This window comes from Hippocampus bargibanti, linkage group LG09 (genome assembly GCF_051943395.1).
Source record: "Hippocampus bargibanti isolate YZ-2025 linkage group LG09, ASM5194339v1, whole genome shotgun sequence".
NCBI lineage: Eukaryota > Metazoa > Chordata > Actinopteri > Syngnathiformes > Syngnathidae > Hippocampus > Hippocampus bargibanti.
In genome coordinates, this window is record NC_142742.1 from 23,769,425 (window position 1) to 23,911,983 (window position 142,559).

General features: G+C 43.8%; 6 protein-coding genes and 1 long non-coding RNA gene across 20 annotated transcripts in view; 3 read left to right on the plus strand and 4 right to left on the minus strand.

Annotated features, from left to right (window-relative positions):
• Positions 1 to 2,527, plus strand: part of lamtor3 (late endosomal/lysosomal adaptor, MAPK and MTOR activator 3) — a 10,597-nt gene extending 8,070 nt beyond the window's left edge. Inside the window, exons 5-7 of the mRNA XM_089004740.1 lie at positions 234 to 367; positions 2,143 to 2,206; positions 2,310 to 2,527. Coding sequence (XP_088860866.1) covers positions 234 to 367; positions 2,143 to 2,206; positions 2,310 to 2,383 — 272 coding nt within the window. The 3' untranslated portion in view covers positions 2,384 to 2,527. The remainder of the gene's footprint in view (positions 1 to 233; positions 368 to 2,142; positions 2,207 to 2,309) is intronic.
• Positions 2,528 to 7,409: 4,882 nt separating this feature from the next.
• letm1 (leucine zipper-EF-hand containing transmembrane protein 1) lies at positions 7,410 to 28,675 on the minus strand. 8 transcript variants are annotated; one of them, XM_089004146.1, is made up of 17 exons: positions 28,322 to 28,674; positions 26,159 to 26,216; positions 24,693 to 25,143; positions 22,201 to 22,344; positions 21,468 to 21,605; positions 21,201 to 21,404; positions 20,325 to 20,444; positions 20,117 to 20,248; positions 19,877 to 20,035; positions 17,476 to 17,568; positions 17,320 to 17,352; positions 16,973 to 17,107; positions 14,830 to 15,023; positions 14,683 to 14,715; positions 10,384 to 10,540; positions 7,928 to 8,090; positions 7,410 to 7,560 (listed from the first exon to the last, which is right to left on the minus strand). In XM_089004146.1, the coding sequence occupies exons 1-16, from the start codon at positions 28,404 to 28,406 to the stop codon at positions 7,932 to 7,934; spliced, it is 2,295 nt and encodes a 764-aa protein (XP_088860272.1). In that variant the 5' UTR covers positions 28,407 to 28,674; the 3' UTR covers positions 7,410 to 7,560; positions 7,928 to 7,931. The 8 variants fall into 8 exon arrangements, with proteins under 8 accessions (XP_088860272.1, XP_088860273.1, XP_088860271.1 ...); XM_089004147.1 differs by having other exon boundaries at positions 7,410 to 8,090; positions 10,384 to 10,522; positions 28,322 to 28,675; XM_089004145.1 differs by having other exon boundaries at positions 7,410 to 8,090.
• A 1,251-nt stretch (positions 28,676 to 29,926) lies between these two features.
• nsd2 (nuclear receptor binding SET domain protein 2) lies at positions 29,927 to 56,099 on the plus strand. Of its 3 annotated transcripts, none has more exons than XM_089004864.1 (22): positions 29,927 to 30,068; positions 31,985 to 32,457; positions 33,698 to 33,860; positions 33,938 to 34,101; positions 35,018 to 35,314; positions 40,185 to 40,302; positions 41,268 to 41,347; positions 41,443 to 41,560; positions 42,096 to 42,211; positions 43,225 to 43,314; positions 43,377 to 43,503; positions 43,579 to 43,779; positions 43,852 to 44,031; positions 44,119 to 44,275; positions 44,342 to 44,544; positions 44,613 to 44,716; positions 48,035 to 48,304; positions 48,454 to 48,570; positions 51,127 to 51,268; positions 52,086 to 52,192; positions 52,300 to 52,498; positions 53,838 to 56,099. In XM_089004864.1, the coding sequence occupies exons 2-22, from the start codon at positions 32,020 to 32,022 to the stop codon at positions 54,089 to 54,091; spliced, it is 3,645 nt and encodes a 1,214-aa protein (XP_088860990.1). In that variant the 5' UTR covers positions 29,927 to 30,068; positions 31,985 to 32,019; the 3' UTR covers positions 54,092 to 56,099. The 3 variants fall into 3 exon arrangements, with proteins under 3 accessions (XP_088860990.1, XP_088860993.1, XP_088860992.1); XM_089004867.1 differs by having other exon boundaries at positions 52,303 to 52,498; positions 53,838 to 56,098; XM_089004866.1 differs by lacking the exon at positions 29,927 to 30,068 and adding an exon at positions 30,135 to 30,392.
• Positions 56,100 to 59,066: 2,967 nt separating this feature from the next.
• Positions 59,067 to 69,273, minus strand: jade1 (jade family PHD finger 1). Of its 2 annotated transcripts, XM_089004926.1 has the most exons (11): positions 69,121 to 69,273; positions 67,857 to 67,998; positions 66,909 to 66,988; positions 66,723 to 66,790; positions 64,179 to 64,521; positions 62,881 to 63,092; positions 62,616 to 62,783; positions 62,434 to 62,550; positions 61,771 to 62,358; positions 60,567 to 60,684; positions 59,067 to 60,478 (listed from the first exon to the last, which is right to left on the minus strand). In XM_089004926.1, exons 1-11 carry the CDS (start codon positions 69,200 to 69,202, stop codon positions 59,613 to 59,615), a joined length of 2,784 nt encoding a protein of 927 aa, XP_088861052.1. In that variant the 5' UTR covers positions 69,203 to 69,273; the 3' UTR covers positions 59,067 to 59,612. The 2 variants fall into 2 exon arrangements, with proteins under 2 accessions (XP_088861052.1, XP_088861053.1); XM_089004927.1 differs by lacking the exon at positions 67,857 to 67,998 and having other exon boundaries at positions 69,121 to 69,224.
• Positions 69,274 to 69,954: 681 nt separating this feature from the next.
• LOC148894054 (uncharacterized) lies at positions 69,955 to 71,482 on the plus strand. Its single transcript, XR_016116040.1, has 4 exons — positions 69,955 to 70,505; positions 70,614 to 70,676; positions 70,886 to 70,976; positions 71,040 to 71,482. It is a non-coding gene; the product is annotated as an uncharacterized LOC148894054 (long non-coding RNA).
• Positions 71,483 to 75,067: 3,585 nt separating this feature from the next.
• On the minus strand, positions 75,068 to 98,019 carry LOC148894055 (tumor necrosis factor alpha-induced protein 2-like). 2 transcript variants are annotated; one of them, XM_089003742.1, is made up of 13 exons: positions 97,100 to 98,019; positions 95,913 to 96,140; positions 88,617 to 88,926; positions 85,620 to 85,937; positions 85,426 to 85,537; positions 85,232 to 85,354; positions 84,604 to 84,698; positions 84,437 to 84,529; positions 84,245 to 84,371; positions 84,058 to 84,177; positions 83,792 to 83,947; positions 76,801 to 76,922; positions 75,068 to 76,290 (listed from the first exon to the last, which is right to left on the minus strand). In XM_089003742.1, exons 2-13 carry the CDS (start codon positions 96,067 to 96,069, stop codon positions 76,074 to 76,076), a joined length of 1,950 nt encoding a protein of 649 aa, XP_088859868.1. In that variant the 5' UTR covers positions 96,070 to 96,140; positions 97,100 to 98,019; the 3' UTR covers positions 75,068 to 76,073. The 2 variants fall into 2 exon arrangements, with proteins under 2 accessions (XP_088859868.1, XP_088859866.1); XM_089003740.1 differs by lacking the exon at positions 97,100 to 98,019 and adding an exon at positions 96,461 to 97,018.
• A 115-nt stretch (positions 98,020 to 98,134) lies between these two features.
• On the minus strand, positions 98,135 to 119,738 carry LOC148894056 (exocyst complex component 3-like protein 4). Of its 3 annotated transcripts, none has more exons than XM_089003738.1 (15): positions 119,523 to 119,738; positions 119,222 to 119,359; positions 117,923 to 118,123; positions 114,332 to 114,430; positions 113,963 to 114,223; positions 111,476 to 111,866; positions 111,145 to 111,381; positions 109,716 to 109,833; positions 107,690 to 107,818; positions 105,805 to 105,905; positions 104,160 to 104,261; positions 103,949 to 104,075; positions 100,256 to 100,603; positions 100,065 to 100,186; positions 98,135 to 98,539 (listed from the first exon to the last, which is right to left on the minus strand). In XM_089003738.1, the coding sequence occupies exons 3-15, from the start codon at positions 118,104 to 118,106 to the stop codon at positions 98,311 to 98,313; spliced, it is 2,448 nt and encodes an 815-aa protein (XP_088859864.1). In that variant the 5' UTR covers positions 118,107 to 118,123; positions 119,222 to 119,359; positions 119,523 to 119,738; the 3' UTR covers positions 98,135 to 98,310. The 3 variants fall into 3 exon arrangements, with proteins under 3 accessions (XP_088859864.1, XP_088859865.1, XP_088859863.1); XM_089003739.1 differs by lacking the exon at positions 119,523 to 119,738 and having other exon boundaries at positions 100,256 to 100,408; positions 100,481 to 100,603; positions 119,222 to 119,458; XM_089003737.1 differs by lacking the exon at positions 119,523 to 119,738 and having other exon boundaries at positions 119,222 to 119,459.
• Between the last annotated feature and the right edge of the window lie 22,821 nt (positions 119,739 to 142,559).

Sequence of the window (142,559 nt, forward strand, 5' to 3'; positions counted from 1 at the left end):
TTAGCTCTGCTTGATACTTTTCTCACAGTTGTTCCAGAGAGTTAGGTACCACTTCCATTAAGGAATGCCCTTCCATATGTATTTGTCATGTCCTTTTTTTGTGGTGATACGAGACATATTTGTGTGTCTACATACTTGGCCAATAAAGATGACTTTGATTCTGAATTACAAAAAGTGGTTGGCGTTCCTGCAACTTCACATGATTGAGGTCTAGTTCTCGATACTTCCTCTAGTTGCCAATGACAACGCTCCAGTCCATTCGCTGCGACCAGGCTTCTTGTCCACATTTGCTCTGGCAACAGATCAAGGGAGCAAGTTGGGCCTCTCCAAAAACAAGACTATTATCTGCTACTACAACAGCTACCAGGTCAGACTCTTTCGATCGAAACATAGTTGGAAAAACGCAATGAAGGGTTCTGAGCCACTTGAATATGTAGAACTTTCTGGTACACAAACACACGCTTGCGGCCCAGGCAATCCTTGATCCTGACGTTTACAATCGACGCAGCTTCAGCTATCTCTTTCTCTGAGCCCCTTCGTCTCACTTGGATCATCGGCATGCAGGAGGGAGCGTATCATCACACTGGTTCCAAGAGGATTCCCTGCATCTCAAAAATCCTTGTTTTCAGGAAACCTAAATCAAAATTGTGCATTTGTTGATTGATATTGCATTAGCTAATAGAGTAAGCCTATTGTTTCGATAAATATTGGGCAATACTCTCTCGCACACACACACAGAGTCACACACTATGCTACTTAGTAATGGAGTACTATCGATTTGGGTCAAAATATGCATTTGACCAAATGTTTATACATTTTGTTTTAAACTGACAATAACATTCAGAATAAAAAAAAAGGCCGAATGACTCAGGTTTTGTACATGACTGTAAGTTGATTGGTTCCCAGCACTGACATCACCCGAAGACAGCATGATATCTTATGGTTTACAGCCATGAAGATTGGCTGTGCATCTTCTCAGCCCCGTCCAACACCCCCCTCTGGCTTATCATATGACTTATCACAGTATTATATCACACTACTTTGCAAATTTTCGTCTATCCCGGTGGTCCTGGTCCCCATTACTGTACATCAATGTATGTGGATCACTCTCAGTTTCAACCAGTCCAGGATATACCTCACCTAGTGCCTGAGGACAGCTGGGGTAGGCTCCGGCCTCCCCCCCCCCCGACCTTCAAGAGGATGAAGCGGTTTTAGCTATTGGAGAGGAGGGGACTGCTAAAAAATAAATAAAAGTCAAGTCAAAAGAGAACACTGAAACAGCTCAATCTAACTTCAACTTAAGTTACAGCCATGTACAAAACCTCTAACCTCACAATTTCACCTTTGTTTTTAGCTGTTTAAAAATGTGTGTATGTATAATAATAAAAAAATGTTTATTTGTCCATAATGGAGAAATTTGCATCAACAAAAGCGATAAAAAGAAAGTCGAAAACAAACAAGTCCTTGCATCCACAAAAAAAAACCTGTTAAAAAATAGCGTCGTGGGTCAGTGGTTCACGCATCAACCTCACATTGCAGATGTACCGTCCAAATGTCTGGTTTCACTGTGTTAAGTGCATGTTCTCCGAGTCTTATGTGGGTCTTCTTCGGGTACACAGGTTTATTTCTGCATTCCAAAAACATAGCTGCCTACTGCCGGAAGACAGCTGGGATAGGCTCCAGCACCCCCTAAACCCCCTGTCAGGATAAGTGGATTGAAAAATAAATGAATTGATCTTTTGAAAATGTGCTATACACAGAGGGAAGTGTATATTTGCCTCCTTCCTGATTTACAATTTTGCATGTTAATCTTTTTATTAAAGTTTCAGTTCATCAAACTAATTTTAATATCACACAGAAGGAAATATAAAATGTGTTTTCTGAATGACAATTTATTTAGGCACGAAAAAAAAGTAATTGCCCCAACCCCAGCCCCCTTGTTCAATCTTTAAGTAACTAAGAAACGAAACATTAAAGAAAGTGGAGTTCTATTTCTGCACACTTGTTGAATCCATAAGTCATATAAATAGCATCTGTCAAAAAGGGAAGTTGTCTATTCCATCTCAAGAAACAGAAAATCTCCTTTTCTGCGGTTCTCTTCGATGATGGTCTGACATAGCGATTGTATCTTATGCCCAACAGATTGTGCAGTTCAACCGGTTACCTCTTGTCATCAGTTTTATTGCCAGCAGTACTGCGAACACAGGTAAACAAACATTTTCTTTTCACGTTAGGGATTTAGCGACACACGTTTTGGCCTCTTACTGGGAGATTATGAGTCCTGATTCTCTTTTCTTTTTTGTTTCCAGGTCTTATCATGAGTTTGGAGAAAGATTTGGCTCCACTAATAAATGAGCTGAGACAAGTTGTAGAAGTTACATAAAGTATCAAATCTTGGTTTCACAGGAGACACGCTTGGGATTTATGTTTGTATCTTCACCACTTCATGATTTAATATATACACTTTGTGCTATGTTGAAAACCATCAGATATTGCAAGTTTGAATAAATGTTTCAATTGAACACAACATTTTTTTTATGTTATTTACACAATGCTTATTTCTGTATGTGTCGCTTTCACCGCATTTGGAGATGGAACAAAGAACATTTAAAATTTGGGTTTGTTATTCCGATTTTAGAAACACACAGTCATTGGGGTTGGGAAACTATATTGTGTAATCGATGAGAAGGTTTCTTCAGCCGTCATCTGTACTTTTTCAGAATCAGAATCATCTTTATTGCCAAGTATGTAGAACACACAAGGAATTTGTTTCCGGTAGAACACGCTGCACTAGTATCGTCGTCAAAAAAACTGCTAAGTGGCACTATACAGTTCCATTTTGGCTACTGTTGAAAATTTTTTGAAGGTGTCGGATGTTTCGCCTCCTATCCAAGAGGCGGAGGACCACTCCCTGTGGCCCCACTGATTGTTCCTACACTCCTGACTAGTGGTCCTCTGCTCCCCCCAACCTGAGAGTAGGGACCTATCATAGCTGTGTCCGGCGCCGCCATGTCTGGACATTAGGGATATATAAATAGGGCCGATACGACCAGTCAGACTTTAGTTCGCTGACGAAGCCTCTTGGATAGGAGGCGAAACGTCCGACACCTTCAAAAAGTACAGATGACGGCTGAAGAAACCTTCTCATCGATGGACCACTCCTGTACGACTGAGAGCTTACACAGACGATATATTGTGTAATGGAAATTCACAATCTATAATTCACCATTTGCCTTTGCTTTTCTTCATTTTAGCACCTCACAATCTGCATAAAACAATATCACACACTTAACCATCATAAATCATTATCTTAGAAGTCCACATCGGTCCATTACATCAGTATATCTAACTCATTTGGAACAGTGTTGACATGTAAAATACTGTTGTCACTAATCTTCTCCTTTCGGCTTTTCCTTTGACGGGGTCGCCACAGCAAATCAGTGTCCTCCATCTTTAGAGGTTTGATCCGCATGTTTGTTTTGGCCACGATTTTACGTCGGATGCCATTCCTGACACAACCCTCTGTATTTATCCGGGCTTGGGACCGGCACTAGCTAATAATAATAATAATAACTCATTTCTAAGTGCCTTTCAAAACTCCCAAGGACACTTTACATTGGACCCAACACCAAATACAAACTTCTTGACTTTTCTCCATTCCACTTCAAAAAGCTACAGGAAGACCCAGAGATGCAAGACTCCCCACTCTTTGTTCCGACACCAGAGCATAGCATCCCAAAGGAATGTGAGAACGGGACACATTTCTCATTTTTGTACACAAGGCTATTTACCTTTCCACTCAACACATGCTGCTAATTAAGTTAACGTGTCTTTAACATGTGTTTTGACACCCTCTGTGTTGACACCATGAGTAGACGAAGAAGCATTTTTGCCTTTCTCCCTTCACACGGATGGCAACGTTCCAAGAGGACAGACACTGATAGAAGAGATTAACTTTCCAATGAAGAGCCATTTTAAACAAATTTATTAGGGTACATATGCGTTTAAATGATTATAAAGATTATAGTACGCCGTACATTATTTGAAATTCTGAAAAAAAAACGCTAACAAGCGGAAATGCAGACAGTTTACTGCGCATGCGCAGTAACCTGGACCCTGGCGTATTACAAGGCTTTTCTTGTTTCAGAAGTTGGCAAGTATGAAAATCCACACGGGCCCGGTGAGAACATGCAAACTCCTCAAAGGGATGCCGGAACGGAACACGAACCGCCGACCTCTGCACTGTGAAGCCGGCGTGCTAACCACTAGACTACTGGGCCGGTGTTACGTTATATTCATACCGTAATTTCCGGACTATAAACCCCGACTTTTGTCTCAGGCTTTCAACTCATGCGACAATGCGGCCAATTTATGCATTTTTTCCAAACGGCCGCCATGTGGCGCTGGAGGACTTAAGGTAAGAGTGAGACGGCGAATATATGTCCCGAGGAAGACGCAAGTTGAATGTAACTGCGTGTGAATCGTGCATAAAAAGTGGCCTTCCGAGTTGAACGAGAACCAGCAGCGAGAAATCGTTTACCATATGGCCGTATGGCAAGAGCAACTTTTGCACAAGTCTGCCAGTGGATCCTGATAGCGTGGAGCAATCAACCATCACCAACACGGGTTTTGAAAAGCCGGTCTGCTGCAAGACTGAGAGGACAGCAACAAGTTCGGGAGTGACTTCACCTCAGGATGAAGAACATGAGGATGGCTCTCAGTGACATGTTTTTGAAACTTGCCCTGTTAAGTGAGTGCTAACGTGTTTCTAGCTTGTCTCAGTGACTTGGTGTGTTTTTGTATCTCGCCTCTTTGAGACAGTTCGTTTTACTTTGGGGCGAGGTGGCGTGTGTGTGTATATATATATATATATATATATACAGTAAATATATACGGATATATCGATAGTCCCGGTTATATCGATACTATTTCTATGCACGCACGGAGAAAATTACATGCAGACAGGGTCGGATATATCGATAGTCCCGGTTATATCGATATTTTTTCGGCCACCCTTGGATATGGATATAACGAGACTTTACTATATATATATATACACACACACACACATATTCAAAGTTCCTACTCTTAGATGACCTATGCCCCCTTGTGGATACAGAACACACAAAATGACAATTTGACGGCAAAGCTGCCGGTGCGAAAAGTAGCACAGGCAATAGCAAAGGCGAAAATGTAAAAAAAAAAAAAGACTAACTGAATTAGCTACGTGATTAAAAATCATCTGAATGAAATCAATTACATTTTCTTTTTACGTTTTTTTAAAGTTAAAGTACATGACGACCCGAAGCCCCCAAATATTGCAGAAATGAAATTAAAATCAAATTTAATGGCCTGTGCAATCACAACAAAGGGAAAACAGGTACCCAGGTTGCGTTTTGGTATTCATTTAATATTTATTTATACATTGTGCATTTTTCTTTTTCAACAATTATATTTATCTGATTGGGATAAAGAATGTTTTTGTCCATACATTTCAAGTTGAGCATCCTCCAAAACACAAACACACAAATCCAAGAATTTGCATGAAGGTTCAAAACTATATTAACTTTTGAACCTTCAAAAGAATGAGCCAAATTATCTCCACCTGCAACATGCAGTGAGACAACACGAGTCATCTTTCGCTGGAAGCTTCATTGGTGGCGGGTGAGATTGCTGTGGTGACGACAATCAATAAGCTGTCAAATTTGAAACTATTAGTTACGATTGTTTTGCTGTACAATGATTTTCAGTGGTTTAAACGAGCCTCCATCGTATAGCGCATATAGCGGCAGTCCAAAGCAAATACAGTGACACCTCATCTTACGAACGCTTTAGCTAATCAACTTTTTGCCTCACAAACATTAAATTCGCAAGCATATAGTCTTGACAAACTAGTTTTCAGTGGACAGACCAAACCACACGGAGCGCCACGGTGGCTGGCAGACAAGTTTTCGTGGGAAGAACACCAGAGCACACGGTCAAAGAGCGCCACGGTAGCTGGCGAACTAGTTTTCATCACCCCTTTCCTTTGAGTGCAGACGTGGTTTGTTATCGAGTGGAGTGAAAAACACTCCACCACAGGCTAGTGTTAAACCGAAGAGGACACAAAAGAAAATGACGGTCGAGCAGAAGATCATCGAAAAACACCTACGAGGTGTGCGTTTGTGTGACTTAGCTGTCCCGGTACAATTACGCTAAGTCGACCATTGCTACCATCCATTGACAACTACCATCACAAAGGTCAATAAAATGACTTTATTGTACATTACAGTTCATTTAATTACAATCCAATAGCACATTTATTCTACATAAAATAAGGTATATTTTGTGTAGTTTTAAGGCTTATTCCGTAGAAAATTATGTTTTATGGGGACTTGGGAACAGATTATTCTAATTTTAATGGTTTCTTATGGGAAATAAATGTTTGGAAGACGACCTTTTGGCCTTACACACACTTTCTGGGAATCAATTAAGTTCCTAAGCTGAGGTATCACTGTAACACAAACCCTTCATAAAAAAAATGAATCACGACAAGCTCTTTTTCTAGCATTTGCGCTAAACAATCATATAAAAATATATCGTTCTAATCATAAAAAATAAATGCCGGATGCGATTGTTGTTCTGTTCCTACGGCGCAACAAAAAGGGGGACGGACGGCTTGGAGATCCAAACGTGTGACGGGAAAAACCCGCAATCAAAAATTGGGCGATGCGAGAATTTTGGCGAACAAACATGACAACCGGAATAACCCTGAGACGACGTCCAATTGTCCAATTTGTCAATTTTGACAGCAGTTTTCAAAGATGAGAGCACAAAATTTGCAGACGTGCACATTCTAGATTTCATTTTGCAATTCCGATTCTGATGATTGCTAAATGTAATATTTTATTTTAAAACAACCGGTGATGGTTTGCGATTTTTCATCAAAGTTTATTTTAATTTTGTTTTGACATTTGGTCTGTAAATTCGGGTTGTTTTAATGACTTTTTTGAGCATTTTTTTTTTTTTGTTGCTTTTCAAAAGCGCTTCATTTCATCGTAGTTTTGTAAAAAATCGTTTTACTACAGTAAAGTCTTGATATATCGATAGTACTGCTTATTCCGATACTATTTCTATGAACGCAAGGAGAAAATGTACATGCCGCAGGATCGGATATATCGATAGTCCGGTAATATTTGATATTTTTTTCCAGACTCCCGAGAATATCGATAGAACGAGACTTTACTGTACTTGTTTTTTATTTTATTTTACAACAACATGTGATGCCATCGCAACCCATCACATTGTGATGGGTTGCGATTTTTATTTTGGGTTGACATTTGCTGGCTAAATTCGGATTGTTTTAATGACTTTTCTGAGCTAATGTATTTTTTTATTTTCAAAATTTTCATGTCATTGTAGTTTTTGTAAAAAATTAGTTTCACTCCACTTTTTTTTCCAACTGAATTACTTGTCAAAAGCAAAATAAAAACCACTGCTACAACTTCAACTAAAACCAGGAAAACATCCTCCTGTGTGATCCGAATTGTCCGCCAGTGTTTCGGTGAGTTCCGCCATCAGCTGTCAATCGATCGGTGCGCCGCCATTTGAAAAAGGAGGAACGGAAAGCAGTGTAAGACGGAAATCGTTTCTTTGGTGGAAGCCATCAGACGGCGAGCGTCCGATTTCGATGCGACGAGGACGACGAGGAGGTTTTACTAAAGTGCAGAAAGCATCGGCCGTCTCCACTTTGACATCTGATCTCTCCTTTCCCCCCAAAAAATATTTTTTAAAGCATTGTGGAGCTTTTTTGCAGTCATCCTGCGTGCTGGTCCAATAAATAATAAAACAAAGCGAGAATAATGTCCCTGGGCGGGGACGCTTTTTGAAAGGCAACTGGAGCGGCGAAAGCGTTCCCCTCTCCCCCAAGCTCCCTCCCCTCGCTTGCCTTGTTAGCCGTGAAGGTTGGCCGCCTGCTCCTTGTCCTTCTCAGCCTTGTCCTTGGCCTTCTCCTTCTCCATCAGCTTCTCCTCCTTTTGCAGCATGGTCATGATGTCGGCCACCTGCGTGGTGGTGATGTCGATGTCCTCCTTGTCGATTAGCTCCACCACCTGCGAAGCAAATTTACTCTCAAACTCATGATTGATTATTGATTATTGATTATTGATTATTGTGGCGCCATCTTGGCGCTGTGCCGCAGGCTTCTCATTTTGTGGCTGCGGATATTTTCTTTTTTCTTTTTGGGCATTGTTTTTCCAGCTTAAGATCTTCAGTATAATGTTTTTTTTTTTCCACCAAAAGACAAATTACCTTTTAAAAAAATGTCTTTGATCATTTAGCAGTTTTTGGACTTTTTTCCAAGAGGCAGATGTGCAAAAAAAAAATGGTGTTTTGGAATTTTGAGAAAAAAAAAAAAAGCAGAAACAGAAAATTTCTCTTGTGCTTGTTTTTTACAAGCTGCTTTTTTGCCGGCAAACTGGAATTTGAAAGGAGGTTTGGTACTTCCACGGTTTAGTTTAACCAGCTCTTTTATTATTTATGGTTTTATTGTTCTGGTGTTTATTGTTTTTTTAATTGTCAGTATCCTTGGGTGATTTGAAAGGAGCTTCTATATTAAATGTATTATTGTTTATTATTATTATTATGACAAAAAGTCACATTTAAAAGAGTCATGAATTATTATTATTATGACAAAAGGTCATTCATTTAAAAGAGTCATGAATTATTATTATTATTATGACAAAAAGTCACATTAATTTAAGAGTCATGAATTATTATTATGACAAAAAGTCACAAGAGTCAATAATAATAATCAACATTATCATTATTGTTGTTATTTTGACAAAAAGTCACATTAATTTAAGAGTCATGAATTATTATTATGACAAAAAGTCACAAGAGTCAATAATAATAATCAACATTATCATGATTATTATTATTGTTATTATTATTATGACAAAAAGTCACATTTAAAAGAGTCATGCATTATTATTATTATGACAAAAAGTCACAATTTAAGAGTGAATAATAATAATCAACATCATCATTATTATTATTTTGACAAAAAGTCACATTAATTTAAGAGTCATGAATTATTATTATGACAAAAAGTCACAATTTAAGAGTCAATATAAATCATCATCATTATTATTATTATTGTTATTATTATGACAAAAAGTCATTAAATAAAGAGTCATGAATTATTATTATGACAAAAAGTCACAATTTAAGAGTCAATAATAATAATTATTATTAATATGACAAAAAGTCACATTAATTTAAGAGTCAAGAATTATTATTATTAATTTGAAAAAAGTCACATTAATTTAAGAGTCAAGAATGATTCTTATTATTGTGACAAAAAGTCACATTATTTTAAAAGAGCCAAGAATTATTATTATTATTATGACAAAAAGTCATATTAATTTCAAAGTCAATAATTATTTTATTATAATGACAAAACGTCACATTATTTTAAAAGACTCAATAATTATTATTATTATTGTTACTATTATTATGACAAAAAGTCACATTAATTTAAAAGACTCAAGAATTATTATTATTACTATTATTATGACAAAAAGTCATTAATTTAAGAGTCAATAATAATAATAAATTATCTGCTATGATAGATCCCTGCTCTCAGGTTGGGGGGAGCAGAGGACTACTCCCTGCGGCTCCACTGATTACTTCCATTGTCCTGACTGACGACTGGCCTGATTGCCCTATTTGCTCTGGTATCACCTCATCAGCATAACTAAGCCCATGTTGCCTAAGCAGTCTGTTGTCACGAACGATCCAAATTGAACCACACCCCACCATGTCGGTTTAGTGAAGGATTTAGTTGTTTTAGAAAAATAGCTTCTTTTACTCCCCTTTCAAACCATCTATTTTCTTTTGCTAAGATTTATATTATAGTACCTATTATTATCATCATCATCTGTTATTATTATCATCATCTATTATTATTATTATGACCATTTTGTGTTTGGGAGCCTTTTACTGAGCGAGTTGCTAGTTCTGTAGCCACAAACGGGCATCAGTCTTCTTGTGCCGGTCCCAAGCCCGGATAAATACAGAGGGTTGTGTCAGGAAGGGCATCCGACGTAAAAGCTTGGCAAAAAACAAACATGTGGATCAAACCTCTAAAGATGGAGGACACTGATTTGCTGTGGTGACCCCGTCAAGGGAAAAGCCCAAAGGAAGAAGAAGATTATTATCATTATTATTATTATTATTATTATTATTATTAACAGTCGTTGCTGTTGCATTCATGGCCTGTAGGCGACAGCAATGCGAAGCCGCAAAGGCCGTTTCTGGTCTTTTTTGATGTGGCCCAAAGGGGTAACGGTGAAAGTTTTGAAGGAGACCGTCACCAGAAAGCCACGTTTGAGGTGGGCCCACCTTGATGACATCATCGATGTCAATCTTGCCGTCCTTGTTGTCGTCGAGCGCCTCGGCGATGCTCTGCAGTTTGTGCTCGGGAATGTTCTGGATCTGCCGCATGACGCCGATGAGCTCGTCGATGCTGATCAGGTTCTCCCTGAAGGCGTAGAAGAGACTGGATAGAGGAAAATGCGTTACCGGATTGGGTGGGGGTGCAAAAGGCGGCGGCGGTGGTGGAAGATTAGGAAGAAGGGCTGTGACATGCTGCATTCAGGCTCCCTCCCCCCCTCCCGCAATCACAACAATCAAGGCTTTTCCAGCACAATTCACGAGTCATTAGCTCATTAATGAAACAAAAACAAATACAATCAATAAAAAAGAATCATTTAGTTCATCATCAATTAATTAGTCAAACAAAAATGAACAAATAAAATAAATAAAAGTAATTAATTTGTTCATTGGTTGATTCATTTTTCAAACAACAAATAAATCGTCAATAAATAAATGATTAATTAGTTAATAATTACAAAAATGAACAAACAAATAAATAAAATAAATACAAATTATTAATTTGTTCATTGATTAATTGGTGAATTATTTTTGCAGACAAAAACTAACAATACAATAAACAAATGGTTGATTAATTAGTTAATTAATTAGTCAAACAAAATTGAACAAATAAATGAATTACCAAAAAAAATATTTGTTAATTGATTAATTAATTAGTGAATTGATTTTTCTGACAAAAAACAACAAACTAAATAAATTGTAGATTAATTAGTCAAATACAAATGAATAAATAAATAAAAAATATGAAATACAAATAATTTATCCATCCATTTTCCGTACCGCTTATTCCTCATTAGGGTCGCGGGGGTTGCTGGAGACTATCTCAGCTGTCTTCGGGCACGAGGCGGGGGACACCCTGAATTGGTTGCCAGCCAATCGCAGGGCACACAAAGACGTACAACAGTCACTCACACTCACATCTAGGGACAAATTGGAGGGGTCAATCTGCCTGCCATGCACGTTTTTGGAGTGTGGGAGGAAACCGGAGGACCCAGAGAAAACCCACGCGGGTCCGGGGAGAACATGCAAACTCCACACAGGGAGGCCGGACCGGGACGCGAACCGGCGACCTCTGCACTGTGAAGCCGGTATGCTAACCACTCGACTACCGGGCCGTAAAAATACAACTAATTAATTTGTTAATTGATTAATTGGTGAATTAAATATTAAAACTAGCAAAAGCCAACAAATACAATAAACTACTTGTTAATTAATGAATTAATTAATTAGTGAACCAAAAATAAAGAAAAAAATACAGTAATAAAAAATAATTTATTTAATTGGTTAGTTAATATACATATGCACCAAACAGCAGTGTCCCCATCATTTTTGGAGACCTTAGGGCACAGGTGTCAAAGTCAAGGCCCGCGGGCCAAATCCGGCCCGCCACATCATTTTTTTCGGCCCGCGAAAGCAAATCAAACTTGTTAAATTCCATGACGATTGCTAAAATCTGAGCCAAAATTTCATATTTTTGGATGTCAACCACAATAAAAGTCATTATTCTTGACTTCAGATTTGAAAACGAGTTATTCATTAATTTGCTGTGTGCTGTATATGTAATATTTGAAGGGATTTAAACATTCTAATGGGTTCCCCAAATTCATAACGGCCCTCGAGAGGAAACCATAACTACAATGTGGCCCGCGGCAAAAAATGACTTTGACACCCCTGCCTTAGGGGGTGTGCTGGAGAGCACTCCCCCTGGGGACTTGTTCTACTGGGCGATTTCAATGCTCATGTGGGCAATGACAGTGAGACCTGGAGGGGCGTGATTGGGAGGAACGACCCTCCCGATCAGAACAGGAGTGGTGTTTTGTTATTGGACTTCTGTGCTCGACACAGATTGTCTCTAACAAACACTTTATTCAAACATAAGGGTATCCATATGTGCACGTGGCACCAGGACACCCTTAGTCGCAGTTCGATGATTGACTTTATAGTTGCATCATCGGATTTGCGGCCTCATGTTTTGGACACTCGAGTGAAGAGAGGGGCGGAGCTGTCAACTGATCACCACCTGGTGGTGATTAGGCTCCGTTGGTGGGGGAAGATGCCAGTCCGACCTGGAAGACCCAAACGGGTTGTGAGGGTTTGTTGGGAACGTCTGGCGGAATCCCCTGTCAGAAGGAGTTTCAACTGCCACCTCCGGCAGAACTTTACACATGTCCCGGGGGAGGTGGGGGACATTGAGTCCGAATGGACCATGTTCCGTACCTCCCTTGCTGAGGCGGCAAATCAGAGTTGTGGCCGTAAGGTGGTTGGTGCCTGTCGTGGAGGCAATCCCCGTACTCGCTGGTGGACACCAGTAGTAAGGGATGCCGTAAAGCTGAAGAAGGAGTCCTATCGGGCCTATAAAGCCTGTGGGACCCCTGAGACAGCTAACAGGTATCGATTAGCCAAGCGGAATGCAGCCTCGGTGGTCGCCGAGGCCAAAACACGTGCATGGGAAGAGTTTGGTGAGGCCATGGAAATTGAGGGCCGCTTCGAGGAAATTCTGGTCCACCATCCGGCGTCTCAGGAGGGCAAAGCAGTGCACCACTAACACTGTGTACAGTGAGGATGGGGCGCTGCTGACCTCGACTCGAGACGTCGTGAACCGGTGGGCAGAGTACGTCGAAGACCTCCTCAACTCCACCAACACGCCTTCCTTGGAATAAGCAGTGTCTGGGGACTCCGAGGTGGGCTCTCCGATCTCTGTGGCTGAAGTCACCGATGTGGTTAAAAAGCTCCTCGATGGCAAGGCCCCGGGGGTGGATGAGATCCGACCGGAGTTCCTAAAGGCTCTGGATGTTGTGGGGATGTCTTGGCTGACACGCCTCTGCAACATTGCGTGGTCATCGGGGAGAGTGCCTCTGGATTGGCAGACCGGGGTGGTGGTCCCCCTTTTTAAAAAGGGGGACCGGAGGGTGTGTTCCAACTACAGAGGGATCACACTCCTCAGCCTCCCTGGAAAGGTGGACCAGCTCTACACCCTTAGCAGGGTCCTCGAGAGTGCATGGGAATTCGCCCAACCAGTCTACATGTGCTTTGTGGACTTGGAGAAAGCGTTTGACCGTGTCCCTCGTGGAGTTCTGTGGAGGGTGCTTCGGGAGTATGGGGTACAGGGACGTCTGATACGGGCCGTTCGGTCCCTATACGACCGATGTCAGAGTCTGCTTCGCATTGCCGTCAATAAGTCGGAATCGTTTCCAGTGAGGGTTGGGCTCCGCCAAGGCTGCCCTTTGTCACCGATTCTGTTCATAACCTTTATGGACAGAATTTCTAGGCGCAGCCGAAGCGTTGAAGGTTTCCGTTTTGGTGGCCTCGGTATAGCATCTCTGCTTTTTGCAGATGATGTGGTACTGTTGGGACCTTCAAGTGGAGCTCTGCAACTCTCTCTCGAGCGTTTCGCAGCCGAATGTAAAGCGGCTGGGATGAGAATCAGCACCTCCAAATCTGAGACAATGGTTCTCAGTCGGAAAAGGGTGGAGTGCCCTCTCCGGGTCGGGGAGGAGATTTTGCCTCAAGTGGAGGAGTTTAAGTATCTTGTTCATGAATGAGTGTGTAAGGGAGCGAGAGGTCGACAGGCGGATCGGTGCAGCGTCTGCTGTGATGCGGACTTTGTACCGATCTGTCGTGGTGAAAAAGGAACTGAGCCAAAAAGCAAAGCTCTCAATCTACCGGTTGATCTACGTCCCAACCCTCATCTATGGTTACGAGCTATGGGTCGTGTCCGAAAGAACGAGATCCCTGATGCAAGCGGCCGAAATGAGCTTTCTCCGTAGGGTGTCGGGAGGGGCTCAAATCGAGAGGAGCCAGATGAGGTGACTCGGGCATCTGATTAGGATGCCCCCAGGACGCCTCCCTGGTGAGGTGTTCTGAGTATGCCCCACTGGCAGGAGGCCCCGGCGACGGCCCAGGACACGCTGGAGAGACTATGTCTCCCAGCTGTCCTGGGAACGCTTCGGGAACCGCCAGGACGAGCTAGAAGTGGCTGGGGAGACGGAAGTCTGGGCTTCCCTACTGAAGCTGCTGCTCCCGCGACCCGACCTCGGATAAGCGGCGGAAGATGGATGGATGATTAGTTAATTAATTAGTCAAACAAAAATGAACAGGTAAATAAATAAAATAAATAAAAAATAATGTATTTGTTAATTGGTTATTATTCAAACAAAAATATAAAAATTACAAAATAATTTTTTGTTAAAAAAAAATGAAAGTGTATGGAAAAGTACCCCAAGATCAAACGAGTGCAGCTCATCTTACCTTGGAACTTCTCGATTTCGAGTCACGAATAAGCTGCAAACGTTGATAAGGAGCGTCAAACAGAAGATGATTGGCATCTCCATCGCAAGCGAGGACGACAATGACGATGGAGATGACGAGGCGGCGGCGCTCCTTCATTTCCCTTACCCGACGGGCGGCGTGGTCCCGCTGTCCATCTGTCCATCCAGGATGACCTTGTCCTTCTCCAGCTCGCCGATGATCTTGTCGATGCGTCCGATCATGCGGTTGACCCGCTTGGACAGACGCTGGCTGGCCTTGGACTCGCACACCGCCTTCTCCTTCCCTGTCTTGGAGAGCTCCTTCTTGATTTCCTCCAGGTCCTGCCGGACACCAGAAATTACTTTTGACTGTCATGGCTGGACAACTCTGGGCGGGACATTTTTGTGCCTGTGGAACTGCCGCGGCTTGGAATTGAAGCGGATTGACGTGGGAGATGTGAGACAATCTCTTTTGGTCAATGGAAATTGACAAAATGGATGCTACAGCTTGGTTTTTGATTTCAATATTTAGCTTGTGGCAGACGTGCACATTTATAATAATCATCATCATCATAACAACAATAATAATAATAATAACACATTTCATTTGTAAGCGCCTTGCAAAACTCTCAAGGTCACTTTACAGGATCAGTTTTTCTGCGGGTCAGCAGTGGCAGCCACATCCGCCAGCGTTCACTCAACCCGCAAGTAACTCAAATAGATAAAAAACCAGCTAGCTAGCTACTAGATAGCTAATAGATAGCCAGCGCGCTAACAGGTAGCCAGCTAACCAGCTAGCTCGCCATCAGAATCAGAATCATCTTTATTGCCAAGCATGTAGAACACACAAGGAATTTGTGTGAACACGCTGTAGAACACGCTGTACTAGTATCGTCGTCAAAAAAACTGCTAAGTGGCAGATAGCTAACAGACAGCCAGCCAGCCGGATAGATAGCTAACCATGAACTACCTGATCCACTTGTGACAATGATGGTTTGATCCTTTAGAACTGCTTCATGCAACAAAGAAGGTGCAGAAAGTGCTTAAAGGACAACCGACACCGTTTTTTTTGTTTCCTAACAGACATCAGAAAAACGTTTCATGGCATCTAAACTAACCAAAATACGCAGGCTGATATTTTTAGTGTGTCCAAAAACGACTTCAAAAACACACCGGAAATGGACAGTTTAAGAAGGTCCCGCCCCCTTGCTCGTGACGTCACGCCAAGACATCTTGCCTTGCTCGAGAATCAAAACAATGGCTTCAGATTCGGAGAAGATGCTTTCTTGTTACTCACCCAGTCAAGAATATGATTTAAATAGTTCTGAAGAGGAAGGCATAAATGTTTGCAATCGATTAAAGCCATTCCGTGTCATTTTGAGGCATCTGGACTGAAATGTAGCGTCCCAGAAAATGCACAAGATGGCGCAGAAGCTCCGTTAGAAATGGGCTGATTTGTCTGCTTGGAATTTGTGTCAGCTTGTATCAAATGGTAGTCTTGGTGCAACACACGATTCACCATCGTGTTATTTATGTGTTTTCCTTCTAATTTCGCCATCAACACGGATCAACACGAAGTTTTCAGACCAAACAAAGTAAAAATGCATTGTATGTCGCTTTCTCGGTCAATGACAATACCTACCGTGACGTCACGGTAGTTATAGTCACCAACTCAAAAACAAGACGTCCTGAATATTCAGAGCGAGTCTGAAAACGTAAAATATAGCTATATGCGGTGGAATCTTTGTAAAGTACGCTCAGTAAAAGTCATTTGAAGTGATTTTTCAAATTATGGACACAACTTGTCCGGAGGTGTCGGTTCTCCTTTAAGATTGAATGACTCTCTGTGTTATTTAGTTTTTTGTTGTTGTTTTGACTTCAAAATGGCGCCGTGATAGTGGCTGCCTTTACAGCAGCTCCTGTATTTTGTTTGTCTACTTCTTCCCTTCCTTTCCTCTCACTTTCATCCCTTTGCTGCTGTGAAATGTCAATTTCTCCACTGCAAGACTCATAAAAGCTAATCCAATTCAATCCAACAGAGGAGCGTCCGTCCAAAAACCTTGGCATTTTTTTCCTACGCTTTGAACGCACCTCGCTGGACTCCTGCACATCGTCCTTCAGATCGTGTATTTTGTTTTTCTAATTTTTCCTTTCCTCTTCCTTTCATCTCTTTGCTGCTGTGAAATGTAAAATTCTCCACTGCGAGACTAATAAAAACTAATCCAATCAAACAGAGGAACGCCCAACCGGAAATGTTGGAATTGTTTTTATTCCCACGCTTGTGAACACACCTCGCTGTACTCCTGCACGTCATCCTTCAGCTCCTCCAGCTCCTCCTTCTCCAGCGTCAGCAGCTTCTTCTGCTCCTTCAGTTTGGAGCAGGCGTCACTGATCATATCGATTTCCTCTTTCGTGATCTCCTCGCCCTGGAAGTCAACAAAATGGACGTCAACCGCGTGGCGGAATGAAGGTGAAGGGGGATCACGGAGGATTGAGTCACGTTTAAGATTCATCTCAGTATTTATTTTCGGGGCAGGCCAGGACACATTTAGGGAGTCCGAGGGACGAGGAAAGGGCACCAGACGGGCAAGAAAATTGCGGAATTGGGACAAACGGTCACGGTAGAGCTCAATCTAACCTGGTAACGCAGGAACTTCTGCCAGTGTACAAACTGCGTCGGTGCGCAAGAAGACGGGAAGGCAAAGATGAGACAAAAAACAAGCGCCACAAAGCCGCCATGGCTTCAGTCGGTCAGGGAAAAAATGAAATTGAAAAAAAAAAACAGAAAAATGACCTTGACTCCTTCGACGACAGGCGCCGTGTCCTTGAGAAGGTCAGCCTGAGGTAAAGGTACGCTGCTGGCTTCGGCCTCCAGTTCTTCGCTGTCCTGCGGTGGGCAGGAAAGCTTTGTCAGGACGTTACAACAGTATGATTCGTTTGTGTGGAATCAACGCAGTGATACCTCATCTTACGAACTTAATTGGTTCCCAGAAAGTGTGTGTCAGGTGAAAAGTTCATCTTCCAAACATTCATTTCCCATAAGAAACCATTAAAAATGAGAATAATCCGTTCCCAGGTCCCCATAAAACAATTTTCTATGGAATAAGCCTTAAAACTACACACAATATACCTTATTTTATGTACAGTGATATCTTGGCGTATGAACTTGTGGTTCCCAGAAAGTGTGTGTATGGCAAAAAGTGTGTATTCCAAACATTATTTCCCCATAGGAAACCGTTAAAATGAGAATAATAGGTTCCCAGGTCCCCATAAAACATAATTTTCTACTAAATAAGCCTTAAAACCACACAAAATATACCTTATTTTATGTATAATAAATGCGCTATTGGGTTGTCATTAAAGAAATAAACTGTACTGTATAATAAAGTCGTTTTATTGACCTTTGTGATGGTAGCTGTCAATGGATGACGAACTTCCAGGTTGCCTTTTGATGATATCCGAGTGAAGTTGTCGTGCTTTCACGGCGATAATACCCTCACTCACACTGTCCCCAACTAGCTGCTTTTCGTTAATCCAAATCAACAAAAGTTTTTCAACTGAGACCGTTGCTTAGACAACACAGAAACACCCGCTTAGCCACACGTAGCAATGGTCGACATAGCATACTGGTACCGGGATACTAAGTGACACAAACGCACACCTCGTTGGTGTTTTTCGATGATCTCCTTCTGCTCGACCGTCATTTTCTTTTCGGCTTAACAATAGCCTATGGTGGGGTCTTTTTCAGTCCCATAAGAGCAAAAGTACTCCACTCGATAACTAACCACATCTGCACTCAAAGAGGGTGTGGAACACTAGTCCGCCAGCGACCGTGGCGCTGTGTGGTTTGGTTCGTTTGCCGAAAACTAGTTCGATAGCCAAGATTATATGCTCGCGAATTTATTGTTCATGACGCGAAAAGTTTGTGAGCTAAAGCTGAGGTATCACTGTATATTAATCATGAAAATGGATTTCGGTGAGCATCTCAGAAGCACTTTGGGCGTGAAATGGTACAAAACATTTTTGAAGGTAATATCAGGGGTGTCAAAGTAATTTTTTGCGATATTGTAGTTCCGGTTTCCTATCGGGGGACGTTATGAATTTGGGGAAGCCAGTAACTCATTCGCTGCCATTTCCGAATTTATTCAGGAATTGAAGTGTCACGTAGAGCACCATTGCTGAATTTGTTCAAGTTTTGTTTGTTTGTTTTATTTAATGCTTGCTTGGGTGCCGATAAAGTGCTGGTCAGATCTCTGGCAATGTTTTTTTCCCTTCCACAAGGGGGCAGCATTTGCCTTTTGTCCATGTTAGCGCTTTGTTACAGCTTCAGCTGCTGTTAAAGCACTATATCAATCAACATGTATTGTATTTTGTACAGCTACCCCCATTTCAAGCTCAGATAACTACAGACTCATATAACTTAGCAATTAACTATTTTTTCTGATGAAAGAAAAAAAAAATAAGGTTCCTAACATTGCATTGAATGTTTATGTCATTCTAAAAGTCAATACAAAAGTGGACACATTTTTGCTCGTCTGGCAGTCAATGTGTTAAAATGCATATTAACTAACTAGTTTTCAAATTTCACAAAATCCAAACTGACATTGTGGTTGACATGGGACAATTTGAAATTTTGGTTGGGACTTTAGAAGCATCATGTCATGATCTGGTTGGCGACCAACGGGGGGCGCTGTCGGCCCCGCCTGCACCTGCACAGGTGCTGGTCGTTTAATCACTGACACTTAAAAGGACACCCGGCACGACCATCCGATGTCGGTTCATTGTTTGCTGCTTGTTTGCTGCATGCATTGTGTATGTGTTTGTTTAACCTTGGCGGACTTTTACTTTTGGTCTTCTTTTGCTACTTTGTATTTTTTCCATTCCGATGATTTCAATGTTTTACATTTTGTTCCTGCTGACTTTAATTTAATACAATTTGTCAAACAACCTCCTGCTCCCTCCTGCCTGCTTTTTGAGATCCGCACCCGCCATCACCACCTTGCAAACCGTGACACATCATAAAAGTTTGATTAGCTTTAGTTGGCACTATAAAATGATGTGGCGGGCCAAATTTGACCCCCGGGCCTCAACTTGGACGCCTGAATCAATAGTAGTCAAGAGTGACCGATATGATTTTTTTTTCTTGACTTTTCGTCCATGTTGACAATGTTTGAGTTGCGTGGACGGTGGGTGACCTTTGCGGCCTTCTCGGCGGCGTCGGCCAGCCTCTCCATCTCCCTTTCCTGGTTGTCCTGGCGAATGGCCGCCTCCTCCCTCAGCGTGGTCTCCACTTTGGTCTTGTTGTCGACTTTAGACAGCTCCATCTCGGCCGCCATCACCTGGGCCTCTTTGGTCTGCGGGCGGGTCGCGACGGGTCAGGATTGAAGCCCGGGAAGGGGGGGGGGGCGTTTGGGGGGTCGCAAGGCGGACCTTACCACCATATCGGGGAGGGTCTGCAGGGTGCTCTTCAGCTGGTCGGCGGGGGACAGCGTGTCGGGCAGGTACATGGCTCGGGACAGTAGGAGCAGGGAGGTGGGGATCTGCTGCTTCAGGTGGAGTTCCAGCCACTGCAGAAGGGAAAGCAACGTTGAGAAGGGAAGGGAGGAGGGTCGTGGTTTGGAAGGGGGGCGGGGGGCGACACACCTGGCCCAGCTGCTCTCGGAGTCGCTCCTCGGTGACCCCGAGCGACCTCATCCCTCGGACACGACAGGCGGCCTGAACCTCGTTGACGTTCAGGCTCTCCACGCCCTCCTCGGCAATCAGCTGGAAGGAGGACACAATTTGGTGTCATGCAAAAAATGCTAATTATTACAAATGTGGTCTCCACTTTGGTCTTGTTGTCTACTTTGGACTCTTTTTTATTATTATAAAATAGTAATAAAGAGATAAAATTATATCACTCATGAATTGAAATCTATAGTTCGATTAAATGACACAGAGTGAAAATACAATAAATAAATAATTAATTAGTTAAATAAAAATGAACAAACAAATAATAAAAATACTAATAATTAATTTGTTCATTAATTAGTCAAACAAAAATGAACAAATACAAATAAGTAATTTGTTAATTACAATTTCAAACAAAAATAAGCAAATAACAAAATACAATGAATATATTGTTAATTAATTAGTTAATTGATTAGTCAAACATACAATGAACAAAAAGAAATACAATAAATACAAATAATTAATTTGTTAATTGGTTAATTAATTAGGCAAACAAAAATAAACAAATAAATACAATGAATAAAAATAACCAGTTCATTGATTTGTCAATTAATTAGTCAAACAAAAATGAACAAACAAATAAATAAAAACACATATTGGTGAATTGGTTAAATAATTCGTTAATTAATCTTGAAATAAAAAAAAATAAAAATAAAAAAATACTTTGTTAATTGATTGAATTTGAACACACAAGTAATAAACAAATAAAATAAAATAAAATAAAATAAAATAAAATAAAATAAAATAAAATAAAATAAAATGCATAATGGGTTGTCAGAAGCGACCAACCTTGTCGTCAGCGCGAATGTTCCTGAGCTTCATGATAAGCTGAAAGCGCAGGAAGTTGTTGGTGCCGATGGACTGCAGCTCTAGCAGGCGGCACAGCGCCACCAGCTGGGGCCGAGTCAGGTTGTCCAGTGTCAGCTCGTCCTCAAACAGTTTGGAGAAGCGCAAGATCTGCTCGTTGCTGGGACGCTCGCCCGAGTTGCGGATCTGCAACGAGGTGGGTGAAAAGTTTGGAATCGGCGGGGTGAGAAAAGGTGCCGGGCAACCAACCTTCTGGAAAAAGGTGGAGAACTCTTCGGCCACGTCGCCTTGGGCTGCCTTGTTACGCAAAGCGATCTCCTCAATGGTGTCCTGCAAGAACTTGGCCATCTCCAGCTTGACGCGAAGCTCCTTTTTCAACCGCTCCTCCTGTGCGGAAAAAAAAATTGGTCTACCGTTGCTAAAATGGTTATCACTGTCCGCCGCGACATACGTTTAGCTTGATGCTCACAAATCCTTGTGAGTATGAAGCTAACCGTGTCTTGCTCTGTTTTAGCTTTGGTTAGCTTAATGCTCACAAAACCTTGTTAGCATGAAGCAAAACGTGTCTTGTTCTGTTTTAGCTTTGGTTAGCTTAATGCTCACAAAACCTTGTTAGCATGAAGCAAAACGTGTCTTGTTCTGTTTTAGCTTTGGTTAGCTTCATGCTCACAAATCCTTGTTAGCATCAAGTGAACCCCAGCTAAAACAGAACAAGAAAAATTCTAATTGGCTAACTGGCATCTGAAGGCGACGCCGTGTGTCCAGACAAGACGGACGGATGGACACACGCAGACGCCAAAGACAAAAGCTTCGTGACGCTAGGATACCGTTCGATAGGCGACATAAAGGTGCTATAATGATCAATGGATTAAGATTAAACCAGCAATGGGATTAAAGCGTGTGCAGCAAATCTGAACGTTCGTGTCGGGACGTCACGTGAATGCGGACGAGTAGAGACGGCGTCCGTCCGTGAGTCCGTCACCTTTTTGGACTGCGTCTCGAAGGTGGACGGCAGCATGTTGGGGAACAGTTTGAGAGCGACGGGCAACAGAAATTCCATGAAGGGGACGATGATGAAGACCAGGAAAGGCAGCAGGCGGAAGACATCCGCGCAGGTCCGGAGGAACTGGGAGGGGGGCCGAAGGGTTGGGGGCACAAACACAAACCACTTATTTTAGCGGCCAGTGACTTTTGAGCTTGACTATGCTGACAATTGTTTCTTGACAAAGCCTGCTAGCACTCATTAGCATTCACTTCTACTCTTTAACTCATTGACTGGCAGACAATGTGCAAATAGGTGCCCACTACAGTGCCAGGGTTTTTGTCATTTTGAATTAAAGGACCCACAGAATATTGAGTTTTAGGACTACATCAACATTCAATGCAGCGGAAGAAACCTTATACTCTCTTCTTTCATCAGAAAAAAAGATAATTCCCAAGTTATATGGGTCTGGAGTTATCCAAGTTGAAATGGGGGCGGCTGTACAAATGGCAAATGCTGCCCATGGAAGGGAAAAAAACATTGCCAGAGTTATGACCAGCACTTTATCTGCACCTGATTTATTCATTTGTTATTTAATTAACTAATTAATTACTTGGTTATTTAACCAATTAATTAATTGACTAATCAATCGATTCATTGGATAAGCTATTAACCGTCCATTTGATTATTGTGCTATTCAATTAATGAATTTATGAAATAAGCAATCCATTAATTATTTAAATAATTAATCAATTCATTTATTCTTTCATTATTAAATAAACTAAATAATTACTTTGTTAATTAATTACCATATTTTCACGACCATAAGGCGCATATAAACGTCGCAGATTTTTTTCAAAATGTGCGGCGCACCTTGTAGTGCGGATGTATTAGAGGAGGACGTGGTAGAGAACATGAGGGGGGATGTGTGGGCGTGGTTTGTGTATAAAAGAACAGGTATGTGCTTTATGCAGAACATCGCTCTTTTAACAACCCTGAAAATGGCAAAGAGACATGGTTATGAAGCGCAGTTTAAACTGAAGGCTATCAGCTACGCCGAGGAACAATGGGAATCGAGCCGCCGCGAGAGAATATCAAATTAACGAGTCGATGGTTCGCAAGTGATGGAGAACGAGCTCTGACAGGTGAAGAAGACTCAGCTGAGTTTTCGCGGACACAAGGCAAGGTGGCCGGCGTTGGAGGAAAGACTCGAGCAATGGATCGTCGAGCAAAGAGCAAGCGGAAGGAGCGTTTCGACACAAACCGTTTTGTCACCAACCGACTCAGAGCAGTAACGCTAGCTGAGGAAATGAAAATTGAACATTTCCAAGGAGGTCCGTCTTGGTGCTGGCGTTTTATGAAACTGCCATGTTCCGGGACTACGGTCGCGCAGCAACGTCCGTCGAATTATTCTGAAAAGCTGGCGAAAAGTCTTTGTTTCCTGTTGTGCTTGGCTGCCATGCTAACGGAGAGAAGCTGCCGCCGATGGTGATTTTTACAAGAAAGACTTTTCCCAAAGAGAAATTTCCAGCAGGCGTCATTATTAAGGCAAACGAAAAGGGCTGGATGTTACGCCATAGTTTGCCAATGGATTATGGATGCTTGGGCTAACGTGTCTGCTGGCACAGTGGTTCGAGCTTTCGGAAAAGCCGGCATTATTTCCGAGGAGAAAGTGACTAACAGTGAGGAAAGCGAACCTGCCATGTTGGATTTAGCGTAGCTGTTCGATTCTGAGACAGAGGATGAGGACTTTGCTGGGTTTGATTACTGACTGTTACCGGTAATGTGCTTGTTTTTACCATGCCGACGCCTATTGAGTGATTATTACAAAATGTTCTTACTTTGTAATTAATAAATACAGCACTACCAAACTCAGTTTTGCTCCCGATCTGTTTTTTTAAATACGCACACTAGTATGCCTGTGTGTCGTTGTGAGGCGGATGTACGTATGGCAGTAGAGGATATGTACCGGTATATAAAACTTGCGCCCTATCATCCGGTGCGCCCAATGTGTATGTTAAATACAGAAATGGCACACATAAATGAGACTGCGCCTTTTCACACGGTGCGCCCTTTGGTCGTGAAAATACGGTAATCGATACATTGGGTGAGTTATTCACCGTTGGCTTGATTATTTTGGTAATTAATTCATGAATTAACGAAGTCATTAATTCTTTACTTGAATAATGTATTTGTTCATTTATGCATGCTTTAATTAAGTAATTACTTTAGTAATTACCCAATTACTTAATTGACAAATCAATTATTGATTAATTGGTTAATTGTTTAATAAATCAATTTATTCATCAATTCATCGACTAATAATTAATTAACTGGTTACTTATACAACAGGCCGTTATTTAATGACGGAGCGCCAGGACGCGTCCGCCCCGGCGCTCCGTCATCGCATCAACGTAAGCCGGTTAGCGGCAAGGCTAACGCAATCAAAATCCGCCATCCCCGATTCGGACATAGAAACGGGCGCCTCCCACCTGTCTCCTCTCGCGGCGGGACAGGCCGTGCCCGTTAAGCACCTGCCACAGCATCCGCCCGGCAATACCCGTGTCCACAAACAGCAGCCGGAAGCCGTGGTAGTAATGTTTGATTTCGTCCAGCGCGCGCTGCCGTAGCGTCCGGCGGACAGGCTCGACGTCGGCGGCGGGGCTGTACACCGGCCCGCCTTCCTCCAGCTTCATCTTGTCCTTCAGCGAGCGCAGAGATTTCTCCACCTTGGAGTCGTCCCGCCTCGCCGGCGATGTATGCAGCCCGCGCCGCGCCATCGTCACCGTGGGAACGCCGGCGTACAGCGAAGGGGAGGTCCAGGGGGCCAGCGTGCATATTAAGTGCCGCGGCTCCGAGCGCTGTCCGCGGGCGACGGATGAGTAGGGTAACGGGCTCGCCGGGCAAAGCCGGGCTGCGCTGGCCAATCGGAAGTCATTCAGTCTGCGAAGGTAAAAAAAAGCATAATGGTCGAATGTTGTTACGTTCCAGCCCCCTGCAGCCCCCCCAAAATATAAATGGCTACAGAGTCTGTCAACATGCATTACGACCTTGACACCTAGTGTCATTAGCCTGTCCGTGTATGGTGCTTTGCGGGGAGAGCTAGCCAAGCGCATGTTTGCTGACAAGTCAAGGCTAAAATAAATAAATGGATAAATAAATGTGGATGAATGAATAAATAAACAATCAAATAGTGAATTGAATGAATAATCAAGCAAACGAGTAAATACATAATTAAATAAACAACAGAGTTAATGAATGAAAAAACTGACAAATACAGAAATAAGTATTTAAACAATTAATTGGTCGTAAACAATTACGACCAATGGCGCGACCGATGGCGGCTCACGTAACAAGACACGTGACCAAGTTGACCAATGGCGCGACGGATATATCGATATAAACAACAAAAATGGCCAGCGGGGGATGAAAAGGAGCACCGTAATAACGGGATTATCGTAATAACCGGGTATCGTACTAAACGGTACTAATTATACATAAAAAGACTAGAAATGTGCAAGGGAAATGAAAATAGTATCGTAATAAGCGGTACTATCGATATAACCGATATCGATATAACGAGACTTTACTGTAATCGAATAAATAAGTGAATAAAGAGATTAATAATTAATTAAATATTTAAAGAGATAAAGAAACGCATAAATAAATAGTTAAACATTTAAATAAATAAATAGCTGAGTGAATGAATAAACAAACAAGCAAGTAATTAAATAAATGAATATATAAATAATCAAATAAATAAGTACATAAATAAATAAATAAGTAAATAAATATTTAAATAGATTAAGCGATTAATAAACACATACATAAATAACTGAATGGATGGTTGAATAAACAAACAAGCAAATAAATAATTAAACCATTAAATTAAATGGATAAACAAATAAATCAGTAAAGGAAAAACACATGAAAAATATATTCTGGGATTTGGGCTCACCTCTGGCTGGAGAGTCTGAACGCGGAGCAGTTGAAGCAGGAGGCATCTTTTATCTTCCCTGCGAGAACGCAAACATCTTGATTGGCGAGAGAAACTAAAGCACACCCCCCAAAACGAGACCATGTCGACCGCCATCTTGGCAGCGACAACATTTCCGATCCAGCGTTCGCACCGGGTGACGCGAGAGGGGGATACCGAATCGCCTCTTTTGACAGCCTGCAGATGTGTTGGGTCAATCGGGAGAGAGCAGGCGACCATGCCAGGCCCCGCCCCTTTCCTCACAACAAACACACGCATGTGCACAGAGTATACTGGAATCACGTGACAACAAAACGACCCCAGGGGGAAAGGACTAGAAATAATGTAACTGGTTGAGCCGAGGCTGTTGGGTTGCTTTTGATGAACAAACATTCAACAGTTCACCCGTTTGGCTCTGAGCAGTGTCGAGGCGACGTTTAGCCCATCAGTGCTAATCGGGGGTCATTTGGTTTATTTAACGAGAAAATTATGAAAAGGTTCAGATTCAATCGTGCATCTTGAGCCAAGAGACTTTATTGCACTCTAATCTGTACTATCGCTGAGTTTGTGCATACAGAATGCACCTTGACCAGCTTTCACTGTTGCACTTCAGCCTTTCTTGATACTTCTTTGCATACGTGCGCACATACACTCACACACACCAAATACAGTAAAGTCTCGTTATATCGATATTCAAGGGAGTCCGAAAAAATATCGATATAACCGGGACTATCGATATATCCGATATCGATATAACGAGACTTTACTGTAATTTGGTCATACCGTATTGGAAATGAGCAATGAACTGAATTGACATCCCAAGGCAGCACAGTGCTATTTTTCAAATCAGAATAGCTGCAATTATTTCATTTTAAATTTTAGATACAGTGATACCTCGACTGACAAACACTTTAGCTCACAGACTTTTCGCTGACGAACATTAAATTCGCGAGAATATAATCTTGGCATACAAACTAGTTTTCGGCGGACGAACCAAACCACACGGAGCACCACGGTGGCTGAAGGACCTGTTTTCCACACCCCCTTGAGTGCAGACCTGGTTTACTATCGATTGGAATACCTTTGCTGTTATGGGACCAAAAAAGACCCCACCACAGGCTAGTGTTAAACCGAAAAGGACACAAAAGAAAATAACAGTCCAGCAGAAGAAGGAGATTATCGAAAAACACCACCGATGTGTGCGTTTGTGTAATTTAACGTCCCAGTACCAGTATGCAAAGTCGCCCATTGCTACGTGTGGCTAAGGGTGTTTCTGTGTTCTCGAAGCAATGGTCTCAGGCAATAGAAGAGGTTGAAAAACTTCTGTTGATTTGGAGTAAGGAAAAGCAGCTAGCAGGGGGCAGTGTGAGTGAGGGTATTATCGCCGCGAAAGCACGGCAAATTCATCAACAACCATCACAAAGGTAAATAAAACGACTTGATTATACAGTACAGTTTATTTCTTTCATTACAATACAATAGCACACTTATACATAAAATAAGGTATATTTTGTGTCGTTTTAAGGCTTATTTCACAGAAAATAAAGTTTTATGCGGACCTGGGAACGGACTATTCTCATTTTTAATGTTTTCTTATGGGAAATAAATGTTTGGCAGATGAACTTTTCACCTTACACACACTTTCTGGGAACCAATTACGTTTGTAAGCCGAGGTACCGCTGTATTGATATTGATTGAATTTAACTTGACCCTCGGTCATGTCGCAGTTTCACACCTGGGAAGTTCATAACCGGAATTTCCCCCTTCCCACCAAGCACTGTAATCACAAAAACATCTCACAGGATGAATATTTTTGGAGGGAGAAGACAAAGTTGCTGCCTTTGCAACCGGCATCTTCTCATCCAATGCGATTTAAACTGCAGTCCCGGCATGAGCTCATCACGAATTTTCTGAACGCTTGGTAACGTTTGGTGACTAGCCATTTTTCTCCTTTCTTTTTTGTAAACCATTCTTGCGGTAACCATGAGTCATCCGACAATTGCCGAACGGAAAACTCACACAAATGCTAATGTCAACGAGATAGGTGGTAACCTCAAGCGCCCCCCCCCCCAATCCCCAACACACACACACATGGCTACGCCGAGGCCTACACACATTAACCCGAAAAATGAATGACTCCCTTACCTTTGGCTTTTCGTAGATCGTTATTTAACGACCTGGGGGTTGTCATTAACGGTGCCCTGGACCTCGTAAACAGGATTAACGCCATGTGGAAGCTTTCCTGTGTCGCTGGCTCGCCGCTACTTTTTTTAATTAGTTTCCTGGAACGTTAGCTAGCTATCACGCTAGGCTAAATATTTGTAGAAACGAATGAAAAGACACTCCAGGGTTTGGGAGGAGGCACATGAAGAAAAAAACACGACGCTTAAATAAGTGTCCAACATTATCGGGCTCCGACTTCATGCCCTTCCCGTCTCTCCCTCGGAACTCAACAAGGAGGCCAAAACCGGGGCACCGACGAGCGACGCTTCCTCTGACGTCACACGACGGCTTGACAGTTAAAAAAAATGAACCGATTATCACTGTATTTACAAATGTTTCTTTACCAAACTCCCTGTCGATTTATTTTCTGGTCATTACTTCTATATGGTTACTGTATACTGTCATTATGTATACATTTCAGTTTAAGAAAGGCGGAAATACGCTTTGTTCGTGGGATAACAAAATAAAAGCATTTGGTTAAAGTTTTGATGAATATGCAGATTCAAAAGAAATACGCACAGTCGTTTTTTATTTGCATTTTTTGTCATGTCGTGTGTTTCGGAAGAAAACCAGTTTTCATTAGAAAAAAAATGTTTATTGAGATATGACACTTTAGTTTGAAATTATTTTCCGGTGATGACGTAAGAGTCATATATCGCCGTCACAGCCAAAACCCCAAAGCGTCAGCACTCGACCAAGTAAAAAAAATGAAGTAATTTTATCACATTTTCAATACGCATGCAAATAGAGTAGCATTTCGGTTTAGCTTCGCACAGTTTTTATGATTACCATTCATTCTTCAGTCCCATCTGTGCTTAAATAATAAATGAAATCAAACAAATCATCTTTTCGTTTAGTCATAGATTCTTATCGAGCAGGTGAGCCGTTAATTCTTTAAATTAATAGAATTAAAATTGGATAGTCGGACTATACTTGATCATCAAGTATAGTAACAATGTAAGTAACAATGTAAGTGAAGTAAATTAACAATGTATGGCCCATCTAATAAACGAATAAAGGCAAATCCAATCCAATCAAGTTCATGGGCCATACATTGTTAATTTACAGTAAGCTACCCTGACGTCATGGCTTGTCACATTTTACTGTCTATTACTATTATTGTATAATATGTCTATTATTTTTTATTCGAAAGCAAGCAAAGTTATACAACATTAATTGGAAAGATTAAAGTACACAATGCGTGCAGAATCGTGTAAAACGTTAACATGCTTGTTATTGTTGTCTTTGAACGCCTCGTTGGGGAGGAATTTGAAAACATGACAAATAACAAGTCGCAAACCATATTTGCTTGACCCTTTCATTAACAGTGGGTAAAAACAAAGATACCATGAATGAACTGTTTCCGCGGAGTATTTAACAATTGAACGGAAAAGGGGAATCTGAAAGAATTTGCAAAGGTTGAGATGGCGTTCGATTCCGCTTCCTGTTTCTTTTTTTTTTTTTTTTTTTTTTTTTTTTTTTTGAAAGGGTCCGTGTACGTAATTCCCAGCGACCAATCACAAGTGAGCATTTTTCGCGCTGGTTGGCCTCGCCGTTTGAGTTACCCGCAAAAGCCTTTTTCACTCCACTTGAATGAATTTCGTCCCTTGACTCCATGGAGCAAGTCCGCGTTCTCGTTTAAGCTGCCGTCGGGACGTCCAGCCTGAAGGTAACCCCGCACCCCCTCGAACGCCGCCGTTCCCTTTTACCGCCAAGGCCGGGTACAAAGGCGCCCGCCGGAGAACTTTTTTTTTTCGGAGAAAGGGGACACTTGACGGGGGCCCAGCATCCATTTTATTCGAGAGGCGGCTAGTTAGCTGAGGCTAACTCTGGCTGCTACTTTTCAATGGTTTCCAATGGGCTTCGCCTGTTAGCATCTTTCCCCCCAACGAGCTGTCATGGCGCCGACAAAGTGACTTTTCTGAGCAGGTCGGAGCCGAACAGCTCATTTCGACGACCGCAGTCGTGGTTCCATCTCGAGTGCCGTTCAGTTGTGAGTCTGGTGTTTGGTCTTTTGTGTCGGGGGGCTTTCATTGTGTAGTAGTTGCTTGCTTAATGGCTGACGGCGGTCACTAGTAGCTCGAAATGTAATAACATTACGAGACCGCCTGCCGCTTTCAGGCCCTCTGCGTTTGGGATAGGACCTTAAACAGGACTCGAAGCTCGTAATTTCAAAGTAGGGCAGCGGTTGAGGAAAGTGCCAGGTGCTCGGCAGACAGCGTCCGTCGATGCTCAACGTCGCTAACAAATGCGCCGGGACGTTTTTTTTTATCGAACATGTCAGCTGTTCGCCTTTCCGCGACTTTTCCAGACTCAGTTGCGCTCATTGGGCTTCGCCGTACGCCCTCCATCGTGCGCCCCCCCAATCACCTTAGACTGCAGCTAGCCCAGGGGTCGGGAACCTTTTTGACTAAGAGAACCATCCTTCCATCCGTACCGCCTATTCCTCATTAAGGTCGCGGGGGGTGCTGGAGCCTATCTTAGCTGTCTTCGGGTACGAGGCGGGGGACACGATGAATTGGTTGCCAGCCAATCGCAGGGCACACAAAGGCGTACATCAGTCACTCTCACACTCACACCTAGGGACGATTTGGAGTGGTCAATCTGCCTGCCATGCATATTTTTGGAGTGTGGGAGGAAACCGGAGGACCCGGAGAACACCCACAGGGGACCCACTCGACTACCGGGCCGCCCCCACTAAGAGAGCCAAAAAAGTAAAATATTTAGAAATGTTTTTCAGTGAGAGCCACGCAAACACGCACGCACGTGATTTCAACAAAATGTCAGAATGTATTATTTAAAATAACTTTGTGATAATGCTCACCATTAATATGAATAGTTTTCCGTTCCTCATGATTGGTAAAAATATCCATCCAAAAGATCGGAATGAAAGTCAACTTGCCAGGTCCATAGGCGAAGTTACTGCCAACTAGCCTGCACACTGTTCATTAGCTTGCAGGCTTGCTTTCTGCTGTCTCTCACATAAGTATATTGATGCTAACGTTAGCATGGTGCTTGTCAAAGTGCCACTGATATTCAACTGTTTGATTGATGGTGTTGTTTTATTGCAAATTAGAAACTCGGCAGAACCTTGTCTCTCCACAAAGGTGAATCCTTCGGTCTAATCAACCTGAAAAACTCGTCAGGCTTATTTAAAAGGGGGCGCTTAGCTGTTTCGACATCAACGGCCACCTAGGTCAGTATCATCCAATCAAAATTGCGCTTTTTGCCAACTGCCGCCCAAACAGGAAATGAACAGCGAAAAAGCGAGAATATGTATTTAGTTTTATCAGTGAGCCAGAGACAATCATCAAAAGAGCCATATATGGCTTGCGAGCCATATGTCCCGACCCCTGAGCTAGCCAATAGCTTGGCCTTTCTCCGAGGGGGTTTGGGAAGGGGTGACCGGGCATAGCGCCGACCTGTTGGGCTATGGACTGTCGCCCTTTTGCGCTGCGACCTCTGTGAGCGAGGCTCTAAAAACAGCAAGCAGGAAATCAAAACAATGCAACTGGGTGCTGAGATGTGAAAGTGAAGAAGATGGAGGGTGCGTTTGACTCTGTGGCATCTTTGTTGTTTTGTCAGAGTGCATGCTTACATGTTAAAAGGACTTGGATGGAATGGACAACAAAGCGAGCTCCTTGCCTTCCATGCCCGAGCCGGCCAACCCCGTCAGCATGAAGCAGCCGCCGGAGTCCGGTGGCGACCCCTCCCTGCTCATGGACCAGGCCGCCACGTTGCAGGACGGCGCGCTGCCGGGCCACGGCCACGAGAGGCTCGAGGACCTGACGTCACTGGTGCTCAACGGCGACCAGGACGCCATCCCTGAGCCGGAGCTCAAGGTGACCGTGCCACAGGTGGCCAAGGCACCGCTCCTCGAGCCGTGCTCGGCCGGTGGGACAGGCTTGTCCGTCGCCGCCGTTGTCCAGGCGCCTGAGAAGAGACGGGAAGTGAAGAAGCGGCGGGGTCGACCACAGAAACCAAAACCTCAACCCGCCCTCAGCTCTTCTACCCTCCCCGAAGATGCTGTCGGTCCTGCTTCGGAAGCAGCAGATCAGGTCAGTTTTTCATTTGAAGTGGTTCCTTCCACCTTGCGTTTGTGATTTCCCATCAATAAATCACGTGAACCTCAACGGGACTCGGGACAGACCTCCCACCATTCCAAATAATCTCAAACAAAGTTCAGGTGTTCTAAACAGGCTTTTCCTGGCGTTCTGAAAAGGAAGAGGAAAGGAAGAAGTAGAAAAATAAGATACAGGAGCTGCTGTAAAGGCAGCCTCTCTCGCGGCGCCGTCTGATGTAAAAAAAAAAAAACAAATACAGTGATACCTCAGTTTACGAACGCTTTACTTTACGAACTTTTCACCTTATGAACATTAAATTTGCGAGAATTTAAGCATGGCATACAAACTAGTTTTCGGCAAACGAACCAAACCACACAGCGCCATGCTGGCTGGCGACTAGTTTTCATCACCCCTTTCCTTGAGTGCAGATGTGGTTTGTTATCAAGTGGAGTACTTTTGCTATTATGAGAGAGAAAAAGACCCCACCACAGGCTCGTGTTCAGCTGAAGAGAAGGAAAATTACGGTCGAGTAGAAGGAGATCATCAAGAAACACGAACAAGGTGTGCGTTTGTGTAAATTAGCGTCCCAGTACCAGTATGCTAAGTCGACCATTGCTACGTGTGGCTATGGGTGTTTTTGTGTTGTCTAAGCAACGGTCTCAGGAAATAGAAGAGGTTAAAGAACTTCTGTTGATTTGGATTAACGAAAGGCAGCTCGCTGGGTTCCGTGTGAGTGAGCGTGTTATCGCCCAGAAAGCATGGCTACTTCACTCGGATAGCATCAAGAGGTAACTACATCAATGACCATCACAAAGGTAAACTAAAACAACTTTATTATACTGTACAGTTTATTTCTTTCATTACAATACAATATCACATTTATTATACATAAAATAAAGTGTATTTTGTGTAGTTTTAAGGCTTATTTAGTAGAAAATTGTTTTATGGTGACCTGGGAATGGATTATTCTCATTTGAATGGTTTCTTATGGGAAATAAATGTTTGGTAGACAAATTTTTCGTCTCACACACTTTCTGGGAATCAATTAAGTTTGTGAGCTGAGGTATCACTGTATTGAATATTGAGCCCAGGTTGAAAGAATGAAATAGGAGTCATTTCATTCTTTCAACCTGAAGGTGAATTCTATGGTTTCAAAACATATCTTGGATTTTCAATTTGCACAAAAGATGACTTGAAGACCCCCCCGCCACCGTCCCCGCCTTTCAATGTTTAGCCTCAGGTGGTCTCCGAGCCGCCGCCAGAAACCACCGAGTCGCCATCTTTGCCGAGCAGCTTCTCGGTTGGCGACGTGGTCTGGACCAAGGTGTCTGGGTATCCCTGGTGGCCCTGCATCGTGACCACCGACCCCGAACGCAACCACCACGTCAAAGCCAACGGTGACTTCCATTCTCCCTTCATAGCCAATAAAAATGCCGGGAATATTCCCCTCTCATTGTCTTTTTTTGTTTGCTAGCCAAAAATAGGTCGGGATTCCTTTATCACGTGCAGTATTTTGGAGATGCTCCAGAGAGGGGCTACATTTTTGAGAAGAACATGATCTCCTTTGCACGAGAAAGCCAGTACCACCAGCTCAGCTTGCGCAACAAGCAGACGGCCTCACGCGTCCTTCACAAAAAGGTACCAACACCACCTGAGAAAGTTAACTCATTCACTGCCAGACGATGTGCAAAAAGCTGTCCACTCCAGTGCCAGGGTTTTTGTCATTTTTACTCCAATTGCAGGATTCGCAGAATATTGAGTTTTAGGACTACTTACATTCAATGCAGCGTAAGAAACCGCAGACTCTCTTCTTTCATCAGAAAAAAAAAAGTTAATTACTCAGTTGTATGAGTCTGGAGTTATCTGAGCTTGAAATGGGGGCGGTTGTACAAAATACAATACAGTACATTCATATAGTGCTTTAACAATAGCTGAAGCTGTAACAAAGCGCTAACATGGACAAAAGGAAAATGGTGCACCCGGAAGGGGAAAAACATTGCCATAGGTCTGGCCAGCGCTTTATCGGCACCCAAACAAGAAAACACCAAAACCTGAATAAATTTGGGAATGGCAGTGAATTAGTTAATCTTTCAAGTCTAAAAATGTGTTAACACTTGAGGATTAAGATTTTAGGATTGTAATGAATGAATAATAATAATGAATAATAAATAATAATAATAAATAATGAATGAATAATAATAATTATTATTAATCGCCACTTCATATTTTAACAAGTGACTTTTCTGCAGATATTTACAAGTTAAAGTATTTTACAAAACTTTATTTGCCCGAGGATACTTTTTTAATTGATTAATCACCCAGTGTTGTTTATTTTCGTCATTGTTCAATAATTGAACAATAAAAAAAAATAAAAAACAGCAATTCGAGGGGGAATTTTGAAAAAAATTATTCAGTCGTTGTTTTCCCAAATAAGAACAGATTTTTCCATATGTCTTGACGAATCACAAAATGAGTCGGAAAAAAGTCGCTGAAAAAAAGATGTCAACACTCGTCACGTACCTCCGTCATTTCTCCGATGTGGCCTTCCCCGCAGGCGCTTCATTCGGTGCCCCGTAAAATGCAGCCCCAGTGGAAAATGGGCGTGATCCAAGCCACCGAGGCGCTGGCCATGTCGCGCGATGAGCGGCTGGCTAACTTCATCTTCATGTACGACGACAACGGGCCCCGCCTCAACCCCTGCATCCTGGACAAGCTGAAGCCCGAGGCCGGCGCCGAAGTCGAGGCGCGGCTCGCCGCGGGCGCGGCCGCCACCAAACACTGGCTTAATGGCGACCACCCAAAGACGACGAGCCCGCAGAGGAAGAAGAAAGACGCCGCCGCTGCGCCTCAGGTTCGGACTGGTGACGACGTCGCTGGTTCTGCAAGCGTCATTTAAAAAAAAACACCCTGGTTTAGTTTGTTCACCTAAAATGAGACAAAAGTTTTATTTAGCTAGCTATCTGGCTGGCTATCTATTAGCCAATAGACAGCGAGACAACTTGCTATATAACAATCTATTAGCTTTCTATTATAAAACTAATAATAATACATTTAATTTCCAGGCGCCTTTCAAAAACTCAAGGACACTACCGTCACAGGATTTATTTATTATTTTTTTTGTGCGGGTCAGCAGCGGCAGCCATTCGTGCCAGCGTTCACTCTATTAGCTATCTATTTGCTACCTATTAGATAACTGGCCGGCTGGCTAGCTATCTGGCTGGGTATCTATTAGTTATATAGCTAGTTGTCTATCTGGCTATCTATTAGCTAGCTAGCCTTCTATCTATTTACTTCCGGGTTGAGTGAACCCTGGCGCGTGTGGCCACAGAAAAACTGATCCTGTGACTGAAAAGTGACCTTGAGAGATGTATTATTATTATTAAGTTTTATTTATAACAAGTGCAGGTAACATCCGAGTTAAAGGACAACCGGCGTCTCCAGACAAATTGTGTCTATAATTTGTAAAATGGCTTCAAATGACTTCTACTGAGCGTATTTTACAAAGATTCCACCACATATAGCTATATTTTAAGTTTTAAGACTCACGCTGAATATTCAGGAAGTCTTGTTTTTGAGTTGGTGACGAGTCCGTACGTGACGTCACTAAAGGACCGCCCTTCCCCATAAAAAAGACGCATTGTAGCGGTCCTTCCATCACGTCAATGTATTTTGCTGTATTTGTTTGGTCTGGGGACCTCGTGTTGCCCCCAAAAGCCGCCAGAAGAGGGCATCCAAGCGCCATATAAGGAATTTATCAGCCTGTGGAAACGGAGGTGGTTAGTGGAGGTCGCCATTGTGTGCCTCTTTTTTTGAGTGAGAGATTTTCCCCCAATGTTGCCTCAAAATGGCACAAATAAATTATTCAATCGATTTCAAACATGTATGCTTTGCTCTTCAGTACTATTTGAATCATATTCATAACTGGATGTATAACAAGAAACCATATTCTCTGAATCTGAAGCCATTGTTTTGATTCACAATCAATGCAAGACGTCTTGGCGTGATGTCACGAACTGGGGGCGGGACTTTCTGAAAATGCCCAATTCGCAGCTTAATTATTTGCAGATTTTGGACACTTTAAGTCATTTTTATTGGTGTTTTGCATTTGACTAAAAATATACTGCGTGTTTTGGGTATTTTGGATGCTATAAAACGTTTTTCAGGTGTCAGAAAAGTAAGAAAAAAGTGACGTCGATTGTCCTTTAATGACCGGCGTGATTTACAACCACCCATACTTGCGACCACAACCGCCTGACCCTTCTTTTTTTGTAATTCTACGTGTGGCACCGCAAACAGCCGGCAATGCGTAATACAATTTCAGCCAGCCAGCATGTCACAGTTGCGAGGCCATCTACTGCGTGACTACACTCAGTACAGTAGTTATGCAGTACAGATACCGTCTTGGCAACATCTCCTGTAGTACTGTACACTACTTTTTTCCGAGTCCGAACGTGTGGTCGTTGGCATGGAGAGCGATTTCTCAACAGCTGTATTCTTTATGTATAAGTGTTTTCTTTAACCCACTATCTAAAATCTAAATATAAATGTAGCCACAAGGGGGCACAAGTCAGTGTCTTATTGTGCCGGTCCCAAGCCCGGATAAATACAGAGGGTTGTGTCAGGAAGGGCATCCGACGTAAAAAAAATTGCCAAAACAAATATGAGAATCAAACCTATGAATCCCATACCGGATCGGTGGAGGCCCGGGTTAACAACGGCCACCATTGGTACTGTTGACCTTCAGGGTGCCAGTGGAAAATGGACTACTGTTGGTCGAAGAAGGAGAGGGGGGAGGTGTGCCCGGAGGAAAAGAGAGAAATGGAACGGCAAGATTATAGAACTGAGAGTAGGAACAATGACAGGGAAAGGTCGAGAGCTGGTTGACATGATGCAGAGGAGGAAGGTAGACATACTGTGTGTCCAGGAGACCAGGTGGAAAGGGAGCAAAAAGCTTAGGGTCAGGGTTTAAGTTGTTCTATCATGGTGAAGACAGAAAGAGAAATGGAGTTGGGGTTATATTAAAAGAGGAGTTTGTTAGGAATGTCTTAGAAGTAAAAAGAGTATCAGATAGAATGATGAGTCTGAAGCTAGAAATTGAAGGCGTGATGTTCAATGTTGTTTGTGGGTATGCCCCACAAGTAGGATGTGAGCTGGCGGAGAAGGAGAAATTTTGGGTGGACTTTGATGAAGTCATACAGAACATCCAGAGAAGTGAGAGGGTTGTAATTGTTGGAGACTTCAATGGACATGTTGGCGCAGGAAACAAAGATGATGAGGAGGTGATGGGCAGGTTTGGACTCCAGATGAGGAACGCTGAAGGACAGATGGTGGTTGACTTTGCTAAGAGAATGCAAATGGCTATTGTGAATACTTTTTTTCAGAAGAGACAGGAACATAGGGTGACCTATAAGAGTGCAGAAGTACACAGGTAGACTACATTTTCTGTCAACTGCGCCAAACTAAAGGAAATCAGTGACGGCAATGTAGTGGTTGGTGAGAGTGTAGCCAGACAGCATAGGTTGGTGGTGTGTAGGATGACGCTGGCAGTGAGGAAGATGAAGAAACCAAAGGCTGAAGTGAGGACAAAATGGTGGAAGTTGAAAAAGGAGTGTTGCATGACATTTAGGAAGGAGGTAAGACAAGCACTGGGTGGGCAAGAGTTCCTTCCAGATGACTGGCAAACTACAGCGAACATAATCAGAGACACAGGTCGGAAAGTACTTGGTGTATCGAGTGGAGGAAAGGTAAATAAGGAGACTTGGTGGTGGAATGGGGAGGTGCAGGAGTGTATACAGAGAAAGAGGTTAGCAAAGAAGAAGTGGGACACTGAGAGGACGGACGAGAGTAGACAGCAGTACAAGGAGATGCAGCGCACGGTTAAAGTAAAGGTGGCAAAGGCCAAACAAGAGGCCTATGATGACTTATGTGTACTCGTGCCCATTTTTAAAAACAAAGGAGATGTGCAGAGTTGTACTAATTACAGAGGAATGAAGTTGATGAGCCATACAATGAAACTCTGGGAAAGAGTAGTTGAAGCTAGACTAAGAGCAGAAGTGAACATTTGTGAGCAGCAGTATGGCTTCATGCCAAAAAAAGAGTACGACAGATGCAATGTTTGCTTTAAGAATGCTGATAGAGAAGTACAGAGAAGGTAAGAAGGAATTGCATTGTGTCTTTGTAGATCTGGAGAAAGCGTATGACAGGGTGCCCAGAGAAGAGCTGTGGCATTGCACGAGGAAGTCCGGAGTGACTGAAAAGTATGTCAGAGCGGTACAAGACATGTATCATGACTGTAAGACAGTTGTGAGGTTTGCTGTCGGTATGACTGAGGAATTCAAGGTGGAGGTGGGACTCCACCAGGGGTCAGCTCTGAGCCCCTTCTTGTTTGCTATGGTAATGGACAGGCTGACAGACGATGTTAGACAAGACCATGATGTTTGCAGATGACATTGTGATCTGTAGCGGGAACAGGTGGCGGAGAAACTAGAGATGTGGAGATATGCAACACGGAATATATGTGTGTGAATAAGAGGGATCCAAGTGCAAGAGTGATGCTACGGGGAAAAGAGATAAATAAGGTGGAGGATTTTAAGTACTTGGGGTCAACTGTCCAGAGCAATGGAGAGTGTGGAAAAGAGGTGAAGAAGCATGTCCAGGCACTGGAGCGGCTGGAGAAAAATGTCAGGTGTGATGTGTGATAGAAGGGTTTCAGCGAGGATGAAAGGAAAAGTGTATAAAACAGTGGTGAGACCAGCCATGATGTTTGGACTGGAGACAGTGCCACTGAGGAAAAGACAGGAAGCAGAGCTGGAGGTAGCAGAGCTGAAGATGTTGAGGTTTTCTTTGGGAGTGACCAGGTTGGATAGGATCAGGAATGAGTACATTAGAGGGACAACTCATATTAGAGGCTTTGGAGAGAAAGTCAGAGAGGCCAGACTGAGATGTTTTGGACATGTCCAGAGGAGAGAGAGTGACTATATCGTGAGAAGGATGCTGAGCCTTGAACTGCCAGGCAGGAGACCGAGAGGAAGACCGAAGAGGAGGTTTATGGATGTGGTCAAAGAAGACATGAGGGTAGCTGGTGTGTGAGAAGAGGATGCAAAAAACCGGGATAGATGGAGGACATTGATTCGCTGTGGCGACCCCTGAGGGGAAAAGCCGAAAGGAAAAGAAGATCTAAAATCTAAATATAAAATAAAAATCGAGATTATGAAATATAAAATGACACTAAAAGGCCATTTTGAATGGATTTCGACTTACGACCGTTTTGTCGGAACGGAACCCGGTCGAATGTTACATGTATATGAGAAGCTATTGTAATATTAAATTTTGCAAAATATTTATTACAAATACATTATTTGATTCGGCCCGTGAAAGTAAATCAAACTTGGGAAATTCCATGATGCTTGATAAAGTCTGAATCCAAATTTAAAATGGTTGTATGTAAACCACAATAACAGTCATTTTTGACTTCTGATTTAAAAGCTAGTTATTCATTCACTGCCAAACGCCAGGGTTTTTGTCATTTTCACTCAAATTTCAGGACCCATAGAATATTGAGTTTTAGGACTACATTAACATTCAATACAGTGTGAGAAAATCAGAAAAAAAAGTTAATTGATGGGTCTGGAGTTGTCTGAGCTTGATATGGGGGCAGCTGAACAAAATACCTATTGATTGATATAGCACTATAACAACGTCAACATTTTTCCCCTCGATAGGACGCGATTGAACCCGTCAAGAAGAAGCCCAGACCTAAACCAGCCGACTCTCTTCTAAAAACGGATGGCAGGAGGAAACCGTCAACGAGTCCGGCCAAGAAAAAGATGTTGGCAGAAGGTTTGGCTCCACAGGGCCCTTTTTTTTCGCACCGTCGGATTGCCTATTACTCATTCACTGCCAGACCATGTGCCAAAATGTGTCCCCTCCAGTGCCAGGGTTTTTGTCATTGTCACTCAAATTCCAGGACCCACAGAATATGGAGTTGTAATAATAATAATACATTTCATTTATAAGCGCCTTTCCAAACTCTCGAGTTTTGAAAGGCGCTTTACAGTCACAGGATACGTTTTTCAGTGGGTGAGCCGCCACACTCGCCAGCGTTCACTCAACCCGGAAGTAACTCTAAGACAGAAAGCTAGCTAGCTAGCTAATAGATATCGAATAATAACAACAATAATACAGTTCATTTATAAGCGCAAAACTCTCAAGGTCACTTTATAGTCACGGGATAAGTTAGATAGGTAGCTCGATAGCTATATAGCTCATAGATAGCTATATAGCTCATAGATAGCTATATAGCTAGCTAGTTTTAGGACTACATAAACATGTGTGTATGGTGTTACAAAACTTACTCTTCTTTTATCAGACAAAATGGGGTTCTTTCCAAGTAATAGGATCTGGAGTTATATGAGCTTGAAATGAGGGCGGCTGTACAAAATACAATGCAATACATTCATATAGTTTTGCTTTTCTACTTTCATTTCTTTCATAACTTTGCTGCTGTGAAATGTAAATTTCTCCACTGCGAGACTAATAAAGGCAAATCCAATCCAAGCTGGAGTAAACATGGACAAAAAGGGAAATGCTGCTCCCTTGTGGAAGGGAAAATCCATCACTAGAGCCCATGACCAGCGCTTTATCGGCACCCAAGCATGAAACAACAAAACCCGAACAGATTCGGGAATGGCGCTTCACGTCATGCTTTTCAATTCCCGAATAAATTCGGGAATGGCAGTGAATGAGTTAAAAAGCATCTAAACTTTTTTTTTTTTTTTTCATATTTTTTTGTTTTGTTTTTATAGGAAAGAAGAAGGAAATGGCCAAAAGGACCACCCCGTTGGACGCCGCAGTGGAACAACAGCCCAAAAAGAGGCGAAAAAACGTGAGCGTTCCTCCAAGGCTTTTTTTTTGGGGGGGGGGGGGGGGGTGGATTGTTTGCCAGTTAGACTCTATGCGCTGAACGTCCCTCATCGCCAGGGCCAGACCTGGATGGTGGACGATGACCACCAGAAGCCCAGCTGGGGGGACTGGGAAGCTGACAAAGAAGAGAAAGAAAGCAAGGCAGGACTCAAAAAGGATCCAGAGCTACTTTCAGGTGGGGTATCTGATGTAAGGGCATGCGGGGGGGGCATGGCGCCTGCCGTTTATATTCAAGACCTGACATCTGTGTAAGTTCTCAGTCGTACAGGGGTGGTCCATCGAAGAAAAGGTTTCTTCAGCCGTCATCTGTACTTCTTTGAAGGTGTCGGCCGTTTCACTTCCCATGAAAGAGGCTTCGTCAGTGAACTCAAATTTTGCTGGTATTGATATCCCTACTGCACCTCCACCTCTGGAAAATGGGATATATATATATACATATTTATATATAGGGCCAGCGCTACCAGCAAAATTTTAGTTAGCTGACAAAGCCTCTTGGATGGGAAGCGAAATGTCTCACATCTTCAAAGAAGTACAGATGACGGCTGAAGAAACCTTTTCATCAAGACTTGACACAAAAAAGAAAAATGACGACATGAGACATCAATCACACTTGACCCGATAGCCCCGTTAATGGGGCTGCTGTCGGTTTGAAGGCCGCGCCCCCTGCACCCCCCCCCCCCCCCCCAGGACTGAACTTGTATCCCCCCTAGATGACCAAGAGGTGGACCAACCGAAGCGCAAAAGGAAGCGGAAACGGGATGGAGAGAACCTGGGAGAGCCCGCCAAGACCGAAAAAAGATGCTTGTTCGTTTGTCCTGAACCGGAGGTGATTTTCCCCCTTGCCCCCCCCCCCCCCCAAGTTGAAATGAGCCTTTACTAATACATTTCATTTATAAGTGCCTCTCAAAACCCTCAAGGTCACTTTACACTTTCTGAGGGTGAGCAGCGGCCGCGACACGCGCCAGCGTTCACTCAACCTGGAAGTAAATAGATAGAAAGCTAGCTAGCCAGCTAATATATAGCTAATAGATAGCCAACAGATAGCTAGCCACCTATATAACTATTTAGCTAGCTAGATAGTTAGTTAGCTAATACACTGATTGTCACTATTAAATACACAGATACAAAGCTAGCGAGCCAGCTAGTGGATAGCTAATAGATATAGCCAACAGATAGCTAGCCACATAGATAACCAAACGGTTGTAAGTTGAAATGGTCGTCAGTCGAAATCCATTCAAAATGTTGAATAGAGACTCGGAGGCTAAATGACTGGTAAACTCCGCCCCTCTGGTGCCATCACACAGTTGATTGCTGTGCGAGCGTGAGATGCTGGCTGGCCAAAATTGTCATACACGTTGCTGGCCTGCTACCGCGTTGCGGTGCCTGGCGTAGAATTAAAATTTTAAAAATAGGTCCTGGTGGTCGTAAATTGAGCTGGTCGTAAGTCAGATGTTACCTGTATATACCTAAAAGATAGCTGACGATGAGAAGGTTTCTTCAGCCGTCATCTGTACAAATGTTTTCGGACGTTTCGCCTCCTATCCAAGAGCGAACTAAAGTCTGACTGGTCGTATCGGCCCTATTTATATATCCCTAATGTCCAGACATGGTGGCGCCGGACACAGCTATGATAGGTCCCTACTCTCAGGTTGGGGGGGGGCAGAGGACCCCTCCCTGTGGCCCCACTGATTGTTCCTACATTCCTGACTAACAACTGGCCTATTAACGACTGGCCTAACTAGATTGCTAATACACTGATTGCCATCAATTAAATAAATTAATAATAATATTAACAATAATGAGCCTTACTTAAGTTGTTACTTAATCGGTTGTGCGCAGGTTTCCGGAAGCGAGGGGTGCCCTGATTCGCCGGGCGACAGCCTGGACGGAATGAAAAAGGGAGAACGCAAGAAAGAGTTTGCCTGCCAGGTTGTTTTTTCTTTGGGTTGTTTTGTTTTGTTTTGTTTTTTGACCTTGTTGCTGCGGCGCAGGTATGCGAGCGTGCGGGTGAGGACCTGGTCGCCTGCGAAGGTCCGTGCGGCGGCATGTTCCACCTCCACTGCCTGGGCGGAAACTCTGAGCCGGACAACAAGCCGCTGTGCCGGCCGTGCGGCGCAGGTGAACGCGGCGCGGAAGCAACGCTTTTCTCCGCCGACCTCCGCCCCCTGACTCGTCCCCCCTTTTCCCCAGCAGGGCTTCACCCGTGCTTTACCTGCAAACGGTCGGACGGCGCCGTGCGGCGCTGCCACGTGGCCCACTGCGGCAAGTTCTACCACGAGGTGTGCGCCCGCCTCAGCCCGCTGGCCGTGTTGGACAACAAAGGTCTGCGCTGCCCGCTGCACGCCTGCCTCAGCTGCCACCACAGCTGCCGCGCGCAGGCAAAGTCCACCAAAGGTTGGCTCCGCCGCCACCGCCGTGGTGACACATGACCGCGCTTGACGTTTTGGGGGGCCGTCCCGTCCGCAGGGCGCCTGATGCGCTGCCTGCGCTGCCCGGTGGCCTATCACGCCGGCGACCAATGCGTGGCGGCGGGCAGCGAGGTCATCACCAACACCGCCATCGTCTGCGCCGCCCATTTTACCGCCAAGAAGGGGTACAGCCACCACAGTCACGTCAACGTCAGCTGGTGCTTCGTCTGCTCCAAGGGTGAGGGGTCGTCGCAAAACAACAAAAATGGCCGCCCCGTTTCCATGCCTCCCAACCAAAATGGCGGCATGCCTCCACCCCCCGCAGGAGGACGTCTGCTGTGCTGTGAGTCGTGCCCCGCCGCCTTCCACCCCGACTGCCTGAACATTGCCATGCCCGACGGCAGCTGGTTCTGCAACGACTGCCGCGCCGGCAAGAAGCCCAAATACCGAGACATCATTTGGGTCAAGCTGGGAACTTATCGGTGAGGAGGCGCCGCCGCCTGGACGTTTTCCCACCGCCGCCGCCTTCCTCACGGCTCCGTTTTCAGGTGGTGGCCCGCCGAGATTCGCCAACCCCGCAACATCCCGAGCAACATCCAGCAGCTCCGCCACGAGATCGGCGAGTTCCCCGTCTGCTTCTTCGGCTCCGGGGACTACTTCTGGACCCACCAGGGCCGCGTCTTCCCCTACATGGAGGGCGACCGGGGGAGCAAGTACCAGAAAAGCGCCATCGGAAAAGTCTTTAAGACGGGTAAACATTCGAACGGCGAACGGCGGCCGCTTTCAACGCTTTGCCTTCACCTGCTTTGCTTTCTTCAGCGCTGCTGGAGGCCGAATCTCGATTCAAGGAGATTAAGATCAAGCGGGAGGCCAAAGAAGCGCAGGAGAAAAATCGAAAACCGCCCCCGTACAAATTTATCAAGGTGGGCACTGTGTTGCTTTGTGTAAGCGGGTTCGGTAAATGATACAACTTCTGGATAGAGTTGAGGTTCTTTATTAGGACGGCTGTGTTGGTTGGAGGGAGAAGGCAATTGACATGTGTGGCTCTCGTAGGCTCTCATCAGACTGACTTGCAGAAGGGCGCATGCTCCTTTGCTCTTTAGCCAGGCATAACTAGTTGAACATGCTAATACGATTTGCTCATATCATTACGTCTCCCTTTCTTAATTGAATTCTTTACTTTTAACAAGTGTAATTAGCAAATTTTGCAATCATAAATGAAACATTCACATGAAACATTCAATCATTTTGTCACCACATGATCACTTAGAAAGCATGTTAGCAAGCATGGTTTCAATCAGTCTCTCAGGTGGGTTCACTTTCCTTGAGGATTTTCGGATTGCATGTCCTGGATTTGGAGGGGTTATAACAGTCTCTGTTATAATCTCTGTTCGTTGACTTGCTATGGTTGGTTCTTTGAGAAGATCTCGGAGGTTTCTTCTTAAAACAGCACCTTCCTCTGTCTGAATGTTGTATGACCTTGGTTGGACCTGACGCAGAACAGTCCCTTTCTGTGACCATGTGTCTGTTTTGTCTTTGTACCGCACTTTGTCACCGGTGTGTAGTTCAGATAGGTTCCGTGCTCCTCTGTCATGGTAGAACTTCTGGTTTTGTTTCTGTTGTTCTTTGATCTTCCTCACTTTCTCTCCTTCCTTTGTATTTAGCAGGTTTTCCGGGATGGGTAAGTTGGATCTTAGCACGCGTCCCATGAGTAGCCGGGCCGCGGACATACCACACTTGAGCGGCGTTGTGCGATACACCGGCAAGCTCTGGTAGAAATCCATTCCACTGTCTGTTGCCTTGTACATCAGCCGTTTCGCAGTCTTGACAGAACTTTCCACCAAGCCATTGGATTGTGGAAAATGTGGACTTGAGGTTATGTGTTAAAAGCAAAACTCCTTTGCAAATTTTCTGGACTTCTCATTGGTGAATTGTGGACCGTTGTCAGAAAACACTTGGTTTGCAATCCCACTTCTGGCACCATGTGTTGCTTTGTGTAAGCGGGTTCGGTAAATGATACAACTTCTGGAGTTGAGGTTCTTTATTAGGATGACTGTTGGTTGGAGGGAGAAGGCAATTGACATGTGTGGCTCTCGTAGGCTCTCATCAGACTGACTTGGAGCAGCGCGCATGCTCCCTTGGTCTTTAGCCAGGCATCACTAGTTGAACATGCAAATACAATTTGCTCATATCAGGCACCGGGCACTTTTTACCCAACAAGCCGCCACGTACAAAACAAACAAAAAAATACATGATTCCATCTTCAAAAGGGGCGCTGGGAAAACATTAAATTTGACACCAAAATTCCGGGAAATAAGTGAGGGTCAATTATATGTACAGGTAACATCCGATTTACGACCGGCACGAGTTACGACCACCCGTACTTACGACCACCCGTACTTACGAACACGACCGCTAGACTTTTTTTTTTTTTTTTTCTACGGCTGCCACCGCTGCAGCTAGCAACGTGACACAGACAGGGGTCCATGCAGGATGATTTATTAAGCTACAACACAAAGCACTGGTCCCAAAAAGAGGACCAGGGAATAATAATCATAAATAATGTAATAATAAAAATAATCAAAAATAAAGGATACCAAAAATGACGAGTGGGGGCGGGCAATGGGAACCCCGACAATGGCAAGAAGCAACTCGCACACGGTGGTGCAGAAATGGAACAATCCCAAAAGGATGACGGGATGTGAGGGGGGGGGCTCGGACCGAGCACCGAAGACAAAGTCCAGGGTAATACAAAGTACAAATACAAGTTGACAGCATCCCGTTTTCGTACCGCTGTCTTGAAGAAGGAAGTGGGGAGGCGTGGCCTCGCCCCCAGCTGTCAATCCGAATGTGACAATACAGAGCAAGTAGGATGTTTATTTGCCGGAGCAGAATTGCACAAAATGACGATACAAAATAACTGTTTCGTAACAAACGCGTACGACAATTTTCTACAGCACGACAGCACAGCAATCGGGGAAAGGAGGGGTGTCCACAGACGCCGAGGCGCAGCGGGGGGGATCGCCGCGACGCAAACGGTGCGTCGGGCTCACGGTCGGCGCCGCCGCGTCTTTGAGACAGGTGACCTCTTCTGGCTTCTCCGTTAGCAGGGAGAGCGATTTTTGGCCAGCTGTTTTTTTTTTGACAGCTCGCATACATGGGAAGCCGTGCAGAAAGCGTGTGCGCCCACCACACAGTAATAAAGATTGATAATACGAAATATAAAATGATTAAAATAACACTGAAAGTTATAAGTTTTACAAATCAACAGTCAACATTTTGGTATATCGTAGTATTCAATAGAAAACGCTTAAAAACAACAGATTGACATCGTATACTATCTTGTCGTATAGGAGATGCCAGCGTGTCATTTGTTATGATCACGTGATCCTCGCGTCAGCCATTTTGAATGCTTTTAGATTTACGACCGTTTGACTTACGACTGTTTTGTTGGAACGCAACCCGGTCGTAGCTCAGATGTTACCTAACAAACAACAAAACAAAAAATTGTGTATACATATATGTGTCTATGTACGAACGCTTTCGCTAATGAACTTTTCGCACTACGAACATTACATTCGCGAGAATATAATCTTGGCATATGAACGAATTTTCAGAAAACACACTAGTTTTCTGCGGAAGAACACCAAACCACACGGCCGAACAGCGCCACCGTGGCTGCCGGACTACTTTTCCACACACACCTTTTCTCTGAGTGCAGACATGGTTTGCAACGGTCTCAGGCAATAAAAGAGGTTGAAAAACTTCTGTTGATTTGGATTAACGAAAAGCAGCTAGCTGGGGACCGTGTGAGTGAGGGTATTATCGCCGAGAAAGCATAGCAACTTCACTCGGATATCATCAAGAGGCAACTACATCAATTACCATCACAAAGGTCAATAAAACGACATTATTATATAGTACAGTTTATTTATTTCATTACAATACAATAGCACATTTATTATACATAAAAAAGGTATATTTTGTGTAGTTTTAAGGCTTATTTTGTGGAAAATTGTGTTTTATGGGCAGCTGGAAACGGACAAACTGGCAGACAAACTTTTCGCATTACACACACCTTCTGGGAACCAATTAAGTTTGTAGGCTGAGGTATCACTGTGTGAGATAGATCAAAAATTGGTTTGAATTGTGGTTTGGGGAGAAACATGAAACTGAAATATGTGGTGGCTAATAAATGAATAAAGAAATGTATCAGCAAGTGAGGTGATGGTATCTTTCAGGTGAACAAGCCGGTGGGCAAGGTCCAGCTGTACGCAGCCGACGTGTCGGAGATCCCCAAGTGCAACTGCAAACCATCGGTGGAGCGACCATGCAGCTTTGAGTCGGAGTGCCTGAACCGCATGCTGCAGTACGAGTGCCACCCTCAGGTGTGTCCTAGCGGCGATCGCTGCTGCAACCGCGACTTCACCAAGCGCCTCTACCCGGACACCAAGATCATCAAGACGCCCGGCAAGGGCTGGGGACTCGTCGCCCTGCGCGACATCAAGAAGGTCAGGCGCCCCTAAATGACACAAAATGGACCCACAGCAATTCAACCGCGCCACAATGTCGGGCGATTATCATTTTTTTTACTTTTACTTTTTTACTTTTAAGTTTTAGCGCACGTTTCGACGGCGTTTGCAATCTGTTCATCCGCCAGGGCGAGTTTGTGAACGAGTACATCGGCGAGCTGATAGACGAGGACGAATGCCGAGCTAGGATCAAACACGCTCACGAGAACAACATCACCGACTTCTACATGCTAACAATTGACAAGGTATGTCGCTTCCATGCCCTCGAGAGGCCATTTCAAGATTTCGAAAGAAAATAATTGGATCTTCGGGAAAAAAATGGTTCGGAAGTTGGAATGATGCGCTCGTGCCTACTCGCTCTAGTTAGCAAGCTAGCAAACAGCATTGTGGAGCGACTGGAGATGCCTCGTGGAGGACGAGCTGACTCCAAAATCAAATCTGTGACGTTAATCCAGCCGGGATGTGACCAATTTGCGAAGGACTGGTTAAAATTTGCTTTGGCAGGCCGAATAAAATGAGGTGGCGGGCCAGAATTGGCCCCCGGGCCTTGAATTGGACGCCTTGGATTTGGATTGGATTTGCCTTTATTAGTCTCGCAGTGGAGAAATTTACATTTCACAGCAGCAAAATTATGAAAGAAATGTAATGTAATGTAAGGGTTTTAGCAAGCTAGCTGAATAGAAAGAGAGCAAGTTAGCTAGCTAGATCGGTAGATTAGCATGGCACTTGACATGCTTGATTTGCCTTCGCGGGCTGAATAAAATGAGGTGGCGGGTCAGAATTGGCCCCCGGGCCATGAATTGGAGGACACCTGTGGTGTCATGGATTAGCCAGCTAGCTGAATAGAAAGAGAACTAGCTAGCTAGCTGAGCATGGCACTTGACATGCTTGATTTGCCTTCGCGGGCTGAATTAAATGAGGTGGCGGGTCAGAATTGGCCCCTGGGCCATGACTTGGACACCATTGATGTCAGGGTTTAGCCAGCTAGCTGAATGGAAAGAGAACTTAAACCGGACCACATCTGCCAATTATTGGAAATATGCCTTAATACTACGTATTTTCAATTTAGGGAGAAATTTTACAAACAAATTCATGGTTGTGCTATGGGCTCACCAGGTTCACCCATAGTGGCGAATCTGTACATGGAAGAGATGGAGAAACAGGCCCTCACATCCTTTCCGGGGACAAAACCTAGACACTGGTTTAGATATGTGGACGATACTTTTGTCATCATTAAAAAACAAGAAATTCAATCCTTCACAGATCACCTCAACTCGGTAGACATCAACATTAAATTTACTCGTGAGGACACTAAAGAGAACCAACTAGCCTTTTTGGATTGTAAAGTAATTATAAAAGAGGACAGAGCGCTAAAAACAGAAGTCTTTAGGAAGGCTACGCGCACTGACCAATACATACTTTTCTATTCTTACCACCCTTTACAAAACAAACTAGGAGTTATCAGAACCCTCCAGCATAGGGCCAAACTAATACCAACACGCGTTGAAGGTAGAGAAAAGTATCAGGAGAGCACTCACAAACTGTGGGTACCCTCAGTGGTCATTTAACAAATGTCAGAAAGAAAGAATAGGGAATGAAACCAAAAATTCTGAAGATACAAAAATGAGAGGAGTAGCGGTACCTTACATTGCAGGAGTTTCGGAAAAACTACAGAGTCCTTTGGCAACACAAAATTCCTACTCATTTCAAACCGATAAACACTTTAAGGCAAAAATTAGTGCATCCAAAAGATACGCTGCCAAGTGAAAAACAAAGTAATGTAGTTTATTCAATACATTGTAAGAATAAAAATTGTAAAGAGCAGTACATTGGGGAGACTCAACAAATTCTCAAAAAAAGACTTTATCAACATCGCAGGGATAATACTAGTGGGCCTCAATCGGCAGTACATTTGCACCTAAAAGCTAGCAACCACTCATTTGACGACAATGAGGTTAAAATCTTAGCGAAAGAACATAGATGGTTTGAAAGGGGAGTAAAAAGCGATTTTCATAAAACAACTAAATCCTTCATTAAACCGGTTTGGTGGGGTGAGGTTCAATTTGGATCGTTTATACAATAGCCTGCTTAGGCAACATAGGATTAGTAATACTGATGAGGTGATACCGGTCGAAGTGGGGCAATCAGGCCAGTCGTTATTCAGAACGACAGGAACTATCAGTGGAGCAGCTCCAGGGAGTAGTCCTCTGCTCCCCCCAACCAGAGAGCAGGGACCTATCATAGCAGAGTCCGGCACCGCCATGTCTGCACAGTAGGGCTATATATAGGGCCTAAACTACCAGTAAGACTTTAGTTTGCTGACGAAGTTTCTTGAATAAGAAGCGAAACGTCCGACACCTTCAAAGAAGTACAGGTGACGGCTGAAGAAACCTTTTCATCGATGAATAGAAAGAGAGCTCGTTAGCTAGCAAGATCGGCAGATGAGCATGGCCTTTGACATGCTTGAGTTGCTTTGGCGGGCCAAAGAAAATGAGGTGACGGGCCTGATTTGGCCCCCGGGCCTTGACTTGGACACCAGCGCCTTAAGATATCGATTAAAAAAATACACATTTTCGATGAGTATGTTCTGAATGCGCTGCTCCCTGGTGTGCACGGGCGCCGTTGCTTTCGGCGGCTCTTTTCCCACCGGGAGCGACATGAACGACACGGTATTGCGTTGGGAACGTTGCGCGACAGCCATCTGCAACGTCACAGTTGTCAATACCACAATGGTGCTGGCCTTCTTGTTGAAATTCTTCAAAGCGGACGCCAAGAACCGTTTGGATTTACCTTCTCTCAAGGACCGAATCATCGACGCCGGTCCCAAGGGGAACTTCTCTCGCTTCATGAACCACAGCTGTCAGCCCAACTGCGAGACGCAGAAGTGGACCGTCAACGGAGACACACGCGTCGGACTCTTTGCTGTCTGCGACATCCCAGCAAGTACGCTATTTATTTGTCAAAAATAATGACAATTTCAAATTTTGGTTCCAACCTTCACAAGCGTGATGGCACTTGACGTGTTTGATTTGCTTTTGCGGGCCAAATAAAATGAGGCGGCGGCCCAGATTTGGCCCCGGGCCTTGACTTTGACACCTGTGATTTAAGGGATGAGCCAGCTCGCTGAATAGAAAGAGAGCTAGGTAGCTCGATTGCTAGCCATTTCGATCGCTTGCTAGCCTGCTTGACTGCTAACATAGAATTTCACAAGTTTGATTTGCTAGCTAGCTTTATCGCTAGCTAGCGAGCTCGATAGCCGGCTAGCCAGTTTGATCGCTTGCTAGCTAGCTCGATCGATTGCTAGCATAGAATTTCACAAGGTTGTGTTGCTAGCTAGGTCGATCGCTGGCTAGCCAGTTTGATCACTCGCTAGTCACCTCGATCGCTTGATTGCTCGCTCGATTGCTAGCTAGCTCGCTTGATTGCTAGCACACTTGATCGCCTGATTGCTACCTAGCTCGCTCGATCGCTTGATTGCTATCTAGCTCGATCGCTTGATTGCTAGCCAGCTAGCTCGATCGTTTGATTGCTAGCCATCTAGCTCGATCGCTTGATTGCTAGGTAGCTAGATAGCTCAATTGCTAGCATAGAATTTCACAAGTTTGATTTGCTTTCTCAGGTCGAATAAAATGATGTGGCGGGCCAGATTTGGCCCCCGGGCACCGACTTTGACACCTGTGATTTTTGCTAGCTTAGCGCTATATACAAACAATTTTGCTTTGACCCTTTGAAAAATGTGATGTCCATTTTTGTGCGTCAGGCACGGAGCTGACGTTCAACTACAACTTGGACTGTTTGGGCAACGAAAAAACGGTGTGTCGCTGCGGCGCCCCCAACTGCAGCGGCTTCCTGGGAGATCGTCCCAAGGTCAAATACCGAAATCCAAGTCGCCACAACCACCGAGCTTCGCTTAACGTTTTCGATTCGTCCAAAGTCATTTCCCGTACTTGACGGTCTTCCCTCCTCGACGTCAGCAGAACGGCAACGGTCATCCAGCCGATCCCAAAGGCAAGAGACCCAAACGCAAGTACAGGAAGCGGCGGGCGGAGGGCAAAAAGTCGGACGACGAATGTTTCCGCTGCGGCGACGGAGGGCAGCTGGTCATCTGCGGCAAAAAGACCTGCACCAAAGCTTTCCACCTGTCCTGCCTCAACCTGGCCAAGAGGCCTTTCGGTCAGTCAACATTCACTCACTCACTCACTCACTCACTCACTCATTTATTTATTTATTTATTTTTTTTTTTATTTTTTTTTTTAAATTTTCTCTTGCTTCTATTTATTTCTATCTGTTGATTATTTATTTTGTATTTTCTATTATATATTTCTTTATATTTTTTGTGCAACCAAATTATTGTGTAAATTCATTTTGATATTTTTTTTTTATTTTTATGTATTTTTTTATCTATGTATTTTTATTAATATATATTTTTATATATTTATTTTGTATTTTCTATGTTTTATTATTTTTTTTATTGTGAAACCAAATTATTGTGTAAATTCATTTTGATTCTGATTAATTTATTTTTTCTATTTTGATTTTTTTTTTTCTATCTATCTATTTGTATCTGTTTTTATTTATTTTGTATTATCTATTTTTTATTATTTGCTTCATTTTAATTTTTAATGTATTTATTGTGAAAGCAAATTCTTGTGTAGAATTTATTTTAATTTAATTTTTATTTTCAATTTTTATTCATGTATATTTATTTTATTTATTTACTTTGCATTTGTTTTCTATTTTCTATTTATTTAGTTTTATTTTTTTATTTATTGTGACGCCAAATTGTTGTGCAATTTGTAATTTACCCAGCCTGGTAACTTTCAACAAAAGTAGACGACATGCTGCTTATTTTTGGGTATGAGCCCATCAGAGTCCATTTTTTGTGTTTTTGTGATTGATTTTTTTTTTTTGTCCAAACACGTTTGGACAAAAAAAAAAAAAAAAAAAAAAAAAAAAGCAGAATTAGGGAAAGGGCCACTTAACTCATTCACTGCCATTCCTGATTTGATTGAAAATATGACATTGAGCGCCATTGCCGGATTTGTCCGGTTTTGTTTGTTCATGCTTGGGTGCTGATAAAGCGATGGTCAGACCTCTGGCAATTTTTTTTTTTTTTTTTTCCTTTCTACGAGGGGGCCGCATTTCCCTTTTGTCCATGTTAGTGCTTTGTTACAGCTTCAGCGCTACACAAATCAATATGGATGTATTGTATTTTGTACATCCGCCCCCCATTTCAAGCTCATATAACTCCCGACCCATATCACTCAGGAATTAACCATTTCTTCTGATGAAAGAAGAAAGTCTAAGGTTTCTAACGCTGCATTGAATATTTTTGTTGTCCTAAAACTTAATATTCTGTGGGTCCTTCAATTTGAGTGAAAATGACCAAAAAAACCCTGGCACTGGAGTGGACACAGTTTTGGCACATCGTCTGGCAGTCAATGAGTTAAAAAAAAAACTTCACCAGGTGTGAACAAGTACGTTGAGACTAACCTGTACCATTTGACGTCAGGTCGCTGGGACTGCCCGTGGCACCACTGCGACGTCTGCGGCAGGAACTCGGAGGCCTTCTGCCAACTGTGCCCCAACTCCTTCTGCAAGGCCCACCAGGAGGGGGCGCTGCGTGCATGGCCGCCCACCGGCCAACTGTGCTGCCTGGACCACGAGGAGGAGGAGCGCCACCAGGAGGAGCACCAGGAAGCTGCGCCCCGTCCCAACAAGAAAAGCCAAGTCAAGAACGGCAAGAGGAAAGCGGCTGAAGCTTAAAAGTTCAAAACAACAAAAACAAACGTTCCATTTTGGCCATTGGGGAATGTGACGTCATCAAGGACTTTTTTTTTCGGGGGGGGGGGCGTTTTTCCACTTCCCGTCCTGGAAAAAAAATGCATCAAACTGCCTTTTTTATTTTTGTTCCTAAACATCTTTTAGGGTTAGTCAAGGCTCCTACTCGAGTCCCCTCGCATTTAGTTTCCATTCAAACCAAAAAAGTAGCTTTTCAAAATAAAATTAGCATAACCTGTCCGACATGTTGCCAAATTGATTTTTTTTATTCTAATATATAGTGTATACATAGTAAATATATAAATATATATATGTACATCAACCTTGTACTGTGCTTAGTCCAGTAGTGTCCCTCACGTTTTATTATTATTATTTTTTTTTTTTTCAGGGGGGGGTTGGTGTTAATATCCAAGTAATGATAGATGACAGAGGGGCAGGTGCCCCCCTGTGACAAACACTACTGAAATGTTGGAAGGGTTCCAAGCACATTTTCTACTTTTCATTTTACTTTCTTATCTAATTAAAAACAGGAATTGGTTCGGGCAAAAAGTCATTTCAAGAACCTTCCTTGAAAAAGTTTATTCGAAGTAATCGGCCTTCCCATGCACAGTTTGATATCAAAAAAAGTTTTTTTCTTATTTTTTTCACCAATTATGTCCCAATGAGTTCAAACACCTTTATTTTGGCGGGGGGGCTAGTCTTATAAGAGTGGATCATGTCGAGAATGCAAATGAATCTTAAATTCGTTCAGTAGGAGTCAATACTCCAAAGCACCAGTTGGCATTGATTACCCCCCCGCCATCCCATAATCATCCTACTATCCTAGATGCAAGTGTGGGAGTGACTGATTGTTTGTCTCTGTGTGCCCTTTGATTGGCTGGCAACCAATTCAGTGTGATGATTGTGACCTCAGAAATATGTGCCTAATTTCCTACGGTCCCTGAATGCACCTGGTCAAGTGTGGAAATTTTTTTTTTTTTTTTTTTACCTATTGACCCTCAAGGGTTTTTTTCTTGTGTCGAATGTACGTCGTGGGTCGTTGTGAGGTGAGCACTGTTTAACTGGCTTGTAACTACTGCTCCCCTTTAAAAAAAACAGACTAATATGTACATACTGTATAAGTGCCCATAGTGATGCCTTCTGTTGTAAATAGATTTTTTTTCCTTCTACTATTCTGGGTGTATTTGTGTGTGTGTGTGTGTGTGTGTGTGTGTGTATGCGTGCGTGCGCGCACGACTAGTCTTGTGAGGACCATTAACATTTTATACCATACGTAGTGAGGACATTTTTGACAAGTGAGGACCTTTTTTTCATTCTAAAGGCTTCTGGAGGGTCCATATATGCATCTGTTAAAGTTTCAGAGAGGTCCTCACAAATTCACCCAAAATTATTTTTTTGTATTTTCATTACACTTGAATCTGCATACTTTTTACTCACTGGGTGTGTTTATGTGTGTGTGCGTGGTTAATGAGAGGAAAAAATTCATACCACAAAAAGTAAAATTATATTTTCACCAAATTCATACAGGGGTGAGGACTTTGAATGTACCCATTCAGAAACCTCACTCCTGCTGTTGTTTCAGTTTCAAGCTTTTTATTTCTTTGTTTTTAAAGAAGTTGAAGTGGGAAATGGGGTGACGTTTAGTGTTCAAATGTAACACTAGTTCTCTAAACTTATCGGCAACGGTGGTCCTCACTCCTTATCTGGAGTTATCCGGACCTCACGAAACCATTGAAACAGGAATATGTGTGTGTGTGTTTCAGCTTATTTTGCAGGAAGAATTGATTACTCACAAATGGCGATTAGCTCGTTGACTTGCAGACGACATGCCAAAATGCGTCCGCTCCAGTGCCAGGGTTTTTGTCATTTTCACTGAAATTGCAGGACCCACAAAATATTGAGTTTTAGGAATACATCAACATTCAATGCAGCTTTAGAAACCTTGGACTCTCTCTAATTAACTAAATAATTAGAGTGGGACCTCTGTTTATGAACGCCTTGTCTTACGAACTTTTCAGTTACGAACATTAAATGTATGAAAATTAAACCTTGGCATTCCCACTACTTTTCGGGATACACACGGAGCGCCGCCCCACCACGGCTGGCGGAGTAATTTTTGGTGGAAAAACACCAAACCACACGACCGAACAGCGCCAAAGCCGGCCTACCTTTCCACACTTTCTCTGAGTACACACGTCGTTCGTGTTCAAGGACTTATCATGAATACTTTGTTGTTCTGGGACCGAAAAAGACCCCACCATAGGCTCGTGTTCAGCCGAAGAAGACACAAAACAAAATTAAAGCCGAGGAGAAGAAGGAGATCATTGAGAAACACGAACAAGGTGTGCGTTTGTCTGACTTGACGGCCCAGTAGCAATATGCTAAGTCCACCATTGCTACCATCCTTTGCAACAAAGAAGCTATTAAAGGTGCGTGTGTTGCTAAAGGTGTTTCCGCGCTGTCAAAGTAACGGTCTCGGGCAATAGAAGAGGTTGAAAGACTTCTGTTCATTTGGATTAAAGAAAAGCAGCTAGGCGGCAACAGCGTGAATAAAGCAATTATATCCGAGAAAGCACGGCAAATTCACTCATATCGTCATACGGCAACCTGGATGTTCGCCGTTTATTGATGATTTTAAAGCTAGCAACGGATGGTTCGAGAACTTTAAGCGCCGTACAGGGATTCACTGCGTTACTCGTCATGGTGAGGCAGCCAGTTCTGACAGTAAACCTGCAGAAGCCGACAAGGGATCATTCCTCAAAATGGTGAAAGAAGGCTACGTTCCTCAGCAAGTATTTAATGCCTGATGAGACCAGCCTTTTTTGGAAAAAGATGCCTAACCGGATTTTTATAACACAGGAAGAGAAGTCTGAACCCCATCCATCAAGCTATCAACAACCATCACAAAGGTAAATAAAATGACTTTATTATACAGTGCAGTGCATTTCGTTCATGACAATACAATAGCACATTTATTATACATAGAATAAGTTATATTGTTTGTATTTTTAAGGCTTATTTAGTTGAAAATTATATTTTATGGAGACCTGGGAACGGATTATTCTCATTTTAATGGTTTTCTATGGGAAATTAATTTTTGGGAGACACTTTTTGCCTTACACACTGTTTCGGAACCAATTACGTGCGTAAGCCGAGGTCCCACTGTACTAATTATTAACCAATTACAGTGGGGCCTCGGTTTACGAACACCTTACCTTATGTACTTTTCGGTTTACGAACGTTAAAATTTATGAAAATTCAACCTTGGCATAAGCACTACTTTTCGCAATACACCCCCCCCCCCACCACGGCTGGTGGAGTAATCTTCGGCGGAGGAACACAAGCACACGACCGAACAGCACCCCAGCCGGCCCACCCACCTTTCCACACTCCCTTTCTCTCCTTTCTCTGAATGCAAACGTCGATCGCCTCCGACTTTTTTACAGATAGTTTTGCTGTTATGGGACCGAAAAAGACAACACCACAGGCTCGTGTTCAGCCGAAGAAGACACAAAACAAGATTACAGTCGAGGAGAAGGAGATAATAGAAAAACACGAACGAGGTGTGCGTTTGTGTGATTTAGCGGCCCAGTACGGATATGCTAAGTCAACCATTGCTACCATCCTCCGCAACAGAGAAGCCATCAAAGGTGCATCTGTTGCAAAAGGTGTTTCCGTGCTGTCAAAGCAACGATCTCGGGCAAACAAAGAAGTTGAAAAACGTCTGTTAATTTGGATTAATGAAAAGCAGCTATCCGGCGACAGCGTGAGTAAAGCAATTATATGTGAGAAAGCACGACTAATTCACTCCGATATCGCCATGCGGCAACCTGTAAGTTCGGCGCTTATTGAGGATTTTAAAGCCAGCAACGGATGGTTTGAGAACATCTGAGGGCGAGGAGGAGGAGATGGCTGCAGCATCAAGTGAGCACATCAAGGCAATGTTGGCAAAGTGGAATGATGTGCAGGCTTTTATCGAACTGTTCCATCCAGAAAAGACTGTGGCTATGACAATCATCAACATGATGAAAACGATAATGTGATGCCTCAGTTTCGTAAAGACCTTACAAGTCAGAAAGCAACAGGTGCCAATTTAAAGGACAAGTGACGTCTCCGGACAAGTTGTGTCCATAATTTGTAAAATGGCTTCAAATGACTTCTACTGAGCGTATTTTACAAAGATTCCACCGCATATAGCTATATTTTACCTTTTAAGACTCGCCCTGAATACTCAGGAAGTCGTTTTAATTGGTGACGAGTCCGTACGTGACGTCACTAAAGGACCGCCCTTGAGCGTAAAAAAGACATTGTAGCGGTCCTTCCATCACGTCAATGTATTTTGCTGTACCTGTTTGGTCTGGGGACCTCGTGTTGCACCCAAAAGCCACCAGAAGAGGGCATCCAAGCTCCATATAAGGAATTTATCAGCCTGTGGAAGCGGAGGTGGCCACTGGAGGTCACCATTTTTTTACCTCTTTTTTTGGGGTGAGATTTTCCTCCAATGTTGCCTCAAAATGGCACATATAATTCTTTAATCGATTGCAAACATGTATGCTTTCCTCTTCAGAACTTTTTGAATCATATTCATAAGTGGATGTGTAACAAGAAAGCATATTCTCCAAATCTGAAGCCATTGTTTGGATTCTCCAGCAATGCAAGACGTCTTGGCGTGACGTCACAAACTGGGGGCGGGACTTTCTGAAAATGCCCAATTCGCAGCTCAATTTTTTTGCAGATTTTGGACACTTTCTTTAAGTCATTTTTATTGGTGTTTTGCGTTTGACTAAAAATATCATACTGAGTGTTTTGGGTATTTTAGATGTTATAAAACGTTTTTCTGATGTCAGTTAAAAAAACAAAAAAGTGACGTCGGTTGCCCTTTAACGTCTGAGTCTCTAAAAAGCGGGTGCATTCATTTTACACCCCCCAAGAGAAATGAAAAACCAAGAAAGCCACAAACGTCGCTTCTCCCGAGATTTTTATTCCTTTCAGACTAAAGACAATCAAAGCAATTGATTTTTTTTGCATAACAGTAGTACAGCAGCAGCCTGGAATTTTTTAATTTGGAATTTTCTTCAGTGTAAAAATAACTCCAGGCGGCCCGTCGTAGTGCAAACTCTTGAAAGTGAGGCACGCGGTGCGGGCGCTAGTTGAAAAACACTCAAGTGCTAACGGCTAACGGTCTGTGTCAATGGCGACTCGCGTCTTTAAATGCCAATCGCAAAAAAAAAAAAAAGGTTGGTGCCACTTCCTGCGTCGTGCAAAAAAATTATTGGCAACATTTTCACCAGGGTTGGAAATTTTCCATGATGTCATCACGTGTTCACAAAGTTCCTCAAATAACTTGATAAGCTTTGCGGTCCATGGCGAGTCAACGCCTGAAGAAAAAAAATCAAAATAAAGTCCAATATTTCCCAAGTTTATATTACACGTAAAAAATAAATATCAGCTCTATTCAGACATTTTATCGGCTTTGTCCAGATTGTTTTGTTTTTTTAATTTGGGGTCAGGATGCGAGGACGCCGCGGCGGATGATGTCGGAACCGTAGCGGCGGGCCAGGGAGGCGTCGCCCCTCAGCTGATGCGAGTGGCAGCGTTTCAAGCAAGGGTCGGCGGGCACTTCGCTGGCCTCGTTCTCAGCCCCCGTGCGTAGTCTGGTCCTCGGGTGCGGCTGGGGTCCCGGCGCGGGCGTGTTGGTTAGGGGCCGCAGCTGCTCCGGCTCCGTCTTGTCGCTCCGCTTGGGGATCCGGAACTTGCCCCAACTTTTCAGGGACCCGTTAGACACGCGGGTGATGTCCGGCGGGGGGTCTTTCGCCGGAACGCGGTTGAAGGGCTGCCGATTTCCCGAGCCGCTTCGAATGTCTTCGTCCGACGATCGGATGTCCACCAGGCGGATGGAGACGGTTTTGTCCAGATGTTTGGAACCGAAGCGGATTTTCGGGGATCCGGCGAGGGTCTCTGAAATGTCGCTCCATCGCTTCTTCTTGCGGTCTTCGTGCTCTGGTGGTTTTTCTTTCCGCCGCTCGGGGCTCTGGGCCTCCCTCCGCACTGTTTTCCGATGCGGTTTCAGGCCGATACCTTCCTGAGAGGTCACCTCCCGCTTGGGGGACTTCACCTGCTGAAGCGCAAGGCTGTCATTCGGGTGGTCCGAGGTCTGGCGGTCCGAGTCGGACTCTTTGACCTCTCGGATTTTGACGTCCATCTTGGAAACCGGCAGCGAGTTGGAGAGTCCTTTTCTTTCACGCGACTTGCCCTTGTCTTGCTTGGACCGCCCTTTGGTCTTGTGGCTCCAGGGAGTCCGAGGGTGGCACCCGGCAGAGTTCAGGTGGTCCTCGGAAAAAAGTCGATCGAGGTTTGTCTTGGACGGATTCCCTGGGGACAAAATGGCGGATCAAGTTGTACGGTTACCGTTGACGGAACTCATCCAGGTCTAAAAGACGACGAAAACTCCGTGACTCACCAGTGAGTAGCTCCTGGTCGATGAGCCGGATTTGGTGCTGGAAGACCTGCTCCTGAACTCGCCACAGGGAACGCTTAATCTTTTCCCGCCGGGTCACCATGTAGGTCAGGTTCCGGACCTGAAGGGGGTAGCGGGAGGTCAAAGTTAAACACTGCAGTGGACTTCCTGCTCTGGAGTTTTGCAAAAACGGAGGAGGAACAGACATTAGGGTTCCTGCTCGCAAAGGAGACTCCCCTACACTCTGGACTATCCATCTGCAACCAAAGTCCAAGGATCCGTTCATGGTCTGGGGGTCATGAACCACCCTAAGGATGGCCGAGAATCAATCAGTCATCTCTCCAAATGATCGATTTTTACTGCCCTGAAGACCTTCTCCCAGAGTCCATAAGACTCTTCTGGGATCTCCAAGCATCCTAGAAGTCATTGACCCTTTCCAGTGCTTAGTGACACATTTTGGAGGACCCCCAACCCACGGTCTTGTGCTCCTGCGGAGTCGCAGACACTGAAGGAGTCGGACCCATTTGGTTGGTCACCTACCCTCTGGCATCCTTGACCCGCCACCGAGGAATCCTACTCTTGTCTGTCCAGAGGAACGCTACATCCACTCTGGTTCTGGCTCCCAAAGGCCACCAACCAACCGGATGGAACCGGTCTTTCCAACCTCTGGCCACACCGCCATTTCCTAACCCTCTCCAAGGGATCTCCGGACCAACCTTCTCCAGATTCAGGTCCTCCAATGATTCAACTAGACATCTGTCACCTTCTGCAAAGGAACCAAATCCTCCCGTTTGTGACGTGGTCTTCCACGGTTAAACCCTTTGAGCAAGGTCTCAAATTCTGTAGTTCTTGAGGGGTCTTCAACTGGAGTTTCAGACCCCTGGTCTTGAGGAGTTGTAGCTCCCCCCCAGCCTTTTTTGATCCCAGCCCAACCCCATCAGATTATTTTTAGTCTAACGAGGAGCCGTAAACCTCCTGAAGTACACCTCCTGGTCACTGATGACTCTCTTGTAATCCCCGGGTAACACCCCCATCGCCCCCCCCCCCCCCCCCCACCACCACCACCGCCGCCGCCGACTGTCTTTCAACCTCTGGAAGCCTGAACGCCAGCTTGGTCCACACAGTCCCAATCCTCTGCAGAGATGGGCGACCATCTCCTCTAACCCTGATCCTCCCCCCTAAGCAAGCATTCCTGGCGGTCACCTACCCTCTCCAAATCTTGTCTGAGATGGGTGAAGAGCTGCAGCCGTCTCAGGAGCACCTCGTGCTCCCGCCGGGCAAGGCTGTCCTCCTCGTCCTTCTTGGGCGTGAGCAGCGGCTGGTTCAGGTTGGCCTTGCGCTTCAGCTTCCAGTACTGGTAGAGGAAGTCCACCGTCTCGGGTGCCATCTTGAGGTGGCGGCCCACCTCCTTGGGGTCCACAAACTGGTAGAAGACCTCCTCCATCTCCTGCAGCTTCATCTTTCGGAGATTGACCCGCTTGTCCTGCGGGTCGCATTGGCGGACGAGGCGCAAGGACGACGGCGACGAGGATGGTGGGGCCGAGACCGAGTTCTCTTCCTCAACCCCCCTGAGCCTCCGGCGCCGTTTTCCCTTCTTGCTCCCGCCGCCCTCCCCCTTCGGTTCTTCTCCGCCAGAGTCGGTCTCTGCGAGGTCGCCACCCCGCAGTCCCGAATGTTTGGGGCAGTATGACTTGAACTTGACTTGGTCATCCTGGGTGAGGAGGGTGGTCATCTCCAGACCGGCGTGGAGGCCGCACGTCACGTGGAAGGCGACGCGGCAGTTTTTGGCGGAGCACTGTGGAGGCAACAAAAGGACGGTGGGCAATCTTTGGAGAAGGCAAAATTTTGGTCACTAGGGCGTCAAACCCACCTGGATGCAGGCCCCAGTTTTGTCTTTACACAAGCAGCAGTTGAGAGCCCACCGGTTGCTGGGGATGTGCGACACGTTGGTGATAGGTTCCATCTTCTCTGGGTTCCCGATGCTCACCTGAGACAAAATGGCGGTCGTCCGGTACTCATTCGGCGGAGATTTCACAGCGGAGGAGGGCTCACCTCCGGGATCCACAAGGCACAACTGACGTGGACCCACTTGGTTCCACTGCGGGTGGGCTTCATGGCGCCCCCCTTCTTCGGGCACAGCTGGCACTTTGGCAGGATCCCCAAGGCGCAGATCCGACAGAGCCAACTGCCCTTGGGCACCTTCTGGATGCCGTAACACGCCTGCAGACAAAAAACGGGTTTCAAATTAGAAACGGTCGAGACGGGTGTGGTGGGGTGGAGGCGTTCCCCTCCTCCATCTCCTCGTGTCTCTACCGACCTGATGGACGCAGATGTTGCACTTGTCGCAGAAGACCATCTCGTTGTTGTCCTCGCCGTCGGGCGACTGGCACACGTCGCACACCACGTCCTCGTCGTACTCGATGCCGAGGCCTTCCTGCGTCTCGGTGGCGTGCGTCATGTTGTCGTGGCAACGCCGCTCAAACTCTTCCAAGGCGCGCTCCATGGCAAACTCGTCCAAGGGCGGCAAGGCTGAAAGGAAAATCATTTTTTGGTTGTTTTTTAACGTCATCCAGTTGGTTTGACTGAAAGGATCACGCTACCATATTTTGGGGGGGACAACTTTTTCCTTCTAAACAGGTGTCCAAGTCAAGGCCCAGGGGCCAAAACTGGCCCCCGACCTCATTTTATTCGGCCCATGAAAGCAAATTAAGCATGTCAAGTGCCATGTTCATCGATCGAGCTAGCTAGCTAGCTCTCTTTCTTTCTTTCTTTTAAGTTATCTGGCTCATCCCTAACATCAATGTGTCCAAGTAAAGGCCTGGGGGCCAATTCTGGGCCGCCACCTCATTTTATTCGGCCCACGAAAGCAAATTAAATTTGTGAAATTCCATCATGTGAGATAAAGCCCCAATGGAAATTCCAAATTGTCGTATGGAAACCACAATAACACGATTTTTTGCTTCAAATTAGTTATTACTAGTTATTCATTCATTTGTTGTGCGTTCTGTAATATGCGGAGGGGAGGAAACATTTTAATGGCTTCGCCAAATTCAGAACCGCCCCCCAAGAGAGGAATCTGTGACTACAATCTGGCCCGCGCCGAAAAATGACTTTGGCACCCTTCCCCTAAAACGCGGGTGTTAAACGCATTTTGGACCATTATTGTGGTTCACATGCGACAATTTGACATTTTGGGACTTTAGCAAGCAACATGGCACTTGACATGCTCGATTTGCTTTCGCGGGCCAAATAAAATGAGGCAGCGGCCCAGATTTGGCCCCCGGGCCTTGACTTTGACACCTGTGATCGAAGGGATTAGCCAGCTAGCTGAATAGAAAGAGAACTAGCCAGCTCGATAGTTGAGCATGGCACTTGACATGCTCGATTTGCTTTCGCGGGCCGAATAAAATGAGGTGGGCCAGATTTTGCCCCTGGGCCTTGACTTGGACACCCGTGCCCGAAAACATTGAACCATACGACTTTTGACGACGAGGTTTATTTTTGGATGGTTACCGACAAGCATATCAAGGAAGAAAAGTGTCCCGAGTTAACTGGGAAAACTTGGTGGTGACAAGGTGACCCCTTGACCCCATCCAGGGTCAGCGGCCAACTCACCTAACTTGGCAAACTCCTGGTTGGCAACCTGCAGCCAGGTGACGTCTTGCTCGTTGAGGTCGTAGCGACACATCCCCTCGGCCAGGGTGCGGATGTCCACGTAGCCCAAGGCCTGGGCGGCCGAGGTCCGGATCAGCTTCTTGGGCCGGACGAAGGTCACCTCCTTGGCGCCTTCGGGTAGCAGGCGGGCCGCCGGCTGCCGGATGGACTGCGGGCTGACGGGCACCTGGACGCCCTTCTCCCACTCCTGCCGCCACGCGTCGGCCAGGACGTAGTAGTCCTCCGGGTTGAGCTGGTAGGAGTCGTGCACCTTCATGGCCGTGATCAGGTCCGTCCTGAAAACCTGAAAACGAGGGGCATGACATGTCTTATTTGTGAACAGCAATTTATTTTGACAGGCAGAAAGTTCAATTGTTCGTAATTTAAAAATAAAAATATTTTGGGGAATGTGTGACGATTTTCATTCAATTGTTTTTCCTCACTCATTTTTCCCCCTTCAATTTCAGATTTTCACTTTGAAAAAAAAATACCGTCTTCCTGTAATTATTTGTTAGCGTTAATTTGACAGGCAGGATGTTTAAATTTTCTTTTATTTATAAATAAAAATAGGAATATTTTTTGGAATGTGTGACGATTTAAAATGTGATTATTTTTTTTGTCTCACTGATTTTTTTCCCTTTGATTTCCGATTTTTAGTTATACAAAAGTTCAGGTCTTATTTGTTAACAATTTCTTTTGACAGGCAGGAAGTTACAATTGTCTTTATAAATAAAAACATTTTTTGGGGAATATGTGACAATTTTAATTCTGATTTTTTTCTCTCACTGATTTTATTCCTTTTGATTTCATTTTTTTTTTAAAAGTTCATGTCTTATTTGTTAACATCAATTTATTTTGACAGGCAGGAACTTTGGTATATTTGGGTATGTGTGACGATTTTAATTCTCTTATTTTTCCCCCCTCATTGATTTCTTTTCCTTTTGATGTCAGATTTTTATTTTTTACAAAGTTAATGTCTTATTCGTTAACATCAATTTATTGGAAAGACAGGAAGTTTCATTGTTCTTTTTTTAAAAATCAAAATATTTTTGGGCATGTGTGACCATTTTAATTCAATCATTTTTCCCCTCACTGATTTTTTCCCCTTTAATTTCATTTTTAAAAAAGGTTCATGTCTTATTTGTTAAAGGACAACCGACGTCACTTTTTTGATTTTTAACTGACACCAGAAAAACGTTTTATCATCTAAAATACCTAAAACATGCAGTATGATATTTTTAGTCAAATGCAAAACACCAATAAAAATGACTTAAAGTGTCCAAAATCTGCACAAAATTGAGCTGCGAATTGGGCATTTTCAGAAAGTCCCGCCCCCGTTTCCGTGACGTCACGCCAAGACATCTTGCATTGCTTGTGAATCAAAACAATGGCTTCAGATTCGGAGAATATGCTTTCTTGTTACACATCCAGTTATGAATATGATTCAAATAGTCCTGATTAGCAAAGCATACATGTTTGCAATCGATTAAAGAATTTATTTGGGCCATTTTGAGGCAACATTGGGGGACAATCTCTCACAAAAAAAAGAGGCACAAAATGGCGACCAGCTCCGGTGAGGAATGAATCAGCCCATTTCCACAGGCTGATATATTCCTTCCATGGAGTTTGCTTCCCTCTGCTGGCGGCTTTTGGGTGTAAGACATGGTTTAAAAAAAAAAACAGTACAGCAAAATACAGTAAAGTCTCGTTTTATCGATATTCAAGGGAGTCCAAAAAAATATCGATATAACCGGGACTATCGATATATCCGATCCTGTTTGCATGTAATTTTCTCCGTGCGTGCATAGAAATAGTATCGATATAACCGGATATATCGATATAACGAGACTTTATTGTACATTGAAGTGATGGAAAGACGCTACAATGCATCTTTTTTACGGTGAGGAGGCGGTCCTTTCCTGACGTCACGTACAGACTCGTCACCAACTCAAAAACAAGACTTCCTGAATGTTCAGCGCGAGTCTTAAAACGTAAAATATAGCTATATGCTGTGGAATCTTATTAAAATACGCCCAGTAGAAGTCATTTCAAGCGATTTTACAAATTATGGACACAACTTGTCCGGAGACGTCGGTTGTCCTTTAAGATCAATTGAACCAGGAAGTTTCAATTTTATTTATAAATAAAATTAGAATTTTTTGGGGGGGGGAATGTGGGATGATTTTAATTCTGTTTTTTCCCCTCACTCATTTTCCCCTTCAATTTCAGACTTATTTATTTTTTAAATACTGCCTTCCTCTAATTATGTGTTCACATTAATTTATTTTGACAGGCAGGAATTTTCATTGTTCTTTATTTTAAAATAAAATAAAAATTTTGGGAACGTGTATATTGTGGAAGTTTTGCTTTTCATTCTACTTTGTTTTAGTTTTTCATAATAGGAAACTGTCGGGGAAAGAAAATAAAACAGTCCTCTTTGATGAAGCATATTCTTTTCAAGCCTCATTTATGACAATCGTCTCAATTATGTCAACGCTGACGCACCTCAGAAGGTTTCTGCCTGCTTCCTCTTCTAGCCTGAGACGAATGCTGCGACCAGCAGGTGGAATTGCCTTTAAAAGAAAATTATTGGGAGTCAATCATTTCCAGTTTATGGGAGGGCCACAGACGTTGTTTGGGTTCAGCACCAACAATGAGCCAAAAGCTGCATTTTTTTTTTTTCACACTTACTGGCATCGTCGGAGTCGTCGCTGATGCTGGGATGTCGACTTCTCTTCATGGTGCCGCGTCTGAGGAGCACCAGCTTCACACTAGGGACAAAGGAGAGACTGTGGTTAGCCTGAAAGGCCCACCGATTAAAATTTACCACGTACTGAACAGCCTCAAGTGGACCCCGAACACCACAAAATGCAAACATACGGCATTGGGACACAACAACAAAGATTTTAGATGATTTTTCTGATACTTTTCGTCAAAAGATTGTTATAGCGTTGGCAGTTTGTCCACACCTGGAAGCTCGAGTATGACACAAAAACAACAACAACTCAAAAAGATGCGTATCCATGAAAATTTACATTGTGGCTTTGATTAAAAAGCTATTTATTTCAAATTACAACCACACATTATTCAGTTCATGGAAGACCATTCACCAGTTTCAGCTTTTTTAGTCAGTGTTCCAAATGTCCACCATTTTGTTGCAAGCAAAGCCGTACTTGTCTGACAAAGTTGTCTGACACTTTTACACACTCTTTCGGGTGAAAACATTGCTGCAGTAAGGGACTCGGTAGGACGCATCTTTTTGGGTCACCCTCCCAAAAGAGGAGTTTGTAAAAGTGATTGAAAACTTTGTTAGACGAGAACTTGCTTGCAACGAAATGGTGGAGATTTGGAACACATCTTGGGAAAGCCATAAATTGATGAAAATTTGACAGAAATAGCTGAAACTCTGCTGAATGGTCTTACATTGACTGAATGTGTGGTTGTAATTTGAAATAAATAGCTTTTTAATCAAAGCCACGATTGAAATTTTCATGGGTACGCATCTTTTTGGGTCACCCTGTATTTACATTTTTTTGGGGGGGGGGGGGGGCTGCCATTCATGATTTTCGAAAATTGAATCAAATAATCTATCAACAACATTTTGGGGGCCCAGAAAAAAAGAGCAAATCGGATATTTACCAGGCATCACCGCCGTCCTTGGCATACGGACTGTGTGGTTGGGGACGACATAGTTGTGGCGCTGCTGCAGCTGCGACATTAGCCGGTAAACAAACGCGTCCCCTGAGGCTGTGAGCGAAGGAAGAAGTCGCTGTCTTGCTCGCTGTGTACAAGACGACATTTTGCCTCAGATCACACACGACGAAAAAAAACGATTACAATTGGTAAACGTGAGCCTCGCGATGCCACATCTATCCAACTAACTTCAGGAAAATGACGTTCTCGGTAACGACAATAAACTACAGCCAATGCCGAGCAACCACGTAGCTAGCTTAACAACGCCGAATGAGTAAATAGCAACATTAGGCAAGTTTCAAGACAGTAACGAGTGATTGTATATTGACGAATTAAATACGATTAAAAAAAATCTTTAAGATTTAGCTAGGTGGCAAATATGACTTAAGTTTGAGCTAGGTGGCGAAGCTAAGAGTGGGTTAAAGACGTCGTGTAACGACGTAACTTTCCAGTGGAACAGTGCCACAATACAGATATATAAATATCGTAGTTTTAATACCCCGTGTACGATAAATGTTCGGGAGTTAAATTGTTCAATAAAAAGGCTGATTGACCAGCTAGGGCGTTGAGTTGTTAAGATTAGCTTTAATGCTAACAGTGTCGACCCAAAACACAAGGGCCCACCCACCAACCGCCGCCTCGAGTGAAATATTCTGGAATGTTAATTCATTTTACGTTATTTAATGACACTAACACTGGGCGTTGATGAGACTATTTGGCTCCAAAAAATAACCGTCACACGACAAATTATTTACTTATTTGGGGGGTGGGGGAGCTGCGATTATTGACGTTATGTAGTCGTCGCACCCCGTGCTAACCCTGAGGCAGGTTGCTACGTTGGTTGCAGTCAAGCGCCGTTAGCACCGTTGAGCCAATGTTGCTATTTCGGCACCTCCTTATCCAAATGTTTCATTTTCTTTCCTGTCAACATTCGCATTCACTCCCACGGAATCATCGGTAAATATCAGCTAAAAACGCTAAAATGGAGGTTGTGGCAAACGTGCGGCTAGCGGGTCGTGAATGTTAACCAGCTGGGTACAATGTGGCGCACACGCACCAAAGCGAAGCACTGGTCGAGGTTAATCTTTGGCGCCATTTTAAAATGACGACGTCGCCTTCTCCCAGTGGAAGTGGCCTCCGCCTCGCTTCAAAAAGTCTCTCGGCGGCCACGCGCGGCCAAGTGTAGCCCAATCGTGTGGACGGTACATACGGTGCACGCCGGGACGCCGCAAGCCGCCGTTTTTCTTGGAGGTGAGGCGAAGTTCTGATTCGGAGTTCCGCTTGACCCGCATTCCACATACACAAACAGCGAGATATAGCGAGAGGGAGGAGGGGAGCTCGAGGCGGTGGCGCTCGAAGGGGGCGGTACCCAGCCGGGAGGAAGCAACCTTGCTCGGCTGCACTTCTCACGTTTGGCCGCTGGAGGAGAGCAACGCCCGCGCGATTCGGTCGATAAATAGTCACACAGTACAATTGATTGATAACCACGACTTGAATGAGAAAGTTGACGTAAAGCACTGCAATTGTGACAAAACATTATTGTGCTTTTCGTCGCATCACCCAACAATCACTCACATCGGGGGCAAAAGCCATTAACCCCAAGCCATTAATTCTTTGAACTCTTTGAACTCTTTCAACAGTAGCCAAAATGGAACTGTATAGTGCCACTTAGCAGTTTTTTTACGACGATACTAGTGCAGCGTGTTCTACCGGAAACAAATTCCTTGTGTGTTCTACATACTTGGCAATAAAGATGATTCTGATTCTGATTCTGAAAATTACGTCATGTCTGTGAGAAGCACAAAACAGCAAATATTAAGAATAATACATTTTATTTTAAGCGCCTTTCAAAGCTCTAATCTCATGTTATTTCTTTTGGTTGTTGTGTTGTTTTTACCATATGTCTACACGCAGGAAAGTAGAACTGTTTGTTTTGTTTTTTTTTACAAATTCGGAACATACGATGACGTAACACCAGCTTCGTCTTTTAAAGGGAAAGTGTGTTTTTTTTTCCTTTCACAACGCAGAACATGACACGTTGCAACTGGAATTCCGCACAGAAAATTTGGCAGAAACAAAATATCTGACATTATTAACGCCTCACTTGGCTCGTCTCTCGGAGATGAGAGCAGCGAGGACTTCCCGGCATGCTTTGCGCTCTCTTTTTTTTGCCCACAGTGCCTGCCTTGGGTCCAACCAAGGCGAAAGGGTTTTCTCGCTGAGTTCTCTGAACCAGTGTTTTTCAACCAGTGTGCCGCGGCACAGCCGCGAGATATTGTCAGGTGTGACGCGAGATATTGTCAGGTGTGCCGCGGGAAATTATCCGATTTGTGTGCCTGTGCAGTCTAGCGCCTGACAGAGTAATCGTGTAGTACTCTTCCATACCAGCAGGTGGCAACAGCGGCTAGTTGTGCGTCACTAATTCGCTTTGAGACAAGCGAATTAGTGACGCATGGATAGCGCGGCAAGTGCAGATTGTGGCTAGCGGGACGACTGTGAAAGTGATGGAGAGGTTTTTGAAGAGGAAAAATGCTGACTCAGAAGTGCACCCTGGACAAAACCCGGACCCAAATGAAGGCCCTAGTATGGATGGAGGTAAAAAAAAAAAGCAAAGACAGTGACGTCGAGCAAAGTTTCTCGCGCAAGGCAATACAACGAAAGTTATGTTTCATTTGGATTTACTTTTTTTGACCGGTAATGCAGCGGCACCGACTCCATTGTGCTTGGTCTGTGGTGAAAAGCTCTCCAACAGCGCTATGGTCCCAAGTAAGCTTGAACGCCATCTCCAAACGAAACACCCCTCAGTCCAAAATAAAAATGTGGAATACTTTGTTCGCCAGCGTGAACAAACGAGGAAACAAGCAATTTTCCTGGCAGATATTTTTCATCATCTCAATGAACTGAACACACGAATACAAGGTCGAAATGAAAATCTGCTTACAAGTTCAGATAAAATAAATGGTTTTCGTTCAAAGGTGCACCTCTGGCAGCAACATGTGGAAAGGGGCAATCTTGAAATGTTCCCACTCACCAATAAATGGCAAGATGTCAATACTACTGCACCGTGTGAGTTAATAGTGAAACATCTGAAAACTCTTGAGAAGAACATCACATTTTATTTCTCCTCAGCCTCCACGGAGCACCTTGGCTGGGTTAGGGACCCATTCAGCTCAGCATCAGCTGTTGGAATAAACACGTCTTTACAGGAGCAGGAGGAACGAACTGAACTGAAACCAGATCGTGGCCTCAAGCTAACCTTTGCTGATCTACCTTTGGACAGTTTTTGGTTGGCAGCTGCCAAGGAGTTCTCCATGATGGCTAACAAAGCTATTTTGACATTGCTCCCATTTTCCACAACATATCTGTGTCGAGGTGAGCTTTTCAAGCCTGACTGCAGTAAAAACAAAAGACAGAGAAAGACTGAGAGCTGTGGAGGAAGAGCTTCGTGTGTGTCTTTCATCCATCCCGGCCAGGATATCAGCTCTCTATTCGTCAGGTTTCACACTGAGTAAATATAAATATGAAAGATTATAAAATGCCCTTTTTCTTTGTGTTTAGTTAAATCCTGTTATAATATAACATTATTCTTCAACGTTTAAGAAAAGCTTAGATTACCAATATAATATAATATATATATATATATATTTATTTATTTTAATTTAATTGTTATTAACAATATGTTATTACCTGTCATATTGTGTTGCACATTATGTGTTTTGTGTATGCTGTGGCTGGTATATTGTTGAATATTAATAATATAATAAAAAAATGTGAAAAAAGCATACATTAACAGTTAATACTTTTTTCCCCACATTTTCAGCTGGGGGTGTGCCCCGAGATAATTTCAACGAAAGAAATGTGCCTTGCAGTTACGTGCGGTGAGGTTCGTGGCTGGTGAGGCACTGACGTCATGACAGTCAGATTTACAAACACATCAACTCTACAGAATAGCTTATTCACCATTTGATTGGCAACAGTTAACATATTTTGTTTAAAATTTCATGTCAGCATTTTTTTATATAAACTGTAACATGGAAAAAAAAAAAGAGTTAAAAAACATGATTATTGTGTTACCTTGACTTATAAATGAAGTCCATGTGCCGCTCCTTCTGAAGAAAGGCATCAATAACTTCTTTGTAGAAGCCTTCCTTATCTTTCTTCAGTTTTAAAAGTATCTATTTCTTTCAATTGAGAGATGTAATCCACCATTCTGAAAATAAGACCAAGCAACACGAAAAAATAACTGGGTGGTTGCACTTAACTTGATAACTGTTTTATGTAACTTGCTCTCACTAATTCTGTTATTCTGCAGCCGAGGAGGCGCAAGAAGAATGTGTAATCACCAGCGCCCCCTGTCATGAGGCTGGAGAACTGTGTGCCTTACCTATGCACACAGTTTTGAAAAATAAAATAAACACTGTAGTTCAGTGTTTATAATGTAAAATGACTCTACATTATATACACCCTACTAGTGGGCCTCAATCGGCAGTACATGTGCACCTAAAAGCTAGCAACCACTCATTTGACAACAATGAGGTTAAAATCTTAGCGAAAGAACATAGGTGGTTTGAAAGGGGAGTAAAAGAAGCGATTTTCATAAAACAACTAAATCCTTCATTAAACCGGTTTGGTGGTGTGAGGTACAATTTGGATCGTTCGTACAATAGCCTGCTTAGGCAACATAGGATTAGTAATACTGATGAGGTGATACCGGTCGAAATGGGACAATCAGGCCAGTCGTTAGTCATAATGACAGGAACTATCAGTTGAGCAGCTGCAGGGGGGAGTATTTTGCTATCCTACCATAGCAGAGTCCGGCACCGCCATGTCTAGACAGTAGGGATATACATAGTATATATATAGGGCCTAAACTACCAGTAAGACTTTAGTTTGCTGACGAAGTTTCTTGGATAAGAAGCAAAATGTCCGACACCTTCAAAGAAGTACAGATGACGGCTGAAGAAACCTTTTCATCGATTATATGCACCAGCTAAACTGTCGAAATTTAGTTCACATACTAAAAGTGTTTGAACCCTAAAAGCGATATGCAGAGGGACATCAATGGAGTCTCACTGCAAAGCAAGCCAGCACAGTTGGCATAGTCATCGCGCAATCCATGGTGAGGCTCAGCCAGCTGCTGCCTCACTGCTCCTCTCTACTTAGTATTTGAACGCTAAATGTGAACATTCAGCGATTTTGAAAAGAAATCCAAAAATGGTGAAGTTAAATGGAAAAGAACGTTAAAGTACAAATCGCTAAATAAATATAACTGGTTAATTTATTTTGTCATTTGATATTTCTATGATGACAGGTGAGGCACGGCCTCACCTGCCTCCCCTGACTGCACGTCACTGGTGCCTTGGTTTGAAAAAGGTTGAAAAACACTGCTCTGAACCAACACTGTTGCTAGTGAGCTATCGAGCGAGCGAGCTAGCTAGCTATCTATTCATATAATAAACCCAGGAGTAAAAATAAATATATGATACAATTTAATTGTCAATTTTTCTCAGAATCAAAATGTTTGTTGAGTCACATTTGTCATTTTTCCTATCCCACTTTCCAAGCAATTTTGAAGCCCGAATATTCACCTCTGACCTTTGCTAATCCTGCGCTCGGCCCTTTTCCTGGCAAAGGGTTGGTCTTTCTGTAAAGCTTACGCTCGCTTACAGACAAGGTAAGACTTGTCAACACGACGACGTAACGATTTCCGTGAATTCTTTGGGATGCCAGTGAGTCACGTTCTAAACGGAGAACTCCCGGAAAATGAACTGCCTTTTTAATGCGTTAACCATGTGGCCGCCCTCACAACAAGGTTTCACAATTAAAAATAACAATAAATTGCCCTGCAGTGCATCTGCAGAGGGGAATCGCAGGCATAATCATTAAAAATAAAAAATCCCCTCTTTTTCCATTTTCAAATATTTTTGTGAAAGCTCCAGAGAACCACCGGGGCGGCGCTAAATAGCTCCACAACTGCAGGTTGCCGAACCCTGGCCTAAATGCCGAGCCAGGCCATTGTTTATATTAAGATACATTGTATTTTATGTTATTAATTTGGCCCATTGTAATAACTTTTACATTTAAAAAATTACATTTTGGGTTTACTGTATCACTAGCTATCAAGCTGGCTAGCTAGCTAGCTAATGGCTAGCTATCTAACTTGTCCTGTGACTGTGAAGTGACCTTGGAAGTTTTGTGGAGCGCTTGTGGGTGAAGTGTATTGTTATTATCATTAACTATCTCTTAGCTCGCTAGCTTTCTATCCATTTGCGTTACGTCCGGGTTGAGTGAACGCTGGTGCGTGTGGCTGCCGCTGCTCACCCACAGAAATAATCTATCCTGTGACTGTAAAGTGACCTTGAGAGTTTTGAAAGGCGCTTATAAATCAAATCAAAACTTTTTTTTAAAAAGACCCAGTTGTTCACGTTACAATCGAACAACCATAAAACCCCCTAAAAGTTGCAGAAGTTCTCATACAGTTTCAGTAAAGCTCCAGAGTTGAGCTTTTGAAAATGTTAATGAGTAAAAATTCCAAATATAGGTAACAGCCGACTTACGACCGGGTTCCGTTCGGACAAAACGGTCGTAAATCAAACAGTCGCAAGTTGAAATCCATTCAAAATGGCCGACGTGCAGTTCCACAACAGGACAGTATAGGATGTCAATCTGTTGTTTTTAAGCAACGTTTTCTATTGAATACTATTATATACCAAGCCGTTAACAGTTCATTTATAAATGTGATAACTTTTAGTGTCATTTTTAATCATTTTATATTTCATAGCTCATGTATTTTGTTTTTCTACTTTCATTCTTTTCATCACTTTGTTGCTGTGAAATGTAAATTTCTCCACTGCGAGACTAATAAAGGCAAATCCATCCATCCATCCATCCATCCATAGTATCGATTTTTATTACCGTATACTTCTACCTGTAATGTATACCAAACTGTTTATGTACAGTTTATTTATAAATTCGTAACTCAGATGTTAGCTGTGTAGTTCAGAAAAAAGGATCCAACAATGAAAGATCAGATTGCTATCAACCCCTTTTAAATTGAGCAAATTGAGTGTGCAAAAGAAAGTTTGCAAGTATGTATTGTGATGTCATGAGAGGCTAGCTCTCAGCGGGACAGGACAAGGAGCGCAATGGGCGACAGGTTTGAATACAAAGGTTTTAATAAACGGTTTCACGGGGAATTCACAAGTAACAAAGGCAAGAATAGTGTCTCTTCCAATACTTAAATCATAATAAAGTCTCTTCTGAGGTGAAACTGAAGACAGAGTTCTTTTCCATGGCTTTCTAAGCCTCACCCCTCTTGATGTCCTTCTCAGGTAGCCTAGCCACCTTTAGCATCCAGTGTCCTGTCGTATGGTCCCAACTGGCAATGAGTTCCACGCAGCAATCAGTTTCTCTACAGAGCACAGCAACAGAGCTTGTCTCCCCCGGCCTCTACACTCAGAGGCTCTCTGCCAATCAAGCCGTGATCAGCCACAGGTGTGGGGTTTGAATTGCTGCCTTCCACCAGATGGGGCCAAAACTCTCTCTGGGTGAAGCCATTTTAGGGGATTGTATTTGCCCTCCAGGACCCAGCCTCTCGTGACATCACAGTACAGTGAGACCTCAACTTACAAACTTTTTGTCTTACAAACGTCAAATTTATGAAAATTAAACCTTATAATAAGCACTATTTTCATAATACACACCCACCACGGCTGGCGGAGTGATCTTCGGCGGAAGCACACGACCGAACAGCACCAAAGGTTAAGTTACCAACAGCTAATAGGTAGCCAGCTGGACAGCTAGCTAACTAGCTTATGGAAGGTGACTCTCCTTCCATAAGCCATCAATGACCATCAAAAAGGTCAATACAACTTTATTTTACAGCACAGTTTATTTCTTTAATTATAGTCCTCATGTAATGCGCCTCTCTTTCCAAACAGCAATTCCCTTTGACCTTCGACCTCCAACGCCATTCTATCAAGCCATAAATGACCATCACAAATGTCAATAAAGTGACTTTATGATACAATGCAGTGTATTTCTTTCATTACAATACAATAGGACATTTATTATACATAGAATAAGGTATGTTGTGTGTAGTTTTAAGGCTTATTTAGTTGAAAAGTATATTTTATGGAAACCCGGGAACGGATTATTCCCATTTTAATAGTTTCCTATGGGAATTTTTTTTTCGCTTTTCGCCTTACACACTCTGTCTGGGAACCAATTAAGTTCGTAAGTTGAGGTCTCACTGTATGTGAAAAAATGGTGCGGTGCTTTGCAGTCCTTGGGAATGGTCGCCAGGACATGACTTATGTTTCGAATCTCACTGTAGCTCAGGTTGGCCTTCCGGTCGAGCAAAAAGTGCACGTGGTCCACACTGAAAGAAGCAAAGGGAAGAAGTAAGGAAGGAAATGGAAGTGGGCACGGCACTGATCCCATTTTAGTGTCTGTGTTGAGCAGCTGGGATTTTTTTGTCGCGGCTTGGAATTGAAGCGGATTGATGTGAGACAATCTCTTTTGGTCAAAGGATGCTACAGCTTGGTGCTTGCTTTCAACATTTAGCTTGTAGCAGACGTGTACATTTCACCATGACATCCCTGATTCACTGGTGAAAAGGACGCTTTGATCGCCATCCTGCTTCATACAACAAAGAGGGTGCAGGAAGTGCTGAAGATTGAATGACTGTCTGTGTCACATTATTTGTTATTTATTTTTTTGTGTTTTTTTTTTTACTTCACTTTACTGCCTTTATAGCAGCTCCGATTTTTCTTCTTTCTTTCCTTTCCTCTTCCTTCCATCACTTTGCTGCTGTGAAATGTCAATTTCTCCACGGCGAGACTAATAAAGGCAAATCCAATCCAATCCAAATATTTTGAAAATGTCTTACTTGAATTCGGGGAAAGCGCATCCCAGCGAAGCCACCTGCAACTGGATGGCAGGGATATCCTGGAGCTTCAGGACTTCGGCAATCATACCGAGAACCTCCTGAAGCCACGCCTCCTCAGAGCCCTCAATGGCGAAAACATGAGATACAGTCAAAGCGGGGTTATCGACCATAATCCGTTGCAGAAACCTGTTCAAAAACCAATTTGGTGGAAAATCGAAACGTTTGCCATTATAATCTATGTCATTAAGGTCTGCTGTTTTTTTTATCGATATTGAACAATACAAACGTGGCGACTCACAATAGAACGCAACAGGAAGATAATGCGTTGCTCACAATCAGACGCGACACCAGGAAGTGACGTACAGTGGAACCTCGGTTTACGAACCCCTTGGCTTACGAACGTTTCGGTTTACGAACGTTACATTTATGAAAATTTTACCTTGGCATACGAACTATTTTTCGGGATACACGCGGAGCTACCACAATGAGTTATGTGTCGTTCGTGAACGAGCCCATTCTCCAAACAAGGAAATGGGAGCGGACTTTTTTTTTTGTCCTCGATTCCCCGTCCCCAGTTAAAGCCACGTGATTGGTCAAGAACGCAGCAGTGGGGGATGGGGTTACAGACAGAGAGAGAGGCCCTTCTCCAAAAAACAATATGGTGTCTTCGATTAAAGCAACGTAATTGGTCAAGAACCCAGCAGTGACAGTGACAAGTGACAGTGACAGTGACAAGTCTGTACACTTGATGCAAAAGCTATCAACCCATCTCAACAGATCACAATTGATGAACTAGATACAATTATCACAGAGAAAGCACATACAAGGGATCATTACTTAAGATGGTGAAAGAAGCCTATGTTCCTCATCAAGTGTTTAATGCTGAGGAAACCGGACACTCCATTCCATCAAGCCATTAACGACCATCACAAAGGTAAATAAAATGATTTTATTGTACCGTACAGTTGATTTCTTTAATCATAATACTATAGCACATTTATTATACATAAAATAAGCTATATTTTGTGTAGTTTTCAGGCTTAGAAAATTAGAAAGTAGAAAATTATGTTTTATGGGGACCTGGGAACGGATTATTCTCATTTTAATGATTTCCAATTGGGAAATTAATTTTTGGGATACACACTTTTCGCCTTACACACGCTGTCTGGGAATCAATTAAGTTCGTAAGCCAGGGTCCTACTATATAAGGAAGCGGAGGCGAGTCGAGCGGTGCATTCACGTGCGCTCAGTTTGTTGAAAACCCATTTTCGGTTGTAAACCAAGGCTAAGAATAACAGAATTTTGATCAAAAACTGAATTGAGTAAGAACGAAGACGTTCGAAAACCAAAACAACGCTTGCCATGATAATCAATGCAAAAATTGTTAATCTGTTCCATCATATTTCCTTTTTTTTTTCAATAATACAAACACGTCCACTCATTCAGGTGGTGCATTCAGGTGTGCTCAGGTTGCTCGAGAACTGATTTTCGGTTGTAAACCGAGGCATAAAAAACACGATATTTTGGGTCGAAAACCAAATCGGTCGAGAACCGAGACGTTCGTAACCCCAGCTTTGACTGTACAGTGGTACCTCGGTTCTCGACCATAATTCGTTCCGGGACCCTGTTCGAAAAGCGATTTTTTCGAACACCGAAACCACCTCTTTGCTCCTGTCACTTGCGAGTTGCCAGGGGGGGGGGGGGGGGGGGCTGCCTATCCCGGGCGTTATTAGCATTACCCGAAAGGAATGAGCAATTGATTTATGGATTCACCTAATTTGCAATGAATACAAGGATAAATCAAAGTGAACACATGCATTTTGCCAAGGAATTTTTTGAAGGATGAAAAAATATGAATACAGTGACACCTCAGCTTACGAACGCTTGAGCTCACGAACTTTTCGTCTCACGAACATTAAATTTGGGAGTTTATAGTCTTGGTTGACGAAGTAGTTTTCGGCAAACGAACTAAACCACACAGCGCCACGGTGGCTGGCAGACTCGTTTTCTTTGAGTGCAGACGTGGTTTGTTATCGAGTGGAGTACTTTTGCTATTATGGGACCGAAAAAGACCCCACCACATCCTAGTGTTAAGCCGAAGAGGACACAAAAGAAAATGACGCTCGAGCAGAAGAAGGAGATCATCGAAAAACACCAACGGGGTGTGTGTTTGTGTGACTTAGTGTCCCAGTACCATTACGGTAAGTCGACCTTTGCTACGTGCGGCTAAGGGTGTTTCTGTCTCAGCCAGTGATTTTCAACCACTGTGCCGCAGCACACTAGTGTGCCGTGAGAGATCGTCAGGTGTGCCGTGAGAAACTATCCAATGCCCCTTTTTCAAATTTATAATTTTACAAACATTTATTAATCATTTTCTGCCAATATTATGTCATTGTCCTGTGTCCGTGCTGAAAAGACTGAGAAGGTAATTTAATATTTGCTCGTGTGGCAACACGTCACTCACTAATTGCCTCTTTCCTGTGAGATGGTTCGTGGTGTGCCGCGAAAAAATTCCAATGTAAAAAAAAACCTGCCCTGGTTCAAAAAAGGTTGCAAAACTCTGGCCTAAGCAACTGTCTCAGGCAATAGAAGAGGTTGAAACACTACTGTTGATATGGATTCACAAAAAGCAGCTCGCAGGGGACAGTGTGAGTGAGGGTATTATCGCCGAGAAAGCACGCCAACTTCACTTGGATATCATCAAGAGGCAGCCTGCAAGTTCGTTATCCATTATCGCTTGACCCAAGCTCCTCTCCTGATGAACTGGTTTCCCGCTACAACTCGGACCTCAACGACATTCTCAACACGCTCGCTCCTGTCAAATCCCGCTCTGTTTTATTTACTGGTTCTGCACCTTGGTTCAACGCTTATCTCCGCTCCATGAAATTGAAAACATGCCAGCTTGAAAGACTTTAGCGGAGAACCAGACTCACTGTTCACAACTTTCTCTCTACAAGAACAGTATCTCTCAAGCTAAATCACAATACAACTCTGGACTCACTGACTCAAATACTGGAAATATTTGGGCTCTCTTTTCTGTTTATAACAGAATCATTAAACCTCCTGTTTCTCTCCCCTCCTCACTTTTATTCCTCTGACACCTGCAATTCTCTCCTTCTATGCTTCTCAGAAAAAGTCAACAAAATCCACCAGCACCTTTACTCCTCTGTACCCCTCCCCCAACCTTCCTACCCCCTCTCATCTCTTATCTTCTTTTGATCTCCCTCTTCCCTCTACTATCTCGAACCTCATAACTATATCCAAGAATTCTTCTTCGTTGTATTAAGTTCATCCTGTCTGCTTGATATCCAATTTAAAACAGATTCTTCAACGGACAGTTAGGACGGCGGAAAAAATCATTGGCACCGCCCTACCCACTCTCGAGGACTTGCACACTGCAAGAATCCAAACTAGGGCGCGGAAAATCCTACTGGACCCTCCGCACCCTGCCCACCACCTTTTCCAGCTACTCCCCTCAGGCAGGCGCTACCGATCCATGCGCACCAAATCCAGCAGACATTTAAACAGCTTCTTCCCCCAAGCCATTAACTCTTTGAACTCTTTGAACTCTTCAACAGTAGCCAAAATGGAACTGTATAGTGCCACTTAGCAGTGTTTTTTGACGACGATACTAGTGCATCGTGTTCTACCGGAAACAAATTCCTTGTGTGTTCTACATACTTGGCAATAAAGATGATTCTGATTCTGATTCTTATCTTACAGACAGTGTATTGTCGGTGTTCAAATACCTGACATGTTTCATATAATAATTCAATAAATTCAATAAATGCAACTCAATATATGAAATCCCATGCAAGTCATGCAATAAATCATACATCGGGGAGACAGGAAGGAGTTTCAATACAAGAAAAAAAGAGCACAAGAACGAGTGTGAGAAGGAGACCACTGCATCACAGACTACTGCAAAAGAGAAAATCAGATCATGGACTGGGACAAGGCCAGAGTCATCCGCACCGAAGGAAACAAACATCAGCGCTGGATCAGGGAGGCCATTGAAATCCGGAAGCGAGGACGAAAAGGACCATCAACAGGGATGAGGGAGCCTACATGCTCTCTACTACCTGGAGCAGTATCCTGGAGGGACAAACGGACAGCGGGGGGCGTGACTTGCCTGTCAGATCTGAAAGGTAGGTCACGCCCTCATAGCAACACCAGCTGAAAATGGCGCGTCACAACAACATCCGTGACATTATGACGAAGGCGGAAGTAGACGCCGAAACATGTCAGGTATTTGAACACCGACAATACACTGTCTGTAAGATACGAATCTGTTTAAAAAGAATTATTCTTGTTAATTAGATCCCCTCCCAACAGTTCTGGTTAAATCCTGCTTGCCATCTCTCCTTCCATTCATTTCAGCCATTATTCACTCCTCGCTGTCCTCAGGAATCGTCCCTGTCCCCCTCAAAACGGCGGATGCCACACCAATTCTTCAAAAGCCTAGATCGGATCCCAATGACTGGAAGAACCTTCGCCCCATTTCTCATCTTCCTTTTATTTCCAAAATCCTAGAAAAAGTTGTCCTCTCAGCTACACTCTCACCTCTCCCAGAATGATCTCTACGAACCATTCCAATCTGGTTTCCGCCCGCACCGCAGTACAGAATCAGCTCTCTTAAAAGTCACGGATGATGTTCTTTTGGCAGCTGACAGCGGTTTACTCTCCATCGCCGGCTTACTCATCCCATCCTCCTTGATAGACTTTCTTCCATAGGGATCACCGACACGCCCCTACGCTGGTTCCACTCTTATCTCTCTAGCCGCTCTCAGTTCATCCAAATTAACTCCTTCACTTCACAGTCCTCTCCTGTATCTTCTGATGTGCCCCAAGGCTCTGTCCTGGGACCGGTCCTCTTTATCACCTACCTTATTCCCCTTGGCAATATTCTCTGTAAATTTGGTATACAATTTCATTGCATTGCGGATGACACCCAGCTCTATCTCTCCAGCAAACCCGACGCCTCTCTTCCACCTTCTTCCCTTTCACTCTGCCGCTCTGAAATTAAATCTTGGTTTACCGATAACTTCCTCAAATTTAACAACGAAAAAAACTGAAATTATCCTCGTTGGTATCAAATCCACCCTGAGCAAAGCTAACAGTTTCTCTCTCACAATTGACAATTTGACCTTTTCTACCTCCCATCATGTCAAAAGCCTCGGTATCATCCTTGACCGCACACTACCTTTCAAGTCAAAGTCAAAGTCAGCTTTATTGTCAAATATGCTAATATCCACTCCCATATTAATAACTTAACCCGATCTGCGTACTTGCACCTACGCAATATCAATTTTCTTCGCCCGTCTCTCACTCCTCACACCACTGCTATCCTCGTTCATAGTCTTGTCACCTCCCGGATTGACGATTGCAATTCACTTCTCTTTGGGGTCCCTCAGAAACTTCTCCACAAACTTCCACTCGTCCAGATTTCTTCAGCCCGGATCATCACCAGAACCTCATCCTTTCACCACATAACCCCCGTCCTCCTCACACCACTGCTATCCTCGTTCATAGTCTTGTCACCTCCCGGATTGACGATTGCAATTCACTTCTCTTTGGGGTCCCTCAGAAACTTCTCCACAAACTTCCACTCGTCCAGATTTCTTCAGCCCGGATCATCACCAGAACCTCATCCTTTCACCACATAACCCCCGTCCTCCAAGAGCTGCACTGGCTCCCGGTCTAATATAGAATCAACTTTAACATTCTTTTTTATACATTTAAAGCTAACCATAACCTTGCCCCACCATACCTATCTGACCTTCTTCAAATTTCTATTCTCTCTCGTTCCCTCAGATCCTCTTGCTCCCTCCACCTCTGTGTGCCCCCCCCCCCCGCCCGTCTCAGCACGATGGGTGAGAGCCTTCAGCTGCTCTGCCCCCAAACTCACTTCCTCCGAACATTCGTAACATCGATTCTCTTCCCACCTTCAAGTCCCATCTCAAAACCCACCTATTTAAAATTCCATTTTCTGTGTAGTTCTCTCTCTTGTTTCTATTTATAATTGTATTTTATTTATTGTATTCCATTTGTGATTGTATTTTATTTATTATAGTACCTATGCTTGTCTGTGACTGTAAAGTGTCCTTGAGAGCTTTGAAAGGCGCTTAAAATGTATTATTAAATTATTATTATTATTATTATTATTATTATTATTATTAACAACTACCATCACAAAGGTCAATAAAACCACTTTATTATACAGTACAGTTTATTTCTTTAATTACAATCCAATAGCACATTAATTATGTCATGATCTGGTTGGCGACCAACGGGGGGCGCTGTCGGCCCCGCCTGCACCTGCACAGGTGCTGGTCGTTTCCAATCAGTGACACTCAAAAGGACCCCCGGCACGACCATTCGGTGTCGGGTAATTGTTGAATGTGATTGTTGTTTGATGCACTGTTGTATGATGTTGAACGCATTGTATGCTGTTGTATGCAATTGTGTGCATTGTGTGCGGTGCATGTGTTTGTTTAACCTTGGCGGACTTTTAATCTTGGTTTTCTTTTGATACTTTGTATTTTATCCGTACAGATGATTTTGATGTTTTAGATTTTGTTCCTGCTGACTTTATTTTAATACAATTTGTCAAACACAACCTCCTGCTCCCTCCTGCCTGCTTTTTGGGATCCGCACCCGCCATCACCACCTTGCAAAACGTGACAAATTATACATAAAATAAGGTGTATTTTGTGTAGTTTTAAAGCTTATTTAGTAAAAAAAATATGTTTTATGGGGACCTGGGAACGGATTATTGTCATTTTAATGGTTTCTTATGGGAAATAAATGTTTGGAAGATGAACTTTTCGCGTCTCACACACACTTTCTGAGAACCAATTAAGTTCATAAGCTGAGGTATCACTGTACATAAAAAATACACACACACACACACACACACACACACACACACACACACACACACACACACACACACACACACACACACACACACACACACCTACATACTTACGTGTCTGGCAAAGAAGTCGTGCAGAGCGCGTGCGTCATGATTCATGCTGGCGGCCGCCTGTAGCTGCTGCTGTTTGCCCCACGACTTGCGTACCACGGCAAAAAATCTGTGCACGTAGAGCATGCACGACTTCTTGTGCAGCAGACCAATCATCTCCTAGCGGGCAGAGCGCGCAGCCAATCAGACGTACATCGTCCACGATGGCGACGCCATTTCAAGTCATCGTATCCGATCGTCAGGAATCACTAGCGGGCGGTCGTTCCTACCCGGTGACAGGACTCAGATGAACCCCGAAGCCGCAGCATTTCGTCCTCCAGGCCGGATTGCGCGAGGTCCAGCGTCGACTTCTTCAACCAGCACTCGCTGAAAAGCGGCCCCTGGCACGTCTGCGGCGTCACAAAGTTCAGATGGCGGCAGAGAAAATTGTAACGGCGGCGGCGGCGTCACCCTGACCCTGATTTTCTCCAACGCGGGTTTCAGCAAGTAGCCGAACGCCGTGGTCTTCATTTCGCTCAGAAAGCTCAGGCAGTTTTGGTGCACGTCCTCCGGGAACAGATGGCTCTGCGCGGTCAGGAAGTCCCTGCGCGCACGCCGGAAACGGATTTAGGACGGACGGGCGAGCGGGCGGCAGGGTCGCCACCTCACCTCAACTGCGTCACGCAGCCCAGGTTTGCTTTGACGATGGCCGCGCTGTTGGCTCGGTTGCGGTAGATGACGTCGTCCTGGAAAGTCCTGAACCTGCAAGGCGCCGGGGGGTAGGGTCAGCGGCGCCGGACTTTGAGCGAGCGAGTGGGGTCTTGGCGTGCCGTTACCTCCGCAACTGGTCGAGCAGCCCGCATGTCAATTTTTGAGCCTTGCGCGGGTCACCCAACACCTTGGTGGCAGAGTTCCCGATGCCGTGGAGCACCTAGATCCGTCACATGTGTCAAAGTCAAGGCCCGGGGGCCAGATCTGGCCTTCAGAGTCTTTTTAGATGGCCCGCGGGAGCAAATCGTGCGCGTCAACTTTCATCATACTTGTTGATATCTGGACCAAAATTTCAAATTGCTGTGGGAAATAACTCACAAGCGGCTCGGGACAAAAAAATTGTTTGACCAATCACGTGTGTCAACTTTCATAATCCTTGCTGAAATTTGGAGCAAAATTTGAAATTGTCATGGGTAAAAAAAAAACAACGTTGAGAACTCCGCCCTCCCAGAAGACGTAACTCCGAAGCGGCCCAAGACAAAAATTAGTTTGACACATCATGTGTGTAAACTTTCATAATCCTTGATGAAATTTGGAGCAAAATTTGAACTTGTCATGGGTAAAAAAAAATAGCATTGAGAACACCGCCCTCCCAGAAGACGCAACTCCGAAGCGGCCCAGGACACCCCTGATCAAAGCATATCATTGGATTTCGTTTGAATGCAAATGAGTATGCGGGGGGAGGCGCCAGACCTGAATGATGTCATAGGCCAGCGGACTGACGAAGCATCCGTCCTCCGTGGGCGGTTCCCGGCCTTCGGTCCAGTCTGTCCGGGTCAGGTCGAGGACGCGTTCCACGTAGCCGTTCAGTTCTTGCTGAACAAACGCGGACATCCAGCGTGACGAGCGACTCTGCTAGCGCCTAGCGGGAAGGCCGCGCCGGCTACCTGCTGATAGCTGAGGTATTGTTCCTCCAAAGGCGAGAGGAGATCTTCTGGTAGGAGGTCTCCGAGGACTTTGGCGTCGATGACGGCGGCCAGCGGAGGTTCCTCAAGCAACCTGGCGCACGAGATGAGGCGGCGGGGGGCAATTTAGTCCTTGGCCGACAAAGTGGGCGCAATGTTTAGCGTACGGAACTGACTGTGGGTAGTACTCGTTGACCCAGCGCAGCAGGAAGGTGCAGTCCCGGTCATCCAGCCCGAAGTCGGCCAGCTTCCGGAGCCTGACGCTCATCCGGTGGTGGTACCAGCTGGCGTACAGCTGGCAAACGGCGAGGCCGCTCGGGTAGCAGGGCTTGACGCGCTCCGCCACCAGCAGGAGGTCGCGCTTCAGCTGCTGGCCCATGCCGAGCACGTCGGCGCGGATGGATGACTGCGCCGTGGTGGGCGTGTACGGCGGAGCCTCCATGCGCTCCTTGATCAGGCGGCGCAACGTGTCGTCGTGGACGCGCCACCACCGCCTGCCGGGAGGGCCGACCGAGAACAGGAAGTTGCATTTGAAATTGGATTGCCAACAATTTTGTCGTACACCCCCCAACACCCAAAAAAAAACACAATTACAGTCAAATATTTTGTATTCATCAATTAACATCCTAAGGACAACCGACACCATTTTTTTTTTGTTTCCTAACCGACAACAGAAAAATGTTTAATAGCTTCTAAAATACCCAAAAAAACGCAGGCTGATATTTTAGTAAAATGCAAAACACCAATCAAAATGACTTAGTGTCCCAAAACTACTTCAAAATGAGCTCGGAAGTGGCGAGTTTCAGAAGGTCCCGCCCCCTTGTTCTTGACGTCACGCCAGGAAGTCTTGCCTTGCTCTACAATCAAAACAATAGCTTCAGATTCGGAGAAAATGCTTTCTTGTTACTCATCCAGTTATGAATATGGTTCAAATAGTTCTGAAGAGGAAAGCATACATGTTTGCAATCGATGAAAGAAGTCCTTCCGTGTCATTTTGAGGCGTGTGGACTGAAATGTAGCGTCCCAGAAAATGCACAAGAGGGCGCCCAAGGTCAGTTGGAAATGGGCTGATTTGTCTGCTGAGAATTTGTGTCAACTTGTATCAAATAGTAGTCTTGGTGCAACACACGTGCAGCCATATTACCCTGAGAACGCCCGATCTCGTAAGCTAATCAGGGTCGGGCCTGGTTAGTATTTGGATAGGAGACCGCCTGGAAATACCAGGTGCTGTACATTGGCAGTCCTATAGACCTACACGGGTGTAAAGACGACCCCGCCATCCACGAGTCTCCGGAGCCTCTAAGGCGGTCTGGTGGCGAGATCCGCCACCTTTCCGGCAGCTCCTATGGGAGTAAACCCGAAATCAATCCGGTAATGGCGCACCTAAGGCGCTCTGGTGGCGAACTCCGCTACCTTTCCGGCAGCTCCTGCGACCATACTGATGCCAAAATTGTCAGCTCAGCTGTTCCTTTGGTCCATTCAGTGTGGTGGAGAGGGGGAGCAAGCTGCATCGGCGACAGCCTGCTGTCCATAATACACCGCCCAGGCACACTGTCCACTGATAGGACAGTCATCCATGGTCAGCCATGACCGATGGAGGCCGACGACGGTGCAACACACAACGATTCACGATTGTGTTATTGATGCGTTTTCCATCAAATTTCGCCATCAACACAGATCAACACGATGTTTTCAGACCATACAAAGTACCCAAAATGCATTGTGTGTCACTTCCTCGGTCAGGGGCGTTCCTGACGTGACGTCAGGAATCGTCACCAACTCAAAAACAAGACCGTAAATATTCAGTGGGAGTCTTAAAATGTAAAATATGGCTCGATGCGGTGGAATCTTTGTCAAATACGCTCAGGAGAAGTCATTTGAAGTCATTTTACAAATTATGGACACAACTTGTCCGGAGGCGTCGCTTGTCCTTTGAGTCATTCACTGCCATTTATTAATTTATTCGGGTTTTGTTTTTTTTTCAGTTTGGGTGCCGATAAAGCACTGGCCAGACCTCTGGCAATGTTTTTCCCTTCCACAAGAGGCCAGCTTTTGCCTTTTGTCCATGCTAGCGCTTCGTTACAGCTTCAGGTGTAGTTAAAACGCAGCATTTTTGTACAGTCTCCCCCATTTGAAGCTCAGATAACTTCAGGTTCATATCATTTAGGAATTAACTCTTTTTTTCCTGATAAAAGGAGAATAGCGGAAAAGTATTTTTTTTGTCCTAAAATTTTAAGGCATTCACTGCCATTTACGAATTTATTCGGGTTTTGTTTTTTTCAGTTTGGGAGCCGATAAAGCGCTGGCCAGACCTCTGGCAATGTGTTTCCCTTCCACAAGAGGGCAACTTTTGCATTCTGTCCATGCTAGCACTTCGTTACAGCTTCAGCTGTTGTTAAAGCGCTATATAAAGCAGCGCTTTTGTACAGCCGCCCCCATTTCAAGCTCAGATAACTACAGAGCTATACCATTTAGGATTTTTTTTTTTTATGATGAAAGAAGAAAGTCGAAGGTCTCTTAAGCTGCATTGAATGTTTATGTTAAGCCATGTTAGAGCTTTGTTACAGCGTCAGCTGTTGTTAAAGCGCTACATGAAACAATATGTATGGATTGCATTGTATTTTGGACAGCCGCCCTCATTTCAAGCTCAGATAACTCCAGATCCGTATAATTTAGGAATTAACTCACTTTTGTATGATGAAAGAAAAAAAGTCTTAAGGTTTCTTACGCTGCATTGAATGCTTATGTCGTCCTAAAACTGAATATTCTGTGGGTTGATGCAATTTCAGTGACAACGACAAAAACCCTGGAACTGAGTGGACACATTTTTGCACATGTGCTGCCAATCAATTCGTTGATCCTGTTGGATTTAAAAAAGTCGTAAAAAAGTAATTGTATTAAAATGAATAGAACTGTGTTGGTAGAGAAAAATACATACAGTAAAGTCTCGTTATAGTCCCGGTTATATCGATGCCATTTCTATGCACGCACGGACAAAATTACATGAAAACATGGTCGGATATATCGATAGTCCCGGTTATATCGATATTTTTTCGGAGTCCCTTGAATATCGATATAACGAGACTTTACTGTATTTATATGCACTGGAAATATCGCAGCTTTTTTGAGGGGGGGGGGGTGGTTAAAAAAGAAATAACTGAAGTGTTCCCTACGTGGGCCTCCAGGGCGGTGCCGTGCCTCCATGCCGCTCCCATAATTTGTCGCACTTGTCCTCCTGCTGGATGAAGGTCACGGCTGACTTGAGCGCGTCGGCGTCCTCTCGGTCCAGGGAGCCCCTGAGCGTCCGCAGCACGGCTTCCTCCAAGGCTCGCCGGTCGGCCGCTAGAGCCTCCACGTCCCCGTGGGGGCGCGCCTCCTCGCCGTCGAAAAGACGCTCCTCTCGCTCCAGCAGAAAGCGGCCCGCCTCGCTAAGGCGCAGCGCCGAAAGATGCTGCTCAAAGGTCAGCGGGGGCGGCGGCGGTGCTGTAGGAGCAAAAACAAAAATTGGACTATTCCAAAGGCTAATATCCCGTGCTAGGCTAATGGTCTGAGCCGAGTTAACCAACCTTTGCCGAGCTAGTCGCTTAGGCTATGCTAGCGAATCGGTGCTAATAGCAAGATTTTTTTGACCGCAGCTCCATTGCCAAGCTAATAGCCTCCGCTAAGCTAACAAATTGGTACTATGTGCAAAGGAAGGTTTGTTTTTGTTATTTCCCCTAATGCACCTCTGTTACCAAGCTAATAGCCTTGGCTAAGCTAACAAATCGGTGCCAATAGCATTTTTTTCCCAACGCACCTTCATTGCCTAGCTAATAGCCTCAGCTAAGCAAACAAACTGGTGCTAATAGCAAAGGAGGGTTTGTTTGTTTGTTTCCCCCCTAAACACACCTCCGTTGTCGAACTAATAGACTCGGCTAAACTAACAAATTGGTGCCAATAGCATGTTTTTCCCAAACACCTCCATTGCCGAGCTAATAGCCTCAGCTAAGCTAACAAATTGGTGCTAATAGCAAAAGTGGGCTTGTTTGTTTTCCCCCAAACGCACCTCCATTGCCGAACTAATAGACTCAGCTAAGCTAACAAATCGGTGCCAATAGCCTTTTTTTCCCAACGCATCTCCATGCTGAGTTAAGAGCCTTATCTAAACTAACAAAACGGTGCTAATAGCAAAAGATGGCGTGTTTGTTTGTTTTCCGCCAAAAGCACCTCCGTTGCCAAACTAATAGACTCGGCTAAGCTAACAAAACTGTGCTAACAGCAAAAGAGGATTTGTTCGAGAGTTTTGAAAGGCGCTTTTAAATGAAATGTATTATGTTTATTATTATTGTTATTATTATTATTTGTTTGTTTCCCCCCTTAACGCTCCCTCGTTGCCGAGCTAAAAGCCTCGGCTAAGCTAACAAAACGGTGCTAATATCAAAAGTGGATTTGTTTGAGTTTTGAAAGGTGCTTTGAAATAGAATGTATTATTATTATTATTTGTTAGATTTTTTCCCAGAACGCTCTTTCGTTGCCGAGCTAATAAGAGATGCCAGTAAAGAGTTTGATGGTTCTCTTTATTTGTAAGTAGGTTCATTGTCAGATCTCCCAGGCAGGTGACGCGCAGAGCTTGAACGTGGCGTGGAGTCGAGCAAGTCGAGCCGTGATGTCCGTCCGACGCCCGGCTCATGAGCCGGGAGTCCGAGATGCGTCTGAGATGATTCTGCCCCGTGGTTCGACCAATCTCTGTGTCCCGCGACAGCTGCTTTTATACCATTTTCAAGCGTGTGCTATGCGTCACGGTGAGACGCACATCAAGGAGATCAAGGAATTGAAAGGCATGAAATGGTTGAAAGGCGCACTTCAAAATCATACACACGTGTGACGCCACAGGGCTCCCCTCCTGGATCCAAAGTCGGTGAAAGTGATGAAGGAAAAAGAAATGAAAACAAAAGTCATTCTGCGACATGGTGAGGCGACGGTCACCGGGCATGGCAGGCGTCGGTGGGGTGATTGCCGGAAGTTTCGTGGTGCCTGAAGTCGTTGTACGGGAGCACGGCAAAGAGTGCTCTACGACTGCCAGTTTGAGTCGATCGATGGAAACTTTCCTCGCGGCCGTCAAGTCGATGCCGGAAGGTCTTCTCACCGTGAGTTGTTCGGCTGGGATCGGTCAAGTCGGAGAATCGATGACGTATTGTGAGGACGAAGGTGCGTGGGGTTGGCCATGCTGCCGGGCACGGACAGGCCGGTCATCGGCGACGGTGGTGTTGATCGCGCTGCCATGGCGCTCTGCAGGACGCTGAGGAAGCACGCTGACGTCGGCGGCCATGAAGCGTCTTCCCGAAGTCCGATCGTGGACATAAGCGATGTCCGACGATGTCCGATCGTGGACATATACGATGTTCGATCGTGGACATAAGCGATGTCCAACGATGTGCGATCGTGGACATAAGCGATGCAGCTAGTTGCAGAGTCGCCAGGCGAATTGGACGATGTCGGCCTTCAGGGTACGGCAGGTTTCACGGTGGGGTCGGGGCGCTCACGGGTGGTGGCGGCCCATCGGGAGCTCGGCTCGAGGGGTCTTGCTGTGAAGATGCCGGGTTCACGGGCGGCTGGGAAATCTGGTTCTTTCCATTTGGAGAGTTGATTGGGCTGAGGAGGACAAAAAAAAAAATCCTCCTGGCTAGCTCGCCAATAAAGTGTTTGATGGTTCTCTTTATTTGTAAGTAGGTTCATTGTCAGATCTCCCAGGCAGGTGACGCGCAGAGCTTGATCGTGGCGTGGAGTCGAGCAAGTCGAGCCGTGATGTCCGTCCGACGCCCCTCATGCCGGGCGTGAGTCCGAGATGCATCTGAGATGATTCTGCCCCGTGGTTCGACCAATCTTTGTGTCCCGCGACAGCTGCTTTTATACCATTTTCAAGCGTGTGCTATGCGTCAGGGTGAGACGCACATCAAGGAGATCAAGGAATTGAACGACATGAAATGGTTGAAAGGCGCACTTCAAAATCATACATGCGTGTGACGCCACACCAGCGTGTCGTCATTTGTTATGATCATGCGATCGGTCGCTAACTTCCGGTAGGCAGAAAGCCAATTAAACACAACAGTTGTCAGCGAGTGCGATCATTGCTTTGTAAGCATATGCGTTTCATTTTCGGTTTCGATGAATGAAAGTCTTCGCGTTTTAATACGATGGTGATATCGTGTGTGGTTGTTGGCTGTACGAACCGTCTTGTGAAAGGATCCAGGTTAAAATTTCACCGAATACCGATCGCCGACGGAAGAAAACAGCTATGGCTTCAGGCCATCAATCTTAAGAATCGGGCACCAGAACATCACGGAGGTCGAGTTTGTGGAGATCATTTTTCGTCAGGTTTGTTTCTTTACATATATATTTCTGCATAGAAAATAGAATGTTTATTTTTTTCAAAAAGCAAGTTGAAATTCACCTATACCTGTTCATTGTTTATTCACCAAGTAAAAAATATGGTAGTGATGGAGAATAATAATTTATCATGTTTAAAAGTGCCGTGCTTTGCTGACCAACTAAACAATGGGCCTACAGTCAAAGCGCAGATGGCCACAGTAAATCTGAGTGAAACAGACACGGCAAGGTGAACTGTCGTCTCAATCTAGATTCTAGAAGGTCCGGCCTTGCACAGAATTTAGGGCTTGAGATACTCCTTTTTCACCAAAGTTATTTACGGCTTAAACATCCTGCACAAGCGCCAGATTACAAACTTATCAGTTCTTGGAAAAGACAACCAATTAAAATGTCTTATGTTTTACTGCTTGCAGCTGTTGGTGCTCAGAACGCACAGAGGCGTGGCATTATAATCAAGAAAACTGTGTTTTACTAATATATCACTTTAATTTACATATACTCTAAATAAATAGCTTGGCAGAGGGGCGCAGAATTCAGACGTATGTCATCTGATGACTGCGTCTCCTGCCGGCAGTGGGGACGATCTTTCTGGTTCTGAGTCTCTGTCCACGGTGTCTGACAGGTAGTCATGAGTTTATATATAAAACAATAATTTCCCATATGAAATGGCAATTCTGACTCAAACAAGCTAACAGCACCGGTTATCCCATCACACAGCGTGGACAAAACCAAGACCCTTTTGGCTTCCTTGAGATGTCTACACAGTCATAGTGAAACCATGTGTATGGACAGTTTACACACGTCCATGGTTGATGAGGTTTGTCACAAAGTCGCTGAGAAGGGATGACTTTTGTCTTCAAAAAACAATACGGTGACTGTTCACGTTGTAATAAAACACTGGATACACGTGTCCACTTTCTACGTATTCATGAGCTTTGAGGGACTTGTATGCCTTCAAACTATCATGAGCGAACTGTCCGGGAGTATCGACGAGGTAAAAATAAATATCGGTGAAAGTAATGTCCGGCCACAATGATGGATCGTCAACCCATCCCTTCTTCAAATTGTAAGGATCCGGCAAGTTAAAAATAACGTCACGATATCTCAGCTTCTCAAAGTATCGCTCTTGGACTTCTAACGGGAGCTTTCGCACATACTCGGAGTATTGTTCGGATTTCATGCTACAGTACAGTAAAGTCTCGTTATATCGCTATCGGTTATATTGATAGTACTGCTTATTACGATACTATTTTCATTTCCCGGCACATTTCTAGTCTTTTACGTATAATTAGTTCCGGTTCGTACAATACCTGGTTATTACGATAATCCGGTTACTACGGTGCCCTTTTCATCTCCCGCCAACCAATTTGGAAATACACCGGCGACAGTGGCGGTCCGTGCATTTCACACCTAGGCCTTCAGTGAAGTCCTGCTTAGTCCGACTTGAACAAATATCCCTCGTAATACCATAATTTATGACACAATGGCTGGAGATATCATTTACAAAAGCACACGCACGCAGTACTGGGCGTGGCGTCACCTTAATCGTCTACAACACAGGCTATTTTCCGGAGCAATTACACATCAATAAATCTGCATCAGCAATTAGAATTTGTCACTATATGTGATACTGCAAACACTTAAAAATAAAAGGAAATTTAAAATCATTTGTCCACAAAGTTTTATGAAGTCCACCAAGAATATGCAATCTTTAACAAGATTTTACGCTAAATTACAAAATGTCAGTTTAATATAAGAAAAACAACAAGACGTTCACAAAACGAACTATTTGTTGAAAATAAAAGTAAACAAATCTTTTTCATATGTTCTTGAGAATAGGCCTACCTACATGCGACAGCGAGTTGTCCTCTCCTTCAGCCATTGTGGGTTAAAAAAGAGAGTTGATATACTTTTTCTGCTAAAGTTTCCGGGTGTGATCTGTTGTCAGCTTGGTTGATTTGCATAGCGCCGCCTCCGCTCCAATCACAGGACGCGTACGTCATGTTCAACGCGAGGCCCTCTAGCTGGCCTTACTGTGCCAACTCATGATCTGATTAGCTATCGCAACTGTATATCAACTACACGTGCCCGTTCATGTACAGCGCACAGACGCCCTCACTGTTGATTCTGAAGGTGTCAGTCAGATTTCATACAGCATGGCGACACAAACTAGCTGAATTCTGATTGGATTAAAAACTCTGACCTAAAACTACAACACTGAAAGGAGCATAACCAAATGGATATAACATCAAGAAAACAGTATGTAGAATAATTATATATATATATATATTTAGAAAAAAATACTTTTTTAATGAAATTGACTTTTATGATAATGATGTCTGATTATGTTAAGCCAGCAGCTAAGGCCTTGCTGGCCCTGACGGCCCACCACTGACCGGCGAATACCGAGCCTAACCGGGTGACTTTTATAGCCAGAAGGCACAATCAGTGGATTGGGATCAGGTGCGTGAGCCCGGAGGAGCAGGTAGGGCAGGGGCGCGCACCTGACGCCAATCAGGATGTGACAATATCGATAACAAAGCAGCTTAAGCTGAATCGATATTTGCTTAAAGGACAACCGACGTCTCCGGACAAGTTGTGTCCATAATTTGTAAAATGGCTTCAAATGACTTCTACTGAGCGTATTTTACAAAGATTCCACCGCATATAGCTATATTTTACCTTTTCAGACTCGCTCTGAATATTCAGGAAGTCTTGCTTTTGAGTTGCTGACGAGTCCGTACGTGACGTCACTAAAGGACCCCCCCTGACCGAAAAAAGACATTGTAGCAGTCCTTCCATCACGTCAATGTATTTTGCTGTACATGTTTGGTCTGAGAACCGTGTCGCACCCAAAAGCCGCCAGAAGAGGGCATCCAAACTCCATATAAGGAATTTTGTCAGGCTGTGGAAGCGGAGATGGCCACAGGAGGTCGCCATTTTGTGCCTCTTTTTTTTTTGGGTGAGAGATTTTCCCCCAATATTTCCTCAAAATGGCACATATAATTCTTTAATCGATTGCAAACATGTATGCTTTCCTCTTCAGAACTATTTGAATCATATTCATAACTGGATGTGTAACAAGAAAGCATATTCTCCGAATCTGAAGCCATTGTTTTGATTCACAAGCAATGCAAGACGTCTTGGTGTGACGTCACGAACTGGGGGCGGGACTTTCTGAAAATGCCCAATTCACAGCTCAATTTTTTTGCAGATTTTGGACACTTTAAATCATTTTTATTGGTGTTTTGCATTTGACTAAAAATATCATACTGCGTCTTTTGGGTATTTTAGATGCTATAAAACGTTTTTCTGATGTCAGTTAAAAAAACAAAAAAGTGACGTCGGTTGTCCTATAAGTGCAAGCCAAATTTCCAAACATCCAAAAGGTGGCACTGAGCATGCTATTGTTGTTTGGCTCTACGTATGTGTGTGAACAGACCTTTTGTGTGACGAACACCAACAAAGCACCCCACCGATCCCAGTTAAATGAGGAACACCTTAGGTCTGTTTTGAGAATTGCCACAACAAAACTGACACTGGACTTTGATGCGCTGGCAAAAACGGGTAATCAACAACACAGACACACACAACAGCTAGTGGGAAGGGGCGAGGGGGACGCTAGGGTAGACAGGTGGACTAATGTTATCACATTATGCTGTGATTATTATTCAATTATTAATTTTTTACTAGTTGGTATGATAACATTATTAATATGAAAAGCAAATTAGTGACATCTTATCATCAGTCCAGAGTAACCACAGGGAAAGTGAAAGTTAATGGATGCTCTCTGTGCACATATAAATAATGCCTTATAAATAAAAACATTTGATATAGTGTATTTTTTACATGAGTAATTCGTTTTTCACATAATTTTACATGATTATGGTAGTTAGTTAATTTAAGCAACAACAAAAAAACAAACAAACTGAGGAGCTGTTGCCATTTGGGAGCCATAAGAGCCGGATCTTTTTAGTGAGCTAAGCCAAAACAACCGGCTCTCTGAAAAGAGCCGAAATTCCCATCACTAAGAGCCTCGACTAAGTTAACAACGGCTAATGGCAAAAGAGGGATTGTGTTTGTTTGTTTTTTTCCGAACGCACCTCCAAAGTCAGGGTTGTCTTGGGTCTCCGTGTGTTTGTCCGTGGCGGAGGTATTGTCACGTACAACTTGACTTGCGTTGGCCCCCCTCAAATGGAATAATTTGAAGTTCTTGACGTTCATCTTCAATCCTTCCGCCGCTTTCCAGGGGGGCTTCATCTCGGCGGCCGCCTTCTGGACGCGATTGGCCCAGGATGGTAACTTGAAGCCGTAGTGTTGCTGGTTCGAGTCTGATGCACAAGTGTGTTTTGACACATACGCAGACTTTCAAAGTACAGTTTCAAGTCGGGGTCTCATCAAACGTTTCAAGACATGATCGAAATATTCGGAGAAAAAAAATCTCCCCACTGCTTATCGAACAGTTCCTGCAAACTCCGGGAGACATCAAATATCCGTCTTGTCACGCGACACGAAGATTTTTTTCTCAAACGTGAACCACTAAATGGCCAAAAATCAACAACACGGAAAAACGTACAAATAGTGAGAAACGAAAGGTTGCGTGCTTGTTTCTGTGTATGGGCGTGCATGCGCGCGTGTGTGGAGCACTTACCCGAAGCCATGGCCGATCCTCTCAATAAACACTCGCTTTCTCACACGCGACTTTTTTTAAAGCACGAGTCACAATCCACGCCCGGTCCGGAAATGACGCCACACATACACTTTCCAAATAATACGTCTGTGTAAGTCGTACAGGAGTGGTCCATCGATGAGAAGGTTTCTTCAGCCGTACAGAAAGTACAGATGACGGCTGAAGAAACCTTCTCATCGATTTCCGAATAATACATTTCATTTATAACCGGCTTTCAAAACTCTCAAGGTCACGTGACAGTCACAGGATCCGTTTTTTTTTTTGTGGGTGAGCAGCGGCAGCCACACGCGCCAGCGTTCACTCAGTCCGGAAGAAAGTAACTCAAATAGATAGCTAATAGTTAGCCAGCCAGCTAGATATCTATATAGCTAATAGATAGATAGCTAGATAGCCAGCCAGCCAGCTAGATAACAAATAGATAGCAAATCGCTAGCAAATAGCTAGCTCGCTCGATTGCAATGGGAAACAACTAACTTCTCAATTTGAGGACAAAACAATAATAATAATAATAATAATATACAGTTCAACCATACCACCCCCCCCCCCCCCCCCAAAAAAAAAAAGACTCAAAAGTGAAAGTGTTTCTTGACAGGCTCGTACCGCGACGCAAAGGAAGTGCTGGAGCTCAGGAAATGAGATATTGATCACGCGGCGGGCGCAGGAAGTCGCATCCTGCTAGCTTCCACATGCAGGAAGTTCACAACGCAGACCAACGCCCTAAATTCACTCTGCGGTTTCCTGCTGAAAGGTCAAAGGGCGAAAAAAATAGTAGGCGATACATGATGCGATTTGGTGGACATGGCCGTCAATTAACTCATTCACTGCCATTGACGAATTTGTTCGGGTTTTGTTTTTGTCATGTTTGGGTGCCGATAAAGTGCTGGTTATGGCCTCTGGCAATGTTTTCCCCTCCCACAAGGGGGCAGCTTTTGCCTTTTTGTCCATGTTAGCGCTTTGTTACAGCTTCAGCTGTTGTGAAAGCACTATATTAACCAATATGTATTGTATTTTGCACTATATAAAGCAGCATTTTTCAAGCTCAGATAACTCCAGAGCCATATCATTTCGAAATTAACTCTTTTTTTTTCTGATGAAAGGAGAATAGCCGAAAAGTAATTTTTTTGTCCTAACATTTTTAACTCATTCACGAATGTATTCGGGTTTTGCTTTTTTCAGTTTGGGTGCCGATAAAGCGCTGGCCAGACCTCTGGCAATGTTTTTCCCTTCCATGAGAGGGCAGCTTTTGCCTTTTGTCCATGCTACTGCCTTGCTACAGCTTCAGTTGTTGTTCAAGCGCTATAGAAAGCAGCATTTTTGTACAGCCTCCCGCATTTCATGCTCAGATAACTCCAGGCTCATATAAATTAGGAATTAACTCTTTGTTTCCTGATGAAAGAAGAGAGTGTATGGTTTGTAACGCTGTATTGAATGTTGATGTAGTCCAAAAATATTTTGTGGGTCCTGGAATTGGAGTGAAAATGACAAAAACCCTGGCACTGGAGTGGATACATTTTGGCAAATGGTTTGGCAGTCAATGAGTTAAAATTCAGTTTGGAACGATTTTGTGTTTTTTTGTGACATTTGGCCAGTTTTCAGTTTTTTTTTTTTTTTGGGGGGGGGGGTGTTAAACTTCAGGTACAAAAATGAAAATAAGATGCGTCAACGTTTCAAATTCAACTGGAATCTGAATGATTTTTAAAATTTTGTTTTCAAATCATGAATTTTTGGGTGTAAAAATTCAAAGCGGCACCCCATATTTCTTATACGATTTTTAAGGCCATTTTTTTAGAACATTTTTGACGCCGTGACGGCTATTCGACGGGGGAGACGAAGGCCAGGCAGAAGGAGGAGACGTCCGACAGGCAGTCGGTGCGAAGCGGAGCCTCCATGTTGCGGAAGAGCCAGCGGCGGCCATTGTTGTCGCCGGTCACCACGATGATCTTGGTCTTCTTCAAGCGGTCCAGGTCGCGCAGGATGCGCCGACGCTCGCGGCCACGTAGCACGCCGCGGAACGCCAGCACGGCCGTCAGGTGCCTGGAGCTACGTAACAAGAACAAAGACGGATGAAGACCACGACTTCCATCTTTTCTGCGCTTTCAATGTTGTCGCAGTCCGTTCCGTAATCAAGTGACCAAAGATGCCACCATTTTTCCCCCTCGCCATTTTGTCCAGTATGTATGTATGTATGTAATAAAGGCATATCCAATCAAATCCAATCCAATGTATGTATGTATGTATGTATGTATGTATGTATCTATGTGTGTGTGTGTGTGTGTGTGTGTGTGTGTGTGTGTGTGTATGCGTATGTGTGTGTATGACTGTGTGCATGTGTATATGTATGTGTGTGTGTCTATGTATGTGTGTGTCTCTATGTATGTGTGTGTCTATGTGTGCGTGTGTCTATGTGTGCGTGTGTGTCTATGTGTGCGTGTGTGTGTGTGTGCATGCGTGCGTACGTACGCAGGTACGTATGTATGTATGTATGTATGTATGTATGTATGTATTGTCTGTAACCCCCACCCCACTCACTGCTGCGTTCTTAACCAATCACGTGGCTTCAACCGAAGACTGGGGGCGGGGAATAGAGGACCAAAAAAAAAAGTTGGCTGCTATTTCCTTGTTAGGAGAATGGGCTTGTTCGCGAACGAGACATCGCTCATTGTGGCGCACCGTGTGTATCCCGAAAAATAGTTCGTATGCCAAGGTAAAATGTTCATAAATTTAACGTTCTTAAACTGAAAAGTTCGTAAGCCAAGGGGTATGAGGTACCGAGGTATGACTGTATTTATTTATGTATATTTATTTATAACTTTTATTTATAAGATGTATTTTTGTTATTTATTTATGTAAGTATATATGTATGTATAAAATGTATTATACACGTATTTATTTATTTGTATATTTATTTGTATATTTATTTGTGTATTTATTTGTATATACAGTAAAGTCTCGTTATATCGATATTCAAGGGAGTCCGAAAAAATATCGATATAACCGGGACTATCGATATATCCGACCCTGCGCGCATGTAATTTTTTCCGTGCGTGCATAGAAATAGTATCGATATAACCGGGACTATCGATATATCCGATATCGATATAACGAGACTTTACTGTATTTGTTTATTTATTAATGTATTTATTCATACATAAAAGGCCAAAAAAATGAAATACAATTGGTTTTATATTTGGTTTTATTATGTTTTTTTTGAAAGTTCTAATTTTACCATCTTTATTTCATATTTGACAAATTATCATTCACGATGAGGGTTACGTACGTCATAGAATTTGGTCAAATAGGTTGAATGTTGTTTTTTTATTTATTATTCAAAGATTTTTTTGGTCAAATATAAAATAATAATTGTCAAATAAGCTCCACCCCCTTGTCAAATAAGCGTCATCCCTTTCCCATCAAATAGCGCTTCCTTCCTTGACTTTTTTAAACGATCAAATTCTGCCATTGTATTTGGCCGTTTTTGTCAATTTCACATGAGCATATTGAACATCTTATTTCCCGTTTCCATCAATTTGACCGATCGAGTCGAATTTGACGTTGAGCGGCGCACCTGAAGTCCGGGTACTGCTCCAGTAGCGGCTGCAGGTGCTCTTTGATGTCGCTTTGGTTCTTCTGGCCCAGGATGTCGCTCAGGAGATCTCCGACAGGGTCCAGCCAGTCCTCGGGCGATCCCTGAGCCGCGACGTACAAAACAAAATGGAGACGTTGGCCAGCGTTGGAAGCGTTTTTTGGCGCCGTTACCATGCGGCGGAAGACGTCAGCCATCTTGGAGCACTGCGCTCGCATCTTGCCGGCCGCCTTGAGGTGTTTGCGCCGCTTGCACGAGTAGTTGTTGTTCATCAGCCGGCCCAGGTACTCCTTCAGCACGTGGTAGTGCGCCGCGCCGGCCAGATCCTGTCGCAAAGGCGCTATCGGCCATTTTTTTTGAGGGGCGGGGGTGGGGGGGACCGACGACGGAAGTCTTACCTGGCGGTGCGGCGACCGCATGGCCTCGCCGTGCCGTGCCAGAAGTTCGACGCGAGCGTGGAGGCCGCGGAAGTCATCGTCGTTACTCAGCCATTTTCTTGTCATCATCCTGCGCAGGTACGGCTGCAACAATCCCCCCCAAAAAATAAAACCGACAACTATCCAAATGATCTTTGATGTTTACAAAACTGTCACATGACGTGTGAGGTCAGGACGGAATTTACCCTACGCCGATTCATTTGACGCTCACGACTGCGCTGCCTGTGACCAAAACGGCTTTCTTTCAGGCTACAACTCGTACACGGACCCAAGCACTATATCGCCACCTACTGCCGAGGAGGACTTACATGATGTCCAATATGGAAGGGGAGGCTTATCGTCATAATAATAATAATAATAACAATTATACAGTGATACCTCAGCCTACAAACTTAATTGGTTCCCAGAAAGTGTGTGTGCGGCGAAAAGTGTGTCTTCCAAACATTAATTTCCCATAGGAAACCATTAAAAATGAGAATAATCCATTCCCAGGTCCCCACAAAACATAATTTTCTCCTAAACAAACCTTAAAACTACACAACATACCTTATTTTATGTATAATAAATGTGCTATTGTATTGTAATTAAAGAAATAAACATTACTATATAATAAAATCCTTTTATTGACCTTTGTGATGGTCGTTAATGTAGTTGCCACTTGATGATAGCAGAGTTAAGTTGCTGTGCTGTCTCGGCGAAAATACCCTCACACACTGTCCCCTGTGTATATATATATATATATATATATATATATATATATATATATATATATATATATATATATATATATATATATATATATATATATATATATATATATATATATATATATATATATATATATATATTTTTTTGCTCCTTATTGATTGATTGACTGGCAGTAGGATGCTATGAATGTGATGGGCAGTGACTTTGGACTTTTGTTTTGACAGGGATTCCCACGCGAGTTTGCACCATTTCGCTAAGGTTGTTTATTTTCAAGGAAGTGGGGGGCGGGGGCCGGAGGAATATAGAAGCGAGCGCTTGTTTGGACAAAAGCAGAACCAAACGACATGTTACGACAGTCGGGCAGGGGGCGGGGAGCGCAATTGCACTCAAGCGGAAAATGTGGGTGAATTCCCATGATTTCGAAATGGATGACTTCCCGTGTTCTCCTCCTCTGCTGGTATTTCGCTGATAATAAAAGCAAGTGTTAACTGTATTATTGTTAATTATATAATTTGTATTTTTATTGATGTTATTGTCTCCTTTTTCCGTTCGGCTTTTATTGTTGTTATTGTGATGATTATAATATGGTTTTCGACCATAATCTGTTCCAGAAAGCTGTTGGGAAACCCATTTGGCCGAAAACAGAAACATTTCCCATGAGAATCAATGGAATCGATATCTGCTTTTTTGTTTTATCAATAATGAACCATACAAACATTCACAAAGGAACACTACATGAGGGGGTGGGGAGCCGATAAAGCTGTGGTCAAACCTCTGGCAAAGTTTTTTTTTTTTCCTTTCCATCAGGAAGCAGCATTTGCTTTTTGTCCAGCTTAACGCTTTGTGACAGCTTCAGCTGTCGTTAAAGCGCGACATAAATGTATTCTGTTGTATTATGTACATCCGCCCCCATTTCAAGCTCAGATAACTCCAGACCCATGTCATTTAGGAATTAGCTATTTATTTTTCCGATGAAATAAGTGTTAGAACTAGTTATATACACATCCTAAAAACATCGCATGTTATTTCATTTCTACTTGTTCTTATCAGTTAGTATGTCCATATATGTATGTAGTTTAGTTATTTCTATAAGTTAGTTTAGTATACATGTACTTAGCTCAGTTAAAACCTTAAGCTATCATGTTTCAGTCTAATAATAAATATTCATGATTGTATCTAGCAGATGATAGGTCCTTTCCAAAGTGCTCCAGTTGTATATATCTGCTTGGGACGCGCTCTGCCTCGGGCTCTTGATTTTTTGCTCTCTCTTTGGCTTCTCCCATCAAGAACATTCTCTAGCTGCCTGATAAATACAGTAAAGTCTCGTTATATCGATATTCAAGGGAGTCCGAAAAAATATCGATATAACCGGGACTATCGATATATCCGACCCTGCGCGCATGTAATTTTCTCTGTGCGTGCATAGAAATAGTATCGATATAACCGGGACTATCGATATATCCGATATCGATGTAACGAGACTTTACTGTAAATATTATTTTTTGTATGTCGCCTTGCTTCCTGCTGATTGAATATTTAGACTACACAAATGAAGAACTGAACCAGGAAAAGAACATGATTTAACCCGACAATAAGAGAGTCTAAGGTTTCTTATGCTGCATTTAAAGGACAACCGCCGTCTCCGGACAAGTTGTGTCCATAATTTGTAAAATGGCTTCAAATGAGTTCTACTGAGCGTATTTTAATAAGATTCCACCGCATATAGCCATATTTTACGTTTTAAGACTCGCTCTGAATATTCAGGAAGTCTTGTTTTTGGTGACGAGTCCGTACGTGACGTCACGAAAGGACCGCCCCCTGACCAAAAAAAGACACATTGTAGCAGTCCTTCCATCACGTCAATGTATTTTGCTGTACGTTTGGTCTGAGAAAGGTGTTGCACCCAAAAGCCGCCAGAAGAGGGCAAGCTCCATATAAGTAATTTATCAGGCTGTGGAAGCAGAGGTGGCCACTGGAGGTCGCCATTTTGTGCCTCTTTTTTTTGGGTGAGAGATTTTCCCCCAATGTTGCCTCAAAATGACACATATAATTATTTAATGGATTGCAAACATGTATGCTTTCCTCTTCAGAACTATTTGAATCATATTCATAAGTGGATGTGTAACAAGAAAGCATATTCTCCGAATCTGAATCCATTGTTTTGATTCACAAGCAATGCAAGACGTCTTGGCGTGACGTCACGAACTGGGGGCGGGACTTTCTGAAAATGCCCAATTCGCAGCTTAATTTTTTTGCAGATTTTGGACTCTTTAAGTCATTTTTATTGGTGTTTTGCGTTTGACTAAAAATATACTGCGTGTTTTGGGTATTTTAGATGCTATAAAACGTTTTTCTGATGTCAGTTAAGAAACAAAAAAGTGACGTCGGTTGTCCTTTAATGATTATGTAGTCCTAATACTGAATATTCTGTGGGTTTTGCAATTTGAGTGAAAATGACAAAATCCCCGGCACTGGAGTGGACACCTTTTTGCACATCGTCTGTCAGTGAATGAGTTGATTTAAAAAATAAATCTTATTTCAATAATGGTCACAATGAGACGTGACATCAGGAAGTGACGTACATATCAGGAAGCAGAGGAAGTTCAGTGGTGCGTTCAAGTGCGCTCAGTTAAATCGAAAAGTTGTAAATTGAGGCATAAAAAAAGACATTTTTGGTGGAGAACATAACAATAACAATTAAATGTAAACGTTTTTCGGCACCTTGACGTCCGCCTGGAATTGCAGCTCCAGGCCTTCACGGAAGGAGCGCAGGAGCCACGTCAACTCCTTGCTAGCGGCCTCCGCCTGGTGGGGGCTGGCGTGGGCGTACGAATCCTCAAGGTGGCGCCTGGCGTAAACACAAGTCAAGACGTTTTCGTTTGCAGAGGCTGGAAGGCAGGAAATGCGTCCAAACACATCAACGGGGACGTACTGCAAGGCGTGGAAGCAGTTGATGTAAGTGACCTGGAATTCGCTCCATAGCGGCTCGTCGCATCGCAGGCAAGACAGGTGGCGACGGAACTCGGCGTGGAACCTGCGGTGAATATTTTGGAGAAATAAGTCATTTTTTGACAACAACCAACCACGCTCACATGTACGGACAATGCAGAGCATTCCATCAGCCTCCTACGCGTGTTTTTGGAATGTGGGAGGAATGCGGAATACCCGGAGAAAAGCCACCCAGGCACTTTGGAGAACATGCAAACTCCATACAAGGGAGGCCGGAGCGAGGATTTGAACTTACGACCTCTGCGTTGTGAGGTCAACGCGCTAACCGCTGGACCATCGGGCAGTCCAGCTGATTAATTGATTCACACATTCGCTGCCATTCCCGAATTTATTTGGGAATTGAAAAGTGTGACATGAAGCGCCATTCCCGAATTTATTCGGGAATTGAAAAGTGTGATGAGGAGCGCCATTCCCGAATTTTTTCGGCTTTTGGTATTTTCGTGCTTGGGTGCCGATAAAGCACTGGTCAGACCTCTGGCAATGTTTTTCCCTTCCACGAGGGGGCACCATTTCCCTTTGTGTCCATGTTCGCGCTTTGTTACAGCTTCAGCTCTTGTTAAAGCGCTATATAAACCAATAGATGTATTATATTTTGTACAGCTGGCCCCATTTCAAGCTCATATAACTCCAGACCAATTTAACTTAGGAATTAACACTTTTTTTCTGATGAAAGAAGAGTGTCAAAGGTTTCTTATGCTGCATAGAATGTTTATGTAGTCCTAAAACTAAATATTCTATGGGTCCTGAAATTCAAGTGACAATGACAAAAACCCTGGCACTGGAGTGGACACATTTTGGCACATCATCTGGCAGTCAATGAGTTAATTGCCATAGTAATGAATGGAATAAGTAATTAATTAACACATTAATTTATTAATTACACAGGTTGATTAATTGGGTAATTAACTAAATTAATAAACTAATTATTTAAGTAATTAATTAAGCAAATCATTACCTACTTAATTAACTAGATAATTATTTTTAATTACATATTTTATGTATTATATCATATTATATTTTATTTAGTTTTTATTGGATTGTATTGGATGTACCTTTATTCATCTCGCAGTGGAGAAATTTACATTTCACGGCAGCAAAGTTATGAAAGGAAGAGGAAAGGAAAGAAAGAAGTAGAAAAACAAAATACAGGAGGTGCTGGAAAGGCAGCCACTTCCGCGGCGCCATCTTGAAGTCAAAAACAAACAACAAATAACATAACACAGTCATTCATTCTTCAGCGCTTGCTGTACCCTCTTTGTGACATGAAGCAGTTCTAGATGAAAGAGGATTATTGCTGTTATTATTATTATTGTTGTTGTTGAGGTTTTTTTTAGAATAGATTAGATAAGCCTTTATTAGTCTCGGAGTTGGAGAAATTTACATTTCACAGCAGCAAAGTTATAACTGATGTTGTTGGGACCTCCTCCAAGGCTTCCAGAGGTTGAGCCACCCGCCACCAACTTGTTGTTGTTCCGCTTTTGCAAGATTTTCTTCCGTTTGCCAATCGTGAAAGACGAGCTTCCATTTTAGCAAACGTGTGATCAACGTCAGTGCGGGAAATACAGAACCTCTTGGGGAATTCCTTCAGCTCTCCCAGGCAGGAAGCCATCACGTCCCGTTCGAGTTCGGCGTCCAGCAGTCGGGCATTCACAATGTAGCCGCTCACTTTCTGCACACGCATCAACACGAGAGCTTTAGTTTGCTACCCTCGGGTGGCCGCCGCGGGTACGGCGGCTGCACCGGGCGGGGGGAAAAAAAAAAAATCGAAGTTCAATTTCTTCCACACAAAACGACAAATCGCCTTAAAACGCGATCATTTATGTTGAAACCTGAATTGCGTACCTTCATTGTGTGACGTGCGTCTTGTTAAAACGTAAAATTCATGTTAAAATTCGATATTAATCACGTGAATACACCAGAACGTTTCACGTTATAACATAACTTCTGACGATGGATTTTTGTTTTGGCTAATGGAGATTACAATATTTAAACAGATATTTTCGCGATTTTGGTTGATTGTAAAATGACAAAATGAATCCATTTCTTCACGTCAAAATGGACAACATTAAAAGTGAAATTGAAGACAGTGTTAAAAAAAAAAAACGACGATGACTATTAGCTATCTATTTCAGGGGTCGGGAATCTATGGCTCGCGAGCCATATTTGACTCTATTGATGATTGCATATGGCTCGCCGCTGTTCATTTCCTGTTGGGACTGCAGTTGGCGGAAAGCACAATTTTGATTGGATGATACTGGCCGTCATGTTGAAACAGGTAAACGCCCCTTTAAATATGCCCGACGAGTAAAAAAAAAAAGATTATTACACCACAGATTGAAAGCACCGGAGGATTCGTCTCTGTGGAGAGAAATGGATCTGATTCTAATTTCCAATGAAACAACACCATCAATGAAACAGTCTAATCTCAGTGGCATTTTAACCAGCCCCATGCTAACGTTAGCATCAATATAGTACCTCTGATAGAGACAGCACAAAGCAAGTGTGGAAGCTAATGAGCCGTGTGCATGCTAGCTCTCTACTTCCGGGTTGAGTGAACGCTGGCGTGTATGGCTGCCGCTGCTCACCCGCAGAAAAAACACTTTTTTTTTTATTGTTTTGAAAGTCGCTTATAAATGAAATGTATTATTATTATTATTATTAGTAGTAGTAGTAGTAGTAGTAGTAGTAACTTCGCCTATAGACCCGGCAAGTTGACTTTCATTCCGGGATTGTTACCAATCATGAGAAACGGAAAAACATTCATGGCAACGGTGAGTACTATTACATAGCTATTTTAAATAATACATTCCGAAATTTTGTTGAAAAGTGGCCGCGTGTGCGTGCGTGTTTGCGTGCGTGTGCGCGTACTCTCACTGAAAAACATTACTAAATATTTTACTTTTATGGCTTTCTTAGTCAAACAGGTTCCCGACCCCTGATCTATTCGCTAGCTATTAGCTATCTATTCGCTAGCTAATAATAATATTCTGTTTTATTTCAAGTGCCTTTCAAAGCTCTCAAGGACACTTTACAGTCACAGACACGCATAGATACAATAATAAATAAAATACAATTATAACTAGAATACAATAAATAAAATACAACTATAAATAGAAACAGTCTATTCTGTGTAATTTATCTATTCGCTAGCTATTTGCTATCTATTCGCTAGCTAACTAGCGAATAGATCTATTTGAGTTAGTTCCGGATTGAGTGAACGTTGCCGCGTGTGGCTACCGCTGCTCACCCACTGAAAAAAAAACTGATAATGTGACTGTAAATTGACCTTGAGAGTTTTGAAAGGCGCTTTGAAATGACATGTATTTATGATTAATTATTATTATTATTATTATTATTATGTTTCGAATGTTTCCAGAATGCTTTCGTTGTTCAATTAAACATAAACGATGAGAAATCAGACGATAAAAAGCAAAAAAAAAAAAAGACTTTGACCGTGCAGATGTCCATGTGGAACATGGAGGTGAACAAATGGTCCTCGTCCGTGTCGGGATGTTTCCGAACGCTCCACATCTCCTCGTTCTCCAGCGCCACCAGGCGGTCGAGAGTCACTCTCAGGTCCTCCTTAGAAGCGGTTGAATCAAGGAAGAAATTCCGTTTTTTTAAAGCAAAACCCAAGAACAAGTGGTTCTCTGCGTTTTCGGGGACCGTGACTAGATCACGGGCTCCCTCTAACGGCAGAAGGGATATACTCGCTCAAGTACACATTGGAAATCAACTAGCTCCCTCTAGCGGAATACAAGGGAATAGTCGCTCAAGTGCACATGTGAAGTTAATTGGCTCCCTCCAGCGGAATACAAAGGAATAAAGGGAAGTCCAACAACTCGATTGCTGATTTAATTTTCACATACAGTGATACATCAGCTGACGAACACTTTAGTTTACGAACTTTTCGCTGTACGAGCATTAAATTTGCAAGAATATAATCTTGGCATACTAGTTTCTGGCAAATGAACCAAACCACACAGTGCCATGGTGGCTGGCGGACTAGTTTTTGGCAGAAGAACACCAAACCACACGGTCAAATAGCGCCACGGTGGATGGCGAACTAGTTTTCATCACCCCTTTCCTTGAGTACAGACGTGGTTTATTATCGGGTGGAATACTTTTGCTATTATGGGACTGAAAAAGACCCCACCACAGGCTAGTGTTAAGACGAAGAGTTCACAAAACAAAATGACTGTCGAGCAGAAGATCATCGAAAAACACCGAGGTGTGCGTTTGCGTGACTTAGCGTCCGACTCCCAGTATGCTAAATTGACCATTGCTACGTGTGGCCAAGGGTGTTTCTGTGTTGTCTCAGGCAATTGAAGAGGTTGAAAAACATCTGTTGATCTGGAGTAACGAAAAACAGCTAGCAGGGTACAGTGCGAGTGAGGGGATTATCGCTGAGAAAGCATGGCAACTTCACTTGGATATTATCAAGAGGCAACTACATCAACGACCATCACAAAGGTCAATAAAACGACTTTATTATAAAGTCCAGTTTATTTCTTTAATTGCAATACAATAGCACATTTATTATACATAAAATAAGGTATATTTTGTGTAGTTTTAAGGCTTATTTAGTAGAAAATTATGTTTTATGGGGAAGTGGGAACCAAGTTCCTGGGAGTGCACATATCCAAAGACCTGTCCTGGAGCCACAACACGGCATCACTGGCCAAGAGATCCTACCAGCGCCTGTACTTCCTCCGCAAGCTCAGAAGAGCTGGAGCCCCGACCCCTATCACGACTTCCTTCTACTGCGCTACCATCGAGAGCATCCTGACCAGCTCTATCACCGTGTGGTACGGCGCCTGCACCGTGTCCTGCCGTAAGACTCTGCAGCGCATCGCGAGGACAGCTGAGAAGATCATCAGTGTGTCCCCCCCCCCCCAGGACATTTACAACACCCGACATCAGGATCGCTGGCGATCCCACCCACCACTCCCACAGGCTCTTCAGCCTGCTGCCATCGGGTAGGAGACTTCGGAGTCTCGGAGCCAAGACCAGCATGCTCAAGGACAGTTTCTTGCCACCAGGCAGTCAGGAGACTCAATTCCCTCCCAGCCCTGCCTCCCCAGCCCCTTACCACTGCCACACTCACCGAACTCTGAGTACACACTACACGCGGTACTATCATCCTGAACTCTATTTTCTTCTGCAAGACCTCACTTCAACCTTTTTTTTGGTTTGTTTTTGCATTACTACACTACCGATGAGAAGGTTTCTTCAGCCGTCATCTGTACAAATTTGAAGGTTTCGGACGTTTCGCCTCCTATCCAAGAGGCTTCGTCGAGCTGATTATTTATTGGTTTCTTATGGGAAATAGATGTTTGGCAGACAAACTTTTCACCTTACACACACTTTCTGGGAAACAATTTAGTTCGTAAGCTGAGGTATCACTGTATTTATGATTGGATTTTTGTTTTCCTCAAGGTGAGTCGAAGAACACGACCGCGTACGCACACACGTTCACCTTGACCGTGTGGCAGAACTTGTCTCTGAGCCTCAGGACCAAGTTTTGGTCCAGACGAAGGTCGACGTCGACGTGGCTCATTTCGGGCTCCAGGGCGGGGCTTCCCATCAGACGCTCGCTGCCGAGGAGGTGACGAGCGTTGTCGGCAAAGAGTGCAGACGTCAGCAAGAAGCAAGGGAAAAAAATGAAAGAAATAAAAAGATGTGTCGGGAGCAATGCCCGATGGATGTTTTTTCCTTCCAAGTAAGGGTTGGAATGCCGCCGCTTGCTCTTATTTTGGAAAGGCTTCAAAATATTCCTCGACTCTCTGCAATCATTTTGTCTCTCTGCTTATTTTATGAGCATAGTGATGTTTTTATGTTTCAGAATGCGGCGGGATTATTGTGAAAAACAGATGAAATAGGCTATTTCCCAGTGTATAAGGCACACCCAAAACGCCTTTTGTAATACCGTGGCTTATGAACTTCCCAGACTGAGTGTCTAAGGCGAAAAGTGTGTATCCCAAACATTAATTTCCCACAGGAAACTATTAGAATGAGAATAATCCGTTCCCAGGTCCCCATAAAACATATTTTTCTACTTTCCAATTTTCTAAGCCTTAAAACCACACAAAATATACCTTATTTTATGTATAATAAATGTGCTATGATATATATATATATATATATAAAATTGGAATAGGTAATAATAATTGTAAATTGTAATAATTGGAAAGGTAATATATTTATATTTTATAATTGGTAAAATAAATATATTTTATAAATGAAAATTTTTAATATATTTATATATGATGTTTCAAAAATGTTATGAATTAATTAATTATATTCGTAAAAAGTCAATCTGTTAATATATCATATTTGGAAGAAATATATATCTATATATTATATTGGGGAACAATATTTATTTAATATTTTATATGGAACATTTTTAAATACGTATGTATTATATTTTGAATAATATTTAGATTTATATATTTTATGTGGCAAGTTTCATATATTTATATATTATATTTGGAAAGGTTTATATACAGTAAAGTCTCGTTATATCGATATCGGATATATCGATAGTCCCGGTTATATCGATATTTTTTCGGACTCCCTTAAATATCGATATAACGAGACTTTACTGTATTTATAGATTCTAATTGGTAAAACAAATATTTATATATTATAAGTGGAACATTTTTTAATATATTTAAATATTATGATTCAAAAATGTTATATATTTATAAATTATATTTGGAAAACTATTTATATATTATATTTTTAAAAAATTTTCATTCATTGGGGGTGCGCCTTATACACCGGTAAAAAGCGATAAGTTAAAACTGAGAAAAAAAATTGCGGTCAAATCAATAAAAAAATGAAGCGGTTTTAAAAACAAACCACGCCCCTGCCCCTCTGAAAACGATTATCTGTCATCAAAGTACCTTCGGTAACGGTGCAGCATCCAATCCAGAAGGGCGAAGATGTCCTTGAGGTGCTCGGCGCGACCCTCCAACAGGCGCAGGTGGCGTCCCACGGCGGCGTGGTAGCCGTGCACGTAGCTGGCGAAGACCCGGAAGCTGGGCGGGTAGCAGCGGCCCAGATGGCGCTTCACCTTCTCCAGATCCTCCACCAGCGCCTTACCCAGAAGACCCAAGTGGACCGCCAGCCACGAGGCGTTGCTGCAGGTGGCGACAGAGAGGCAAGAAGGAGGGCGAGGATTTGCTACCCCCTCTACCCCTAAAGTGACCCCAAGACCGGAATCCCCCATCCCACCTGTGGTTGGCGGGCTCCAGATGGACGGCTTCCACCTTGTCCCGGGCGCCCTGGTCCACCGCCTCCCTCCAGGCGTCCATCCAGCCGCCACGGAGGACGCCGCCGGGTTCCCGGGTCCGCTTCTCCTCCTCCTGGATGATCCGGGCCACGTGGACCAGGAGTCCCTGGTTCCTGGCGGTCATGGACACTGAGGTGCGCACGATGCGGGCCATCTTGAGCTGCAGGTCGGCGTAGAGGAGGCTCAGGTCTTTTTCCTTCTTGGCCAGCTCCACCGCCGAGTCGCCCCCACCCGGGTCCAGACGCTCCCGCTGGAACTCGGCCCGCAGCGCCAGCAGGTGAAGGTGCGCCTCCTCCAGGACCTCCATTTCGATCAACTTGCTGATCTGCATCACTGCCCCCCCCAAAAAAGTCCAGTTAGGAGTCAAAGGTTTCTAGCGGTGATATTTCGTATTGTCCTTGAACGCAGCATCCAAGCATGATGGCCTTGTTTTGATTTTGTTTTTTGTACGTGCAATACAGCGCTGTAAGTTTGGCTTACGAACTCAATTGGTTCCCAAAAAGTGTGTGTAAGGCAAAAAGTGTGTATTCCAAACATTAATTTCCCATAGGAAACCATTAAAATGAGAATAATCCATTCCCACGTCCCCATAAAACATAAATTTCTCCTTTCTAATTTTCTAAGCCTTAAAACTACACAAAACATACCTTATTTCATGTATAATAAATGTGCTATGGTAATGTAAATAAATAAATAAACTGTACTGTATAATAAAGTCGTTTTATTGACCTTTGTGATGGTCGTTGATGGCTTGATGGAATGGATAGCTTTTTGCATAAAATGTCTCAAGGAGCTCTGGGTTGTACATCTTGGTAGTTGTGATATTGCAATAACAGATGCAGGCAGACACACTAGAAAATGCATTAATAGCTAATTCTCTTGCTTGTCCTTGCTCCTCAAATTGTATTTTAACCCTGCAGTCTAAACTCTGCCTTTGAACTATCAATAGTGTTGAAATGAGTCCAAGTGTTACTGTGTTTTCTATCCATTTTCTCACTCTCTGTCGATCTATTTTAATGTGCACCGCTGCGCGTGTCCCCTCCCTCCTGTACCTCGGTTCTTGACCAATAACTTCAACTGAAGACTAGGGGCAGCGAATAGAGGACAAAAAATAGTCAGCTGCCATTTCCTTGTTAGGAGAACAGGCTCGTTCGCGAACAACACATCACTCATTGTGGCGCTCCGTGTGTTTCCCGAAAAATAATTAATATGCCAAGATTATATTCTCGCGAATTTAACGTTTGTAGGGCGAAATGTTCGTTAGCTAAAGCGTTCGTATTTTGCTATTGTAGATTGCAAATTTCCCCATTGTGGGACTATTAACAAATTGGATGATTACGCCCATCTTTGATCCACGACGCTTGATTTTGATCGCGGTTAGCAAAATGAGGGCATCTAAATACGTACAGTCAAAGCTTGTTTTTCCAACGTCTCGGTTCTCGATCAAAAATGTCATTTTCTTTTATGCCTGTTTGCAACTGAAATTCACTTCTTGATTTAACTGAGTGCACCTGAACACATCACTGGATTCCCCTCTGCTTCCTTATACTTACGTCACTTCCTAATGTCATGTCTCATTGTGACATTTATCCATTCATCCATTTTCCGTACCGCTTATTCCTCATTAGGGTCGCGGGGGGTGCTGGAGCCTATCTCAGATATCTTCGGGCACAAGGCGGGGGACACCCCTTTTTTTCTCATTTCTCATTGACAGCCAGACGATGTGCAAAAATGTGTCCACTCCAGTGCTCGGGTTTTTGTCACTTTCACTTGAATTGCAGGACCCACAGAATATTGAGTTTTAAGACTAATAAACTATTAGCTCTCTAGATAGCTAGAGAGATAGCTATTAGCAATATAGCTAGATAGCTAGCTATTTGAGTCAGGAAACATATTAGCTATCTAGTTAGCTAGCTATGTATTAGCTAGCATCTTCTATATTTTTGAGTTATTCCGGGTTGAGTGAACGCTGGCGCGTGTGGCTGCCGCTGCTCACGCACAAAAAAACTGATCCTGTGACCGTAGTGACCTTGAGAGTTTAGAAATGAAATGTATTATTATTATTATTATTATTATTATTATTATTATTATTATTATTATTATTATTATTATTCAATCCGGCGTCAGAAACCTAAGACGCGCTTCTTTCATGAGAAAAAAAATAGTTAATTCCTAAGTTATATGGGTCCGTAGTTATCTGAGCTTGAAATGGGGGCAGATGTACAAAATACAATACATCGATATTGATTTATATAGCGTGTTAACAAGAGCTGAAGCTGTAACAAAGTGCTAACATGGACAAAATGGAAATGCTGCCCCCTTGTGGAAAGGCCAAGGCCAGCGCTTTATCGGCACATAAGCATGAAAAAAAAGAATACATTTGGGAATGGCAGTGAATAAATTAAAGGCTTTTTTTTGCTTAATTTCACCTGAGAGAGGAACGTTTGGCAATTCGGGCAGCGTGTACGTTTCCTCCACCTCCTCACACGCTTCCTCCACCTGGACCCCCTCCTCCTCTTCTTCCTCATCCTGGTCTTCCTCCCGGGCCTCCCCCTGGACGTCCGGGAAGGCGTCCGGGAAGGCGTCCGGGAAGGCCACTGGTCGCTTGTCCCTTCTGGAACTGAATCTCAGGCTACGACGAATGGACGCTCCCTTCTTCAAGAGGGAATCCAAGCGGGCGAGGTTGGGTTCTGAGGGACACGAGAAACCGTCCCCCCACCCCCCCTGGCCGTCAGTCAGAAATCCGAACCACCTGGACGCCGTTCGGCCATCACTCATTTCAATCACGAGTCGCTCACCTGTCCTCGAATGCATCAGGGTTCTGCTTTTGGGGGACCGATCGTCGCCACGGTCGCTCCGGAAGAGCGCCACCACGCTCCTCAGCGGCGACGTGACGCCTGACGAAAAGGACAAACGGCAGTCAGCAAGGCGTCTGTCTGTCCTTCAGGTGACCCGCTCAGGAATGCGCCGATGAGGGCGGCGTGAAAAACGATCCGGCCCCCGTTGGCCACAAAGAGAATCCTGCGGGAGAGATCCAGCGTTCCCACGCTAACCCCGCGCTAACCCCAAGTAGCAAACAAAACAAAAGAAATACCCAAGATGGAAATCAAACTGAAGAATTGATGCAGGATTCGAAAACCGTAGACCATGTTCAAGAGAAGATCAGATTTAAAAGATCTTAGTTCTTAGTAATTTCATCTGTGCTATATGTCATGCATATTAGCATATTTGACACTAAAGCTGACTTTGACGTTTGACTTCTCCTTTGGGAGCCAACATCTTCATCCTCAGGGGTCGCCACAGCGAATCAATGTCCTCCATCTATCCCGGTTTTGTGCATCCTCTTCTCTCACACCAGCTACCTTCATGAACTCTTTAACAACATCCATAAACCTTCCCTTCGGTCTCCCTCTCGGTCTCCTGCCTGGGAGTTCAAGGCTTAGGGTCCTTCTTCTGATATAGTCACTCTCTCTACTCTGGACATGTCCAAACCATCTCAGTCCAACTTTCTCTCCAAAGCCTCGAATATAAGGTGTCCCTCTAATGTACTCATTCCTGATCCTATCCAACCTGGTCACTCTCAAAGAAAACCTCAACATCTTCAGCTCTGCTCCCTCCAGCTCTGCTTCCTGTCTTTTCTTCAGTGGCACTGTCTCCAGTCCAAACATCATGGCTGGTCTCACCATTGTTTTATACACTTTTCCTTTCATTCTAGCTGAAACCCTTCTATCACACATCACACCTGACATTTTTCTTCAGCCGTTCCAGTCTGCCTGGACATGCTTCTTCACCTCTTTTCCACACTCCATTGCTCTTTATCTCTTCTCCCTGTAGCATGACACTTGGATCCCTTTCATTCACACACATATATTCCGCCTTGCTGTGACTGATCTTCATTCCTCTCCTTTCCAGGGCATATCTCCACATCTCTAGTTTCTCCGCCACCTGTTCCCCGTTCTCGCTACAGATCACAATGTCATCTGCAAACATCATGGTCCATGGTCTTGTCTAACATCGTCTGTCAGCCTGTCCATCACCATAGCAAACAAGAAGGGGCTGACCCCTTGCTAACTGTTTACTGTAGCTTGCTGTCACTAATTCTATTATTCTGCAGCCGAGGAGTTGCAAAGAATCTGTAATCAGCAGCGCCCCCTGTCATGAGGCAGAACTGTGTGCCTCACCTATGCACACAGTTTTGATAAAAATAAAATAAAATAAAATAAAATAAACACTGTAGTACATTGTTTATAATGTACAGTGACTCTACATTATATACACCAGCTAAACTGTAGAAATTTAGTTCATATACTAAAAGTGTTTGAACACTTTAATTGCGATATGCAGAGGGAGAGCAATGCGGTCTCACTGCAGAGCAAGCCAGCACAGTTAGCATAGTGATTGCGCAATACATGGTGAGGCTCTGCCGGCTGGTGCCTCACCGCTCGTCTCTACTTAGTATTTGAAGGGTAAATGTGAAAATTCAGCGATTTTGAAAAAAAATCCAAAAATGGTGAAGTTAAATGGAAAAGAACGTTAAAGTACAAATCACTAAATAAATATAACAGTTTAATTTCTTTTGTCATTCGATATTTCTATGATGACAGGTGAGGCACAGCCTCACCTTGTCATGAGCGAGTTGACAGCTGGGCGGGGCCTCCGCTCCAGACGTCCGCCAGCTGCTGTCATTTCCCTCATTACTGACTGTTTGACATTTAAACCCGACGCTGGGTAAGTGCCAGCGTCGGAAGATTCTACGCGTCACGCCTCGGTCGTGCCATGAACTGATATTCGGTACGAGACTTGGGTACAGCAAGTCCTGAAGAATGAATGACTCCGTGTCTTTGTGTTGTCATATTTGTTATTTTTGTTTTGTTTTTTTCCCAAGATGGCGGCGCGTGAATACGCAGCGGCTCCCCTCTCCCGGCAAATTGGCGTTTTCATGTTTATTATGTTTGTTAAAGTCATTATAAGTGCCTTGCATGCTGGGTCCGAGAGGATAGTAATTTCATCTGTGCTGTAAGTCATACATATTAGCATATTTGACAATAAAGCTGACTTTGACTTTTGAGAGTTGCTTCGCCCGAGGTATTTATTAGCTGCGATCGTGTTGGTTTGTTCGCCCTGCTTCGTATGCTGTTTTGCACCCTCGTGTGCCTTTTTATTTTTTCACTCGCTAATGAGGCTGGGCGGATTGCCCCCGCTCACCCGCAAGCTTTACTATTTTGTCACTTTTTGTTCAACAAGTATTTTCCGGGTCCATTTTGTATCGGACCTGCGCCTTTTGTTAAATAAATCATCTGCTAGCACCTACGCCTCTGTCACCTGCATAGCGATCCTCCCCTATCCCTACGTTCCCACTCGTCAGCAGCCACTGTCGCCGTCGGAACGTGACACACCTGCCTCCCCTGACTGCACGTCACTGCTATTAGCAATTTATTAGCTATCCCTTAGCTAGCTGGCAAGCTATTAGCTGTCTAGCTGGCTGGCTGTTGACGATCTGGCTATTTATTAGCTTTCCATTAGCCTGCCTATTTGAGTTCTTTCCGGGTTGAGTGTACCCTACCGTGTGTGGCTGCTGCTGCTCTCCCACAGAAAACATTAACCTGTGCCTGTAAAGTGACCTTGAGAGTTTTGAAAGGCGCATATAAATAAAATGTATTATTGTTATTATTATTATTAAAACAGACGCTAAACTCCTCTGATGACAGCTTTTAACTCATTCACTGACAGACGATGTGTCCAGTCCAGTGCCAGGGTTTTTGTCATTGTCACTTGATTTTCAGGACCCATATAACATTGAGTTTTAGGACGACAGCAACATTCAATACGGCATTACAAACCTTAGACTCTCTTCTTTCATCAGGAAAAAAAAGAGTTAATTCCTAAGTTATACGAGTCTGGAGTTATCTGCGCTTGAAATGGGGGAAGATGTACAAAATACAATGCAATACATCCATATTGGTTTATATAGCACCTTAACAACAGCTGAAGTTGGAACAAAGCGCTAACATGGACAAAAGACAAATGCTTGTGGGAGGGAAAAACATTGCCAGAGGTCTGACCAGCACTTTATCGGCACCTCCTACAAGAATAACCAAAACCCGAACTACAGTAAAGTCTCGTTATATCGATATTCAAGGGAGTCCGAAAAAATATCAATATAACCAGGACTATCGATATATCCGACCCTGTTTGCATGTAATTTTCTCCGTGCGTGCATAGAAATAGTATCGATATAACCGGTACTATCGTTATATCCGATATCGATATAACGAGACTTTACTGTAATTCGAAAATGCCGCTCCTCGTCATATTTTCAATTCCCGAATAAATTCGGGAAAGGCAGCGAATGAGACGCTACAAAAAGTTCCCGGAACCCCAGAACTCACCAGATGAATGTGGCACTCTATCTGGCGTGGACGGCGACTGGTTCTTGGACCCCCGGGACCCCGGCGTGAGTGGACTTTTCTCGGCCGCCAGTCGGATGCTATTTCGGAAAGTCTGCAGTAGCCCCAAAGTTGTCTTGGAGGCGTCGTCCTCATGGTGGGGGGGCAGTTGTGGGCTGGGGTCCATCGCTTGGGGATTGGATCCTGAAGGGGTACGGGTACTTTAGAAAGGTGGCTTTTCGCAACTTTTGACATCAAGTTGCACTTCCAAAAGATAAGAACTCTGACGTTGAAACAATACAAAAGATAAAAAACAGAATCTTTCTGGAATAAAGTCCAAGTTCGATAAAATAAAAAAATAAAAGCAGGACCCTTTTAATGCAGGAAGAGAAAACCTGACAGGGAGTATAAGTCCTCCTCGCCTGTCATTGGCGCTATACGCTTGCTGAGTAATCAATTTCTTTGATTAAGTTTCAATTTGAGTTAATTTCATCGTTTCAGTGACGCTGAGCTCCGCTAGCTGCAAAACGTCAGCGTCGTCAAAGTAAACGTCAAATAAATCGCTCCACTTTCCACATGACCCAAACTAGATTTTTTTTTTGTTTGCACATAACATGGCCACCCGTCAACATGGCGGCGGAAGGCCCAGCGCAGTCTTACTCGCAGAACTCGTTTTTTTTTTTTTTTGTCTTGTCTCGCACCCAAAAGATGTCCAAAATTACTGTTGCTATGGAAATGGCAGTGATCGCTCACAAACACACATACAAGTACTTTTTAATCAGTGTATTGCAGAATACAATACACATAGAACTAATATATATATATATATATATATATATATATATATATATATACACACACACACACGTGTGTGTGTGTGTGTGTGTGTGTGTGTGTGTGTGTGTGTGTGTGTGTGTGTGTGTGTGTGTGTGTGTGTGTGTGTGTGTGTGTGCGTGTGCGTGTGCAGCCTCACTAACCGAAATTTAGAAATTTAAAGTAAAACTACTTGGTCAAGTCAAACTGAACCGCCGATCGCGACAATATTAAAAAGATAATCAACCGTTTTTGGGACATACATTTCGTCAGTTTACATTAACGATTTGTCCACATTTTCATTTATTTCCCCACAGAGCACACAATGTAATCTAAAAAAAATATCTCCAGAAAGCCAAATAAAATGCGAAATGTTGAATTTGTCGCTTGGTGAAAACAAATGAGCTGAAAACGCAGCAAGTGCACAATGCTGCTGCCCCACGAACGGGCGTTATAGTAGGAAGACTAAACGACGACCTTGCTGCTTACCTGCTCGGCCCAGGAAGAAGAAGCGCAAGACACTTGCTTTCTTTTCGTTTCTTTGCTTTTCTTCGCTTCAGCTGATTTCATTTCGTGTCCACGCCAAAAGGAGAAAAGCAACGTGTCGAATCGCAGCGCATCCCAAAACTTTTTTTGGGCAAAGAACAAAGAATTAAGAACAGGAATGAAAATGTATGGAAATTGCCAAAGAAATGCCAAAGATCACCTTCACGCCTCCTGTTAATCATTACACTCGCGCACGCGCACCGCGCGCGGACGTCACACCCGTGTGTTGTAATTTAATCCTCACCTGGCGTTGGGAAGTAGACGAATTTTCGCTTTCGCTTGAATTCGCTTGGGAAATGTCAAGGTCGCGAGCCTTGTGAGCACTTTTGGCAGCTCGCCGAGCCAAATCACAACACTTATTATGTTTCGGGTGATTTTTTATGTCCAATGTCGTTGATCGTCGCCAAGGGTAATCCTGTGCGGAACCGGTTCCGGGTGCACTCAATCCAAACAGAATTTTGGCTCTATGATTTCTGTCTGGGCGACGAGTTGTCGAATGGATGTCATGTCGATATTGTCCGCTGGAAGGCGCTGTGCGTACGTTAGATGAAACGTACGTTTCTCTGCATGAAAGAACCAAACTTAAAGCGGATCACATCTGCAAATTATTGGAAATCTGCCTTAATACTACGTATTTTCAATTTCGGGAGAAATTCTATAAACAAATTCATGGTTGTGCTATGGGCTCACCAGTTTCACCCATAGTGGCGAATCTGTACATGGAAGAGATGGAGAAACAGACCCTCACATCCTTCCCGGGGACAAAACCGAGACACTGGTTTAGATATGTGGACGATACTTTTGTCATAATTAAGAAACAAGAAATCCAATCCTTCACAGATCACCTCAACTCTGTAGACATCAACATTAAATTTACTCGTGAGGACATTAAAGAGAACCAACTAGCCTTCTTGGATTGTAAAGTAATTATAAAAGAGGACAGAGCGCTAAAAACAGAAGTCTTTAGGAAGGCTACGCACACTGACCAATAATTACATTTCTATTCTTACCACCCTTTACAACACAAATTAGGAGTTATCAGAACCCTCCAGCATAGGGCTAAACTAATACCAACAAGCATTGAAGGTAGAGAAAAGGAGTCAAAACATATCAAGAGAGCACTCACTAACTGTGGGTACCCTCAGTGGTCATCCAAAAGTCAAAGTCAAAGTCAGCTTTATTGTCAAATATGCTAACATGCATGACATAGAGCACAGATGAATTCAACAAATATCAGAAAGAAAGAATAGGGAATGAAACCAATAATTCTCAAGATACAAAAAGGAGAGGAGTAGCAGTACCTTACATTGCAGGAGTTTCTGAAAAATTACAAAGAGTCCTTTGGCAACATAAAATTCCGACTTATTTCAAACCGATAAACACGTTAAGGCAAAAATTAGTGCGTCCAAAAGATAGGCTACCAAATGAAAAACAAAGTCATGTAGTTTATTCAATACATTGTAAGAATAAAAATTGTAAAGAGCCGTACATTGGGGAGACTAAACAAATTCTCAAAAAATACTTTATCAACATCGCAGGGATAATACAAGTGGGCCTCAATCGGCAGTACATTTGCATCTAAAAGCTAGCAACCACTCATTTGACGACAATGAGGTTAAAATCTTAGCGAAAGAATAGATGGTTTGAAAGGGGGGTAAAAGAAGCGATTCTTATAAAACAACAAAATCCTTCATTAAACCGATCTGGTGGGGTGAGGTTCCATTTGGATCGTTCATACAATAGCCTGCTTAGGAAAAACAGGTTAGGCAACATTCGTAATGCTGATGAGGTGATACCGGTGGGAGTGGGGGAAATGAGCCAGTCGTTAGTCAGGAATGTAGGAACAATCAGTGGGGCCACAAGGAGTGGTCCTCTGCTCCCCCCAACCTGAGAGTAGGGACCTTTCATAGCTGTGTCCGGCGCCGCCATGGCTGGACATTAGGGATATATGAATAGGGCCGATACGACCAGTCAGACTTTAGTTCGCTGACGAAGCCTCTTGGATAGGAGGCGAAACGTCCGACACCTTCAAAGAAGTACAGATGACTGTTAAAGAAACCTTCTCATCGATGGACCACTCCTGTACGACTGAGAGCTTACACAGACGTACATTAGATGATGTTCATGACGTCACAGACTAATTCTTCGATACTGTACCTTGATTCATGTAAAATATGTTTAAAAAATAATCATAAAATAATACACATCGTTTATAAGCGCCTTTCAAAACTCTCAAGGGCACTTTACAGTCACAGACAAAACAACAACTTTTTTTCTGTGAGTGAGCAGTGGCACCCTTTCGCGCCAGTGTTCACTCAATCCGGAAGTAACTCAAATAAAAACGTTTTTGGGACAATTAGCAACAATAATCATGTAATGCAATAACCATATTCATAATTTAATGTGTATATATTACACTAACTCCATCTGATGAGCCTATATTCAAATTATAATTGTAGTTGTCAATTCAATAATTAAAACCCAGAGTCTGACCTTTTCTACCTCTCCGATCTTGTTTATATTTGTTTTGTCTTCATTGGATGTTTTTAATTCTCATTATTGCTATTTATTAATTGCAGTGGCGGTCCGTGCATTTCACACCTAGGCCTTCAGTGAAGTCCTACTTAGTCCGACTTGAACAAATATCCCTCGTAATACCATAATTTATGACACAACGGCTGGAGATATCATTTACAAAAGCACACGCACGCAGTACTGGGCGTGGCTACAACACAGGCTATTTTCCGGAGCAATTACACATCAATAAATCTGCATCAGCAATTAAAACTTGTCACTATACGTGATACTGCAAACACTTAAATAAAAAAGGAAATTTAAAATCAGTTGTCCACAAAGTTTTATGAAGTCCACCAAGAATATGCAATCTTTAACAAGATTTTACGCTAAATTACAAAATGTCAGTTTAATATAAGAAAAACAACAAGACGTTCACAAAACAAACTATTTGTTGAAAATAAAAGTCAACAAATCTTTTTCATTTGTTCTTGAGAATAGGCTTACCTACATGCGACAGCGAGTTGTCCTCCCCTTCAGCCATTGTGGGTTAAAAAAGCGAGTAGATATACTTGGTTTTTCTGCTAAAGTTTCCAGGTCTGATCTGTTGTAGCTTGGTTGATTTGCATAGCGCCGCCTCCGCTGAGGGCTCAGGTAAAGTGAGTATCCAATCACAGGGCGCCTACATGTCATGTTCAACGCGAGGCCCTCTAGCTGGCCTTACTGTGCCAACTCGTGATCTGATTGGCTATTGCAACTATATATCAACTACATGTGCCCGTTCATGTACAGCACACAGACGCCCTCACTGTTGATTCTGAAGGCTTCGGTCAGATTTCATACAGCCTGGCGACACAAGCTAGCTGAATTCTGATTGGATTAACAACTCTGACCTAAAACTACAACACTGAAAGGAGCACAACCAAATGGATATAATATAACATCAAGAAAACAGTATGTAGAATAATTATATATATACAGTAAAGTCTGGTTATATCGATATCGGATATATCGATAGTCCCGGTTATATCGATACTATTTCTATGCACGCACGGAGAAAATTACATGCAAACAGGGTCGGATATATCGATAGTCCCGGTTATATCGATATTCTTTCGGACTCCCCTGAATATCGATATAACGAGACTTTACTGTATTTAGAAAAAATACTTTTTTAATGAAATTGACTTTTAGTATAATTATGATAATGATGTCTGATTATGTTAGGCCAGCAGAGAAGGCCTTGCTGGCTCTGACGGCCCACCACTGATTAAATGTGATTTTTTTTCCTCATATCAACTAATTCTTGACTGCATATTACCACAAAATTATTTGATATTATATGACATTATGTGATATTATACAGTATTATGTTATATGATATATCTGATCTGATATGATGTGATGTGATGTTTATTATATTATATTATATTATATTATATTATATTATATTATATTATATTATATTATATTATATTGGATTAAATTAGATAAACTTTATTGGTCTCACAGTGGAGAAATTCACACTCTCATTCCTGTTCTTTGTTTCTTTGTTCTCCCCCCTTAAAAACATTATTTTTTTTCTAAAACTGTCCTTTATTTGTGCCCTCATGTCAAAGAAGCATTTGCGTAATGCCTTCTTCTCTTTCCACGCTAATCCTGAATGGATTTAACCCTGCAAGAAGTATCCACATCTACATATGGATGTGGTAATCCGCCATTATTGGCGGCCATTCTGGAACGAGACTGTATTAATTCAACAACACCAGTCAACAACCTTCAGATTAGCGTTCCATTATGAAGCACCAGCGCATGTTGACGTGCGCATTGCTCATTGTGAGGAAATGAAATACAGATCGTCTTTGCGATTGTCTTGTGCCTCTCTCTAAAAAAAGATGACAATTAAGCAATATAAACAAAAGCATTACCCATATACAGTGAAACCTCAGTTTACGAACTTAATTGGTTCCCAGAAAGTGTGTGTAAGGCGAAAAGTTCATCTGCCGAACATTTATTTCCCCCCAAAAAACTATTAAAATTAGAATAATCCATTCCCAGGTCTCCATAAAAAATAATTTTCTGGTAAATAAGCCTTAAAACTACACAAAATATTCCTTATTTTATATCTAACAAATGTGCTATTGTATTGTAATTAAAGACATAAAGTGTACAGTATAATAAAGTCATTTTATTTACCTTTGTGATGATCGTTGATGTAGTTGCCCTCACTCACACTGTCCCCTGCTAGCTGCTTTTGGTTAATCCAAATCAACAGAAGTTTTTCAACCTCTTCTATTGCCTGAGACCATTGCTTAGACAACACAGAAACACCCTTAGTCACACGTAGTAATGGTCGATTTAGCATACTGGTACCGGGACGCTAAGTCACCCAAACGCACACCTTGTTGGTGTTTTTCGATGATCTCCTTCTTCTGCTCGACCGTATGTCTTCTTTAGGCTTAACACTAGCCTGTGACGGGGTCTTTTTCAGTCCCATAAGAGCAAAAGTACTCCACACAATACCAAACCACGTCAGCACTCAGAGAGGGGGTGTGGAAAAGTAGTCAGCCAGCCACCGTGGCGCTGTGTGGTTTGGTTCGTCCGCCGAAAACGAGTTCGTATGACAAGATGATATTCTCGCGAATTTAATGTTCGTAAGGCTAAAAGTTCGTTAGCCAAAGCGTTCGTAAGCCGAGGTAGCACTGTACGTTTGCCCAATTCCGAATACTCTATTTCGAGGTATGAAATTGTGTCGGTGGAAATTTCGAAGAAGGCTTCATCGTCATGGTTATTATGGAGTGCGAAGAAGAGGCGAGAAAGTGACAAAGAGAAGGCCTCGCTTGGGTGACCCTCAGCGTGCCAAGTGTCAATCACACAGCAGACAGGAAATGAAATGGCATCGAAAAATGATCCGAGACAAGAGCAGTTGCATCGCCTTTCACGGCTGCAATCCTTTGTTCTCATCCTTATTCATAATCACGTATGTGGGTGTGTGTGTGTGGGTGTGCATGTGTGTGTGTGTGTGTGAGAGTGAGCGTAATGGGACATAGTCTTTTATAATAATAATAATAATAATAATAATAATAATAATAATAATAATAATAATCATAATCATCATCATCATCATCATCATCATCATCATCATACATTTTATTTATAAGCGCCTTTCAAAACTCTCAAAGTCACTTTACAGTCACAAGATATTTTTTTGCTGAGGGTGAGCAGCGGCAGCCACATGCGCGAGCGTTCACTCAACCTGGAAGTAAATAGATACAAAACTAGCTAGCCAGCTAGTAGATAGCTAATAGAGAGCCAACACATAGCTAGCTAGATTGCTAGCCACCTACATAGCTAGCCATCTGGCTAGCTAGTTAGTTAGTTAGCTAATACACTGATAGTCACTATTGAATACACAGATAGAAAGCTAGCTAGCCAACTAGTGGATAGCTAATAGATAGCCAACAGATAGATAGCTGGATAGCTAGCCACTTCGATAACTATATAACTAAAAGATAGCTAACTCGATAGTTAGATAGCTAATACACTGAATGTCACTATTTAAATAAATGTCACTATTTAAATAAATAAATAAATAAATAAATAAATAAATAGAATGAATAAATAATAGAATGAATAAATAATAATAATAATAATAATAATAATAATAATAATAATAATAATACAGTAAAGTCTCGTTATATCGATATCGGATATATCGATAGTCCCGGTTATATCGATACTATTTCTATGCACGCACGGACAAAATTACATGCAAACAGGGTCGGATATATCGATAGTCCCGGTTATATCGATATTTTTTCGGAGTCCCTTGAATATCGATATAACGAGACTTTACTGTAATAATAATAATAATAATAATAATAATAATAATAATAATAATAATAATAATGAGCCTTACTTACGCAAGTGGAGCAAACGGTTGTGCGCAGGGTTCCGGAAGCGAGGCATGCCCTGATTTGCCGCGCGACAGCCTGGACGTGCTTTTGAGGTTCTGTAGCAGGTAGCTGAATTTACTTAGCAGGTGCTGCTGCTTTTGCTAGCAATAAATGTGAATAGCAATGGGGTTGTTTTTGTCATGATCTGGTTCGGCCCCGCCTGCACCTGAACAGGTGCTGGTCGTCCGGATCAGTGGCAGACTGCCACGTTCGGATTGGCGGATTGAACGCCCGGGTGAGAGGTGGGTCGAGGATCCAGGAACGTGGGACCCACTGACGTTCCTCTGGTCCATAAAAGCCCCCCAGTCGACCAGGTACTGCACTCCCCTGCCCATGCGCCTGGAGTCCAGTTTCTCCCGCACGGTGTAGACCGGTCCGTCGTCCAACATCTGGGGGAGGTGGGGGGGGGGGCATGGGGGCTAAGGAGCTGGTTTCCACTGGCTTGAGGAGGGAAACGTGGAATACGGGATGGATCCGCATGGTGGGTGGCAGCCGGAGCCTCACAGAGACTGGGCTGAGGATGGCCTTGATGGGGAAGGGACCCGTGAAGCGTGGGCCCAGTTTGACTGAAGTCCCCACTAGCCGAAGGTCCTTCGTGGACAGCCACACCTCCTGACTAACCTGGTAGCTGGGTGCCTGTCGACGACGACGGTCCGCGACCAGCTGGTTCCGGGACGCCGTGCGTGACAGGACGGCCCTGGTCTACTTCCAGACTCGGTGGGCCCGTCTGAGGTGATGTTCGATCGACGGGACCTCCACCTGCCCCTCCTGGGTGGGAAACAGAGGCGGCTGATAGCCACAGGCGGACATGAACGGGGACCGACCTGTGGCTGTGGAGACCAGGGAGTTGTGGGCGTACTCCACCCAGGGTAAGTGGAGGGCCCACGATGCAGGACTGTGGAGGCGCACGCACCAGAGGGCCGCCTCCACGTCCTGGTTCTTCCTCTCCGTCTGTCCGTTGGTTTGGGGATGGTATCCAGACGACAGGCTCACCGACGCCCCTAGGGGCCGAGAGAAACGCTTCCATACCTTGGACACGAACTGCGGTCCCCGGTCCGACACAAAGTTCGTCGGAATCCCGTGCAGACCGACGACGTGGTTAACCAGGAGTTGAGCCGTCTCGATGGCGGACGGCAACCTGGTTAACGGGACAAAGTGGGCCGACTTGGAGAATCGGTCCACTACGGTGAGGACGACCGTGTTGCCACGGGAGGGGGGGAGGCCTGTCACGAAGTCGACGGAGATGTGGGACCAGGGTCTGGACGGTACCGATATTGGCTGGAGGAGTCCTGCCGGGGGCTGGGCACCCCCGGGTGACAGGCTGTCTTGGAGGTGTGCCCCCAGATGAGCATGTCAGTGCGTAGAGGAGGGGGGACGAACAGGCGATCCGCGGGGCAGCCCCTGGGGTTGGGGTCCGTCCCCTGGGCTTGCTGAACTTGCCTCTCAACCTCCCACCGCAGGGCGCCCAGGATGCGTTGGGCCGGCAGGATGTTGGCGGTGATCTCCTCCCTTTCTGTCGGCTCATGAATGCGGGATAGGGCATCAGGCTTGGTGTTGTGCGACCCTGGGCAGTAGGTGAGAGAAAAGTTGAAACGGGTGAGGAAGAGTGACCATCAGGCCTGTCGTGAGTTTAGTCTCTTGGCATACCGGATGGCGGGCCAGGTTTTTATGATCCGTGTAGACGGTGAAGGGTTGTTTTGCTCCCTCAAGCCAGTGTCTCCATTCCTGCAGAGCCAGGACGACCACCAGCAGTTCCCGGTTGCCGACGTCATAGTTGGCTTCGGCGGGGCTGAGCCGGCGGGAGAAAAAGGCGCATGGGCGTAGCTTCTGGTCAGTGGGAGAGCGCTAGGACAGGACGGCCCCTACTCCGGACTCGGATGCGTCAACCTCGACCGTAAACGGGAGGTCCCGGTCGGGATGACGCAGGACAGGGGGATTAGTGAAGGCTACACCGAGGCGGTTGAACGCCCCCTCAGCGTCGGGCGTCCACCTAAAGGGAACCTTGGTGGACGTGAGGGTAGTGAGGGGGAGTGCCTTCTAACTATAACCGCGAATAAAGCGGCGGTAGAAGTTGGCAAACCCCAGAAACCGCTGGAGCTGCTTACGCGTATTATGGGTAGGCCATTCTACCACCGCTTTAGTTTTGGCGGGGTCGACCCTGAGCTGCCGCTGCTCCACGACGAACCCCAGAAAAGACAGAGAGCGGACATGGAACTCGCACTTCTCTGCCTTCACGTAGAGCCGGTTTTGCAGGAGCCGCGCCAAGACCCGTCGGATGTGTTGCCGGTGCTCCTCTGCAAATCGAGAAAAAATGAGAATGTCATCGAGGTATAAAAAAAACTAAAACATTGAGGACATCATTGATTAGATTTTGGAAGACGGCGGAAGACGGACTCATGAACGCGCCCATGAGTCCGAACGGCACACGGACGCAGGGATCCGTCCTTACCGATAAAGAAGAACCCTGCGCCCAGCGGAGAACGTGACGGCCAAATGAGTCCCACCGCTAGGGAGGAGTCTATATAGGTGCTCAGGGCTTCTCGTTCTGGTTGAGAGATATGGAAAAGTCTGGAAGTCTGGTAATGGAACCCCTGGCTGCAGTTCAATAGCACAGTCATATGGTCGGTGGGGTGGCAGGGATTGGGCGTTGTCCTTGCTGAACACCTCCCGCAGGTTATGGTAGCACTGCGGCACGCCCTTGAGGCAGATGGCCTCGGGCGGGCCACCGCGGGAGGGGTCTTGCCCTGCCGTCGCCGACCGCAGGCAGTTGGCGTAACATTAGGGGCTCCAGCCCTGAATGGTGGGGCCCTCCCAGGAAATGGACGGGTCATGGGTACTGAGCCAGGGGAGGGCCAGTACCAGCGGCACGTTCCGGGAGGGCATAACTAAAAATTGTCGGTGCTCCACATGATTGCCCCCTACCCTAAGTTTAAGCGGGGCCGTGATGTGGGTGACTCTAGCTAAAAGACGGCCGTCAAGATCGAGATCTCCTTAGGGGGAAGGAGATCGATCAGTTGAAAGCCCAGAGAGTCAGCCAGCTGGGGATCGATGAAACACCCGTCGGCCCCCGAGTCCACTAGCGCCCGCACAGTGTGGGAGCTGGATGGGCCAATGACGTCGCCGTCCACCTCAATTAGCGTAATGGGGGCCGTGGGCTTGGCTTCCTGGGGTCGCCGCGGTCGCCGTTTTGACGGGGGCCTACCGGGACCGGAGGTCTTCGGCTGGGGGCCTGGGGTGCCACGAGCCCCGGGGATGGTGTGGTCGTCCCCCCCCCCCACCTGCATGGGTTCAGGGGATCCCTCCAGGCACCGCACGCGCTAGCGGCCGGGCGTAGTCGTTCTTGGCCGTGTGCCGGGCTCGTTGGACCGCTACCTCAGACGGAGGTCCAGACCGATGACAGCGTCCACCAGGTCATCGTAGGTTGTGCCGGCGTCGCGGGTGGCCAACTCATCCTTGAGTGCGGCGCTCAGTCCGCGACGAAACAGCCCCCTCAGTGCTCGGTCGTCGTATCCGCTGCCAGCGTCCTGGATCCGGAAGGCAACGGAGTACTCAGCTGCCGAACGGGATCCTTAAACGCAGTCGTGGAGTCGCCCCTCTGCTTCGACCTCCGTCACCGGATGATGGAAGACCCGGCGAAGCTCAGCCACGAAATCCGGGTACGACGCACACAGTTCCGGTCGGGATCCATGGGTGGTCGGAGAATTATGTCACGACACTCGAGGCTAGAAGGCAGGACTCGAGTGACGAAGGAAGGTGGGAAGGTTTGGATCTGAAATACACGGCGAGACAGATTTCCAGGAGCAAAAGTCTTTACTGAGACACGCATGTAAAATAACAAACAGGGGAAGGTAAGTGACAGCAACTAAAAATGGCAGACCTGACGGCAAGGTAGTCGCGAGGGTAGCTTCCGGAATTCCCCGACGGAGACGGTAATGTGCGATCGGCATATATAGTCAGAAGGCACAATCAGTAAATGACAAACAGCTGTGGGAGCCCAGGTGAGTGAAGAAGGGAGGGGCCGTCTCAAGGGAGCAGCGGAGGAGGTGACGGGAGGGGCGGGGCGCGCCCAGGACGGCGACGAGATGTGACAGCCTGCAGCCTCGCAGGTGCTGGTTGTTCCAATCAGTAGCAGTCAAAAGGACTCCTGGCACGACCATTTGGCGTCGGGTCATTGTATGCAATTGTATGCTGTGCATGTGTTTGCTTCATCTTGGCAGACTTTTACTCTTAGTTTTTCTTTGACACTTTGTATTTTTCTGTTCAGATGATTTTGATATTTTAGATTTTGTTCCTGTAGACTTTATTTTAATACAATTTCTCAAATACAACCTGCTTCTTCCTCCTGCCTGCTTATTTTGGGATCCACAATCGCCATGACCACCTTGCAAACCGTGACAGTTTTACATCAGGATTGCATAAGGAACATCAAAGAGAGACTTCAATGGAGTTACTTAGGGAGCACTGACCCCCCCCCATCCTACCCCCACCCCCGACCATTATTCCATAATAATAGACCCTTGAAAATGATTAGCTCTTTCTTCTCCCGCGGGCTAATTGAGGTTGTACAAATGTAAAGGTCGGCGGTTTGAGGATGTGGTTCGGGGATGGGGGCGGTTGGGGGGCAGGAGGGTTGCATGCCAGACGAAAGGCAAAGCAGTAGGGGGGAAGGAGGGGCTGTGATTGGTCGAGCCGAGGCGTTGATGGAAGCGCTTCCTCCCCGTTTTGCTTCCTAAAATATAGCTCATTTCCAAAACATCCTCACGCTTTCCTCCTCCATGAAATATTGCTTTCAGCGCTCTTTTTTTTTTCATTGTACTCTTTAGAATAGATGTTTACAAGGTGCAATTTCAAATGCAATTGTTTTAAACTCCTGCCCCCCCAAAAAAGGACGCATGTGAATTATTTGTCCAAGAATCTGTGGGGGTCTGGAGGGGTCAATAAATAGCCCTGGAAAGCCCCCCCACCTCTGATCCCCTGAGGCCAACCCCCTGCAGCGTCCACACCCACATCACCGCCCTTTGCCCCTTAAGTCCCCACCCGCCGAGCCGCCCCATGAAAAATTGATCACAGTGACATTTACTCTCATTCCTGGCCTGGCGAGATGACGACAAGATTGGCAAGGCCGCAACATTATTATTATTACTATTGGAAGATGAAAGAATTATAATTATTATTTTCATTATCATTGTTTGTGTCTGTGTAAGCTCTCAATCGTACAGGAGTTTAAAGAGAACCAACAGACTTTTTGGATTGTAAAGTAATTATCAAAGAGGACAGAGCGCTAAAAACAGAAGTCTTTAGGAAGGTTAGACACACTGACCAATACTTACTTTTCGATTCGAACCATCCTCTACAACACAAACTAGGAGTTTGTGCGATGTTGACAGTCTTTTTTTGAGAATTTGTTTAGTCTCCCCAATGTAATCTTTGCAATTTTCATTCTTAAAATGTATTGAATAAACTACCTTACTTTGGCAGCCTATCTTTTGGATGCACTAATTTTTGCCTTAAAGTGTTTATCGGTTTGAAGGCAAAAATTAGTACATCCAAAACATCGGCTGCCAAATGAAAAACAAAGTAATGAAGTTTATTCAATACATTGTAAGAATGAAAATTGCAAAGATTACATTGGGGAGACTAAACAAATTCTAAAAAAAAGACTTCATCAACATTGCAGGGATAATACTAGTGGGCCTCAATCGGCAGTACATTTGCACCTAAAAGCTAGCAACCACTCATTTGACAACAATGAGGTTAAAATCTTAGCGAAAGTACATAGATGGTTTGAAAGGGGAGTAAAAGAAGCGATTTTCATGAACTAAATCCTTCATTAAACCGGTTTGGTGGGGTGAGGTTCAATTTGGATCGTTCATACAATAGCCTGCTTAGGCTAAACAGGTTAGACAACATTTGTAATGCTGATGAGGCGATACCGGAGGGAGTGGGGCAAACAGGTCGTAAGTCAGGAATGGAGGAACAATTGGTGGGGCCGCAGGGAGTGGTCCTCTGCTTCCCCCAACCTGAGAGTAGGGAACCTATCATAGCAGTGTCCGGACATTAGGGATATATATATATATATATATATATATATATATATATATATATATATATATATATATATATATATATATATATATATATATATATATATATATATATATACAGTAAAGTCTCGTTATATCGATAGTCCCGGTTATATCGATACTATTTCTATGCACGCACGGAGAAAATTACATGCAAACAGAGTCGGATATATCGATAGTCCCGGTTATATTGATATTTTTCGGACTCCCTTGAGTATCGATATAACGAGACTTTACTGTATATATATATATATATATATATATATATATATGTATATGGCCGATACTACCAGTAAGACTTTAGTTCGCTGAAGAAGCATCTTGGATAAGAAGCGAAACGTCCGACACCTTCAAAAAAAGTACAGATGACGGCTGAAGAAACCTTTTCATCGATGATCATTGTTTATTATTATTATTAATAATAATAATAATAATAATAATATTACTGTTGGAAGATGAAAGAATTATTATTATTATTATTAAACTTATCATGACTGTAAAGTGACCTTGAGAGTTTTGAAAGGCGCTTCGAAATGAAATGTATTATTATTATTATTATTATTATTATCCCTGTTTGAAGATGAAATAATTGTAATTATTCTTTTCATTATGATTATTATTATGATTATTATTATTCCTGTTGGCAGATGAAATAATTGTAATTATTCTTTTCATTATTATGATTATTATGATTATTATACTCAATCTTGGGTGTGTCCTGCAATTTGAGTGAAAATGACAAAAACCCTGGCACTGGACCCCTTTGCACATCGTCTGCCAGTCAATGAGTTAATTGCAACATTTGGACTCAACAGTCCTGACTTTGATTTTCAAATTAGTTTGAAGGTGTAAGGATTATGGTTAGGTGCCGAGCCAGTTTTTGAACAAGGGTGTGTAGACTTTTTATAGCCACCGTAATAGTGAGCGATGTTGCGAAACGCGGCGCCTGGCGACTGTGCTGAACAATCTCTTGATATTGTTACGAGCTTCGCGCTAGCCGGTTTGGGCTCGTCCGACTCAAAAGCGGTGAGAGGGCGGAGCTTTGGCATATGATGGCCACTTCACCCGCGGCAGCCTCAAATTCCGCCGTTGTCATGGACGAAAATGATTCTGACACACGTCAACGACCGTATCATCTCCGCCCTCATCCTCGCCGTCACGATTTTTACCATGATCGCTAGCATCGACGTCAAGATCAAAATGCAAACTAGGGAAAAGTGGCGACACTCTGACAGCGTCTCCTCATCATTGGACAGATGACATGATTAGTGTCCGTTTTCGGGTCTGTCGCGAAGCCGTTTTGCCAATCATCCTAATCACGACAATCAGCGTCCGCACACATATCGTTATTCGGACTGCCGTGGACTGCCCCAATATTCATATTTCTTGATTTACTTGGGCTTTATTCTGGGTCAAAAGAACCTATACTCTTAAAAAATAAATCTACATCTTTTTAGATGATGCAATATGCATTCCAGAGTGCTGGATACAGTCCGTCGTGGTCTGACGTTGCGGGTCCTTGTGACCCAGTTAACAGATTGAGAAATAAAGTTAGAAATAAAGACACTTTCACCTTGTAGAATATTTTAAAAAATGCTAAACAACAGAATGATCTCTCATGTTTTTAAATAAAATTGCTCAGAGCTACAAGTACTTTTCTGGTAGTCTTATTGTAACTACTTATATTGGTGTTCTTTTCTCATTTGTGACACTCTTGGGAAGATTTAACATTCCCTGGGTTAAAATGACCCTGAAACATTGTTCTGCCTAACAAATAAAAGCAAAAAAATGGGGGGTTGAGGGGGCATCAAACTTCTTAAAGCAACACTGTGTATTGGGATTTTGTTCATGAAAGATGCCACGGGTCAAATTGACCCAGAAACATTGCTCTGCCTGACAAATAAATGCAAGAAAATGAGATGTTGGGGGGCATCAAACTTCTTAAAGCAATACTGTGTATTGAGAATTTGTCCATGAAAGATGGCCCGGGTCAAATTGACCCAGAAACATTGCTCTGCCTGAAACATTGCTCTGCCTGACAAATAAATGCAAGAAAATGAGATGTTGGGGGGGCATCAAACTTCTTAAAGCAATACTGTGTATTGAGAATTTGTCCATGAAAGATGGCCCGGGTCAAATTGACCCAGAAACATTGCTCTGCCTGACAAATAAATGCAAAAAAATGGGGTGTTGGGGGCATCAAACTTCTTAAAGCAACACTGTGCATTGAGAATTTGTCCATGAAAGATGGCCCGGGTCAAATTGACCCAGAAACATTGCTCTGCCTGACAAATAAATGCAAGAAAATGAGATGTTGGGGGGCATCAAACTTCTTAAAGCAATACTGTGTATTGAGAATTTGTCCATGAAAGATGGCCCGGGTCAAATTGACCCAGAAACATTGCTCTGCCTGACAAATAAATGCAAGAAAATGAGATGTTGGGGGGCATCAAACTTCTTAAAGCAATACTGTGTATTGAGAATTTGTCCATGAAAGATGGCCCGGGTCAAATTGACCCAGAAACATTGCTCTGCCTGACATATAAATGCAAGAAAATGAGATGTTGGGGCGCATCAAACTTCTTAAAGCACGCATCAAACTTCTTAAAGCAATACTGTGTATTGAGAATTTGTCCATGAAAGATGGCCCGGGTCAAATTGACCCAGAAACATTGCTCTGCCTGACAAATAAATGCAAAAAATGGGGTGTTGGTGGGGAGCATCAAACTTCTTAAAGCAACACTGTGTATTGAGATTTTGTTCATGAAAGATGGCCTGGGTAAAATTGACCCAGAAACATTGCTCTGCCAGACAAATAAATGCAAAAAAATGGGTGTTGGGGGCATCAAATTTCTTAAAGCAACACTGTGCATTGAGAATTTGTCCATGAAAGATGGCCCGGGTCAAATTGACCCAGAAACATTGCTCTGCCTGACAAATAAATGCAAAAAATGGGGTGTTGGTGGGGGGGCATCGAACTTCTTAAAGCAACACTGTGTATTGAGATTGTATTCATGAAAGATGGCCCGGGTCAAATTGACCCAGGATTATTGCTCCTGTTACTGAAACAATATCAAAGGGAAGGATGAGAACGAGATCGGGGGAACATATGTCGGCATTGTCTTCATTTCGGACACTTTCTTTGTCTTTGTCAAAGCATGATCTGGGTCAAAGAGGAACACGGTTGCTGATAAAAGGTGCGCAACAGAGGGATTGAGGGTCTGCAGTGGGGCGACGGTCGCTTGAAAGAGTCGTTTGAAGCCAGCGGAGGCGACCAGCCGAGATAAAAGTGGCGGCGTGGTGCACTTTGACATTATCATCGCGGCGACGCTCTCAATGGCCGTTTTAAAAACGACCCTTGAATGCGCCCCTTGACAACAACAATGACTCGGACCAGATGAAACCAAAACGCTGGACCAAGTCCCCTTTGAACCTCTAGTTCAAGGGGGACAGGACAAGACTGGCCTCTTTTTCAAAGAGATCTTGCACAATTGCTAAACTTCACGATAAGAATCGTCGGCGTAGAACCAGAATGTTGTCGTCTGCTAGCTTTTAGTAGTCGTAGCTGTAGAGGTGGTGCAGAAATAGCTGCGGTAGTAGGATCATAGTGCTACTCGCTAAAGCTGTAGTACAAGTCTAGACATAATTAGAGGAGCACCGCAAGTCGTGTCGCGATTGGATTTCCTGAGGAGGTGCCATAGTACTGCAATATTAGTACAGTGATACATCATCTTACAAACTTAATTGGTTCCCAGAAAACGTGTGTAAGGCGAAATGTTTGTCTTCCAAACATTCATTTCCAATAAGAAACCATTAAAATGAGAACAATCCGTTCACAGGTCCCTATAAAACATAATTTTCTACAAAATAAGCCTTAAAATGACAGAAAATATTCCTTATTTTATGTATAATAAATGTGAAACTGTATTGTTATGAAATAAACTGTACTCAGTGTATGAAATAGCGTGTGCCCGGTGGCCCGGGGCGTACAACTCTTACGTCAGGCATACAGCTTTCTAAACGTCTCGGCCGGGGTGGCCGACAACTTCTTCAAGAAAAAAAAGGAGTTTTTTTTCAAATCAAATGTTGCTAAAAGCAAACCGCTACAAGCCAAGTGGACTCCTCTTTCTAAGCGGTTTTCAAAACTCTCAAATACACTTTTCAGTCATGGTGTAGTCCGAAGCACGAAACAGGCTTCTGATTGGCTGCCGGTGCCAAGGACGCAAATGATACCGGCAGCCAATCAGTCCGAAGCACGTAACAGGCTTCTGATTGGCTTCCGGTGCCGAGTATGCAAATGAAATTTTGCATACTCGGCTTTGGACGACACCATGTTTCGTGCTTCGGACGACACCATGACTGAAAAGTGTACTTAAGAGTTTTGAAAGCCGCTTAGAAAGACGAGTCCGCGTTACTTTGAGCAGACAACGCAACGCAAACATTGCATTGTGCACCATGACGAAAAATGACAACTGGAGCAAAATCTTCAGCAAGGGATATTTACCATAAATTAAGCAAGGGAGCATTTGTGGTAGGTACTTCCATAATTTAAAAAAATCCTTTATACTTCGCAACAATGGTTTTTTTTTTGCAATTAGTCGTCCTCTTGTGTTTTGAGTAGTGAAAAATGGGGCAGGGAACTTTATGGCTGGGCAGGCAACTTTTCAGAGTTGTCTGCCCAGGTGTCCGCTAACTTTTTGGCATGAGTTTCAGACACTGCTGTACTCTATAATAAAGTCATTTTATTGACCTTTGTGATGGTCGTTGATGTAGTTGCCTATTGATAAGTTCCTGTGGTTTCTCAGCGATAATACCCTCACTCACACTGTCCCTTGCTCGCTGCTTTTCGTTAATCCAAATCAACAGAAGTTTTTCAACCTCTTCTATTGGACAGTTGCTGAGACAACACAGAAACTCCCTTAGTCACGCGTAGCAATGGTCGACTTAGCGTAGTGGTACTGGGACGCTAAGTCACACAAACGCACACCTCGATGGTGATTTTCGATGATCTCCTTCTTCTGCTCGACGGTCATTTTCTTTTATATCCTCTTCGGCTGAACACTAGCCTGTGGTGGGGTCTTTTTCGGTCCCATAATAGCAAAAGTACTCCACTTGATAACAAATCACGTCTGCACTAAAAGAAAGGGAGTGACAAAAACTAGTCCACCAGCCACCGTGGCGCTGTTCGACCGTGTGGTTTGGTGTTCATCCGCTGAAAAACTAGTTCGTCAGCCAAGACTATATGCTCGCGAATTTAATGTTTGGGAGGCGAAAAGTTCATGAGCTAAAGCGTTCGTAAGCTGAGGTATCACTGTCCTCGACTTACGAACGTTGGGACAAAAAGGTCCATCAAGTGGCAAACCTGTGGGAGCATGAGGGGACTTAGCGTCTCCTTCTCTCTTGATAATAGTTGACAAGCAAGGGTTAAAGGAAATATGCTGCCCCCTGCAGGATTGGAGTATCATGCGAGGGATGAGTGTTGATTTCAGATGAACAATGAACAAAAGAATCTGTAAATGACAAACATGTTGTTTTTATTTGTTTATCTTTGCTCCCATTGATTTGTTGTACATTAGCAAGTCACAAGTCAACCCCCCCATAAAAGAAATAACTTCGAGACACTTCCGCAGACATGAAATGACTAGTTTTGGGGAACAAACCAGGTATTCCCAATGTGGAAGATTCACAGAATGCTGAAACTATTCCACACTTTTGTAAGCCTAGTTGCCACCTCAATGTCCCCACGTGTTTGCGAGTGTGTGTGCGTGTGCGTGCGTGCGTGTGTGTGTGCGTGTGTGTGTGTGTGTGTGTGTGTGTGTGTGTGTGTGTGTGTGTGTGTGTGTAAAAAAAATTCCAAATGCTTTTCTATTAGACGTCTCACAGGTCCACATCTGAATCAGTAAGTTACCGTCGATGTTTACGGTGATGTCAGTTGGAGGTTGGTCCTGTCGCACCTGAAGCCACTTCACCGGAACCAGTTTGGACCTCATCTGGAAGAACAAGATGCTCGGTCAGTCTTTTTCTTTTTAAGAATCCACAAAATCAACTGGTACTTTGTGATTTGTGAACCTGGTAATTTTCCAACAAAGATCTTGACTGGGTCTCAACCTGTGAAGGTTTTAGTCACATCATCGGTCTCCATTTGCCTTATTAGGAATTTATAAAAACTAGGTTTCAACTCAAACTCAAGTCCTCAAAACGTTTTTAATTTGATCTCAACCCCTCATGGTTTCAGTCTTGAGTCGATCTGAATAAGTCTTGCTTCAGTCCCACTCCCTGAATTTCTTGGTAATTATTTGGTCTTATAACCTCAAAAGGTATTGGACACAAGTCCAGCTCAATCCTTGAATGGTTTGGTCAAGATTGAGTCTCACTCTTTTAGGTCTTTTTCTTCTGGAATGATTCTCCTTGACATTTTTAACTCGCTCTCAACTTGCCTTTGTTTTGATCTTGACATGGTCTCAATCTCTCAAAGGTCTCAACTTGATTTGAATCCATTAAAGCTTTGGTCTTGTCTTGGTCTCGACGCCCAATGTCCAGGTATCGACTCAGATCCCCACTCCTCAAACTCTTGTTTTGAATTTGGTGTAAAGGTGCCCGATCTTGATTTTGACCCTATTTCAACCCCGCAAGACCTTGGCCTGAGTCTTAAAATTCTGGTCTTCACTCAGTCTCAACTCTTAAAGTTCTTCACTCATCTCAAACCGTTAAAGATCAGTCTCAACAGGATCGTCTCTCAACCCATTGGCACCAGCAAGAAGTTAAGAATCAGTATTCCTCACCAAGTGGCTTGGTCTGAGCATCCGGTGAGCTGGATTCCGGCGGCCACCGCAGCTCGCCGCTCTCCACTTCCGGCCCATCTGTTGGCTCCACCACGATGGAGGGAAGTCTCTTGGACAACTTTGGATGTCTTTCGTGACAATCGGGCAATAGCTGAAAGTTTACGTTAAGGTTGACTGCGATGTCGATGAGTCAAATGTTAAGTGCAAAATGATTTTCAGAACTGTTCTGAATAATATCATTTGGGTTTGGGGCAGGATGATTGCAGACAATCAGAAAATCAGGAATTCAAAAACTAAATAAATGAATAAGAATCATTCAAGATTTTATGTCAAGGCCATAGCACTACTATCAGAATCAAAAAACCTTTATTCGTCCCACATTGGGGAAATTTAAGATTTGAATTTACATGTATGTGAATTTAAGAATCCAGATTAATTTCAGACATGGTGAAACGACACCAACACTTTATAATGAGCCCGGTGACATCAGCAGATATTTTACTCATGGCTCTGGTGACTCACCGTCCACCATCACCGGCGCCGCCGGTGCTGTTGGCCATTGCTGCGAGGACAAAGCAGATGGGAAAAACAAATCAAAAAACATCTCTGCTCACAGCCACTTCTGGAAGGATACTGCGTTCTGGTCGGCTCCGACTGCTCCCGATTCCAGAGAGTTCATTACCTCGGTCATCCTGCACAAAGTAAACAACTCAGGATAATGAGTCCTTCATCCACTCGTTGGTAAAACTTTGGATCAGTGGACAAGATAGAATGGGCCAGTCGGTGGTCTTGTTTTGACCTGGTCTCAGTCACAGTCCAAGTCTTGGTCTTGTTTTATTCTCAACACCTCAAAGGTCTTGATTCTGTCTCAACCATCAAAAGAAGGTAACTAGTCCATTCAAGTCTTTGTTTTCTACTCCTCAAGTTGTTGGTCTTGACCACTCAAAGTCTTGACAAAAGTCCTCGTAGAGGCTTTGTCTCGGTCCTTTAAAAGACTTAGTCTTCAAAGTCTTAGTCTCAATTCTTCAAAATCTTTGTCCTGACTCGGTTCATTGGCTTAAATTTGATCTGATCTGGGTCTTGATTCCGTTTGAACACCTTCAAGTATTGGCATTGCCTTAGACTGAACCCTTCAAAGGTCTTCACCTGTTCTCCATCCCTAAATATTTTGGTCTGGAATTAGTCTGAAGTCCTCAAAGTTTTCGACTTGGTTTCTACTCACCAGTCTTGACTCAGTATTGCTTTTGTTTTAGTCTCAATAGCGTCACAAAAATCTGTTCCAGCTCCGTTGCTGCAGATTTTGTGTGCATGCGCCCAAAAGACGTGGGCTAGGAAAAACATATAGACTTGATAAGAAGTGTGAGCTGTCTGTCGTAGTCGAGCCTTTTTGAAGGCTGCCTTGACGGCCTTCCTGGCGGCGTCTTATTCCGACACACGGAAGCCTGAAAGCAGCCCTTATCCGTCTCTTAGTTACAGAACGCGTCCTTCTTCAAATGACCATCGGCGAATTTTAAAAGACGGCCATTTGTCCCATAGCTTTATGGTCGGCTTTGACGAAAGCAAAATGGCGGTGAAGGCTTCCCTTGCTGTCCCACACAAATCCTTCTTCTGTCTCTTTTTTTCACTTGCCAAGTCGGCAGCTGTTTGCCATTTGGCGGCGGCGGCCGGCGAGCTCGATCAACGCCCCCCCCTACCCCACGAATGTACCAAGCGGCCTCCTTTCGACTGCCTTCGCAATTTATGTCACTTTTCATCCAATCCGTCAGCAGCGGACCGGCAGCTGCTGTTGCCATGGGTAGCGAAGCATGAGATTTCTGCGATGAGTCGAGTGAGTGGAGCACTTTGCTTAAACACACGAGGCCCGCGGCTGATTTGGGGAGCACCCGCGTATGGCGTCAATCATTGGGGGAATACCTTGCTGTGCCAAAAACGGCCATTACGCCACAATGCATCTCATTCGACTCAAGCTTTGGCATTTACAAAAATAAAGAAAGAAAAAGGTTACATGTTGCGGGATACAGGCAAAGTGTATGGATGAAAACAAACAAAACAAAAGACTGTCAATGATTTGAAGAGAACAACAAAAACACCAAGATTTTAATAGGTGGTGCAAAATGTGGCAGGGTAAGGTGAAAATACTGTAAATATGCAAATTGATAAATGGCAAATTGACCAGGTTTTACTGTACAGTGATACCTCAGTTTACGAACTTAATTGGTTACCAGAAAGTGTGTGTAAGGTGAAAAGTTCATCTGCCAAACATTTATTTCCAATAATGAACCATTAAAAATGAGAATAATCCGTTCCCAGGTCCCCATAAAACATAATTTTCTACTAAATAAGCCTTGAAACTACACAAAAAAATACCTTATTTTATGTATGATAAATGTGCTATTGGATTGTAATTAAAGAAACAAACTGTACTATATAATAAAGTCGTTTTATTGACTTTTGTGATGGTCGATGATGTAGTTGCCTCTTGATGATATCCGAGTGAAGTTGCCGTGCTTTCTCGGCGATAATACCTTCACTCAACTGTCCCCTGCTAGCTGGTAGATGTTTTTCAACCTCTTCTATTGCCTGAGACCGTTGCCGAGACAACACAGAAACTCCCTTAGTCACACGTAGCAGTGGTCGACTTAGCGTAGTGGTCCTGGGACGCACACCTCGTTGGTGTTTTTCGATGATCTCCTTCTTCTGCTCGATGGTCATTTTCTTTTACGCCCTCTTCGGCTGAACACTAGCCTGTGGTGGGGTCTTTTTCGGTCCCATAATAGCAAAAGTACTCCACTCGATAACAAACCACGTCTGCACTGAGTGCACTCAAAGGAAGTGGGTGTGGAAAACTAGTCCGCCAGCTACCGTGGCGCTGTTCAATTGTGTGGTTTGGTGTTCATCCGAGGAAAACTAGTCCGGCAGCCACCGTGGTGCTGTGTGGTTTAGTTCGTCCGCCGAAAACGAGTTTGTATGCCAAGATTATATTCTCGCAAATTTAATCTTCGTAAAGTGAAAAGTTCGTGAGCTAAAGCATTTGTAAACCGAGGTATCACTGTATTTTATTAAAGTCTGATCTGTTAGCTTTCAGAACAAATGGTTGCACTCCAGCCTTCAGACAAACTACCTCAGACAGCCGTCAGACTGACAACACGAGCAAAGTTACCAGTGGATAGAAAGAGATATTAACGACCAAGACTCCCATGGATAAATTGTTAATAACACTTGAAGGGCATCCAAATAGATTTCCTGTCCAAACACAGCATGCAGCCTTGTGGTATTTTCATGTTATTTCCTGTTCCCTTTTTTCGTTCCTGCCACATATAAATAAATGTTCATACTGTGTTGATAGATGGCGAATAATTGAACTTGTTCACAACAGGTAGCCTGGTTGCTGACTGACACTGAGCAGATTGCAGAGTGGTTCGCCTTGGAAAGAAACACCCACACTTATTGTGAACACAACACTAAATGACACCCGAGTCTGACATCTCCATTGGGAAAGTTTCAAACATCTCCTCTTGTATATGTCAAAACATTGAATCTAGACAAAATAGTTTCGTTATTTGTTTGTGTGCAATAGACAAGCTCCATACCTGTCTCTTGGTTTAGATTAAAGAGCTCCTCATCACAGTGCTGCTGCCTGCTGTTGATGCAGATGAAGATGAAGATGCCAACTGTTGTGGGCGACAGGCGGTTGAGGCTGCCGGTCAAGTTGCCCAGCCGAAGTGTTGAACGCATGCGCAGTTTGGAGCGCGGTGGTCACTTTAAATACAGTAGGAAATTCAATGACTACACATCCAAGGTGGTCCTGACGCCCCATTAATCCACTGGGTCATCTCTCATTCCAGATTACCTCCCCCCAAAATAAAATGATAGTTTTGAAGTAGCGGACTAATTTAAGATAAACAAGATCTTAAATTAGTACGCGGTGCGAAGATAAAAACATGCC

What these genes read in the sequence shown, in the direction of transcription:
- letm1 (XM_089004146.1), bottom strand. Translation starts at nt 28,406, where the DNA reads ATGGCGTTAATCCTGTTTACGAGGTCCAGGGCACCGTTAATGACAACC. An exon ending in CCGCCGAGAAGGCCGCAAAG is followed by an intron (nt 17,569 to 19,876) that starts GTCACCCACCGT and finishes TGCCCACCGCAG; the next exon opens with GACAGCGAAGAACTGGAGGC. An exon ending in AGAAGTTCCTGCGTTACCAG is followed by an intron (nt 17,108 to 17,319) that starts GTTAGATTGAGC and finishes GTTGACTTCCAG; the next exon opens with GGCGAGGAGATCACGAAAGA.
- nsd2 (XM_089004864.1), top strand. Translation starts at nt 32,020, where the DNA reads ATGGACAACAAAGCGAGCTCCTTGCCTTCCATGCCCGAGCCGGCCAAC. An exon ending in GTCAAGCTGGGAACTTATCG is followed by an intron (nt 44,276 to 44,341) that starts GTGAGGAGGCGC and finishes CTCCGTTTTCAG; the next exon opens with GTGGTGGCCCGCCGAGATTC. An exon ending in CGGAAAAGTCTTTAAGACGG is followed by an intron (nt 44,545 to 44,612) that starts GTAAACATTCGA and finishes TGCTTTCTTCAG; the next exon opens with CGCTGCTGGAGGCCGAATCT.
- jade1 (XM_089004926.1), bottom strand. Translation starts at nt 69,202, where the DNA reads ATGCGGGTCAAGCGGAACTCCGAATCAGAACTTCGCCTCACCTCCAAG. An exon ending in AAGGACGGCGGTGATGCCTG is followed by an intron (nt 66,989 to 67,856) that starts GTAAATATCCGA and finishes CTTTGTCCCTAG; the next exon opens with TGTGAAGCTGGTGCTCCTCA. An exon ending in GCAGGCAGAAACCTTCTGAG is followed by an intron (nt 64,522 to 66,722) that starts GTGCGTCAGCGT and finishes CCTCGTTTTCAG; the next exon opens with GTTTTCAGGACGGACCTGAT.
- LOC148894055 (XM_089003740.1), bottom strand. An exon ending in CATCTGAGTCCTGTCACCGG is followed by an intron (nt 83,948 to 84,057) that starts GTAGGAACGACC and finishes TCTGCCCGCTAG; the next exon opens with GAGATGATTGGTCTGCTGCA. An exon ending in TGCGCTTTCCCCGAATTCAA is followed by an intron (nt 76,291 to 76,800) that starts GTAAGACATTTT and finishes TGCTTCTTTCAG; the next exon opens with TGTGGACCACGTGCACTTTT.
- LOC148894056 (XM_089003738.1), bottom strand. Translation starts at nt 118,106, where the DNA reads ATGGACCCCAGCCCACAACTGCCCCCCCACCATGAGGACGACGCCTCC. An exon ending in CTGGAGCCCGCCAACCACAG is followed by an intron (nt 111,382 to 111,475) that starts GTGGGATGGGGG and finishes CGCCACCTGCAG; the next exon opens with CAACGCCTCGTGGCTGGCGG. An exon ending in ATGCTGCACCGTTACCGAAG is followed by an intron (nt 109,834 to 111,144) that starts GTACTTTGATGA and finishes CCTCCTCGGCAG; the next exon opens with CGAGCGTCTGATGGGAAGCC.